The sequence below is a fragment of the Aedes aegypti genome, chromosome 1, assembly GCF_002204515.2.
Source record: "Aedes aegypti strain LVP_AGWG chromosome 1, AaegL5.0 Primary Assembly, whole genome shotgun sequence".
Taxonomy (NCBI): domain Eukaryota; kingdom Metazoa; phylum Arthropoda; class Insecta; order Diptera; family Culicidae; genus Aedes; species Aedes aegypti.
Window position 1 is genome coordinate 98,757,078 of NC_035107.1, and position 124,975 is coordinate 98,882,052.

The 124,975-nt window shown below is 38.0% G+C and overlaps 2 protein-coding genes across 4 annotated transcripts; both read left to right on the forward strand.

The window, feature by feature from the left end:
* The first annotated feature begins 33,486 nt into the window (after positions 1 to 33,486).
* Positions 33,487 to 94,763, forward strand: LOC5580119. Of its 3 annotated transcripts, none has more exons than XM_021843504.1 (8): positions 33,487 to 33,611; positions 44,381 to 44,836; positions 88,456 to 88,549; positions 89,062 to 89,165; positions 93,529 to 93,636; positions 93,703 to 93,937; positions 93,997 to 94,117; positions 94,183 to 94,763. In XM_021843504.1, exons 2-8 carry the CDS (start codon positions 44,747 to 44,749, stop codon positions 94,589 to 94,591), a joined length of 1,161 nt encoding a protein of 386 aa, XP_021699196.1. In that variant the 5' UTR covers positions 33,487 to 33,611; positions 44,381 to 44,746; the 3' UTR covers positions 94,592 to 94,763. The 3 variants fall into 3 exon arrangements, with proteins under 3 accessions (XP_021699196.1, XP_021699182.1, XP_021699191.1); XM_021843490.1 differs by having other exon boundaries at positions 44,734 to 44,836; XM_021843499.1 differs by lacking the exon at positions 33,487 to 33,611 and adding an exon at positions 36,130 to 36,330 and having other exon boundaries at positions 44,734 to 44,836.
* Positions 94,764 to 99,834: 5,071 nt separating this feature from the next.
* Positions 99,835 to 112,670, forward strand: LOC110676273 (negative elongation factor D-like). The gene is made up of 4 exons (XM_021843512.1): positions 99,835 to 100,033; positions 100,121 to 100,845; positions 111,022 to 111,382; positions 111,985 to 112,670. Exons 1-4 carry the CDS (start codon positions 99,962 to 99,964, stop codon positions 112,585 to 112,587), a joined length of 1,761 nt encoding a protein of 586 aa, XP_021699204.1. The 5' UTR covers positions 99,835 to 99,961; the 3' UTR covers positions 112,588 to 112,670.
* The last annotated feature ends 12,305 nt before the right edge of the window (positions 112,671 to 124,975 follow it).

The following is a 124,975-nucleotide window of genomic DNA, read 5'->3' on the forward strand; positions in this document are numbered from 1 at the left end:
TGGCTCACAACGCTGCTAGGCAACCCGCTGTTTGAGTGTTGAAATGCATCAGCATTTGCTGCCTGGCATGGCCCGCGTTCGACCTGTGCTGTTTGGGTCGGCCCGCGTGAGAGATGATGCTGTTTGGGACGGCCCGCCCGAGAGATGATTGTTAGGCGAGCTTTGTTTGTAGTTGACAGCCGTACACCCACCCTGTCTAAACGTCATCTAAAAATGTAAATTCCTCGTAGAACTTTGAATGGCCCACAGAATGGGATGACAGCAGATTGAATCGAATTATTTTGTCATATCAAAAGTCATCAAAAAGGTAAATTTTTTTAAATGTCCTTGTGCGGGGTGACTTGCAACACTCAATGCTAATTTAGTTTTTGCCAACAAAATGTTGATATTTTTATTAGTCACACTTGTTAAGTATTGTTATTCATGTATTTAAAGCATTCGTACCAGTACAAGACTATTTTGAATACCTTTTTGTAAGAAAATAATTGAACTATTTTTGTATGCGAAAAAGAGGCGTTAAACCATCATGGTCCAATATCTTAACTGAACAATATTTTTGACGAGTGTTTGTAGTTGATTGATGAATTATTACTCTTTTAATTATAAAGAAGACTTAACAAAAAGTTTTTAACTTTTGTAAAACACTAAATTGCTCAGAAATAAAGTGTTGCAAGTCACCCCGCATAGGTACATTTATTTAAAAATGATTTTTATTAAAAAGTTACTGCTACAATTTCGTAATATAAAATTTGTCATATTATCACTTATTAGTTATAAAAACACCATGTAGATTATTACTTTTGTAAATTAAATCTATCTCATGTTTTCAGGTCACGATTTTGAACCTCCATCAAGTATCAGTTTTCAAGACATTTAAAAGAGTTATGTTTAATGTATAAATATATTTATAATAACAGCTTTAGTCATGGCCGTTACTTGAATTGCGAGTCGCACGTATTGCAGCACCGATTTAAAACAAATTTTCTTTTGAAATTCGGGTTTTATAGTGAAATTTAGTTGTAAATTACAATGTGTTGCAAGTCACCCCGCCGTTGCAAGTAACCCCGTACATAATGTAAATAGTCCTGTGAATAAATATGCATGTTTTATTATCCGTTTACGTCCGCGTGTGAACGTTATACTCGGCCACATATTTTGTTTTCCCCGGACGTAACAGCTCTGCACATAAATCATTGCCTCTCTTTCACTCTTTCATGAAATTTGTAAACAACAAGGCTAGTAAACGTCAAAAGCCCATACAAAATCAAAACAGTGCAGAGGCCTATACAGATGTTTCATCATATCTCGAATACTTATTCATATAGACTCAAGTCAAAAAAATATACAAACTTACTTTATCGATCCTACGTGTTTCGCAGACGAAATTCTACACGTTTCGCTTTGAATCAACCCGATTTTTCACTTTTAGAACGTGTAATTTTCGGATCTACAAAATGACGAAAGTAAGATTTTCAACTTTCGCAACCTAACCACTACTTTCGCCGCCCCGCTGTATGGAGAGACAAAGTCTCGCATACTCTGAGATAATGCCCTAAAAGCCATTGGTAGCCACCTGTGTAGCTCGTTGTTTCTGAGCAAAAGAAGGAATAAGCATCTAAACCAACATCACGGGCAGGTAGATAATGATCCTTTCTTCCCCATAGCGTTATTAAATAGCAATAAAATCCATTCAAATGCTCAGAAACAACGGGCTACACACATGGTTACCAATGGCTTTTAGGGCGAGATCAGAAGTTATGCGAGAAGTGACTTAACCACGAATCAAAACAAAACACTACTTGAGTCGATTTTACAGTAGTAAGTAGTGGTAGAAAAACGTCGCAAGTAACTTAATAAAACGGCTTATCATTTTATCATAAAATTCTCGTGTGAAATAATAGGAACTCCATAGTTTTTGAACGCGAGCTCATTGTATGCAAAATTTAAGCAATGTACACGTTGAAAAAATGTCAAAAAGGTGATTCATTTTAAAACAGTCTTAGAAGACAGGTTGTGATTCTTCTGAATTAATTTTTTTACAGGGTGGCCACCGAACCGGGAAAAACGGGAAAAAGACGGGAATTTGAAACCACCGGGAAAAAGACGGGAAAAACCGGGAATTTGAGAAGATCACCGGGTTAATCGTTTTGAATGAACATCTTCAAGCTGTAATCTACAAACCAACCTCCAAAATAAGTTATAGAAAGTAGTTATGTTTAATGATATTGCCATGAGGCATCCGTAATTTTGAACAAATATCTTTCAAACATTAATGGTTTAATTTCTACATATTTCTTAAAAAATGTTTCACTCTTTTGCTAGCAATGTTTCATTTTTTTTTTAATTTTGGTCTTGTACTGTCAGGGCTAATGTTTTTTCAACTTTTATCTAACTTTTTGTACTCGACTTTTTGAATCGAAGTTTAATTACTTATTGCAAATTGGTTTAGCACTCTTCTGTAATTGCTGAATACCACAACTTGAGTGAGCTCTAAGTAAGTGCTTCTATATGTGTGGTCTTGTTTCATCCATACCTTGAACTTATTTGATTTAGAGAACTCTTTATTTTTATAAAGAAAATTCAAAGGATTAAGAATTGAAATAATTTCAATGACGGTAAAGAACTACTTGGGCATCTTGATGATTTACTTAGGCACCTGGGGCTTTTGTCGACCAAATTATCTGAAATTCAGCACTAAGATGCACTTAAGATGATTATACACCAAAGCCAAACCTTGAAATTTCAAGATAACGAGTCTAGAGAACCAAACAGAGCTCTGAGCTGAAATTTTGATCGCTTTATAATCACCAGGATGCAACCAATCCATCAAATTTTCAAAGCGAACGGTTTTCAGGTTCTCTAGATATTGAAACTTGAACATGAAAATTCGAAGCTTGGCCTAAATGTTATATTGTAGGTACATATGGATATTGTATTCAAATTAAATTCAATTCAATTTCATGTCGTGTAGGATCTGTTTTTTTTAGCGCAATTAACAATCTCTTTCCTATGATATAAAGCTCCAGAGCTCCATTGATTTTCGACGAACGCGAGACAAATCGATTCAGATGAATACTATACTATGCCATAGTTTTCAGAATAACATTCTATATAGATTAGAACAATCTAAATCAAATTACTATGGAAAAACAACTAAAAAAATTTTAACTGATTTAAAAAAATGTTGCGGTGATTTTTATACAAACGATTTAGGAAAAGTCAATTAAAGTCGTTGGAAAGAATGGGTCAAAAACCGGGAAAATTTTGCAAAATATACCGGGAAAACCGGGAAAAAAGCGGGAATTTTAAAATCGAAATTGGGTGGTCACCCTGTTTTAAAACCGTATAGAAGTTACTTACGTCGATTTGAAAAAGTAATCGAGATATAGAAAAAATGCAAACATTTTATTATTCCGGTTTTAGTTCCTTTATTCCGTTTGCTTAGACTACGGAAGGAGGTATAATAATAATAATAATAATAATAATGAACACAGTGCGCATCGTACCTTCGTGCTGTGCGTACACGAATTCTCTCTGCTCTTGGAAGTTTTCTTAAAAACTACCTAAAGCAATAAAACAGTACTTTTCAGTGCTACAAAAACAGTACTTTTCAGTGCTAAAATTAAAAACGGTACTTTTCAGTGCTACTAAAACAGTACTTTTCAGTACTATTTTTTCTACTATTGATCCCTTTACGATCCTTGTTTGGACCCGTGCCTTCGATTTTTCGTTGGACCCGTTGGCGAATTGGGAGACTGATTTGGAAGAAGTGAGAACTATTATTAAAAAATTCAAAAACATGAAAGCTCCTGGCGATGATGGAATTTTCTACATCCTCATCAAGAAACTTCCAGAAAGTAGCTTATCATTTTTAGTTGATATATTTAACAAATGTTTTCAATTAGCATATTTTCCTGACAAATGGAAAAATGCTAAGGTTGTTCCAATGAAACATTGGAACAAATGTCAAATACAATCATTGATAATGTCAGGCAAAAATCGTTACAATCTTCTATTGCCACGATTAATGCGTTATATGTTTAGGTTAAGTATATTAAAACATTTTTTTTTCTCTTATAAGCAGGTGAAATTAACTCACCTGTAACAAAACTGAACTGCTACGGCAAATGAAATGTAATATGTTGTTAACAAAATGTTAATTAAATCTTAAATTTGTTTTACCAAATTAGGATAATAGTGTTGTCTAATAACACAGAACACCTAGATATAAGAAATGAATGTAATGTTTGGAATGATACTAATAAAGAAATTCAAAAAAAAAAATAATAATAATGAACAATTTAGTCCGGTCGGCCAAATAATCATCGCGAATTCGCTGATGTTTCGCTGCATGCACAGTTTTGGGTTCGTTCAAATATTACGTAACGCAACAAGGGGAGGGAGGGGGTCTTACATAGTGTTACGGTCCATACAAAAAAATAAAATTTTCCATACAAAAGTTGTTACGTGGGGGGAGGGAGGGGGTCTAAAATTGGTAAATTTTGCGTTACGTAATGGTCTAATCCACCGGTGTACTAAATTCACTCGGTCTGAGAATTGTGACACTTGAGCGGGGCACGCTCCCGTATGATCCCCACGTGATCTGGACCCGCTCTAGTGTCAAAATTCTTCGACCGAGTCAGTTTAGTACACCAGTAGATAAGACCATATTTGAATGAACCCTTCATGAGCTTGCCCAAGCTACAGAATCGCGATTTCGCTGCGATTTTTGTCGCGTTGGTCTAGAGTCTAGTGTACATGGTATCATATAAGAGTACTTGCAGCGACACAACGACGGAATCGCGGCGCTGAAAAAAATCCTTCTTCCGGGTAGCAGAATCGTGTAGAAGGGGTACTCCGTTCAATAGGTCACTGCACAAAAATCATCCTTTCCCTTTCACTCTCGCATAAAATTTGTAAACAACAAGGCCAGTAAACGTCAAAATCCCATACAAAATCAAAACAGTGCAGAGCCCCACTCAACCACGATGGTTGCAAAATGCACAACGGTCATGGCCAGCTGGGTGCGGCTGGTAGCCATGGTCTTATCCACTGGTGTACTAAACTAGCTCGGTCGAAGAATTTTGACACTAGAGCGGGTCCAGATCACGTGGGGACCATACGGGAGCGTGCCCCGCTCAAGTGTCACAATTCTCAGACCGAGCAAATTTAGTACACCGGTGGATTAGACCATTCCAACCACCAATTCAAGCTTAACCACACTCAAACAAAAATCCAAACGTCATTGCTACGTGAAAAATCACGTAGCTCATTCCAAATTCATTTTACCTCCACTTCAACTGACTAAAATAAAGATCACTAAACCATTAATAACCACCAAATAGTGACTCGGTAATTTTTACTGAGGTTACCTATCGCACTTACGTGAAATTCACGTAGGTGCCTAGGTTCATTTTGACATCTGCATATTGTACGTACATTCGGTGTTGAGCTCAAATCCTAAGATAGGCCAGGAGAAGTGGATGAACTTTTCATTCATTTTTTTGTCAATTCTCATACAAAATCTACTTTTTCTCTGACATAAATTCACTCTAGATGAACCACTTCCCCTGGCCTATGGCGCCCGCTTGATTTTAGAAGAACTTTAGAAGCTGCTGCTGCTGCTTTTAACCCTGTGTAAGATTGATTTCACGGTAAATATGCTTTGAATACAGAAGAATCCCTGCATTACTTCATATTTTATACCTGATTTCTAAACTTTATCAATTATAACACGCGAAGGCTACAACAAGACAGACCAAACTCACAAAATTGGGAAAACAGTATTCAAAATGCTCAGGTTGACAATAAAAATATCACAATCTTTTAAGTTTGTTTACATTTTCCAATTGGGAATTACTTTTCTTCCAAAGCCTATTAGAAATACGAGTGATCTTTATTACAGTTAAATTTAATGCAAAACCATCTAGATCCTATTGAAACGCTTCGTAAAGGCTACCGGAAAATCCACGTAGCTCTTACGTGTAGCGCCGGAGGAATGGACGAAGTTCAAAAGTTCATGCGTTCATTCTGGGCTACCTATGATTCACGTAAGAGCTACGCGAAAAGTGCGATGGAAAAAAATCACGTATGTTTTCACGTAACAATGACGTTTGGATTATTTTGAGTGCAGGTGATAAGTAAATCAAATCTCGATTACTTTTTCAAATCGACGTAAGTCACTTTCATACGGTTTTGAGAAAATTAATTAAGAAGAATCTCAACCTACCTTCTAAAACTGTTTTAAAATTAATCAACTGTTTAACTTTTTTTACCGTGTACATTGCCTAAATTTTGCATACAATCAGCTCACATTCAAAAACTATTAAGTTTCTATTATTTCTCATTCAAATTTTATGACTCAAAGATAAGCCGTTTTATTCAGTTACTTTCGACGTTTTTGTACCAGTGTAAAATCGACTCAAGTAGTGTTTTGTTTTGATTCGTGGTTAAGTCACTTTGTCTCTCCATACAGCGGAGCGGCGAAAGTATTGGTTAGGTTGCGAAAGTTGAAAATCTTACTTCGTCGTTTTGTAAATCCGGAAATTGAACGTTCTTAAAGTGGAAAATCGAGTTGGTTTAGAGCAGAACGTGTAGAACTTCGTCTGTGAAACACGTAGAATCGATAAAGTAAGTTTGTGAACTTTTTTGACTAGAGTCTGTTTGAATGAGTTTTCGCGAAATGAAGTTTTACCGTGTAATGATGCAGCAAGTATCGAGCTCTGGCACAAAAGGATGGGTCATCTCGGAACCGAAAATCTGAAGAAGCTCTTGGTGGTTTGGTAACTAGCATCTAATAAAGACGCTAGTGGCACTAGCCTCCTAGTGCAGATTGTCAGATCTGCCCAGTGGGAAAGCAGTCGAAGCTATTATTTTCGAAAAACGGATCCCGTATGGCGGACGTTTTACAGCTAGTCCATTTGAATACTAGCGGATGGAAACATCACGTTCATTGATGACAAGACGAGGCGTATGTTCGTGTACTTCCCGGAAACAAAATCAGAAGATCAAGTATTAGCGGTCTTCAAGAGATTCCACGCAATGGCAAGGCGCCAAAGCTGCAAGCAATTCGGACTAACACCGGTAAGGAATACTTGAACAAAAGTTTTCAAGGATACTTACAGAGAGAAGGCATGTAGAATGGCTTGGCGGGGCGCTCCAACCAGACGATAGTAGATATGGCACGGTGTCTGCTATTCGAAGGCAAATTATCGATTGGCTTCTGGGCGGAGGCCGTATCTACAGCTGTGTAGCCCATCAACCGATCTCCGACTCGCGCAATCTGACCCCTGAGGAAGCCTGGAGTGGAAGAAAACCAAACCTTTCACATCTGCGTGTGTTTGGGACGAAAGCAATGGTTCAAATTCCAAAGTAGAAAAGGTGCAAGTGGGATCCCAAATCCCATAAATGTGTTTTAACGGGCTACGATGAGGAAACCAAAGGATATCGGCTGTACGATCTGAAGAAGAGGTCAACCATCGTGAGTCGGGAAGTCGTTTTCCTGGATGGAAGTGTTTCATCTGATGTGATGTCTCCAGCGGAACCACGCAAGAGACCAACAACGTTTGTTCGAATGGACTTTGAGGAGCCGGTTCCATCCTGGGCACTGGAGATGCCCGTTGCCGAACCAGGAGATCCGATGATCGACGACGATGCGGAAACTGATGACGACTTCGAATAATGTATATCAAGCAATGATAGTGGTACAAGCCCAGGTAAGGGGCCCAGATAGCCGTAGCGGTAAACGCGCAGCTATTCAGCTAGACCAAGCTGAGGGTCGTGGGTTCGAATCCCACCGGTAGAGGATCTTTTCGGGTTGGAAATTTTCTCGACTTCCCAGGGCATAGAGTATCTTCGTACCTGCCACACGATATACACATGCAAAAAATGGTCATTGGCATAGTAAGCTCTCAGTGAATAACTGTGGAAGTGCTCATAATAACACTAAGCTGAGAAGCAGGCTCTGTCCCAGTGGGGACGTAACGCCAGAAAGAAGAAGAAGAAGTGGTACAAGCATCGTAACATTGACTGACCCTATGCTTCCTTCGCGACAATCTTCAGAACCACCTCGGTCAAGGGTGTTGAGGCGCAACGGACGGGAGCACGTTTTACCACTTCCACAGCCAATCTCCGACGATGATTCGAGCGACTTCCATAGTTTCCCTGATGACTATTCTACTAGTGGACCGAGCGATATCGATGGTCTTGTGGCGATCACATCTGGTATGGATAGCGGATTAGGAGATGATCCCGCCTCGCATCAAGAAGCGCTGGCTCGTACGGATATTGACGCATGACAGCGTGCCATGCAGGAGGAATTTGATGCTCAGGTGGCTAAAAACACCAGAACCCTCACCCCGCTCCCTACTCTACCGGACATACTTTTTAAGTTGAACACGCTTAGCCGATTCTGGTACTTCCGGCTTCAAGGTCGTCTATAAGAAGGACGTCTTCGAACGTCGGGTGCTTAGGACGATCTTCGGCGGTGTGCAGGAGAACGGTGTGTGGCGACGAAGGATGAACCACGAGCTCGCCCAACTCTACGGCGAACCCAGTATCCAGAAGGTGGCCAAAGCTGGAAGGATACGATGGGCAGGGCATGTTGCAAGAATGCCGGACAGCAACCCTGCAAAGATGGTATTCGCTTCGGATCCGGTTGGTACAAGAAGGCGTGGAGCGCAGCGAGCTAGGTGGGCGGATCAAGTGCGTATCGATTTGGCGAGCGTGGGGCAGAACCGAGGATGGAGAGATGCGGCCACGAACCGAGTATTGTGGCGTGAAATTGTTGATTCAGTGTTATCTGTGTAGATGTTAACTAAATAAATGAAAATGAAGAAGGACGCCAATTCCAGCATTGTAGGCTACAGCGACGCCGATTGGGGATCCAATCCTGACAAACGAAAGTCAACCAGCGGCAACGTGTTTCTGGCCCAAGGCGGTGCAATGTGCGTGAATGTGCAAGAAGCAACCAACGGTGGCACTATCTACCTGTGAGGTGAGGCGGAGTACATGCCTTTTCAGCCGCTGTAGAGGATGCTTCAATGACAATCCAATAGAAATCCAATGCGACAACCAGAGCTGTATGGCAATCTCGAAGAATGGTGGGTATGATGCTCGCACGAAGCACATCTATATACTCCACCACTTCATCATGGACTTACTGAACCTTGGTGTGGTATAACTAGCGTACGTTGGCACGGAGGAGCAAGTTGCCGATGTGGTAAGGCAACCACTGCAGCGGACGAAATTTGAAGAGTGCCGTTAGATGATGAGAATTCTGCGGCTTAAGCCTTGATATTTATAGCTGTAAGAATTCTCAGAAAATTAATAAATTCCTTTTTAACCACTACCAGGCGTCTTAAGATACTCTCTACAAAAAATAAAATCTACTAGCTCAAAAATGGTAGCCTTTAACTTACTGAACAACTTTGCCGAAGACGCCATATTTTTAAATGGTAAGGATCAGCAAAATAAAAGTTTCATGCTTACTATCGTCTTCTGGTGGCAAAATCTTAAATTTCTTGGCTTCAATAATAATAGTCCTTGAGCTATTCAACAACTTTGCCGCAGACGCCATTTTTCTAAGTGATCAGGCTTCTGAGGTATCCGCAAAACAAAAGCAAAAGTTTCATGTCCATCAGCGCCAACCTAATGGTCAAATTTCAGAATAAATGAGGTAGCATCAGATCGCGCTCTACCTCCAGAACAACTCCACTGAAGACTCCAAGTTTCAAATTATCGGAATTTTGAGATATAGTAATTTCAAATTTGGTCTACTCGAATCGAGTTCATTATTATTTACCGCATAAGTAAGGGCCATACTATAAACCAAAACTGTCAAGTATTGTTCTTGAGGAATACATTTTGGTTCGATAGAAACCTTATTTGCAAAATAATATATAAATCACAACTGTTGAACAAAGTACAACAGCGCGACGGCCCGAAGGTTAAAAAGCTGTCAGTGAACGCAAAAACTGTAAGGCTGCTGGGAAGGACGAGATCCCGGTCGAGCTTCTCAAGTCAATCGATCCACCGAATGCTTCTGATAGTATGGGAGAATGAAGAAATACCTACCAGTTGGTTGGATGACCCCATACGCCCAATCTACAAAAAAAGGGCACAGACTGGATTGCGCCAATCACAGAGGGGTTACTCTGCTAAATTCGACGTACAAAATACTGTCTTGCATCCTGTTGAACAGACTAAGATTTGACATAGGACCAGATGTTTGCCTTGCGAATGATCTGAGATAAACTCTGGGAGTACTTGCAGACCTACTATATGTTTATTGTTTTCAAGGCAGCGTACGATTTAATGAAGAGAAATGAACTGTGGCAAATAATGTTTTTTTTTTTCGGCGTTACATCCCTTCCACAGTTATTAACTGAGAACTTTATTTGTCAATTCGCCATACTCATATCGTGTGGCAGATACGATGATACTCTATACCCTGGGTAGATGAGAAAATTTCCTTTACGAAAAGATTCCTGACCGGTGGGATTCGAACCAACCACCCTCAGCTTGGTCTTGCTGCACAGCTGCGCGTTGCAGATTAGGCGTTAACTTCGTTTGTGACGTTAGACGGAATGAAGCAAGGAGACGCACTTTCGGGTGCTTTTAGGAGATCCGGCGTGCTGAGAAACGGCATTACCCTCACTCGGTCGCATATGGTGCATGGACGATATCGCTTTATTCGCCTGACCATTATTACTACCAAAACGAAGTGCATGGTTACAGGTAGAGATTGAGGTAGGCCCAGTGGTTTTTGGTGCTGTTGTCGTGTTTGATGGAGATGTGTTTGAAGTTGTTGAAGAGTTTGATTATCTAGGAACACTTGCCTTTTATTTCGTAGAAGACCGATCATGTACTGGCTGTACGCAGTGGAAGACGACCTGGCGTGGCGACCTTAAAAGTTCGGGGCAACTGGAGAAGTATCGCCCAAGACCGACGAAGATGGAGCACTACAATACACTCAGCAACGGTGGTCCGCTACGCTGTAGCCATCAAGGTAGATATATCAATTGAATTTTAATTAACTGAAAGTCCTTAATAATTACGTAATAACTAAACATTACATATACGTCGCAATTAGATTAAGTGGACAAATTGAAGTGAAATATGCGAAAAAGTTACACGACTACTCGATGAGGATCAAACTCGCGACTCCCTGTTCACTAGATAAGGCGTGTTAGCCTACACCACGAGAGGGCACATGAACGCAGAAGTTAACCAATAACTTAATAACTTATGAAAGTCGAAACGATGTTACAAATATTTGAATATTTCTAAATTTAAGAAAACCGCTACAACTTAATTCATGGTCTCTAATACTCCGTGCTAATATGAATATAAATGAAGGTGAATTCATTGCACCCCTTAATTTTTTTAATAATAGTTTTATACTTTGAAATAAATTGAAATGTGTGGCCTTTTCATGATTGTAATTCCAAACGTATCCCATACAAAGTAGAGTGTCCGGAATTCTAATCAGAACGGTATTGGGATCCATTAGGCACAGAACATTCTGGTCTTCTTGTCCTTCAGATTAATCCATTATTGTTTCGTGAAGTAAGGTAAAAACACCGGTTGTGGCCAGCCTGAGAGAAAATGCCAATAAAAATTATATGGGAAGCCGCATCAATACTACAAATATGTCAAATGCAAGCTTTCAACACAGACAAACAGACGTAACACTTAGAACAAATCCCGATCAAAATCATACACTGAACGAAATCCCCCGCCACGAATTGAGTGATTATTGATTCATCCGTGCCCCATACCTATTTTCAGACACAATCAAGATGATTTTCATCTTAGTGAAAATCAGTTGTTTACAAACTACTCCGAATGAAAATCATCCAGTCTTGGAATGATTTTTATCCTTCAAATAGATGCCTCTAATTGAATGATTATCATACATACATGTAAACAATCCCTTTTTCATGTTAGTTATTAATTAAAAATAAATCAAATCAAAAGTTAAGCATTAAAAAACGTTGTTGAATTTGCTATATATTTCTTAAATGTGATATAAACTCATTATTAAACATCTTCAGTTTTCAGTTTTTTCAGCCGTCTTGTAAGGAGCATAATTGTGTGATGTATATAGCTCCATGGCACCTAAATACTCGGATGTAAGCGATCTGTGGTTAGTAGGCACTCTTAAGAAGTCTGAAAAAAAACCGCAAATGAGGATAAAATGAGATTTCAAGTGAAATTACCTGTAATTTCCACGCAGCAAAGTTTTTCAAATTACGCTGCCGCCACCATGATGTTTACGTAAATATTTACAAGATTAATTTGACGTTTAGGAGCATTCCCTTTTCGTCTGATATATCAGACAGTAATTGAATGATTTTCGGTATGGGACATGGGAGAACTAATAATCCGTCATAAATTGCATGATAATCATTTGTGTTATCATCATTCGATTATCTGCAGAATGTCATTCTATTATGTTCTATTATTCATCTCTAATTTGGATGATTTTTGTTCAATAAATGGTGGATGCATTATATTCTTTCATAATCATTCAAAATGAGGAATATGAAGTTTTATAACCATGTGAATTACAAATCATTCAATGTGCGACCGGAGGTTTCGTTCAGTGTAGTCACGATGACATGTACGCCCAATGCAAAAATCGGTGTGTTTGGCCGATGGACCAACAGATGGCGGTAGTGTGTAAACGTCAAACGCGAACAAAAACGATGCGAGCGCTGCGGGTGGTGGGGGTGGTGGATTGGCCACCTACCATATATTTTAATCGGCCGTTAAAAAGGTGGTCGATGGACATCGGTGAGAGTGTGACGTCTGTTTGTCTGTGCTTTCAATCCATATTATGTATGTAAAATATCGAAACTGAGCCAAAACAATTTTTTCGCTTTGAAAATCTCGTTGGTTATTATAGGCCACCAGAACCAGTTTTGGCCAGAGATTTAACGTCGGTTCCCAAATTGGCCAATAGACTGATGCAAATTTTAAAATTTTTGCTCCCCTATGCTTAAACGTCAATTATGATAAAAATCATTCTCCCAAAATTTGAAGTGATTTGGAAGAAATTTGGTTGTGCACACGCCATTTGAAGTTTATATGGAAATTACTATGAAAAAGACAAAGCTTTTGTGTTCAGTCCTCTAACTACTCGAAATTAAAATCTATGGAAAAGTGAACAAACTCTACTCATGTGAAATCTTCCCAGCTACAACTTTGCCGAAGACCACATTTTGATGGGACGTAAGGATAATTTGTTATTATTGATAACAAAGTCTAAACCATGCTGAGATGATCATTCAATTACTTTCAGAGCAACACTGTTTTTTTGCTGTAGAACATAGTAGCCTGGATTACTTTGATCTATTCTACCCACCAGAAGCACCACTGTTGCCTGCTGGGCAGTTGGTTCAGCATGCAAAGTGCATACCCAGTTTATGATTATGAATAGCAATTAATCCTGACGTCCAATCAAAATGTGGTCTTCGGCAAAGTTGTAGCTGAAAGGATTTCACATAAGAAGATTGTGTTCACTTTTCCATAAAACATTATGACGAGGAGATAGAGGGCTGAACACAAAAGGATGGCGTTTTCCATAGTAATCTCCATATAAAATTCAAATGGCCTGTGCACAGTCAAATTTCTTCCGATTCATTTCAAACTTTGGGAGGTTGCTATTTACCATAATATAAGTCGTTTAAGCATAGGGGAGCAGAAATTTCAAGATTTGCATCACTATTGGCCAATCGCATTGATTTCTCATACCCTGGCTCAATTAGGTGTATGGAAGTTAAAATTACAAGGGAAATTAATTGTTCTTCTCATGTTTTGAATCAATTTGGACGTGTAAATGAATGTAGCTCTATCATGGGAATGTGATCTACTCAATACGAAAGGTTTCTTGCTGATTGGCTATGTAAAACGGTGTATAATCCACTATGGCTACAATTGGCGTATGGTCGAAACCGGTGCGTCTACCCTAATGGATGAACGTTTTCAAAAGAATACCGTAACATAACAAGCAAAGAATCCATCCTGCTTAATCCGTCCATCGATTTTCCTAGTTTTTTTATGTAACCCTTCAGTAGCATAAAAATCCAATTTTAGTTCACTGTGCCTCGTTCAGCCTTAGACCAAGTTATACAACATCATACCTACACGTATGGGGTTTTTGTTTACTTCTAACCACGTTATATTGACCGTTATCGATATACTAGGCGTTTCGCAAATGCCTAATTCAATTAGAGTATACGAGCCGAACAAATCCTGCCTCTATGTCCGTTGTTCAACGCTATGTCATGTCCTAAGAGTTACGTGACGGTAGTTATTTCCCCAAATGGGATATGAATATTTGTACGCAGCACCAATCGAATCGTGACTCCAACCGATAGGCCGAATGAAACGAATGACCTTCGCTTTTCGCCATAAATCACCGTAAGGAATCCATCAGGAAGACAGCTGATTGATTTCCTGTGCGTCATAGTTGGTGCTTCTACGTTCAGAACTAGAACCCATTAGCTCTGAACGCACGTGTCGTCGGCGCGGCAATTCTAATCCGCCTTCGAATTCGATGCAGTTCTACTTAACAGGTTAAATCCCATCAGGCAGATTTATCTCGGATTGCAATCCTATAAAGTAGCGCATGCGTTGGCGTGAACCCTCGAACCATGCTCACAGCCAACCTCCGGCTAGTGGCAGCATTTGACGAGAGGTGCGGGTGATTTATGACTGAAAGGTTCATTGAGCTTAAAGTTCGCACATCAGAGTCAGACGAAGATGACGGAGCTTAATCGTAGTGAGGAACTATTCGCTTCGGCGTGACCGAGCCATTAGCCTATAAAACTATGCGACACATAATCTCCGGTAAAATGTCGATAAGTGTGAAATGTTGACCACGTATCTACCTATAAACGGCTATTTTTTTAAATGGTTGCAAGCTTCCGGGAATAAATGCGGCGAATGGTTTGGAAGCACTTTTTTCCAACTAGATGCCATGATTAGCACCTTATTTATGGTTTCGACAATTCGCAAATTTTAGCACCAAACATTCTTCCGATTCCGGTTTTGAAATAACAGAACTAGAATACAACCGTAGGGTCGAAAATGCAAAATTTTGGACAAAAGGTCAAAAAGTGTGGGGTAATTTTGAGTATTTTTTTTTTTTAATTCTTTATTAGTATCATTCCAAATATTACATTCATTTCTCATATCTAAGTGTTCTGCACAGACAAACAGACGTAACACTTAGAACAAATCTCGATCAAAATCATAGTCACGAGGGCTTGTACGCCCAATGCTAAAATCGGTTTGTTTGGCCGACAGGCCAACAGATGGCGGTAGTGTGTAAACGTCAAACACGAACAAAAACGATGCGAGCGCTGCAGGTGGTGGATTGGCCACCTATCATATTTTTGAATCGACCTTTAAAAAGGTGGTCGATGCACTATGATGAGAGTGTGACGTCTGTTTGTCTGTGTGTTCTGTGTTAGACAACACTATCATCCTTATTTATTGAAACAAATTTAAGCTTTTATTAACATTTTGTTAACAACATATTATTCATTTGCCGTAGCAGCTCTTTCAGGAAGTCTTTCAGACCTGGAGTTCTGATAATTAACCTGTAGTGTATGATTTGACATAATTACTCTATAGCTAATTAATCCTACACTCAGTACACGTACTCTGGAGAAAGCTCGCTTTTCATTCTCAGTTCGAGCTAGGTAAGGCTGGCGATGGCTGAATGTGCAACCGCTCTTAAGTTAAGAGAAGCCCGTCAATGTGCGACGCCTTCATAGATACCAAAGAGTACACTAAGGTTTTTTTTAACAAGAATATTGCGTCGTACTTCTGGAATCCGTGTAAAAAAAGAACCTCATTAATTATGAAATCCGTGTAAAAAGAACCACGCTACTTCATAAATGTTTACAAACTATATGCATATTTGCAAAGCTATGCTGAAGGTGTCGGTTCGATTCCCGGTCGGTCCAGGGCCTTTTCGTAATGGAAATTTCCTTGACCCCTAGAGTATCATCGTACCTGCCTCACGATATACGAATGCAAAAAAATGTAAAACATCGCAATCAAGCAACTTGTAAAAGTGTACTGCGATCTGTCAAACTTGGGTACCATCTTACCCCGTTTGAAGCAATTTTCAACTTCAAAGCTATATGAGGAAAAAAAATGAGGATTCGGATGAGATAAAAACCATCTGGTACCCTAATTGCCTTGTAACGAATACCACGCAGTATTAATTTTATCCGTGTTTGATTTTCTGGGGTCAGGAGAGACGAAAAATATACATTTTTAACGCTACCCCTCATGTGGGGTAACATGCAACACACAGTGCTTTCTAAAGTACACTATTAAAACTTGACCTATATCTTGTTATTAAGATCATTTAATAATTTTCTGCAGTAAAAGCATGACAATAATCACAAAAAGGCTACTCTACTATTAGAAAACTAATTATTATTGATTGAATTATGAGTATTGCACCAAAAACTCCATTGGCATTGCATAGGGGAAATTCTAGCACATCATAAATATTGACAGTTATTGGAAAGTCATTAACCCCTCTACCGGCAGCTTCATTTTTTACCGCAAAATGAATATTCAAATCGTTATAACTTTTTTGTTTTTCAATATTTTTGCACCATTTTTTCACAAATTCTCAAAAAACTCTTCTAGTTTAGAAATCAGTGTCGATATTAATTATTGGTCATCTGGTTTTAAAGGTATTCCGATGTTCCTTGGGGGACCGACATTTTCCATATAAAATGTCTTAGGCGGCCATTTTGTTTTTAATCAATTTATCAAAAAAATAAAATGTGGGTTATATAATGCCAGGTAATAAGAAGCTTCTCTGAAAAATTCATACAAATCGGTTCAATATTCTTGGAGATATCTGAAAATTACGATATATATGGAGATATCTGAAAATTAGATGACCAATGATCAATATCGACACAGATCCTGAAATTAGAAGAGTTTTTTGAGAGCTTGTGGAAAAATGGTGCAAAAATATTGAAAAACAAAAAAGTTATAACGATTTGAATTTGAATTTTGCGGTAAAAATGAAACTGCCGGTAGAGGGGTTAATACCTTTCAATGCAACTGTTCCTGCTTCCCAAGTAATCACGAAGCTATATATGCATACTTTATTTTTGCTCTATAGTGTGCTATCAGATTTTGTTTTAAAGTGACATAACCTTTAAGAGCTTTATATAGCATAATTAAAGTGGGAAAGGGCCCCACAACAACTAAATTAATGCAATACTTGGTAAAGCAGTTTTAATGCACAAGCCCTACTAAAGCACTTTTGTTTGTATATTTAGGGTTCATGATGTATATTAGCTTAAAATAACGTATGTTTAGGGCTTGCGTTAAAAATAAACAAAACAATGAATCCATTGACCACCTTTCAATGGTTTTCTTTACCAGCTTAATGATTTTTTTTTGTTGGAATCAGGATTCGAACCCACAACTAGGATGATGGTGTGCTGGATGCCTGGCACGTTGGTGTCCTGTGCTAAAGCTGCTGATGTAATAAGGTAGGATAAAAGTTCCTTATAAACGAAGCCACTGTGTGTGTGTTAGCATTACTATTCGCCCAGTTATTGCGAATAGAAAGAATTCTCTTCGGCGATTGATTTCCTTTCCTCACCAAATGAAACATCAATAGAAAGAATTTGATCACCATTCTTTCTCGTAGAGGAAATAACAGAACTTAACCCACAAAACAAAGCCCTAGCGCATTAAAAAGATTTCAGGGGAGAGAAATTGATCGACATTTCTTCTCGTTCCTTATGAGTAAAAGAGTCTCATAGATAAAATACAACAATTCTGATTGAATACATATATCCTTAGATCATGAAATTGGGGTTCGAGATGAAAGAAAGTCATTTCATTATTCTTCCATATCCCACAAAACGTAATGAGCGAGTGCGAACGTGCTCGATCGTCTTACCAGGTCCGTCACACTCGGGCTCAGATTGGGTACCACTTCTAGTACTGCATTTCGTCCCTCGGTAGTGCAAAAGGTACCCAAGTTTGACAGATCGCAGTACACTTTTCACGGCATTCTAGATTACCTTATGAGCCATAAAATTTTGGGCAACTGCAAGGGACATGGAGGTCTTTAATTTGTCTTTGGTCTTACTTATTTATTACAGATTCAAGTGCGTTTAATGAGGTTATGCAATCTTGTATGACAGCATAACTGTATATTCACTCTAAACGCTTAGCATAATGCTATATTAAAATAATGCTACAAAGCATTTACAATGTTAATCAAATGCATCATTGCTTGACAGTTATTGAATAAGTGCATGATAACATTATTAATGCAAAAAATGTTGACTTTCGACCAAATTAATGCAATAATATAATGCTTGTGGTTACTTGGGTTATTGCATCGCAGTAACCAACTATTTTTATTGTAGCAAACTTGGATGTTGCTATAAATACTGCTCCAATTTGTACTAAAGGTCATTATAATTCAAACCACCAAAGCGAATACATCCAAAGTTAAGACAAACTCAAAATGACTCATTCAATTCATCTCTGCTATCGAACATAATTTGGTCCTTCCGGATCCCAAAGAAACCAGAAGCAATTTGAAACCTCTAATTCAGTCCATTTCAACCCTCGAATTCTAAACCCGAAACACTAGCCCTGGTCATTCTGGAATTTTGAATCTAAAAGCCATCAACTCATAGCTGAAGTCCAAAGAAAGATCATTGGTTCAAAAACCTTTATCCAAACTGTTCAAAAATCTTTATCTAACCTCTCAAACTGAAACACACGATCAAGTATTTTGTTCAACCATTCGTGAAGTCCGTACAATCCGCCCAGTCCATCCAGTGCGTCCAATACAGTCAGTTCAGTTCGTCAAGATCATACAGTCCGTCCAGTCCATCCAATCCGTCAAGTTTATTCAGTCCGTCCAGTGCGTCCAATCCGTCTAGTTCATCCAGTCCGTTCAATCCGTCCAGTCCGTTCATCCAGTCCATCAAGTTCATACAGTCCGCCCAGTCCGTCAAGTTCATAAGTCCGTCCAATCCGTCCAGTCACTCCAGTCCGTTCAATCCGTCCAGTCCTGCCAGTCCGTCCAAGTGCGTCCAGTAAGTCTAGTCCGTTCAGTCTGTCAAGTTCATCCATTCAAATCAGGCAACCGTGGTGCACTAACCTTATCGCTTGAAAGGTGCCAACTAAACGAACGCCTCGTACCAAGAAACCTCCTACTCAAGAACCGCCAAATGCTGTGAGCAAAAATAACGATCAACCCGATGCTATTCCTATGCAATCTGTAGAACCATTAACCCCAATACGTCCAAATTCATTGCCACGAAGTAGCTCCAACTCATTTCATGGTTTCAACACTTGGGAGAAAATTTAGATGAAATAACGATGAAGCAACTTAGAGGATACTTTCGTCAGCGCAACAAAGTAGAGCAGTCTGTTTTGAGAATACAAAGAATGATAGAAGAAATAAACTTGATGGGACTACCACAACTCAACGTCACTTCAAAAAATCTCTTAACTGCCTTTGATGAATTTAACTCAACACACAACAACGTACTGATTCTACCTGACGAAGCTGTTTCCGAGCAAAATGAAGTTTTTGCTGCCTTTGAAGAGCTTTACAATTATTGTTCAACCGCCATTGAAGAACTAATTTTTCTCGCCAAAGAAAATAGAAATTCATCTTGCAACCCACCACTCAAATAATCGTTCAACAACAACCTTTAACAGTACCTATTCCAACCTTTGACGGAAGAAATAAAAATTGGCCTAAATTTAAAGCTATTTTTCAAGATCTCATGGAGAAATCGCCGGATTCAGATGCAATAAAATTATATCATTTAGATAAAGCTTTGCTTGGATCCGTTGCACATGTTCTTGATGCAAAAATTATGAGCGAGGGTAATTATAATCAAGCCTGGAATATTCTAACGGAACGTTTTGAAAACCAACGAGTATTGTGGAAACTCACATACATGGACTACTTACGCTGAAGAAAATATCATCAGAATCATACAAGGATCTTCGCTTGTTGATTGATGAAATCTCACGTCATGTGGAAAGTTTACGATACCTCAAGCAAGAATTTACAGGAATATCCGAACACATAATCGTTTATCTAATCGTAAATGCTCTGGATAAAGCAACACGAAGAGCTTGGGAGTCAATTCAAAAGAAAGGTGTGCTACCAAAGTATGAACCAACAATAGAATTTCTCAAATCCCGTTGTCAAGTTTTAGAGAATTGTTAAATATCATCCCATTCATTAATTGTTCAAATCAAACAAAGCTCCAATTCATTGAAACCTCAAAATAACTTTGCTGCAGCAAAAAACTTTTCAAACCAGTTCACCTGTGATTTCTGCAATGGAAACCATGCAAACTATCAGTGTTCAAGCGTCCTTGCTTTATCTACTACGGAAAAATTGAGAAAGTTCGAGCAACTGAAGTCTACGAAAAGGACATCTTTTAAGAGAATGCCCATCAGACAAAAAATGCCGCAAATGTGATAAACGTCATCACACTATCCTCCATGTGAACGATAATGATAAAGTCAAGAAAGATGTAAAATCTGATGTACCGGTTCACAAGCAATACAGGTCTTGTTCTCCAGAATCTGAATATGATCCTAATAATTCAGAATCTTATTCGGAAGAAATACATCCAGTATCCACAACTTGTTCTTGTAGTTATTCTCAAACAACAAAAACCGTTTTGCTGCACACTGCCATGGTAGCGGAATTTGGGGCAAGTGTGCCACCCCTGATTTTTGTAAAAACTACAAACTATATTTTTTATTTGAGCTTAACAATATGCTCCCTTATAGTCCATAATACAATGGTCAAAATATGACGCAAATTGCTCTATTTTTCACGTATTTACATCGACTTTTGTGAAAACCATAAAATTTCAGTGATTTTTTATAAGATTTCGTTCTTTCTAAATAGCATGGTGAGAGGTAAATTAATAACGAATTTTTCAAACGTACTGTACATTGTGAAGCTATACAAATGTGTAAGTAATTGTGGCATTTGAACGAAAAAAAAAATGTTTAGTTTTACATACAAAATCCATTTTGGTTGAAATCTATACTTTTTGGGGCAAGTGTGCCACCTATTTGGTAAACAAAAATGGTTGGGGTGAAATTCATAAAAATGTAAACATCATCAACAAAATCATGATAATGAACCAAAATGAGGCACCAGTAGTGGTTTTTGAAGTGTAGAAAAGGAATATCGAACATTTTTGCTCCCACAATGATTTTTTTCTCCAAATATTCGATAATAACATGGTTTTAGGCGTTTTAAGAACTATTTTACTTATTTTCATCAATATTTTACCTTTATTTAGTGCTGATCTAGTGTAATATTATACAGATCCTCCATAATGAAAGAGTAATTCATATATCGCATTGAATGGAGACAAAAAAACCGATTTTAGTTATTCGAATTGACTAGTAGAGAGTTCCACATGTGATGAGCCTTGTTATAAAGCAACCCCTCATGACGGTAAACCTAAAAATATTTTTAAAATTGTCAATTAGGCTCTGCTTTGTTAGCAATATTAACAGGAAATAATGAAAATTGCATTACAAGTAGAATTACATGAATGTTCATTCGATGGCTGTCTTGCCCCATAAGGGTTGCACACTTGCCCCATAATGTTGAAAATCAGGGTATTTTGGATGATATTTGAGGAGCTCCAAAACTAATACTTTTTGAAATTATTTTCTTTTTAAATGGCACAGTGCCTATGAAAAGATGTGAAACTAACATCGTGAGACTGAATTGGTGGGTTTTTTAAGCTTTAGACAAAGTTAGAGAACAATTTGCTTAAGGTGGCACACTTGCCCCAAATCCCGCTACATGTCTTCGACAAGAACAATAAACCTCACTCCTGCCGTGTTTTGTTGGACAGTGGCTCACAAGTTAATTTTATTAGCAAATCAATGGCTAATCGTCTTAGAATCCAAAAGAAACGCACTCATGTCATCACTGGAATAAACGCAGTTAAAAATTTTACACGTGATAAAGTTGAAGTGAAAATTCGTTCCCCTACTAGTAACTATGAAGCAATTTTTGAATGCTTTGTATCAGAAAATGTGACTTGAATAATTCCAACATCAAAAATTTCAACAAAGAATTGGAAAATTCCCAATGAAATCCAACTAGCAGATTCTGAATTCCATACACCCGATAAGGTAGACATGCTGATTGGAGCAGAACTGTTCTTCGATCTTCTGAAACCTGAATACATTAAGCTTTCCGAGAATCTTCCACAACTGCGCGATACCCATTTGGGATAGGTAGTAGCTGGAGTATTGCATATACAACCAACATTACACTGGAGAATGGGACGTACTTCTGCCGTATACCCAGGAAAGGATGGATCAGTTAGTGTCATTAATGTTTTCAGCAATGGAACTACATTACGTCGACCTATCACCAAACTATCAATACTTTCTTTTGAAGAGATTGTGCAACCACCACTAGCATAAACCATTTCTCGGGCCGAGGTAGTATGTTCCTGCTTATTGCATCGCAGTAACCAACTATGTTTATTGACCGATGCACGAGTTCACTAATTTGACGTTTGAGCGGTGCCGTGTTATTTACGTGACTATGGCAACGAGTGAATTCGGCACCACTCAAACGTCAAATTAGTGAACTCGTGCATTGGTCCATGGACCTGTGCACGAGTTCACTAATTTGACGTTTGAGTGGTGCCGAATTCACTCGTTGCCATAGTCACGTAAATAACACGGCACCGCTCAAACGTCAAATAGTAAACCCGTGCATAGGTCCATTGTAGCAACCAGCTGTCCTAGTAGTCCAGAAACAACGGAACTAACATCCAAGTTTGCTATAAATACTGCTCCAATTTGTACTAAAGGTCATTGTAATTCAAACCACCAAAGCGAATACATCCAAAGTTAAGACAAACTCAAAATGACTCATTCAATTCATCCCCGCTATCGAACAGCAACATTTCTACAAATATAATGGTGTTTTACGTTGTACTTCTCATAACTTATTTTTTATACATATTTAAATCAAAGCGACGAATCATGTATACGATTGATATGTATATCTTAAAATTATCTCTGTTGCTGTTTTGACATAACTTTCATCATATTTCATGCAGAAAGTTCTCTATGGCAGAATTGCAAGATAATTTTTATACTATTTTCAAAATTATTCACATTTTTCATGACATGTAATTTTTTTCAATATTTAGTACCAAACATTGAATTGATTGCAATACAAACATTTTAGTATTACTGAACAAATATTTGTTCAAGTTTCCCTTTTCATGTGTTTTCGATTACAGACGGCAAGAATTATCAAACAATGGAGATCAAAATTGCTGTTGCAAGTTACCCCACAAGGGTAGTTTTTGAATTTTTATAGTGTTTGAGCATCAAATTACCAAAACTTTCATATTGTCAATTTGAACACTACTAAGTACAGTCACCCCACAGTTATGGATCAACTAAGGGTCATTTTTCAGAACAAAATATAATAAAAAAGGTTGTGACGCTGTACAAAACAAAATTACGTCCCTGGCACTGCAGAATATAGTTGTTTTTAAGAATACACCTAAAAATTCCCGGTTATTTACGAAAAAGTGTCGATTTCGATCGAAATTCCAAACGATGTCCACCCCACAGATGTGGATCAATGGGAGAGGAGGCGACTCATATTATGGATCAAAACACTATAACAGCAATTTACTTGCGAGGTGAACGAATGGTGTGCTAGTGAAAGCATACGTTTTGGCGTTTGTGTCGGTATCGTCTTATCTCTGATTCATAACTGTGGTATGGTTTTCAATGCGCCACAGTTATAAATCGACGCTTTTGGAAATACGGTTGACATTTTATTTCCTACAGACGGGAAAAATATGCCTGAGCATGTTATAATTGTTTGCGATGCTGTACAGATTTATGGTTCACGTAGGTAAAATGTGTTCTGCGTAATTGCAACTCTATTTGATGAGATACCCCAGATTTACGAGACACGTTTTTCAGCATTGATTTCATACAATCAAACGTGTAATACGATTTTCACCTCCAGCAAACCAACCAAAAGAGAAACAATACCCAAATCCTTGCCAAAATCTTCTGTTGTATACCTGAAGTCAATAAATGGCGGAATAAATTACAATAATTTAACTCATTGCTGAACGAAACGACAACTTGGTCACATGTCAAAGCGTTGCAAGTTACCGTAATTTCGGGTGAAATTGATAATTTTTCACGGTTTTCTGATAGAATGTTGATGTCAAACATCTGAATGCAGTAAAACAAGTAAGATGATGAACCTCATTGGCTCCTATGCAAATATTTTCTAACACATAAGTTTTTAATACTAAAATTTATCTCTAAAATTAAAATCGGGAGATTCAATTTCGGGGTGAAATTGATCACTTGTCAATGCGACAATTGTTAGTGTTGAAAACAACTTCACTTTCATAATTGAGGCTCTCTGAATCCGAATGCTTGCTAAATTCTTAACAACACAATATTTATGTAGATTGGAGTACCTTGTAGTGGATCCACTGGATACGAGTCACTGACACTGAAGCAGACTGCAAGTGGTAGTCGAAATACGTGTATCTGTCAAAGATAAGGATTTAGGGCGGAATTAAAAGGTACAAGGTACTTCAATCTACTTTTCAGTTTCTCTATTGAGATTCTGCTCAGAGGATTCGAGTACATTAAAAAACAGACTATATTTATGGAAATATTGAATATTTAAATTTCAAGAATACCACGGGAAACGCCTACATGTAGACAATTTCCAAAGGAATTTTCGAACATCGAAGAGAAATTCGATTGTTTGAACAAAATAAGCAATTTCGTACGAATTTTGATGATAAAATATGTTTCGGGGATATATTGTTAGCATCCTCACAAACTTTCAGCCTGACACCATGTTTAAAGCCTTGCTTAGATCTAGAAGTTTATAGATTCTGTCAACACCACAACGAACATAATTCTGGAATTTACATTATTTCCATAGAAATAAACCTTCTTCGACACAAAAACCTTCTTAGCACATAATTCGAATATAACAAAGTCAAACAAAGGTCATTTACTTTGAACATCTATTGGTAAGAAATAGAATCGTGTTACACCCTATCGATCAATTTCACCCGAGTTTACGGTACCCCGTTTGATGGTGCCTTTTGCAGTACCAAGGGACCAAATGCAGTACTAGAAGTAGTACCCAATCTAAACCCGAGTGTGACGGACCTGCCCCAATGCTTTTGTATAATGCCCATGTTTGCTAGGATGATGTAAGCACCACTGACGTTTTCGTCATATGTTTTGAAAGACAACTAACGAGTTCTTTAAGATTTTTTTCCACGCAACGCAGGTATCTAGATGAGGGTTAGAACAAACGCCCAATAGATAGCAAATCATATTATTTACAATTATACGCTTGATAATGTAGGTAGTTGAAATGCTAAAATTGTCGATGGCGCTTACGCCGACCTTGCGAATATGAGCAGTACAAATATCAACCAATCAATAGATAATTTTATCTTTATGTTCATGTGAATCATGTGATTCTTACTTTTCTTTTCGGATAACACATAAGGGAAGGCAAACGCAATTATCTTCCAATAAGAGACATTTTGGTCTGTAAAGACATCAAGATGTTACAACTGATCCACGTGTTTATGTTTAAGAACACAATAAGGATTTGATAAAGATAAAAATGTATCGTAGTTCATGTTTATAGAAAGATCAATAACTACGAAACACTAAAATGTGTAGTAATGCGGATAATAGTTTATATTAATATTAATAATGATAATAACAAAAAAACAAACAAATTATCAAATCGAATCACGGCTCTGTTATGGTTAAAAACCGGGAGAGCCAATAGTTTTAAGATTTATTCAGGCTTTGGAAAATTTAACGATCATTGACACACGAGTCGTAATTCCATCCCATTTATCCGCCTGCATTCATACAACACGCATGACATTTGTCGTTCGTGGAAGAGAACGAGCCATAGACGAAAACAACACACATCACCCACTGTTTAGCGCCGATCACTGTGTTTCAACACTTGTAACATTCGCTGACCAACTCTTATTCTGATCAAAAAACAGAGGCGAATATTTTTTATTTTCTGTGCTATGTTTGCAACCAAATATATTGGACCTTTGAACACCCCCACTGCCCATAACTGCATACAGTCGCCTCTCCACATCTCGATATCGAAGGGACCATCGAGATAGGGAGAGATCGAGACAAAGAACATTAATTAAATGAAAACTAGATTGAAAATCACTCCGTTACTAGGAAAATAATAAACAAACAAACTTCATTTCGAGTTTCCGAATTGTTCTGAATCGCTTAAATCTGGTCTAGTTACCTTTGATAATGTTCATATCGAAATATGGAGAGAAAATTGGGAACAACAAATCAATAGGACTACATCGAGATATGGAGATATCGAGATAAGGAGGATATCGAGATATGGGGAGTAAAATCGTATGCACAACAGTGATGGAAAGTGGCGAACGCTTCATCTGAACTGGAACAATAACAAATCCAAACGCTCCCGAGCGTCAGAGCGCTGGCTTACTCGCATCTGTCGACTCCCGAGTAACTGAAGCTAAAAGTGATTCGCGAACGTGTTCGGAGCTGCTCAGAGTCATATTGTGCTTTTGGGAAAAAAGCTGCTTACCCTCCGAGATTTATGGTTTTTAAGGGCTTTTGACTACAAACTAGTAGTTTACTATCGATATGATGGTTATACAATTAATTTGTCTGTCAAAACCATAATAAATCACACCTTGCTCGGTTACTCGCAAGTAAACGCTCGCGAGCTTGTTGCTACTTCTTTTGACATGTTCTCCCGAGCAGACGGGTGCGGGCTTACTCACACCTAGCCAGATCCCGAGTCTGTGATGTTTGTTATGCGTTGGTATACACTCGTGAGCTGTTTCGTGATGCGAACTTTTCCAGCACCGATGCACAATGAAGGGACCAAAGCAATCATCGACATAGGGAGAGATATCGAGATGTGGAGAGTCGACTGTATTTGTAACATTCGACAAAAGTAGGCATTGAGTAAATGGGATACCAAGTTTGCATTTTATTGCAGTATGGGAGGGAACTGTTATTTCAAAAAATCACTAAGAATTCAAAAGTGCTTATTTGAGGCTGGAATTTTGTACAACTCATATCGCTTATTGGGTGAATAGTCAGAAAAAAATTCTGATAGAAATTTCGTTGCCACTGCATTATGAGGCTCATGTATAATCTCAATGTGACTGTTATGCGGTTACAATTGCCAATGTGACAAAACAACTTGGATTTTTTTTCGAATTTTCTAGAACAATCTCACAGATTTTAGTAAGTGGATCGAAAGTATTTGTTATTTGATGACTCTCCCCGGTATTAACTCGAAATTGTCAAAAATGTCGAATGTGACTGTTATGCAGTTATGGGCAGCCCAATGGACCAATATATTATAATTAGGTTGTTACCATTACCAGAAAATATGAAAGTTATTACCAATTTTATGCAAAACATAAATCACCCGAATGTCTCGATACTGTTGCAGTCTGTGAGAGTTGCTGCTCTTGAACGCTCTCATGCCAAGTACCAAATGAGAGAGTGAATTTTTCCATTCATAGTGCTCTCCGAATGCGATGTGCCACGAACTGTTATGGTTCGCGAACTGTTACACTCTCCGAATATGGTTCGATCGGCTTATTCGGATCAAAATCCAAACACTGAATTTATTGTACATTTAGTTGCAGTGTTTAATTAAATAAAAAAAAAAAAAAAACAAAAAACTTTAATTTTTTAACATATATTGTTAGAATAAATCAAAGTTATCTGTCAAATCGTACACTTCAGGTTAATTATCAGAACTCCAGGTCTGAAAGACTTCCTGTGAGAGATGGTGTTCCCCAAGGCAGCATTTTGGGACCAATATTATACAATATTTTCACATCTGACTTACCAGAGTTACCTCAGGGATGTCAAAAATCCTTGTTTGCGGATGACACAGGCCTCTCAACCAAAGGACGAAGCCTGCGTGTCATCTGTAGTCGATTGCAAAAAAGTTTGGATATTTTTTCTTCATACTTGCAGAAATGGAAGATTTCTCCTAATGCTTCCAAAACTCAACTAATAATATTCCCAACATAAACCAAAAGCACTTTATTTGAAACCTTCAAGTAGGGCAAGTCGCCTAATGTTGAACGGCTAAAAACGTCGCGTATTGTTGAACAGCCCGTGTATCCCTTATGGCGTGTTCAACAATTAGAGAGCATTTTGGCCGTTCAACAATTGGCGATTTACCCTAGACATGGTGTCACGATGAGAGGGGTTCCAATAAATTGGTTAAGTATCTAGGGCTCATGCTAGATAAGAATTTAACTTTCAAAAATCACATAGAGGGCATTCAAGCCAAATGTAATAAATATGTAAAATGTCTCTATCCCCTTATTAATAGAAAATCAAAACTTTGTCTTATGAACAAGCTTTTGTTATTCAAACAAATTTTCAGGCCAGCCATGGTGTATGCTGTACCAATATGGACTAGCTGTTGTAATACCAGGAAGAAAGCTCTGCAGAGAATTCAAAATAAAATTTTGAAAATGATTCTGAGGCTTCCTCCCTGGTATAGTACCAATGAGTCATATAGAATATCCAATAAAATCATTAATAATTTCAGGCAAAAATCGTTACAATCTTCTATTGCCACGATTAATGCGTTATATGTTTAGGTTAAGTAAGGTTAAGTGAATTGAAAACGTTTTTTCTTTTTCTCTTATAAGCTGGTGAAATCAACTCACCTGTAAAAAATCTGAACTGCTACGGCAAATGAATTGTAATATGTTGTTAACGAAATGTTAATAAAATCTTAAATTTGTTTTACCAAATTAGGATGATAGTGTTGTCTAATAACACAGCACACTTAGATATAAGAAATGAATGTAATGTTTGGATTGATACTAATAAAACAATTCAAAAAAAAATGAGGAAATGATATACAGTTAATTCTCCCTTTCTCGATATTGAAGGGACCATCGAGTTAGCGAGGTATCAAGTTACCATCGAGGTAGCCACGAAAACAAACTATAGTTCTCTAACTTGATATCGAGATACGCAATATCGAGTAAGGGAGATTTAACTGTACTTCAAATCGTTATTTGTTTCGATTTTCCTGAGTGCAATGTACACTCAGAAATAAAAAAATAGTCACAGAATTACTAAAGTTTATGCATTAATGACTATTTTATATCTGCCTCTCTTCCAATCTGCTGTGAATTTCTAAACTAATAGTGGTAAGCTCCATCGAAGTTAATACGCCAATCGCGTATTATCCTCGATTTTACTATAGTAAAACTTCGATGGAGCTTACCACCATAAATGTCATTTCGTCTGGGTTGAAGCTTAGCGATGCTTCAACCCAGGCGAATTGATAAATAGGAATAAATTTCCCTGCAGGATGAAAGAGAGGCAAATAGAAAATAGTCATAAATTACTAAAATTTAGTGATTCTGTGACTACCCGTGTTTCTGAGTGTATTAAGTATAAAGGACTTTAAAATTTGTGCGAAATAATCTACTTGCCCTACCATAGCGAAGTAAGTGGATCACCAATAAAATTAATCTATTCTCAAAACAAATGTGATGTAATTATGTATAGTAAGGATGATATTACTCTCATTCTTGTTATTAGTGCTATGTTACATATTTTGAAAGTTCTAAAATAACACAAATCTTAATTTAATCGAAATATTATGAAAAATATTTAGTTCACACTAATTGCAACAAAAGAACATTGTTACTAGAATATTTTGGAGAAAATTCATCAATTTTATACACATATGTTATACATAAGTATTGTAGGATTATTCAGAGTGATGTTTTCGTAAGACACTCGTAGATTAAGAACATTAATTACTTTTACTTTTGCTTAACAAACTGATTTTTTTTTTTCTATTTGTGAATAAATTTGTATCATCTTTCTAGAACAAATGATATGGTCAAAAATCGTACGATAATATGCTTTCAATTGGAGAATTTGTATATTTTGCTGTTTTGCAATTCAGCTTAGCCAGGCCACCAAAAAGTAAGTTTAAATTTTGCAGTATATTTTTTTGTATTTTTATTTTTAAACTAGTGGTCCCGGCAAACTTCGTTTTGCCATCAAGTAGGCTGTTGGAAAACGTCAAGAAATCCCCCATACAAACTACATCTTAGTCTTCTCCCGTTTTCCAGAAAAAATCCGGTGACTTTCCCGAACTTTTTCCTAGCACGAACACGGCGCATCCCTTGAGGAGTGCAACAGTGAAAATCTTGCGGCAACCCTTTGGACCGTTCTCAAGCCATTTCGTGACATACAAACACCACTCCATTTTTATTATTTTTAAATTTGTTATACCAGAGAGACTAACACACTTTTCTTATTCTTCTTGGTATTGCGTCCTCACTGGGACAGAGCCTGCTTCTCAGCTTAGTGTTCAACGAGCACTTCCACAGTTTTTAACTGAGAGCTTTCTTTGTCAAAGTTGCTATTTTCATCGTATATCGATTCGTATTCGTATATTTGATACTCTAATGCCAAGGAAGTAAAGAAAAATTCCATTACGAAAATATCCTGGGCTGACCGGGAATCGAACTCAGACAGCTTCAGCATGGCTTTGCTTTGCAGCCGCGGACTCTAACCACTCGGCTAAGGAAGCCCCCCCCCCCATCATTGGTCTTGTATCTGAATCGCACATCGTATAAAGAATTAGATGCTATGGCAGAACAGACTGGGATATTTGGCTGACGCCTCCCTAACAGTACTGAAACTTGCTACTTTTCAACACCGAAAACAGTGCTGAAAAATAGTACTTTTCAGTATTGTTATTTTAGTAGGAAAAGTAGGCCACTATGTAGTGCATTTTATCAATGAAAAGTTGATTGATTTGCAATGGAATCGCAAAATAGTTTTTTATGCGACAATTTGCAAAATGATGATTTTTTCAGCACGAGTTGTACATTTATCCAACGAGGCTCGCCGAGTTGATAAATACAACAAGTGATGAAAAAATCGAGTTTTGCAACGAGTTGCATACAACATTTTTTGCTATTTCGAAAAATGTCGTTTCAGCTGGATGAACTCGAAAGGCACAAACAAACATTTCAGGAGAACCCATATCTAGCCATGCGTAGTTTCAATTCAGTATTTTTCAATCACGTAGGCGGTGATACAGTAGTATCCATGAATGTCACAAATTTTCACGATCCCATCGGTATCATGCAGATCTATTTTCCCTATTGGAGGGAAGAACAGGTAAGACAGCACAGACAGTAACTGACTACAAATGCTGGACGATCCCATCTCACATCAGAATCGCCAGCCTGTGTCGGAACCAGATTGCAGGACCAGGAACGGATATAGATGGGTTGATCGACATCTCACTGACTCGTCTCGCCTTACATGCCGCACAGATAAGCACAATTGCATCGGATTCTTGGGTTTATTCTATGACTGGCGTGAGGAGAGAATTGTCGGTCTCCTATAGCGAGGTGACAATTCTCGACTCGAGTGAAGTGACTCGCCGTGTAAACCAAATGGAAAGTCACTTCGCTCGAGTCGAAAATTGTCACCTCGCTATAGGAGACCGACAATTCTCACCTCACGCGAATCATAGAATAAACCCAAGAATCCGATGCAATTGTGCTTATTCTGTGCGGCTTGTAAGGCGAGACGAGTCAGTGAGATGTCGATTCGATCCCATTTGATCAACATTGGTTGCCTCACGTCACCCGAGGTGAGAACGACTCGTCTTGACTCACACGCCGCGCAGAGTAAGCACAAATGGCATGAAGAGACTGGGTTATTCGGTTGACGCCTACCAAAACAGTATTGAAAAGTGCTACTTTTCAGCAGCGAAAAGAGTGCTGAAAAGTAGCACTTTTCAGCCCAGTTTCTTTCGATAGGAAAAGTAGGCCGTTATGTCGATAAACTTCTCAATGAAAAAATGAATGATTTGCAATGGAATTGCAAAAAACATATTTTAATGTACTGATAAAGGCTGTCAAAAATGGAAGATTTGATTTTCCGGATAATGAATGGTACATTCCGGTAAAAGGTTTTCCGGTAAATGGTCGTTCCGGATAATGGCATTTCGGATAATGGCATTCCGGATAATGGTATATAATCGGATTTTTGATTAACGGGAAACATTTTGGAAATGAATTGATATTTGTATTTAACAAGTTTGCTTATGTTAGTGCAAGTGTAGTAAAAGTAGTAACAGCGTGAAAGTGAGAATTTATCGTAAAACGAAGCAATGGTGCGAACAAATTCAACATATTCAAGTATTTATATTTAATATGGACAAATGTTCCACTTACCCCGGTGGTACATCAAACAAAATCAATGCAAAGCTGTTGTTAAGAAACTCGAAGAAGGACAAAGTTCAATCGGGGCTCCAAGTTTCTTGAGAAAAAAAAATACATAAAATGTGCAGAATTCTGAATATGACCACGTATGAGTTCTTGTGATTTCTACAAATTGAATCCTATCTTTTAACTCCGGTAAATGCGTATTAAACTAGATTAACACTTTTAATGTGTTGATAGCAATGAAAAACACTATTTGAGCATTTCTTTTGTCTCCAAGCTAATTGTAAAAGTCGTGTTAATACGGGAACCCGTGTAGAAAGACCTTAGTGTACGATGATAGAAAAGACATAGGATTCACTATTTATGCGATAGGGTGCAGAGATACTTGGGCACTTCAATGATTCACTTTGGCATGGGGGATTTTCTCGGCCGAATTGTCAGAAACTTTGCAATAAGAAGCGCTTTAGTACGACGCATATTGGGGCCAAATATGAGCTCTGTAGCCTTCAAAAAACCCCACTGCCGAAGTGAATCAAAAGTGCCAAGAATTGGGTCCGGCTCCCTACTTGAAAGATAACGGAACTGGAAGAACATCGCTCAAAACCTGAGAAGAAAAACATCAAGAAACTTTTCAGATATGTTTCCATTCCCAAAGAGGATCCAACTACGCTTGCCGACTCATTCCGGCTTCTAGCCATGTGATTGATGTTGTCAGCCATATGGCGTATTGTGCTAAGCAAGGAGTGTAGATTCGATTCTCGCTTCAGCCCCTCGAACTTTTCGGGAGGAGCATTTTCCGCCTGTGCCAGTGGGCAATGCAAATTCTAGTGCGTGGCGGTGCGAAAAATTGACTTGGTATCCCTGATTAGGACCAGAGTACGACGTCACTATTTATTAGTTTGAACACAGAAGCTTTCAGCTAGATGAGGTTTGGTCATATAAATCAACAACGTCCACAACACATGTTCTATCATTTTCTACAACAGTTATCATCGGTATACACGTCCCACAAGATTGTCGAGCACTTCGACGTTAATTTTTATACCCGCTATCAAATTTCAAACACGCTTATCACTCGGCACTGTCCGCAAATGATCCACTAAGTTTACCACGGCTTCTAAAGTCGGACTGGCTCCGCCGAGTATTCAGGGTAGTTCACGTTTATCATTCCGAGTGACTTGTAGGAAACGGTTAGGAAAAGTGCTTCGCTATGGGGTAAATGTCTACAAATATTTAACGCGTTTTTAGTGCGAAGAATTAGATTAAGTTGGGCCCGATTAAGCTTTGCCGTCATAATCCAAGCTTCCGGGTCGGTTCATCGAGTCGTGCCCGTCTGGTCAGTGAACTAAATTAGGTCCAGAAGGAAGTGCGAAAATGAATTGCGTCACCACCCGCACGATTTTTAGGATCGTATATCAATCGAACTATAATTGTTAAATCTGCCCTCCCGTGTGTACGGTGACTCAAACCCATATTCGTACAAAAATTGATCAAAAACAAAATGGCTGCCAAAGACATTTTATATGGAAAATGTCGGTCCCCCAAGGAACATCGGAATATCTTTAAAACCAGATCACCAATAATGAATATCGACACGGATTCCTAAACTAGAAGAGTTGTTTGAGAACTTGTGAAAAAATGGTGCAAAAATATTGAAAAACAAAACTTATAGTTATAACGATTTGAATTTGAATTTTGTGGTAAAAGATGAAGCTGCCGGTAGAGGGGTTAACAATGCTATCGAAGTTCCCCCCAAGGATTTTCATAGGATTAGGGTTAGTTTGAGTGTAAATTTTATGCTTTTCTGTAGGGGGTCCATAATACGCAAAGGGTCCATAACCGACATCGACTCCCTAGGTTTTTGTGAGAAAATGATAAAAAATCCTAATTTTTTACGCGTGCTCCTTGCATGCAAAGTTTGACGAATAAACTGACTTACTACCTTGTATAGCAAAAAAAAAAACTTTGAAAAGCACATTGAAACTTTTTTTATATGTTGTACGTTTGAATTTTGGTGTACACTTAAATTAAATTCGGTAAAATAAATTAACGGAGTACTGGCAATTTTCACAGTATTCGGTAAAAATTTACCGGAATCCGTAAAATTCCGACGAAATTACGATGTTTTATTTCACCGAACTGTTCAGCTGTTTAGATTACGGTGAAATTCACCGATGTCCGGTAAAATGGGCTTAGTGTGTAGGTGTAAGAATATGCAGTTGGATCAATTTTAAACACAAATTCAATATTTTTCTTTTATTCCAAAGATAAAAATAAATGAAAACAGTTTATAACTGCCCAACTGGGACAGAGCCTGCTTCCCACCTTAGTGTTCTTATGAGGACTTCCACAGTTATTAACTGAGAGCTTTTTCACCTTCATTATGCATTGAAAAAGCTTGTTTATGAATAAATTTGTTAAATGATTATCGGCAACCACGTTTGAGCAAGAAAATAGGTGTGATCTACGAAGTGCACCAAACATCCATATTTCAAAGCAACCTGCAATATCATTTAATAGTTTTTTAGTGATCCTTTATAAGAGAGATTCGCGGAAGCTGACATTTCTGTCAAAGTGTGAGCCAATCGATCAACGAGAACTGTCAAAGCGTGAGCCAAAAGAACACGCGTTATGTTAGTTCTGAACTTTTCTTGAGGAGTAATGTAATCCGCTTGAAATTATTTCGGTAAAAGTTGTATTGCATAGAGCAAAAAATATGAAATATTTTCCCATTTTTGATTTTTTGTCAAATGCGATATTTAGTTGTTGATTTTTTTCTGCTGTTTATTTGTTTGGAAATGTAGCTCAAAGATCTATAACGAAACAAAATATATTTTTAGCAATGTGAAAACAGTGCTCTGTATGAATATAAGCGTGAGTCACTGTATGCTAACGAACTGTATCAATCGCAACAGCTAAGAACCAATAGTCATCTTATGTGGCACAGCTTTTAACATACACACCCCAGATGAATGATGGAAACAATTTGATCACCCTTTTTAATTAGTACTCGGCCGGCCCATCTCAGTGACGGCTACCAACGGTGGTAGGTGTATTTTTTTTCGAGCTTGTGATCTTGTTCAAGTATCGCTTGCGTGGGTTGCTGGAGAGCAGCCTCTCATAATACTGTTTATAGGGGGAAGTCGCGCTAATAATTGGGATTAGCGTTTTCAATTAAATGGATTAGACCTCTGTAAGGAACGTGGCTGAATTAAGATTACCAGTTGGCTGTGTTTTATGGCTACTTCCAATATGAACAACTTCATAGAATAAGCCTGGTGAGCCGAAAAACGGAATAGGTCTAATTATTATTGCGTTTGTTTAAATACATGTAAATATAAGTATATTTAGTATTTTGCAAAATTGATCAGATTCAATTTCAGGACATTTTTTTCGAAGTAAAGGTTTCCTTGACTTTTTTGATTATAACATATCATATTTACTACAAGCTATACGAAAGCCAAATGGCAAATTTGCCTAGGAAATGTCTTCGTTGATAACTGTAGAAGAAGGCATACGCCAAATTGAAATAACCAATGAGTTTCCCAAATACTTTGTAGCGTGATTTGATAATTTAATTCCTAATGAATCGCGAACAACTGTTTTGCAATCGTTGGATAATTTCCCAAGTAAGAAAATTGCAACTCAGCGTTTGAGGCGCGATTGCCTTGGTGACGCCATGTGCATAACACATGCGTGTCGTGTTTGTTATTAGTTTGCCTCCACTGGAAGAAAGTCCTCACAATAATCCCGGTGTCGAGGTCGAATGGTCGTGAATTTCCTTGCTCGAGCATTAAATGCATTTTTAGTAGATTTGCATATCCGTTCGTGTTCATGTGACTAGGGAAGTAACGGTAGTTAGTTACAAGGTCAAGAGCTTCATAAAGTTCAGAGGGTGATATTGGAACGATTGGTTTCTGTGATTCGTTATGGGGTGAGTGCTTCACTATTATTAACAAAATATGCATGCAATTACTTCTTCCTTAGCCGAGTGGTTAGAGTCCGCGTCTACAAAGCAAAGTCATGCTGAAGGTGTCTGGGTTCGATCGGTCCAGGATCTTTTCGTAATGGAAATTTCCTTGACTTCCCTGGGCATTAGAGTATCATCGTACTTGCCACACGATATACACATGCAAAAATGGCAACTTTGGCAAAGTAAGCTCTCAGTTAATAACTGTGGGAGTGCTCATAAGAACACTAAGCTGAGAAGCAGGCTCTGTCCCAGTGGGGACGTTAATGCCAAGAAGAAGAATGCATTTACTTCAAGCAATACTAGTTTGAGTCTCGTTTCTTGATTCTTCTTTGCACTCTTTTACACTTTCACGCAAAATTTTGCCACATACTTCTAAAATCAGAAGTGTTTTTTCGAAGAATGTTGGGAAATTTGATTAATAACATAATTTTATTAATTTACATAATTTCTTTTTAACGAGTTCATTTACTGTTTTATTCGTCCAGTATTAATTCTAAACATAAATAATTCATAGAATTACCTGTGCATAAAGTATCATTTCTCCTGACATACGTATACAATTGCGAAAAGGGTAAGTTTGCCAAAGCATGCTCACAGTTAAAAACTATACTCCTAAACCTGAACTGCATGATTTTATTACAATAACATAATAGAACAGGGGAGATGTATGTGTAATAAACCTTAACCCAGTGCAATGAAATAAATTCTAACGCTATGGAAAAAAAAACTTTCGAATGTATAGGAGACACATTCTATTTTTAGATTGCTGATTTCGACGGTAGATATTTTTACTCCAGTTCACTTTTGAAATTTCATTTGGATCAACTGTTAACAATTCTAACTCGCTGAACCAATGGCACTAGACTGACGCAAATTTTGGAGTTTTTTCTCCCCTATACTTAAACGATGTTAATTGAGATCCATAAAAGTATTTGATATATTTAACATTTTTTTCAGCTGGCATATTTTCCTGACAAACGGAAAAATGCCAATGTTGTACCAATTTTAGAACCAGACACAAATCCAGAAGCTTCTAGCTATCATTCAATCAGTTTGCTTTCCTCCATCAGTAAATTTTTGAAAAAAACATTTTGAACAGAATGATGGTCCACTGAAACGAAAGGAAATTTGACTCCCGTTACCGGCCTCCGACAAGGCATTTTCAAACAGCTGCCATTTCGTCAATTTCCATTCGATTTTTTTGAAACTACCCTCATTTTACTTTAAAAAGGTTTCAGTTATTTATCATAAATGGACAATTTTGTATTCGGAACCATGCCGGAGATATTCCGGATTGTACAAGGGTGCCAAATTCGGGAAATGTGATTATTTTTTTATTTATTTCAGCTACAACATGTTACATTTTTATGTTAATCGTGACATAATGGTAGATGGTCATCATTTCAACATAATTTGAATAAGTGGACCGTTCCGGAACATTGTGGCCGGTTCCGCCAGGGCCAGTTTGGGGACATTTCCGTTTCATGTCCAAAACATACCGTGCGACGTCTCAATCTTCTTCAATTTGGGAGAACATGTCAATAAAGGAAGAATAAACTAAATTTCAATAGATTTTGCCACTCCAGAGCACCTGACACAGGTTCCGCTAGGGCCTCTTTGAGGACATTTCCGTTCTTTGTCGGAAACATACCGTGCGACGTATCAATCTTCGTGGATTCGAGAAAACATGTCAATAAAAGAAGAAAAACTCCGGTACAAACATATGTGGCCACTCCAGATCTACAGGCACAGATTCCACGAAGGCTACTTGGGGAACATTTCCGTTTTATATCCAAAAACATACCGTGCGACATCTCAATCTTAATGAATTATAAATAATTTGTCAATAAATGAAAAATAACACGGTAATAAAAGATTTGGCCACTACAGAGCTTCTGACACAGGTTCTTTGGGGATATTTCTGCATTTGTCTCAATCTTTGTGAATTGTAAAAAACATGTCAATTGAAGAAGAATCAACCTATTAACATGTGATGTGGCCACTCCATAGCTTCAAACACAGGTTCCACCAGGGCCTCCTTGGAGATATCTCTGTTTTATATCCATAACAAACCGTATGACGTGTCAATCTTCGTGAATTCGAAAGAACATGTCAATTAACGAAGTACATATAAACTAGGTATCAACTAATTAGGTCACTCCTAAGCACCTGGTACAGGTTACGCCAAGGCCTCTTAGGGGACATTTCAGTTTCATGTCCAAAACCTATTGTGCAACGTTTCAATCTTCATTAATTCGACAGAACATGTCAATTAATGAGGAATATACCCTGTGTCCTGTGTAGCCTTGAGGTTACGCTTTCGCTCCATAAGCGGAAGGTCATGGGTTCGATTCCCAGCCCCTCCACAAAAAACCCGTCCAGCCACCAGAAGACGCCTCACGGAGGTTCGTGCTTTGGGGAGCACATCCATCCTCCGTCAGTATCAGATGGTGACTGAGACAAACTGACCCTCTTCGCAGGCAGCTAGCCTCACTAACAGCAGAGCTCTCTCCTACCTGCTCGGTGTGAGAGTAAAAGAGTAGGAGAGAGTGAAAGTATATGTAAATATAGATAAGTTGAAAATAGATCTGTATCGGTAAAGCAGCTACAGATCAACTGATTCCGGCACAGTAGTGGCCACGAGCACAAAGTGCCTTTAAAAATATATCCTGTGCTTCTACTTCTGAGTATCACGTACAGGTTCCAGAAAGGCCTATTTTATGACATTACCGTTATTTGAAGGAAAAACTATGTCAATTAATGAATAGGTTTTGTCGAAAACATTTTTGAAAATTTCCGTTATTTGAGCAAAACATGATGTGCCACGGGTAAAGCATAATGAAAATTCTGAAAAGTATTCAAATAAATCTAGGATAAAATACATACAAACTGATGCGCCTTCTCTTCACTGATGCAGTCTTAGGCAGGATCTTTCTGAACAGATGTTTTCCACGGTTTTCGGAAAATCTGTTATGCTGATCTTCATCAATACGCCAGGAATGCACTGTGCAACTAGTTAAAACTCAGCAGAAAGCTAAGAAGAAAACTAACAAGGAATCCACCAGAGCTTTGTTTCGAACATCATCAGAAATCCAACGAGAATCCCAAAAAGGTTTTGGCTAGAATGTTACCAAGAATCTATTGTAAACTTCGAAGAAAATTTTCTATTAATTACTGAGGGTTCTTAATAAATTTGTTGATAAAAACTTAAAAGGAATTCGCTTTGGAACTCCTCATGAATACACCATAGAAACAGTCTTATGATTTATGAAATCCTTTTGGCTTACTGACCTTTGGCATATTTACTGCCAATAATTGTTTTAACTAACAGTATAAAACAGAACAACCTATTGCCCGTTTAAAGAAGAGTAATTTCGACCAAATGGTGGTTCCGTCAATTGTACCGCTTATTCATGAATGGAGGAATTCCACGTGCAACACAATAAAAATTTTGCTTAGAATATGTTAAGGATTTCATCAGAAATCAAACAATAATCTAGCCAGCAATTATCTAATTTAGAACCCATTCGAGATTTCATCTATTACCCGCAAAGGGTTTTCCTACAGATTACTGTTCGGTCCATCGATTGTGTCACTTGCCCCTACGGGGGAGAGCGATGCAATAGAAATCAGACGTGTCCGGTTCGCGCAGTGCGAAGAAAAAGTGGTGTAATCCAGTCATAAATGTTTGGTCCATCGATTGTATTGCTTGCTCCAGCTGGAGCGAGCGATAGGACCGGAAACACCCACTAACCCAATGTACTTTCTTAGACAATTGTGGAGATGCAGAGGTATATTCAGTCTTTGAACTCTCGATTTGTGCTCTTTGAGAATGGTTCGCTAATCCCAAGCCCCATTCATTAAATCTCTGTGCATCTTTGACTGTTCCGGTCAATCACGGAGTGCAACTACGAAGCGGTCATCTATGCTTGAGCTCATGCTCATTATCCGCAAAGGCTTTACTTACAAATTCTTCATGCACATTTTTTCTTTTTTTTATTTTTGAAGCTTGAATCTAAATAAGCCAGTTCATTCGCCACAATTTAAATTGTATTACTCTGGAGTGGCCAAATCTTCGTTTATTGACAAGTTCCCTTGAATTCATGAAGATTGAGACGTCGCACGGTATGTTTCTGACAAGAAACGGAAATGTCCTCAAAGAGGCCTTGGCGCAACCTGTGTCAGGATCTGGAGTGGCCACATCTATGGATATTTTGTTTATTTTTCCTTTATTGACATGTTCTCCCAAATTGAAGAAGATTGAGACGTCGCACGGTATGTTTTGGACATGAAACGGAAATGTCCCCAAACTGGCCCTGGCGGAACCGGCTACCATGTTCCGAAACGGTTCACTTATTCGAAATATGTTGAAATGATGACAATAGAGCATTATCTTATATTTTACATAAAAACTTTAGTGTTGCAACTGCAATAAATAAAAAATTAAGCATATTTCCCAAATTTGGTACCTTTGTGATCCCAGTACAATCCGGAATATCTCCGGCATGGTTCCGAATTCAGCATTCTCCATTTATAACAAATAACTGAAACCTTTTTAAAGTAAACTGACGGTGGTTTCAAAAAAATCGAACGGGAATTGACGAAATGGCAGCTATTTGAATATGCCTTGTCGGAGGCCGGTAACGTAAAGGTTAATATAACACAGTTGATCTTATCATAGTTTCAAAATATAAAAAGTGCGTACGATCGTGCATGACCAGTACACAAATTGTATGACGACTTTCTTGTCATAAGCTAGGTATGCTGTTCAGCTCAAGCAAAGTAAAAATTTCTGCGGAAAGAAATGGTCAAGAAATTTTCTACAGTGAGCCCCATATGAATTGAAATTTTTTTTCAACTGTGATCGAAGAAAAATGCTTTTCTTGAGTATTTCTTGCAAAAAAATTCCCGCGCGTCGAGATAGGCGATTACTTTTCTGTTGAAGTGCATACTTCCCAATAAAATGTAAAATGGCGGAGTAATCATGAAAATAAGTCTCACATGTTTCATGAAATGTTTAAAAATAATGAGTCATCGATTGTGCAGTTTGTCGCTTCTGAGTTTAGAGCGTTGCCATCCGTGTCCGATCACCAATGGCCCTCAAGCAATCACAAACCGTGCGAGGTTCAATTGAAACCAGCAGTATGCGGCGCCGCCATCTTTTCGAATCCAACATGTTCTAAGCAACCGTTGGATACTCAAACGCATTTCAAACTCACCTCAGATGATACGTCTCCTCGTCTGGGAACCATTCAAGAGGGATTATGAGCGGCCGACGATCCTTCGTGTGCTGTCAATTATAAGTCAATTATTAGTAACGTCATAATAGAGTGCCTTATTTATCACATCCTGAACTGAACGAATTCAAATGAGCACGAATTAACTTAAAAGTACATTAACTGTTCTTCACGTTCTTATTCTACGTAAAATAAAACAATTTTCAATAAATTGACAGAAGAAAACATATTTTCTTCCATTTTTAATCACCGCACACTTCGATTTAGACAAATCTTCAATCTATGTACAAAGCATACGAAAAACAAAAATCTTTTTTTTTTGTTCATAAAAATGGAATAAATTGTTGACTAAATCGGAACGTGACAAAGTCGGAGTGGAAAAAAAACCGAACATATTTGTATATTAAATTCGGTGACGATTTAAGACTTATGAAGAGGTACGAAGTTGTTAGGGTACCTTGGGTATTTCTGAATTAAATCTAAGAAATTAAAAAACCTCAATAAAAATGATTTTGTAAATTGATCTTTTTGGCATAATGTATCATCTGTTTGAATGATCAATTTTTAAAGAAAGTTGTCAGGTCAATAATGTGAAAATGCTCGTGAAATAGTAAGCCGAGAAACAGGTTCTGATCTGGTGGGACGTAAAGCCAGAAATAAGAGAAAGTATATGAGACTATGTCAATTCACTTCAATGTGAAAAATTATAAAACTAGAGCCATCATACGACAACAGCAGAAAAGATTTCAAAATCAGCCATTTGGGGCCCTATTTATAATTCATGACACGATATTTTATCAAATCTGGGTGAACTGTCATGAATTTTGAGCCGTCCAAAGGTATCAAAGCATATGATATATCATATGATATTGTAAGTGGGTACGCAAAGGATAAGAAACATAAAAGTTATACCAAAGAAAACTGATAGTTTTCGTTTGAAAGACAAAAAGAAAAAAAAAACATTGTCGGCCAAAGTGTTCAGATTACTCGGGGTGTAGAAGCTCTCCAACATATACACACCGTACAACTTCCTCCTTCATCCTAGCGGTAGAAAATGGGGTGGAATACGCCTCACCGAGTACATAGACAGCGTTCAGTTGACCAAGAGAGACTTTAGCTGTCGTCAGCATAGCTTTAGAGTTTAGAATATGAGAGCGTAGAAATCACCACCCATCTACACTCCAGTTCCGTCTCAGAGGGATTGTCAGCAGAATGACGATCGCGATCACAGAGAGCACCGAAACTTCGCGAGAACGTTCAACGTCGTCGTCGTCTGGCGTCGTGAATCGATCGCGAATGGTCGTGGAAGCGTCTAAGCTTGCGAAAAAGGCTTGCTCGCCCGCTTAGCGCCGTGCATAACGTGTCGTTACGTTTTATTAGTGGCGGTGCACAGAGGAGTAACCAGAACAAATTCGTGGCCATGATTTCAAATTTGAAAAATTGAGGTTTTTGGGGGCCTAGATAGCCGTAGCGGTAAACTCCCAGGTATTTAGCCAGACCTAACTGAGGGTGGTGGGTGTGAATCCCGCTGTTTGAGGATTTTTTCAAGTCTGAAGTTTTCTCGACTTCTCAGGGAATAGAGTACCTTCGTACCTGCCACACGATGTAAACATGCAAAAATGATCTAAGTGGACCAAGTGCTTTTAATGATATTAGGAAAACGTACCGTTTTGATTCATATTACGGACACTTAAGGCCTCAGTGAAGTATAACCCAGCTTGGACCATACAAAATAAATCATTCTGTATGATTTTTTAGCGTTATCGAGCGTCGGAAGCCCTTAACTTTCGGATGGTGGGTGAAGAATACGCGTCCGCAACTTGAATAAATTTAAATAAATCAAAACGTGTGGCCTTTTCATGATTCTTATTCCGGACGCTCCCTCACTTTTGCCTCATATTCCGGACGCTTTGATTCGAATTACGGACAGCTCATGATAATCATTAATGGAACAGTCAAATCATCAATTGAAATCGTTCAACCACTTAAGAGACGTATAAGGTAGTTAAGCATTATAAATTTTCAATGATATTCATGGAAAAAACCTAATAAAACGAGCCTCGAAAATGAGAACTTTTGGACGGCGAAAATTGAAACATTTCGTGTGAAATGTTTCCCATACAAACGAGAGTGTCCTGAATTTGAAGCTGTCCGTAATATGAATCAAAACGGTACTCCAAGCATCCGGAATATCAAAATAGCTGTGTTATTTTCCGTAATGTTAGAACTCACCTCTTTGATGAAGCATCTATAAAAAAAGTCATCGGAAAGTTCGGAATTGTTGTAGATTTTGACTATTCTCAAGGACAAGGCCAAAATATTATATGATCCGCTGATTTCCAAAGTGGGCCCCCTGGGGCGATCTTTACGTTCATGGAGCGAACATTTGTTAAACTGAATTTGGGGGGCAAAAAATCTACAAAAAGGATGTCTTGACACTTGGATTCTACTCTCCAGAATATGACACAATGTGTCGGGATTTTTACTAAATTTGATATTTTTATTAAAAAATACTAAAATTTCAAGTATCACTGAAAATTCCTGAAACAGACAAAACGCCTAAATCATTAAACTGAAAACATCTAATTATTAAACTAAGCAGATCTTTAAGAGCAGAAAATAATTTAATCCATAAATGACCCAACTTGCTCCTGTGTGCACCGGTGGTGTGTCTGCACCTGACTCAACAGAACGGAGTTCCTCGCGAATGTTTCGCGTCCCATCCATCAGCAGTACCTAACTCGTCGCGGGCTTTTTCCTTCTTTCTATTTTAGTTATAATAGTATAAAGCGGTTAGTAGGAGCACTTTTTAGGCTTAGTCGTGTTGCAATTCTCGATCGAGGCGGAACTATCTGTGAACCGATTTTTTTTTCCAATTGGAGGTGTGACGTATTGGTTAGAACGTGAGCCTAAAAGTTGATACTGTGTTGTGATTCTCGATAGAAAAACCTACTCTAAAAGTTCACAGTGAAAAGTGACTTTAGAATAAACGATTATTCTAACGGTTTAATATCAAACAGTTAAGGACTGATTTAGTATTCAAACCGACCCGACGAGTTCACGATACTTGACGAAAGTGGTTGATTACTATACTAATCTGAAGATTTTGATTTCGTGAATCCATCAGTGAATCAAGCAAAATGTCTCCCTCGATTAAGAACATCCCACGTCGTCAGGCCATCCCGATCCTGTACACCAGAGGAACTCATTATGACGTTGGATACGATGTGGTGAGTAGAACAAATTTTTGACTATCTATATATTTACAATTTAAAGAAATATTAAGTTTTTGAAATCACATTTCTATTTTTAATGTTAATCATTGAATCAATTTAACAATTATTGAATGCATTTCCGTAACACAGTTTTTCATATTCCTTTGAAACATATTCGTTTATTTTTGCTTCCAAATTGAACATAATTTTTGGTGAAGTGTTTTAGACATCGTCCCTCAATGTCAGTATTTTGTTTAATCAAATTGAACATTTTGTGTTGAACTAAATGTGATGAAACTTACATTCATTCTAAGTATATCCTATATTTCTTCACAAGTGTTTCAAAAATCTGTTTGATATTTAGGTTTATTGGAACAGCGCTCTGAAAATGTGATAAAAAAGGGTTTTGAGTTTAAAGCATACATTCTAAAAATTATCCTTGTGACAACAAATACATCTTGTTAAACTTTGGGGTTAAAATTAATAGAATAAATTCTCTTTGATAGTAAAATCAGGTGCATCACAGGATACTAAACCACATCTAATCCACAAAACAAATTTACTACGTTTTGATTTATTTTAAAATTGTTTATATTTATTTAAGAGGTTTTGGTTTTTATTTTAGTTTTACAACTCTGAAATGAGATTGAAAGTTCATTCCAGAATATACAAATATATTAGCAATTTTCGTCAGTGCGCATCATATTCTCGTGCTGTGCGTAGGGGAACATGGCTGAATACGCATGGCTTGACTCATGGGATCATTTCTAGAACGTTTCAGTTTTATTCTTAACCAAACTATGTTGAAATATGTTTATCCAAGAGTTGCCATTACAACCCTTGCACATAAACTCATAGAGTTTTCCTTAATTTCCCAGTAAAATTCAACATTTTTTCTACACTCTTAAAAATAATGGAAATTACTGTGGACGTAATTCATAGTATGACTGAATGACACATGATGTAAATGATAAAACGACACAAAAATGTGTCCTTGAAGATGTATTGAACAAAAATTTAATTTTACACGTTAATGGACATGAAAATGATAGCATTATGATCGGCATTTCCAGAATCAAATGCCAAGGTATTTGAAATGTGACATAAATTCACGTCATTCGGCTCGCTTCTTTTATGTGCATCCAGAAGACGTAAAAACACATGATTTTTTCGGAGTGTGTATTTTTGCCCAGGTCGTTAGCTTTTCTGATGATTGTATTAACGAATAAGCGTTTCCATGTCACAGAGCAAACTCATGGAGTCGCTTGATTGCTGACTCTTTGTTCTCTATACTACACACTCCGAAAAAATCATGTGATTTTACGTCTTTTGGATGCACATAAAAGAAGCGAGCCAAGTGACTTGGATTTGTGTCACAATTTAAATACGATGGTGTCTGATTCGGGAAATGTTAATCATAGTGGCAACGTTTTCATGTCCTTCATCATGTAAAATTACATTTTTCGTTCAATACATCTTTCAGAACACATGTTTTTGTCATTTCATCACTTACATCATGTGTCATTCAGTCATAATATGAATTACGTCCGCAGTAATTTTCATTATTTTTAAGAGTGTAATTGGCATTCTACCCCATCCATCAGGTCATTATGAAACACTCCAAGTTTTCAACCAACTTTTTATCACGGTTTAAAATCATAAAAAAAAAACTCAAATTTGGGAAATGTTTTCATGTTGGTAGCTAGCAAATATTGTAAAATGACTGCTAGGACTTTGAATGGCCTTAAAATGTGGATCTTATTACGAGAAAAGGACATAAATCCTTAAGGTGAAGATGAATCGAAGCCAAACCTTAAATTTTCAAGAGCACGAATCTAGAGAACCGAACACCCGTCTGAGCTGAAAACTTAATCGATTGGTCATCACCAGCGAGTGAGCAATAGATTAAGTTTTCAGCTTAAACGGATGTTTGGTTCTCCAGATCCGTGCTCTTGAAAATTTGAGGTTTGGCTTCGATTCATCTTCACCTTAAAGTTGCATTTTGGCATTACCCTACATAAATTCTTCTGAAGTTTTGATATTATCTGATGCGCTTAAAATCGGGCTTCGCGGAACACTTAATGGCCCTTCGTTAGAATCCGACAGGAGTCCAGCAGATATATCTAATACCATAAGATTTTTTTTTAGATTCAGAATCATATAAATTTTGGCTTTTAAATACAATGACCGTCACATATTCGACAGTGTGTACTACATGTTTCTAGTTTTTCCCTTTACCGATTGTAAAAGATGATATTTTCCTTTAACAAATGTTTTGAAAACTATCAAAATCAATGAATCAACACAAAACCTAAGCCGGTTGACATCTGAGTAGAAGTGCTTCGGAAGATTGGTATCTGAAATTTTGGCTTCGAACTTTTGACAAACTAATGATTCCATTCCTTAAAAGCTGTGAACAAGTGCTCCATTCTGAAAAGTGCTCCGCAAACCAAAAGGACTGAAACCCCCTAATCGAAAACAAAAAAGCAGTCCTTCTCATTTCTACATTTTATACCTTTTGATCCCTTTCCGATCCTAGTTTGGACACGTGCTTTCAATTTTTCCTTTGACCCGTTACTGGAGGCTAACGGTTGTAATCCTTTGGAATTTCTTAGAAAGCCACGTCCAAATATTCACCGAATATGTTGAATCTCTGAATTAGCAACTTCTCTCCAATGGGGACGGACTTGGTTTGTTCGTTGAAGTTTGCACGCATTCTGAGTGCAATCGAATTTGGTTTTTTGCATTGCCGGAGTGATATTTTTTTTTGTGAAATGAGCATGCTAATTAAAGTAGCTTAGTCAAGAATGGATGATCAATTCGTTTTATGATTTTATTTTAAATGTTCAATAGGTATATGATAAAATGTATTTATAGCACGACAACGGTGGGAATGGTACTTAACCCCTCTACCGACAGCTTCATTTTTTACTGCAATAAAAATATTCAAACCTTTATAACTTTTTTGTTTCTCTATATTTTTGCACCACTTTTTTTTTTACAAGTTCTCAAAAAACTCTTCTAGTTTAAGAATCCATGTCGATATCTGTCATTGGTGATCTGGTTTTAAAAATATTCCGATGTTCCTTGGGGATCCAACATTCTCCGGCCGCCAATTTACGTCAATTTACCAAAAAAAAAAAAAATAGAATGTGAACTATACAAAGCTAGGTGATAAGGAGCTACTCTAAAAAAATCATACAAATCGGTTAAGTATTTTAGCAAATATCTGCAAACTACAATATGATGTTTTTTGAAGTTTTCAAGATTTTCATTTGGCTAGCGTGGTACCTACCAGACACATGAATGCTCATTATTCAAGGACGGCTGCACCAAATTGCTATATTTTTGCGCAACATACACTTATTAATGTATTGTTCCGAAGAGTGAATATCCGAATACGATATAAATTATGTAGTCTGAGATATTTACATGGGTTATAGCTACGCTTTTGTCCCTCAAATAATTTTGGAATTTCTCAGGCTTTAGTTGACCAATGATCAATATCCACACAGATTCAAACACTAGAAGAGTTTTTTGAGAACTTGTAAAATAATGGTGAAGAGTATCGAGAAACAAGAGAGGTTTGAATATTTTTATTGCGGTAAAAAATGCAGCTGCCGGTAGGAGGTTGAAATGAATTGATTCATCAGAATATGAACAGTTCGTCACTGTAAGTATCGACATAGACTCTTGTACATTAACATTAAAAACCCCATATCTTCTCATTTACCTGATTTTTTATCGTTTTATTCATTATCATTCATCAAAAATAACCTTCGAATGGTTCAACACTAGAAATGTTGACTAACCGCATGTTTACGTTGTCTTTAGAGTACTGATAGATATATATTTTTTTGAACAGAGGTTCACTGAATCCTTATCATGCAGCTATAATCCCTCCCCACTATCAAAACTCCTTCCATGACAACCATGGAGATGCAGAGGTGATCTCGGTCTCTAGTAACAATGGATGTCACACTAACATCCCTTCCCTTGCTCGATGACCGTAAGGACGTGGCCGGTGCCGTTATTGACCTTTTTAATGTTTGGAGTTCTCGAATGTGTACATTGAAGATGGAAAGCTACTCCCAAGCTACATCTCTTGGTTCCTTACAAGTGCAACTTCGACCAGAATAAAATCACGGAGTAGCAACTACAAATTGTAGGTTATCAATGCTTATGCATATGCCAATACGCGTTTCCATGTTGTAATGTTCAGTAATGTTGGAATTTGCATCGAAATAAGCAATCTTTGCAATTGTAATGCTGTGGACGAATCTTGCGAGCAGCAAATCCAAGCAGCATCTAGCCCAGGCTTTTGATTATACAGTCATCTCTCCCTTACTCCCTTTCTCTAACTCAATATCGAGATACGGAATATCGAGTAAGGGAGAGTTAACTGTAGTGAGAAAAAAGGGTGCCGCCAATCGTTGCCAGTATTTCTGAATTTGGAGGATTCGGACAGGAGATATTCAACTTTTGTTCCTTCCCATTCGCAAAAGAAGGCAACTGATGCGTATTGCCAGAATCCCTTAAGGTGAAGATGAATCGAAGCCAAACCTCAAATTTTCAAGAGCACAAATCTGGAGAACCAAGCATCCGTTGGAGTTGAAAATTTTATTGATTGGTCAGTAGCTGGTGATGACCAATCGATTAAGTTTTCAGCTCAAACGGGTGTTCGGTTCTCTAGATTTGTGCTCTTGAAAATTTAATAATAATATAATTTAATTAATTTAATTAATTTAATTAATTTAATTAATTTAATAATAATAATTTAATAAATCACCTGAAAAGATCAAACATTAAAACCAATATTGACTTGGATTTTCTCAGTCCAAGTTATCACAATCAAAAAGAGAACCCAATCAGGAATTCGTTGGGAAATACTCTCTCAAGACTATTATTTAGTTCATTTTAACAAAAGTGATATTGTTTTAGTATTTCATTGTACTGTGGTAATATAAGATTAAGGCGCAAGTAAAAATAAGCAAATGTCAAAAATGAAAAAGAAATTTTCGCCCTTGAAAACAACAAATCGGAAAAAATAAAAACACACAGCCTTTTTATTTTGCAATTAAAACACCTGTGTGGTTTTATTTTTTTTTTCGATTTGTCGATTTTAAAGGCGAAAACTGCTTTTTCACTTTTGTCATTTGCTCCATTTTTACTTGGGCCTTAACTCGTTAGAAGCTCGTTAGTTTTTATCTTTATTTGAAGCACTTCTCCCCTTATGTTCTCCCCTTATGTTGCATAGATTTTCAGCAAATGAAAGATAAAAGATCATAGTATTATAAGGTTGATATACAATACTGGAAAGAACTTTAATTTACTGGAAGTTTTTCTATTAACAATGGTCGAGTGTGAAGGTTTGGATTGCGGCTGTTGGAGTTCCGATTATGTAACATGAAATTTTATTCGCAGCTTGGGAATAATTAGAAATTTGTTCAGCTTTAAATTTACAGCATTTGAGGTAGCACAGTTCTCTAATATTGTCAAACATGGCTAAGGTATTTCATCAGAAATATGTTTAATGGACAAGTTTTTGGAATAACACTTCTTAGTGATATTGATTGGTTTTGAAATATTTCAGAACTATAATAATTTCGTTTTTTAATGGGAGATTTTGGATACGGTTATTCACAGCTTCGGCACCATTCGACTATTATCAGCAATCAAAATTAACACGCCTAATTCACAGTTTTTTTCATCAAAACACACCAATGGAAACATTCAGATTATTCCTAATTCTTTCAGCTTCCCATTTACAAGATTTCAGAGACTGGATAAACAATATGGCCAGAACAGTCATTGTATGTTCATGTAAACAGAAAGACACGTAATTTGTGTGCGGAGAAAATTACAAAAGAAGAGAGGTATCTGCTTAGACAACCGATAATACGTAAATTTCCCGAAATAAAAATAATTAAAATATAACTGCGATGAAAATCCCAAAGCAAACAAAAAACTAGAAACCGAGATACTTGACCATTTTGTAAAAATGGTCAATGTGTATTTCATCCTGTATATAAGCCTTATGCTGGTTTATATTCTTGAATTTTTAAACTACCACAAAATATGTAATATTTATCCTTACATTGAATTTTTAGATTTCTGACAGAATACTTCAAGGGTTTAAAAATGTTTTGTTGGTATTCATATGCTTAAAGTTTAATTCCTTACTTGCTTCTGTTATCCTGAATACTGATTTATATTTTTTTATATGTCAGTAGCTATTGTACTCATGAACTATTAAGAACACATCTCTAATTACACTAATTAATTACAAATTTGAGAGAGGCATAAAAACTATTGTCAAATACTGACAATCACGGCATTTAAAAAATTGGAAAATATAGCATTGGGAAAATGAGAACTCTTTTTTCTATGGTGGGTCGTCAAAAATAAGCCAGGCGGCTAGATGGGTCGCGCATAGTAAAAGCTTGGGAACCTAATCATCAACTGGACTCATGCTCAGCCGAGAAATTGAAAGTCCGCAGCTGAAAAGTAGTATGCGATGGGAAAAGAAACGGTCAAGATATGATTCTGCTAACAAAATTCCTTGAGCATTGCGCAGCTAATAAGGCAGAGTCCATTTATTACGTAACACTAACATTTGAAACTTTTGACCCCCTCCCGCTAACATTTTTTGAATGAAAAAAAAAAATATTTTTCTGTATGAGTCGTAACGCATGAGCCTAAGTAGAGCCGATTTCGCAACGTCGGTAACACCGACCGTGCAAACCAAATGAAACTGTCTTTTTCCGCAAGGAAAATTTTTCCGCTCAATTAGTCCGCAAGAAATTGTGACATTTCACTCCTTGGAGATCAGCTGTGTAAACTACTTGTTCAGATCTAGTTGAAGAAAGTGGAGTATCAATTAGACAAAAGGCTATATTATATAATCAACTGAGTGACAATACATAAATACAGTTATGTAAATAGCAACTTGTGTTTATTTTTTCAGTATGGTCGAATAAGTAGGCAACCTCAATTAGAAGGCATTTACCCTCTCAAAAATGTGTACCACTCTACACTGAAACAAGCGTTGCAGTAATGAGAACCATGAACAAGTTTTTAATTTTACTATTCCAATCACGATTGAACTATCATGAACGCTTTTTATTTGCGTTTTGTTCCCTCTCAGTCCAACCGCGTCGATAGCCGAGCGGTTAGCGTTCGCGCTTGGCAATCGCCAGATCCTCGGTTCGATTCTGATCTGCTGCAAGTTTTTAACCATGATATAGTAATTTTTACTATACAAATGGTGCCATGGTAAAATTGAATAAACAAAATATTCTAAATAAATGCGAATTTAGTCTGCACAAATCAAGTGGCGTTGTGTATTTAATTTATTAACCCTCTGATATAGTATTTTCAACCGCAACGCTGTTCTCAGTGTACTCTTCTGGTGAATAAGACTCGGTATATATTTTAGTATTATTATGTCTCAACATAGGTCCAAAAGAGATCCAAATACTTAATTTAATCATTCAAAACCATTTCCAAATTCTACGCTACATTATGTGACCAAGTCAGCAAGAGATATAACTAAATCCCCATAGATAGATTTCTGTCTATGTCGTTTCTATCTCGTCAATTAACTGGATAATGCTATCAGCAGCTAAATCTTAAATGAACCGAAAACACCCCATGCGGTGGTTTTGTACTGTTCTCTCTAATTTAAAAATTATCCGAACGTCCGACCTTAGTCGCGAATGGAATCACACATTCCGTAGTTTACTTGATGATGACACTGACTCTCGCTAGTTGGCTGAGGTCATTAGTTTGTTTAAAAATTACCAGTAGATTTTTTATTTGATTACTTATCACGTCATGGATAGTTCAATAATTTAGAATAAGACAATTCAATGTCTTATTGTTTCCTGGTTTTCCCACACACTACTTACTCTATAGAACTTCTTATCGAATAATTAGTATTTGCAATGAATTGTTAAAATGTAATTTGAACATAATTTTAGCCTTGTTAGATAATTGCAAAAATGGAAACTTTAGCATAGAAAGCCCTCAGTTTATAACTGTGGAAGTGGTCTTACAACACTAAACTGAGAATCAGGCTCAATCCAGGGAACAAAATATGCCAAGAGGAAGAAATATATGGATTTATATCTTTAATCTAATTTCATACAATCAACATGTTTTGACATCCCATTGAAATTAGAACGCATAAATCATCCAACGAAGTCCAATATGACCAGAATTGAAACAAGTAGAACAGAGGTCTGTGCTAGTAGGGAGTAACCTAACACAATTGATAAATCACTTTTAGCTAATCAAGATCTAACTGTCAAAGCTTAAACATTACCGGTTACATATATCGTTTCTCACGTGTGTGCTAAATCCGATTAATTACTAATTTATGCACTGAATTTTAAAAATGAACCAGATTTTGACACCTACTGTAACACGCTGCTGGTAGTGATACATGTATCTGATCCAGTGGTTTGGTTTTTCTTCGCTAGAGACCGTTCATTTGACCGATTTGAGGAAGTTTGGTTTGGACTAACCCAACCAGTTGGAACGAAAGCCAACGGCGTAAAAGCAGCAATTTCGCGTTTGCCATGTATCTATTTTGCCTGTTGATGGTGCTAATTGAATGGCAGAACCTGTGACGATAAACACGATTTGGGACTATCCAAAATTGTTGAGGTTACTCTTAGTAATAACGGGAAAACCATAAGCCATGGGATAGTAACAATCTTTATCGGAACTTACTTTTTAAATAGACTGCAAAAGTGTAGATATGTTTTACCTTGTGAGAAATAATAATTAGCGCTAAAAAAATGTAACTCTATGCTGAGTGTATTAATTATTGATTTAAAGCGAAAAACTTTGTCTTATGAATTAATAAATATTGTTTCAAAATTCTTTAATTTATGATTAATGATTTGAATATTGAGTTGAGCTTCCGTCACCTTGATATTTTGATAATTGAATCTTAATTTGAATTACTGGTGGCAGCTGCTCAATATATCACTAATCACATTTCCAAGCTAAAGGTGAAACAGCTTACAAGATTTTTAAGGTAAAACAACTTCCAAGATTTTCAATCTTTCGAAAATCATAAACTTGAAAAACAAACTCGCTTTTCTTCATCCTTTGAAAACAGTGAATGTCATCAATGCCATCTATCGGTCAATACTAAGAGTTCATCATTAGCAAGATCAAACCAAAACTGAAATTGCATTATTTTTGTTCGCATTTTCACGAATTACAAGACTTGTTATGATTAATAGTTTAAAATACGCGTGTCATTATCTATACTAATTGTGAGCTTTTATCTGGCATATAAACTTCGTAATTGTGAATACCCCGAAGCTGTGCCACAGAAGAGAAAACTCAGTAAAGTTGTAATTTCAGTTTGTTACATTTGTTCAAAAACCTTATTTTGAATGTTTCAATAACAAATATTAATTCACTCATTTCACAACAAGGCATGTATATTTTTTTCTGGATAATATTTGATTGAAAATTGAATATTTTCCAAAACTCAATATGATTTAAAGTTTAACCCAAGTTACACATTTCACGAAATACATGAATAAAAAAGGAATAGCTCTGTTATTATTGATTGATTTCTCGAATTTGATCGCGTTTCGCATAGTAGGTTGCTCAAGAAATTAAACTGTCGTTTTAATTTATCTTTGTCTTGCGCAGATCAATTCCCAATGTGGTAAAGTTTATGGCAGTCTCAAAAGGTTGCCTCTTTCCACAAGACATCTGGACATCTCCTTTTCTCAATTTTATAAGTAATTTTAGAACTTGTTTGGTGTTTTTCAAGATCATTAACACAATGAAACCCGATTCTGGACATTTTTTTTTGTTAGAAGCATTGCTAATTGGAATCAGCTACCCTCTTCTTTGAAATCTAGTTCATCAAGTACTATTTTTAAACGGAACCTTTTAGTGTGGCTCTCCAGTACAGAGTAATATCTCGATCAGTGTTGATAGACTCACACTCAAAATCTCAATCAATACGCTCTCCCGTGAGAGCAAACTCATTAGAGATCTGCTTCGCAAATCTTACGCTTGAGATTTTGACGCAAAATCAACTCAATCAACTCAAACCGTAAAAAATGATTCAGTCGCAAAACCCGGCAAAAACTCGTGAAACCCGAATGTTGTAGTTAACGTTAGAAAGGATTACTATAATTTTACTAGACTAACAAGAAATTATTGCCGTGTGTGAGTAAACTGTGGATATACGAGGCAATGAGTTAAAAAGGTGAGCCAACTCATTCATGATTTTTTGACTGCTGAGTTGCATGATTGACAACTCACGCATGAAAAATCTCAAGCGTGAGTTGTGAGAAATTGAGTTTTTCCCAACACTGATCTCGATTGATAGAGAACCTCAGGAATTATAGTTTTAAGTTAGATTGTAAGAATATGATGACATTTGAAATTTGTATTTTCTTTTTGTGGCAATTTAAAAGGTTTTGCCTTACGCCACATTTTCATTGGAATAAATAAATAAAAATAAAATAAATAAATCACACCTTGATCAATTACTTGCGAGTAAATGTTCTTGAACTTATTGCTGTTCCTTTCGGTAGCGTAATCCGGGGGCAAATTGATCATCATTTTACATTTTTTTTTGGTTGTGTTATCCTTTGGAATTCAAATATTGTCAAATGAATTTCGACAAAACCAGTATTCCATTGATCTTTATCAGTTTATGTAATCTAACATATCATAAAAATTGTTTTCATATCAAAAAATTAAAATGACACACTGGGGTGAAATTGATCACCATATAAAAAGCAGGATTAAGAATAAAAAAAGTCCCTATTTATTAAATTTAGGTCTCCTGAATCTGAAAATGATGTCAAAATTCTCACAACTCGATTTTGATCAATTTATTGCATAATAAAATTTGAAAATACGCCTAAATTTAAACAATTTCTCTTACAATAAGCACATTATTAGATAATGAACGGTTTTATGCATAAGCATAAGCATAGACGACCGTACAATTCGTAGTTGCTACTCTGTGATTGACCAGAACAATCGAAGTTGCACAGAGATTTAATCAATGGGGCTTGGGATTAGCTTATCATTCTCAATGTGCACAAATCGAGAGCTCAAATTTTAAAAGTCAATAACGGCGCCGGCCACGTCCTTACGGTCATCAGGGAAGGGAAGCATCCCATTTGGGGTACTTGATACGATATTTCCTTCTCCTGACTTCCCCTCCTTTTCATCTACTCCCTTCCTCTCCCTTTCAATAATCCTTTCTATCGGGTAAGTGATGAGACGGCAATGACGTGCGTGGCACAAATTTCCCATTTGTTGGGGAACGAGCCGCCTGAGCCAAACTTCAGATACCTGATACCTGCTTTAAAAGCGACAGTGAATGAGGGTCCGGACATGTTCAGAACCACGATGCAACGCTAGATCAAGGAATCTTCCCGGATGTATGGAAGCGACAGAAATTGATGCTACTACCGAAAGCGGGGAAACCATGAGGTGACCCGTTGGCATATAGACCTAGCTGTCTACTAGATACGGCGGGCAAGTCATTGGAGTGGTTGATCCTCATCAGGCTAGTACCATACACGGAAGGTGCGGACGGCCTCTCCAACAACCATTTTGTATTCAGGAAAGGTAAATCTACTCTGGACTCTATCGAGCCGGTCGTTCAGACAGCTGAGGTGGCAATCTAGCATAAAAGGAGCGGCATCCGTTACTGCACGGTTGTCACTCTGGATGTGAAGAATGCGTTCAACAGCACAAGCTGGGAAGTGATAGCCCACGCACTTCATCGCCTCAAGGTACCGATGCAGTTGTGTAAGCTTCTAGAAAGCTATTCTGATGGTAGGATTGTACTGTGACACAGAGGAAAAGCGTTTAAATTACCGCGGGAGTACAGTCACCCCACAGTTATGGATAGCACACAGATATGGATCAGAAATTGATTAAAACGGAAATATCTCATCAAATAGAGTTGCAATAACGCAGAACACTTTTTCCCTAAGTGAACCATAAATCTGTACAGCATCGCAATCAGTTATAATGTGCTTATGTACATTTTTTCTGTCCGTAGGAAATAAAATGTAAGCCGTATTGCCGCAAGCGCTGATCCATAACTGTGGGACATTGAAAACCATACCACAGTTATGAATCAAAGATAAGACGATTTCGAAACAAACGCCTAAACGTATGCTTTCACTAGTACACCATTCGTTAGCCTTGCAGATAAATTGCTGTTATAGTGTTTTGATCCATAATATGAGTCGATTTGGTCCATAATAAGGATCGTCTTCTCCCACTGATCCACATCTGTGGGGTGGACATCGTTTGGAATTTTTATCGAAATCGACACTTTTTTCGAAAATAACCGGGTATTTTGAGATGTATTCTCAAAATATACTATATTCTGCAGTGTCAGGGAGCGTCATCATGTTTTTTAATCTTTTTTTGTTCTGAAAAATGACCCTCAGTTGATCCATAACCGTGGGGTGACTGTATCTTCAATCCTGGGCCCGATATTATGGAATGCGATGAACGATGACGTACTGAGGCTGCCCCTTTCGACGGGTGTTATTTTGGCTTCGCCGTCAATATCACCCTCTAGTGGTCTATGGTGAATCGATGGAGGAAGTAGAGTTGACAGCAGCGCACTCTATATACGTAGTTGAGGAATGGATGAAGTCTAGGAAACTAGGACTGGCCCGTCACAAGACTGAGGTGGTGGTGGTCCACAACAGCAAGTCCAAGCAACGGGCGCTTATCTCGGTAGGTGATTGCACAATAGAGTCAAAGCGATCCCTTAGGCATCTTGGGGTAATGATGGATGAAAAGCTCAGCTTCGCTAGCCACGTAGAATATGCATGTAAAAAGGCTATAGCGGCGCTTTCGAGAATGGTGTCTAACAGCTCCGCTGTTACTGCCAGTAAACGCAAGCTTCTGGCAAACGTGGCGCTATCCATACTAAGATATGGAGGACCAAACTGGTCAAAGGCGCTTAGAACGAGCAGAAACCTAAAGCTTGGTCCCTTGTAACATTGTTTAAGTCGGCTAGGAGAAGCAATTTGCCTAGGCTATTTCTGCTAACATGTGTTGTGATATATGCACTGGCCCCTCTCCGAAGAAATATCGTAAGGTGGTTCCGGGGAGATGAGGGTCTGAGGCCAAGGGTAATGTCGGTGCTCAGGGTACACCACTTGAGCAATTCAATGAGAATTGCTCATGTACAGTGCATGGGCTTAGTGAACTGGTTTAGTGGATCGTCGTTGGTGCGGCATCCCCACACACCCTGAATCACCTTCTCAGGGGGTCTGTTTGCAAATTTCCCCATTGTAAAATACAAAAAAAAATACACACACACAGACAAAAACGTAATTTATCTACTGATGTCCGAGAAAATGGCCAAAGAAGCGCGGCATCGGCTTAGACTGCCGAAAGTACGTAAATTCCTCTACTTCAATGGCGGCCAACTTTCATCAAGAATTTATCATCTCAAGCCAATAGCAAAAAAGTTTCTAGTCACATGCTATCGATCTACGTACGCATCACCCTCAACCCACATCCAACCAGATAATATTTCTAAAGTTCTAGGCTCCGATACATATTAGCTAACTATCATTGAGAAACCAGGTCATCATTTCCAGCCAAGTGCAAGGTGAGATCTATGTTTTTCAAAACTTTAGCTCATGAGATACCGACACTTGCGTTCATTCGTATGAATTTGCAATTATTCGATGATTCTGATAGCATAATTAACATAATCGGCCAAGTAGTAATGCCAAGGACAATGGTAGTGCTATTTTTTGATTGCACGATCCGTGCAAAATAGGTGTTCCTGTGTCGGTGCATGTAGAATTGGTGCGCTTAGCCTAATTAATTGAACATGCAGGTATAAACGTCGAGACATCCGTATCACTGGGCTGTCGATGTCGAGTGAGGGATCGTCGGCTGCTAAATTACTGCTGGCTGAATCGCGTCGGTCGGGCGGTTCGCCGAGATTGGTAATGAGATTCCAAACGCCAGATAGTAACCGTCGTCACGACTCGGTTGTTGGTTTAACACAAATTTCATGTTATTTGCCATCCTTCGAGTGATTTACGATACAATTGGCTCACAATTTGCATATCATTTTTGCTCATATGCCGGGGTGTTGCAGATTTCTCAGCCCAGTCAGTGCGGGAAGTGGAGCAGCACCTGTATCAATAATGTGGCTCAATAAAATCCATCTTTTCATCATTCAGTTGGTGGGGCTTGGAGCTGGAAGAATGCATGCAAAATATGACACTAGGTCACATCCAACGTGCAAGTGCACCTTAATGGGGAACATATGCTGTCAATCTAATTTCCATACTAGTGTGTCACCAGTGCAAGCATACGAATAGTGTGTTGACTGGTTACATTCTAAGAAACCACGCACAGTAGCTACTGACAAACTGATTAGCAAAATGAATATGGAAGCTTCATATCATTAGCTATCCATTGGTTTATGCACAGTATTTTAGTTTTTGCAGGAGGAAGTAGACGAAGTGTTCACACGCTGTTTATCCACTCCAGCACAATTGGGGCACGCACCATTCCCTGACAGAAACTGCGTCAGCTGATGGGTCCATCTACCTTTAGTGGAGTTATCCCATTCCTGCTGACAACCTCAGTATGCATATCGTCACGCCTGCCAGGAGCTTGCGGTTTGAAACAAATTCTCGCGGAACATTACTAAAGGACCTATGTACAAATGAGAGATTCTCTCCTCTCTCGTTCTCTTTCGATTATAACAGTGGAACACTAAAGATTTTGGGAAGTTTTTCACTATAGATCGAAAGTCAATTTCCTTGACTAGCGTTTCATACAAAAAACGCAACAGAAGAGATTATTGTGACTCAGTTATTAATGAAAGAGAAAGTAAACAAAGAGAGCCTCTCAATGTTAGATAGGTCCTTTAGTAATGTTACGCGAGAATTAGTGGAACAAACCCCTCGGATATGTGAAAAATTTTCGGATGCGCCACATTTTACAATCTGTTTGGCTCATTTAGTTTTTCAGATATCAATTGATTTTTTTTTTCTCCAAATGAAACAGTTTACTGTGTCTTCAGTGGAGTGAGAGTCTTGAGTGCCGATAAGAGTTCTGCTACTTAAGGTTTTTTTTTTGTTTTGATGGGTATACAAAAAGATTCTTGTTTAATCAAAATCATTTCATACGGTTTAAGCGGGAGGGATTAATCTCTACTAGTCAGGGCCGGATTTACAAAAGTGGGGGCCCTGCGCGCTAAGATCAGTCTACCCAAAGGGGGGGGTAAAGTTTACTCATAATCGCCAAAAGTACACACACTCATTTTAGGGTAAAGTAGCATTTACTTATGCGTTTAGCACCTTTTTCTTAAAATGGGTAATGGGTTTTACTCAATGCTCATAAATGGGTATTGTTTTAAGATATGCTTCGGTTTAAATTATGTCTATAATATACGATAGATTGTTAAAAAATAATAGTTTTTAAACCGACATCATCCATTTATTACATCAATGTTTACGATCTTACATGAACATGTTTATGTGTAATTTTACTAATCAGGAACAGATGTCTCCAGGAACCACAGACTTGACGGCTGGACGGACTTCCTGGCATTGCTCCGGGTTCCACGAATATTCATAATCTAGATTAGAGTAATTTTCTTGCGATTTCCTATGCTCCGACTCATCTTACGACATGTTAATTAGTGACCAAATTGTGAATAAATAATTAGAGAATTATTTGCGGTTTCCTCAACAATTCTGCTAATAAAAAAAACATTTAGACTCACCATAAAGATTCCGCAATCCTGCAAGATTAGTGAGATAGCTCGATTTGTAGTTCTTTATGCATAACACTGTTTACGGCTTCAAAAAAAATATTTAAAAAAAAACATGAATAATAATAATAATCAGCAGGAATAATTTCTTCCTAAAATACTTACAAAACAAAATGAGGAATGCTGGAATCAGAAAATAATAATAAAAGTAGTCAATACCAGCTGATAGGGAATATAACTGATTACAAAGTGCAAGTTGTTTTGGTGACTGGGAAATACATTATTGTTTTTCATCCAAATATGGGTAAATTAACTACTCATAATTAGGGGTCATGCACAAATTACGTCACGCTCCAAGGGGGGGGGGTCGAGCCAAGCGTGACAAGTCTTACAAAATATTCGAGGGACTCATACAAAAAACGTGACAAAGGGGGGGGGGGGAAGGGTCGAAAAAGTCGAAATTTAGCGTGACATAATTTGTGTACCATCCCTTAGGTAAACTCACATTTTTTCTAATATGAGTGAATTCTACCAATTTTTCTCAGTATAATTTACCAATAAAATAGGTTTTGTATCAAAAACCCAAATATGGGTAAAACAAGTACCGTAATCCGGGGCAACATTGATCAGCGGGGTAACATTGATCGCAATGACCCTCCTCGTAAAAAGTTCAAATCTACATATATTGATGAAATATTTTCAATGCATGAATGGTGATTCTCTTACTCTCATTCATGAGCTAATAAACATTAAAGTTTTTGCGAAAATTGAGTTGTGTTTATGCGTAAATTTTTCATATTTTCGAAACAATGATATTCATGATTATGGATGAAACAATCAAAGAATCATGTCTCACATGGGTTTTGAAAACGATATGAGCAAAAGAAATGCGATTGTTACTCAAAATAACATCGCTGAAAATGATTCCGTTGTCAAAACTTTCATAAATATGTTCAGTTAAGCATAGTTCACAAATTACAATAAAGAATGCAGAACTTCCTTACGAAATTGCCTACCTTTAGGCGTATTCAACAATTCAAAGTGTTTTTAATTTTGAAATAACTTAAAAAGTAAATGACTTGTAAGAGTTTGGCTTTCATATTCGGCTTCAGGGACTATGATTTTAGTAAGTAATTACATTTTCAATATTACCGATCGTTGTTTTCATGGGTGATCAATGTTACCCCATATCAGCTAAATAAAAAAATCACTTAAAACATTTTTTTAAACATACTTAAATTCTTCAGTAAACAAAATGCAGTATGTAGTCACGAGTGATGGGTACCAGTACTGGTTTTGAAAATATAAAACATGCAACATTTTCATTTTCAAATGATTGTTTTAAGAAATATCCAAAAAACTGATCAATGTTACCCCGGATTACGGTACCTATTTATGGGTAAACTGATCTTAGCGTGTGGGGCCATTGCAATGCATTGTCTTGTGGGATCCCTTTTTCCAGAAAAACATGTTGATACTTTAGAATAGACTACATGTTTTTTTAATATCCTTTGTAATGTTTTCATTATCAGAAGTCAAAGTACTTTATAACGTTCAAAAAATACTTTGAATCTGTAAGGGTCATACGAATAAACTAGGTTTAAGGCCTAAGCGGTGGTGAAGAAACCGCTTATAAAGAACGTAAACCAATTTTAAATTTTAATAAATTTTACTTATGCTTTCTTTTAATATATACATTTGTAGATTTTATATGTTTACAGGTTAAATTATATGCTTTTTGGTGCTCATTTGTCAACAGTAAAATCAATGTGATGATTCCCTTCGTATTAGAACTTTAATTCACATTATGATTACTCTATGCTTTAATATTCAAGTAGTTGAACATACAGCTTTATTTAACTATTTTTAATTAAAGAAATGTGTGTAGGGCTGGAATATTTTCAGGAACTCATACAGAGATCTCTCTATAAATTCTTCTAAAGATTCTTCTTCCAATTCTCCAAAAAAAAAAATCCAGTGGTTCTTCATAGATGCTTAGAGAATTTCCCCACAATTTTCTCCAGGAAATCCTTGAGCACTCCAACGTTTCTACCTCCAGTGATTTCTTCAGGCATTACTTTGATTTTTTCCCTAAAAGTATAGTTCTTCCAGGTATTTTCACTAATCCTTCAACCGGGTTCTCCAGATGTTACTCTAGGAGATCTTACAAAAATTTTTTGAAGATGTTTTAAACGTTAATCTTGGAGGATATATTTATGAAATTGATGGCAGAATCGCAGAAATAAATCCTGTACAACTTACGACTTCCTTGAAAAATATCTGAAATAATCTTTCAAGTAATATCTATGGTTATCTTCGAAGAAAATCCAGCTTGCACTCTTGAGATATCTGACACAAAATTATTGGAGGAATTCCCTAGGAAAATTCTTGGAGGAATTCCACAGAAAATGAACACTTAAAAAGCTTCTGGAGAAATCTGTTATTCCGCATATGAATGAAATTCTATGAATCTTTAGGAAAATACTTTAATTCTCACGAAACTCCTAAAGAAAATCATGAAGACATACATACAGTAATACGAGCAGAAATACTGTCGTAATGTTACGAGGAGCTATAAAAAATATTAATGTCTGGCCTGATTCCATGTTGGAGAATCAAACTCTAATCTTCTGGTTCTCATAAGGTTATGTTTTGAATTTCAGGTTATATTTATAGTCATTTCAAAATAAATATTTAAAAAAAGTGCTGTTACTTGATCCGCAGATATACAGATTGCATTCGAACCTAAGACTTCGTTGAGAAAGCTTTCGTTACAGTTGGAAAAGTCACGTTGGTAGATCATTAGGAATTTAAGCAAAAGGATAAAACTCTACTTGTTTATCCAAATCGTTTTTAAATCTATATGTATCTTCTTGTTTCCCGTGAAATTACCAAAATTACATCCAGAATGTTCTAAAATTTTGTTTAGGAGACTTACAGCCCGGTTTTTTTTATGTAAGACTACGTCTTTCTTCTCTATATAGGAGCGAAATTGGAATTTCAAAACCAAGAGCGTTATGTTGGCATGACATATTTTAAACATTTATAACTTTTTGCTGGCTTATCGAAATTCCTTGATTAGCACCTCAATCGAAAGACAAGGCATAAAAGGGTAATGTCGTTTACTTACTGTATCCCATATACCTGTTCAAATAGTTTAATAAATGTTATAAAAGAGAACGCTGATTTCAAGCAAATCTATAAATAGGGGTGCTAGAGAAAAAATGACGTCATTTGCTTTTCACTCTCCGCTCGGATCACATCTCAGCAGGCAACAGATTGGCTTGCTCTGACCGGGCGTGCTTCTCAGGCACAGAGATCGATTGTTTGTCTTGCTCAAATCAAACTGACCGTCGACCGAGCGAGGGAAGATGTCGTCCTAAGCCAAGAAGAAGAAGAAGAAGAAGAAGAAGAAGAAGAAGAGGAAGCAGTCCACAGGAGAATGAGTAGTTGTGGCCGCTATCGTAGCCCTAAACGAACGGAACGGTTCCTCCCTGTAGAAGATCGAGAAATTCATCGGCGGAAACTAGAACTGCGATGTCGGCAAGATTACAATATTGGCAAGAGTGAAGTGAAATCCCTGGAAACTGTGACTGTGGCTGGCGTCCGAGAAGGAGGAGGAGAAAAAGAAGGAAGTTCCTAAGCAAAACCCCACCAAGTTTCAAAGACTGCCGCGATGAAGAAGCCACCACCGCAAACCTCATCGGTCGAGGAAGATTTCAACCTGTGCGCCGTCAAATGTATCCGTGTTACTAGAACTCATCAATTCAATCGGCCCTTTTCAGAGCCAACAAATGTGTTTTGGTTTAGCCGAGTGGTTAGAGTCCACGGCTACGAAGCAAATCCATGCTGAAAGTGTCTGAGTTCGATTCCCGGTCGGTCCACGATCTTTTCGTAATGGAAATTTCCTTGACTTCCCTGGGCATAGAGTATCGATATACGAATGCGAAAATGGCAACTTTGGCAAAGGAAGCTCGCAGTTAACAACTGTGGAAGTGCTCATTGAACAATAAGCTGCGAAGCAGGCTCTGTCCCAGTGAGAACGTTATGCCAAAAAGAAGAAGAAGAAGAATTTACAATACGGCAAAATGAAATTTACGGTGGCGACGACGATATCGATTACTGGGGCACTTCTCCGAAAGGAGAGCTCCTCACTGTTCTTAAACTCACAAACCATTACATTCTGAACTATAGCTAAAGGAAGGTTGCAATTATGACAATTGACTTAAATTCAAATGCAGCAAATCACATGGCGTAGTTTACGGCATGCGGTCGTGTCCTGTACACAATAGAGTGGTTCAAAAAATCGTTTTTGCTCCACACCGCTCATTCGATTCAAGATCAAATTCTGAGTGTCCTCCCAAAATTCGAGCTCATTCGGATGAAAACTGAGATTGCATAAGTCCTTCAAAGTTTATATGGGAATTACTATGGGAAATGCAAGCAAATCATTCAATCGGCCATACCGTTTGCCCATGTGCTCTTTGGGATTAGAGCTACATTGATAATGTAAGATATTTAGCCGTCATCAGCTTTAGACATCAGCTACAACTTTGCCGAAGACCGTTTTCAAATCGGACGCCCCAGTAATTAGTTATTGATTTTTAAGTGAGTTGTAAAACTTTGACTATAATAATTGAGCTGATCTGCAGGCATCACTGGATATATGCAGTAAAACATAGTAGCCATGATTCATGTGTGCTATCTTTCGCGCCAGATGCAGCAATGTTGCCTGTTCAGAAGATAAATGAGCACTGTAGAAGAATCTTACCATCTTTGCCGAAGACCGTTTTCAAATCGGACGCCCCAGTAATTAGTTATTGATTTTTAAGTGAGTTGTAAAACTTTGACTATAATAATTGAGCTGATCTGCAGGCATCACTGGATATATGCAGTAAAACATAGTAGCCATGATTCATGTGTGCTATCTTTCGCGCCAGATGCAGCAATGTTGCCTGTTCAGAAGATAAATGAGCACTGTAGAAGAATTTGCGATTGGATACAAATCAATAACTAATTACTGAGAAGACCGATTTGAAAACGGTCTTCGGCAAAGTTGTAGCTGATGAATGTATCTTACATTATCAATGTAGCTCTAATCCCAAAGAGCACATGGGCAAACGGTATGGCCGATTGAATGATTTGTTTGCTCCGAAATTCCTTGAGGGACCGTTCATTTAACTTCCAGTCGCAACTCCCAAATAGATCTTGAAAACTTGAAATACATCATATTGTTAACTACTAGCTGGAAAAGAGTTTATTCTTCTTCTTGGCATTACGTCATCACTGGGACAAATCCTGCTTCTCAGCTTAGTGTTCGATGAGCACTTCCACAGTTATTAACTGAGAGCTTTCTTTGCCAAGTTGCCATTTTCGCATTCATATATCGTGTGGCAGGTATATCATCGTACCCCAGGGAAGTCCAAATTTCCATTACGAAAAGATCCTGGACCGACCAGGAATCGAACCCAGACACCTTCAGCAAGGCTTTGCTTTGTAGCCGCGGACTCTAACAACTCTGCTAAGGAAGGCCCTCAACGCGGAATACGTCTAAAGGTAGCCAATTTCCTAAAGTAATTCTGCATTGTTTTCAGTGTTTTGTATTTTTGCTGAATCGAACACATTTATGAATGTGTAAATTGTGGAATACAAGAGTCGTTTGTCTTAACTGTTGTTGATTTGTAGTTTGTAAAATAGCTGGTTATCCTAAATTATAATTGAAAACATTCATGAACATTCAGTCCTTAAGGTCGTATTCTGAGTGTCCTCCAAACATTTGATCTCATTCGGTTGAAAACTGAGACTGCAGAAGCCCCTCCTCTTTGTAGAGGAGTTAATATGGAAAATTCAAGCACCGTTATTCGGGGTTTCGTTGATCAGTGGGAAGTCGTTTAGAAGTATACATGTATAGACTGTCAAGAAAGCCGTAATTGGATTTTAATCATCATAATTTCTATTGACGTCGCATTATCCATTGTTTATCTACGGGGATGAACCAGCATTGGGCTGAATTTTCCCATAATGAAGAATCAATCAATCAATCATTGGTTATCTTCACCACGCGCAATGAGTTAATTAATTTAATTACCATACGGATTGGTTTACCGAGGTGTTCGTAATGTGTTAATATATGAGATTCAGTTTTTCCTGTAAAGTCTAATAAGACGGCTTAATAGAATGTGGCCGCCAACTGTCTTATTTATTTTCAATGAATTCCTATGTTTCCATAGCAGTTTTAAGTGAGCCAAAATAAATCCTCAAATAAGTTTTTGACAGGCTTATCAATTTTACCAGCCAAATGGAAAATCGAATGAAATGAGCATAATTTTTAACATTTTGTTAAAGCTAAATGTAAATATTTGACTGTTGTAAGCAAGAGTTACTCAGTAATCGGCAACATTCAAAATAAACACGCGGAAAACATACTAATTCCACTCAATAGATAAAACAAATCTCCATCGCACACCGCACTCGCATAAAATGGCAATCACTCATTTGTCCAAATAATTGCCACCGCGCAAGGATTTCCTATCCACGTGCACGTCACCACAAGTATATCAAGTTCAAGTACAACAAGCCGAAGTACTTGGCACTTACATTGCCGCTCGACAAGTGTGCACACACAGGTCTATAACCGTATGCTTGTTATTGGCGATGCTTGATTCATCATCATCTGCCGCACTTCTAAATGGTGTGCTGAACCCGCATGAATCTGGCTGGATTCGTCGGCCCGGTAAACCACCCCACCTCAATGCTACAGATCCGCAGTACCGCCTATCTGTGGGCAACTCGTATAGATCAATGTCTACGTCTACGCGACAACTCAGTGTTGCATATCACCGCAATCGCCGCCGGAGATGGCAGACAGAGATCGATAGGCTTCACGCTGCCACCTCTGCTACCGTCGACGAACACAGTGGGACGCCTACATATCACTATGGGCGATCAGGTGGCCAATAATCATAAAAATACTTATAGTATTTAAGTACTTCTATTGAGATATTCCTGGAATATAAGAGCAAGTTCTTTTATAGTTTCATTGATGCAGTATGTTAAATTTGAGTGTTAAAAGAAGAGAAAGAGAGAAAAATAAAGAAATCAATGCAAACACAAGGTACACATAAAATAAAATATACTGCATAATCGTAATATTTTTTTGCAATTTCTCATCGTCATAGGCTGTTTTTCATCACGCCAATCTGTCATGGAACGGTCTACCTGCACTGAAGTATGCGGTGCGGGAATAGTCATTAAGCAACTGAAACCAGTGCTGTAATGATTCGTTACACAACGCTTTTCATTACGCAAGCCTCGTAGGATAAATTCACGACTCGTGCTCTAAAAATCATCGTTCTGCAACTTGTTCCGTGAACTACTATTACAGATCTTTAAACACTGTTCGAAAGCTTAATTAGAAATATGAACAGCTTAAGATTACTTCAGGAGATAATTGAATATAGCTAAATAATCCATATCATCACAACTATGTAAGTTATAACATTTATAATGGTTTTCGCAACGTTAATCGCAAATTGGCCTATATGCAATGATGCATATAGGCCAATTTGAGATTAACGTTGCGAATGGGCAACACAACTCAATATGTCACTACAGGCCCTATCAAAAAGTTTGTCCCAAAAATTATATTTTGAAAACAAAATATTAAATTAGTAACTCAAAACTAATATATGACATGAGGTGATAAAACTATTTTTGACCGCAATATGGAAACTGCCCATAGGTGGCATATGTGCGAAATGTGCCTCCAGCGCCCTGCGGCACTGAATTTGCTTATTCGCGATGATTTTATTGCCCGGCAGACCGGTTGGCGTCGGCTTCATTCATAAAAAGTCGCCGTAGTGGAGTAGTATAGTAGCGTAAGCGCATTTACGCTATTTAGCTGTTGATGGACCTGTTGCCCGAAGGCTGGTGCGTGTGTAAACCGTCTTGGATATTTATTGTGCGCTTTAGTAACCTATAGAGTGAGTTATTAGAATGACTGGTGGCGCAGGACGATCAATAAACAACTTCGGTGATAATTTATTCCGTCATCTAGCAAATATGTGATCAATGCATATCAATTAAGATGTCACACATAAGGTTCTAGTTGAACTGGAAAGCGCCTTGGATACAGTTTTCATTAGTTGTGTATTAATAAGTGGATTTTTGAAGAAGTCTCAGGATTTTTTTCCTAGTGTCCATAACTTGACTGAGTAATATAAAATATCTCATGACAATTGACGGTAACATTTTATGACACCAACAAGTGCTACAGAAACTTCTTATGACATGCTAAATATTTTTAAAACCTATGTTAGGCCGGGCATATTCTGCATAGCGCTCTTAAGGTTTGACTGTTAGGTATTTCAATTGAATTGGAAAGTGGACTCGCAAAAAGTGCGAAATCGTAGATAGAAGTGCGGGATTGCGTCGGATCGGTGTGATGCCTTCGCCACACCAGACACTAGATCGATTCGAAGTAATCCCGCCCTATTATTCACAATCTCACACTTCTAACCGCAATTGTAATGTGCGCGATGCGCTTTAATACCGAAAATAAACAAATTACATTTACTTTGCCTTATCCATAAAATTACAGTTAACTCTCCCTTACTCGATATTCCGTATCTCGATATCGAGTTAGAGAACCGTAGTAAAAGTTGGTTTTCATGGCTAACTCTATGGTCCCTTGGAACGCAGTTCCACTGCTTTTGTGTTCTGTAACTCGATACCTCCCTAACTCGATGGTCCCTGCAATATCGAGTAAGGGAGAGATGACTGTATCAATTTATAAAATCATCATATTGGGACTGCTTATGGACCATTACAACTCCCTTTGGAAGATCCGCCAAATTGGTCGTAAAAATCATCCTAGACCACTGTGCGTTTTTTTAAAACCCTAAAAATCGTAATAGTAGAGCAAAATATTTTAATACACGTATAATTTGTATTGAAATTAAAGACTACCTTGATCACCGAAGTTTATTGCAAAATTAATCAAATTCATTATTATACAACGGAAAAGAAGGAATGTCAACATAGACGAATGTCATGACAAGACATTCAGAAGATTTAAAAAAAACTACGTGTGTCTAAGTTGATTTTTACGCGATGACCATTTTTTACGGTTGCTCCAGATCCTCTCTGCTCTCAAGCTTGATAGTGGCCACCTATATCCAAGAACAATACCAATATACCGTTATGTTTAGTAATTGATTTCTGATATGTTTGGAAAAAAAGAAGTAATCTAATATGATTTTCACGAAATGGCCATTTTTACGGATGTTCCGGATCTTCCAGAGGTTGTTATTGTGACCACCTAGGTCCATGAACAATTCAAACAATCTATTGCTATCTATAATAGAAATTCTGATGAGTTTGCAAAAAAAAAACTGTCTTGGATTATTTTCATGAATTGACCATTTCTTCGGATATTTCGGATTATTCGCTGGAGAACCACGTTGTTTACCATCGAAGCCAAGTATTTCACAACATATAAGAGACTATTCCTTAACTAAACGGTACATGTCTGATAAGATTTGGGTCACTTGCCATCGAGTTCATTCAAAAACCAGAGCTACTTTTTTTTATTTACTAAATAGTTTATTAGGCTCATTGGAGCCGATTGTTCATGTTAATTGTTTACAATCTATTTACATATAATATTTTTGTTAGTTTTTTGTACAAAATGAACAAAAATGATGTAAGAATATTATTAGACTAGTTCACAGTTGGATTTTTGACTTGATGATAAAATTATTAACGATTTTCATAGAGATGATATCCATATTTCCCAAAAGATCTCTTATAGGTTGCGGAGCTCGATTTTTTCGTTGCAGTTCTTGTTGCCTCTTTGAAAAAAAAGGGGCATGCTGGGACTTCATAATCATAAAATGTGTCCGAGCTAGGGGAAGTTGGCAACACAAGACATTCTCGATATGATCGAAGGAAATTTGACTGTGGATGGATTCTGAACAGTTCATCCAATTGGGTCATCAATCTAGAAGATGTTATGTGACAATTGGCTAAATATCTACAATTCAATTCCAGAAACCGAATGTTTAGTGGAAGGACACCAGCTGTCACTTCAACAGACTGGGTATGAGTAGAATTAAGCAAACCCAAGCATATCCTCAGAGATTTGAACTAAATCCTTTCAAGCTTGATGAAATGAGATTTGGCTGTCATTTGAAACATGAAAGAAGCGTATTCAATAACTGATAGGATGGTCGTTTTGTACAATTTTATCATATCCGACGGATCAGCTTGCCACCATGTCCCTGCTATGGTACGTAAAAAGTTTATTCTTCGTTGACATTTTCTCACAACATATTGGACATGAATTTTCCAAGTACATTTTGAATCGAACCATAAAACGAGATATTTATAAGAGAGGCTTTGAGCTATTTGAAGGTTATACAGTTGCAAATGTAGTGGCGACAATGATCGTTTGTTCGAGAATACCACGATTTCCGTTTTTGAAGCAGAGAATTCCATGCCAAGATTGTGTGCCCACATTGCGAGGTTATTTAAAGAGGTCTGGAGAGTTATTTCTGAAAATTCAACATCTCTAGCAGTTGCCCACAAACATGCATCATCAGCGTATTGTACTAATACACATCCACTTTCAATACAGCTATCTATATCACTAGTATAGAGATTGTAAAGCAGACGGCTCAGGGACGACCCTTGTGTCAATCCTAACCATGAGTTGCGAACTTGATTAACTTGAAAGTTATGATAAAAATGCATAACTTTCAGCGACAAGAGGTTGAACAAAAATTCAGCTAACTGAGCTGGAATTCCTAGCGTGCATAACTTATGGCATAGAATGTCAACTAGCACTGAATCATAAGCACCTTTTACATCAAGGAAAACTGCAGTCAATGCTTGTTTCGATCGAAATGCGATTTGAATATCAGTAGCTAATAAGGCTTGACAATCTCTAGTACTTTTTGCGTGGCGAAAACCGTTTTGCGTCGGTGAAAGTAGATGATTTTTTTCAGCCCAGAATTCCAGTCGAACGAGTATCATTTTTTCTAGAAGTTTACGAGTACAGAATAACAGTCCTATTGGTCGATACGACTGTGATATTCCAGGGTCTTTACCAGCTTTGAGTATAGCTACAACCTTAATATTTGTCCAGGCTAGGGGAATGGATTTGTTTCGAAAAATCCAGTTGAACGATCGAAGAAGGAGCTCTTTAGCAGGAGTAGGTAGCTTTTTCAATAGAGAAAATTTGATTCCATCCATGCCAGGTGTAGAATTATTACACGACACGAGTGCGTTTTCTAAATCTGCGAAGCTAAAATCTTCTACTAGATCCATTGCAGACGAACAATTCCATTGAATAACGGCGGCTGAGTGGGTACAAAACAAGGGCTAACGTTGTCAGCAAACTGATCGATCCAACTCAAGTCAAATTCCCGAATATCTGATGGGCTTGGATTAAAGTTCCTCAGCCTACACGCTGTTTGCCATAGAATAGGCATAGCAGTATCCTTGGTTAAAGATTTTACTAACTGCTTCCAAAAATTACGTTTCTTGATTTTGAAAATCAATTTACTTCTTGCCTCTAACTTTTTATAATTCAAGAAATATTTCGAAACATTTTAAAGGCATCTGACCTCTGTTTGACAATATCTGTACACTCTTGGTCCCACCAAATTGTGGGAGCCCTAGTTTTGGTTATTGACGAAGGAATCGGTTTAGTTTGCAAGTTTTCAGCTGCTGTCAATATCAAGTTTGTTAGGAATCCGTGCAAATCCGGTTCCTGTACCGAAATGTTTTCAATTTCCGATGAAATAGTCGAGGAGTATTTGAACCAATCAATATGTTTTGTCCAGTCATAAGGAACCAATATTTCGCTTTTAGATTTTGTACAAAATGATATGTGAATTGGAAGATGATCACTACCAGCAGGGTCATCAACAACGTCCCAGACACAGCTTAGAGAGAAATTCGACGAACACAGTGAAAGATCGACTCTGCTATTACAAGATGCAGAAAAGGCTATCCGGGTCACTTTCCCTGTGTTTAACACTGATAGGCGAAATTCATCTGATATGTCGTAGATCATATTAGCTCTACTGTCATCTACCCCCCCATACAACCATGGGAGTTAAAATCTCCGAGTAGGAATACAGGATAAGGAAGTCTGCTGACTAATGTCCTTAAAACATTAGGTACCAATTTAGCTGATGGAGGTATATACAGAGAAGCAATTGAGAACACCTGATTATCAATCTCAACGTCAGCCGCAACCACTTCGTTAGGATTAACATTTGGTAGATCTATACGACGAAATGAATAGCAGTTCTTTATCTATATGACACCTCCAGCTCGGATATCCCGATCAGTCCGCAGAATGTTGTAATTGTAAAGATAAAAATTCAAATCAGGAGTAAGAAATGTTTCCGAGCGAAACAGTCAACATTTAGCTTCAGTGAGAAGCATCTTAAATTTGCTATCTTTGGCAGAATACTTCTACAATTCCATTGGAATACAGAAAATTTCTGGTTCGGCAGTGAGTTAGCCATCGATAGATACTAGCAGTCCAAGGAGTGGCCATGATGAAATTAGTTTTTTTTTTCAGAAGGATGTTCAATGAAGGTGTCAGTTTCAGAAGAATGTCTGTCCAAGCTGGAGTTAGCTGGAATATCTCCGAAAATAGCTTAACTATCTGGGTAACTGTTAGCCCTACAGCTGTAGCGGGGTTTTCTGTGGAGATGGTTGTAGTAAAGATGTGTAGTATAAAAGAAATAATACTGTTTAGTATCTATTTATTTGAATATATTATTCATCTCAAAATAATCCCTTTTCATATGTTAGTCTTTTATGTAGGATTTGCGATGCGACACATCTTTACTACAATGGTCACTCCAGGAAGGTTAGGGAAATCGGATTCTTTGTATTGAAACTCAGGAGGTTTCCGAGAGGGTTGTGACAGACGAGAGGTGGATGGTAAATCAAGCGATGGTGAATGTGAGCCAACGGTTCGATGTTGTTGTCGCGAAGACAACGGTATTACACATGGTTGATGATTGACGGATTTGCTAGTTGGGACATTTCGAGACGACAGAGGGAACTCTTGCTGATGGTCGGAGGATTTAGCTCTCTTTGATTTTTTTTTTTTGCTCGGGTTAACTTTCTGCGTTTCAAGGACTCCGAACGACTACAGACTGACTCATTTTCATCAATGTCTGACAGTTCACTGAGCGATGCATACGGATTTTCATGACAAAAGTCGGAATTAGGCAAATTACCGACAGTTTCAGCATAACTGAGTTTGGATTTTTGCCAGATTTGCACCGTGGCAAATTGAGCACGTTTTTTGTAAGCAGAGCAATCACGGTTTGATTCATGACTCTTTTTACAATGGAGACAGATGTGTTCTTGGATTGGGCATGTAGCATCGTGGTGCGGTTTTCCACATTTCCCACAGCGTGCTTTATTCGCACAGAGTGGCTCCGTATGTCCATACCTTTTGCACTTGTTGCAAAGCATAGGCTTCGGAGAATAGATCCGAACGGGGATCAAGACATGACTGATTTCGAGAAAATCCGGTAAGATTGTTCCTTCGAACGTTACTCGGATAGAATAGGAGGGCTTGAACAATTTTCCATTTTCATCGTCAGATGCAATGGCTAGCTGATTGCATTCCAAAACTGGAACCGAAGGGATACGAGGGTCTTTGAATTTGCCAACTCCTTCATCCTTAAGGTACGACAGATCCATATCAGCCTGCTGAATCATTCCATCGATCTCCACCAGATTGCATGGAACATAGACTCTGTAGAGGCGCGACAAAAGCTCATTAAGAGCGACATTATTTGCTTCTTCTCGATTAGTCAACACAACGCGAACCTTGCTGAAACCAATCTTTCGGACTTCTTTCACTGGCTGAAAATTGGGCCCTTTTGCCGATGGCGGATAGCATCGATGGCGGGAAGCAGTAGGCTGAGGATCTGTGGAAATCAGCGTAGGGTCGACTACTGATGGAGTATCGGAAGACATTTCTTCGATGATTGGTGGCATCTGAGAGGTAGACCCCTCATTGCCAACCATATTTGGCTACCGAAACCTATCTCGTGCACACAGTAACGGGTTGCAAAACAATACGTTCACTCAACAATAGAAAGTACAATAGATACTTAGCTCTGCAACAATTAGCTCGAATTGACCTTCGCACCACAGCACCGCACTCTATTCGAAAGCAGAAGAAACACCAAATACAATCGATTCGATCGAGAGTTGAAGAGCGACTGACCAGAGCTACTTGATCAGATTTTAGTGAAATACAAGAAAAATACAGACATTCTCACATATCACAAAAACGGGGAGGGCTTTAGCGGGGTGGCACCAACGCTGAAAGCTAGTATAACTATTTTCTTCTACTTAAAATCAAAAATTTAGAAAATCGGTTGTGGCATTGCTGAGAACGAGAATTTTGAAATTTTTAGTTTTATCCTGAAAATTTACGGTTAAAATTAACGTAACGCGACACCATAATTTTGCCCCTAGTGTAATTTTTCGAAGAACGGTCTGATTTTAAATCCTTTTTTCATGGAAACACGTATCTTGTCGAGTAGCAAGAGAATCCAAAATATAAGAGTTCTATAAGAAGTATTTATTTTACAATGTCGAAAATTAGGCAATTTTCGTAACGCGAAACCATAATAATGTGACTATTTGAAAAAATACGTTTTCAAAAAAACAATAATTCGTTTTAAAAAATTAAACCCGCACATAATAATGTCATCTAATACCCTTCTAGTTAACGGATAAGACAGTCAAACTACACTTGATAAACTATGATACAGGGCTTTTATAAAAATGTTGTTAAATATCTCAATTTCTCACCAATAAATTACATAATAATTATATAGCTTTTCAGGTATGTTTTTACTGTATTTTCAATCAAATTTATGTTTTTTATACAATTCAACATATTGTCTTTCATGTTCTGCATAGCTTTAGAAATATTTCAGAGTTTGGATTTTTTATATCTTGGCGTAGATGTGCGTGGAATGTGTCATATCGATATCGATTTAGAGAACCATAGTAAAAGTTGGCGACCTCGATGATCCCTTGGATTGCATTTACACTGGTTTTTGTGTTATATAGCTAAGTATGCTGTTCCGCCCAGAAAAAGTAAAGAAATTCCTTGGATGAATGGGTTAAGAAATTTCTTAAAGAGCCCCTTTCGATATATACTGCGATCGAAGGAATGAGATTTTCTATACCATTTCTTAAAAGAAATTTACCACACATCGAGATAAGCGATTGCTTTTCTTGTCAACAGCAAACCATCCTTATAACTCGATACTTCCCTAACTCGATGGTCCCTTCAATATCGAGTTATAGAAAGTTGACTGAATATAGGGGAACCTGGTCCAATTCGGACCCTGTTCTAATTCGGACCATCAAGCATTTCTCAATACTAGCGTAACTGTATAGATCGTGAGTACCGTTGTTCTACCCACCGTCTGGCTTGGATCTAACACAATAAATTTGACGCCTTTCAGTTAATTCGTTTGACTTTTATAATAGTTTGTTGTTTTGAGGTGCTCTGATGTGCTGTCGGTTAGCATTTTTCCCAAGCTTCTGTAAGTGACAATAAATCTCCAATGTTTCTTTGTTATTTTATAATCGAATCCTCCAAGCCTAAATTTTCATCTGATCATATGGCTTTGATATATCTATGCACTGTTTGTGTTCAACTAGTTTGAAAATCACAAAATGTGTGTTGGTCCAATCCGGACCTTTTGATATGGTCCAAAAGGGACCTCTTGGTTTTCAACGAGCACTCAGTCTATTCCAAGAGCTCCACCCCGTGAAAGTCTTCTCAGCTTGATAGAAAATCACAAAAGTTGTAATATTGATCGATGATGTCTTTGTTTCTGGTGCGGTCAAGAAAAAGTCTTCGAAAAAATCTAAGAAATACGGTAGACCACCAAAAAAATAAAAGAAATCAATAATCCAGCTACTTGAAAAGCATCTCCAGCCTATTTTGGATACGGCTTCCCAAAATAGTTTGACAATACGACACAAAAAGACGTTTACAATTGCTGAGAACCTTTATAGTTCACCTTTTTTACCCAATATTTTCATGCAAAGTTTAAATGTGTTGAAATTTTACTACATTCAAGACTTTTTTGAATGCATTTTGTCAAAATAACAAAAAGCTCAAATATAAAAAAAATGTTTGTTTTCTTTATCCCGATATCTGGTCCGTTTGAAATCAAGTTAGGGAGAGTAATCTGTACTTAGATTTGAACCAGTTTTGGATTTCACCCTCGTTAATTTTATTTTTTTGAGAAATTCACATTTTACTTGAGCTAAATCTGACTCGAATTAAATCAGTTTTTTTTTTACAAATTGGGTTTATTTTTTATGCTTGAGCTTACAGAAGAAGTTCAATAAGCTTTGATACCAAACAAATCGGAGTTATATTTTATAACTACCATAGCAAAAACGATAAAACTTAGGGTGGTCCGAATTAGAACATGGCGGGTCCGAATTGGAACAGGGTTGGTCCAATTCGGACCTTCTGGAGCATTTTGTTCAAACATGTCTAGTCATGTCCCGGTAGGAGATATCCCAAAACTCTCTGAGAGAAAAGTGTGCGCGCTGAATCAGGCGTTTACGTTAACATCATACTTTTCATATCGTACATCATACTGAAAAGATATGGCCAAAAAACTGTTACTAGTTCCGAATTGGACCATGTTCCCCTATGTAATGTCTAGATTTTCGATAGTTGTTAAAATTCATCCCGCCTGGCTAGCTAAATAATAACACAGCGTAACAAAAATGACACTTTTGCGTGTCTCAAGGATCAAATTATGTGTCTCTAGTAGATTTTGGGTCGCTGAATCTGATGCCGTTCTCAGAAATGTTCCAGCACGTCACAATTTTTAGCTACAGGTCGCCAAAGTTGTATAAAACACTGGTTTTATTGATGTTTACATGAAATTTAAAGTATGATTTATCAAACTTTTTTGTAATATAATCTACCAAACATGCTAAAGACGACTTGAACTTTCAATTTAGATGCAAATCAGTTGAAATTATACGATAAAATTTAGGTTAAATCGATTTTTTCAACATGCTTGCAGTCTTCATATATAATTCTTTATTTCTTTTATATGGCATAATACAATACTTTTCTGAACCATCAAAAAATGACATTTTACCATTGAAAATATTATGAACTTCGTTGATAATTATTGTTCTATACATGAAGTTTGAATTCTGTGACAAATTTAGCAAATCAATTGCCGTACAAGTTGGAAAACTTGCATGCAAGTTGACTGAAACAGTCAAATTTAGCATTTTCAACAGTCAATATCTCAAAAACTAGACGTGCCTTGATATTTCTGAAAACGGCAATGGACTCAGCAACCCTTAATTTAGAAAATAGCGGTATTTTGGTTCTTGAGACAAAATCGTGTTCCGCAGTGTAATTAAAGTATTTGATAATGCTCTGCATGGGTATACCATATGTTAAAGTCTATAAAAATAAAATATAATGAAGCCTTCATTCTTCTTTTGCTTCAACATTACAAAATACTGGATAATCTGGTCAACATGCTATACAATATTTCACTAAAACAATTAAAGGTACAGAGCTGTGCACAGGAAATCTTTATGGATTTATGGAAGCGAAAGATATTGGAGCAATTAGCAAAGGCGGAAAAATCACCAGGTTATAGTTCAAACTAAGGCTGGCTTTTTTTCGGAGACTTGGTCACTATTTCACTATTTTAATGCAAGTCTCTATAGGGCCTCTGATTTGAATAAAAAAATCTCTAAAGTCATTTTTTAAACCAAAATAGTCTTAAAAAGCCTTTTTTATGGCATGCTTTTAATCCTGCTGCCAAATTCTAGAGAATTCAGAGAAATCTTCAGAGACTTTTACGCAAATCTGTTCTCAATATCCTCGAAAAGCTTCAAAAATCTTTCTGGTGTTTACAACAGAGTTTTTGTTTGAAATAAATCCAGGGACTCTTCTTGAGATCACACCAGGAATTCCTCCAGCGATTGTTCAACACGCAAAAAAATTGTGCAGTAAAAACTACCTTTTTCGGGGGTTTACTTAAGCGCTCGCACCGGCAATTTTTAGCAGACCAGAAATGCGCTTGATTTTACCATGTATGTAGTCGAAATCAGATTGTTGTAAATTATTTCTGTCAAATGTACCAGTAATGTGGTGGGATGTACCGTAAACATAGTAAATTGGTCTAAAATTCCATGGTAGTTTCAAGAATGGGCGTAGTCAGCTAAAATAGTAATTTTTACCACAGATTTTTTTCCCGTGAAGGGATGTATAGAGACATTTCTCCAGAATATGCTGTAGAATTTTTTTTGAGCACTCTAACCCGCATAAATTACCTAGACTGCTCATGTTCGCGTAGTCGACGTAAGCGTCACCGCGTTTTCAACATACAGTCGAAGGTCATTATAAGGACAACTATTATAACGACAAAAGCCCTCTATTGCGACATGTTTCAGTCTCTAGTAACATATTTTTATGTTATAGGGTAGATTACCAATTATTGCACAGGCTAAAAACGCGCCACAGTTTCTGTAGAAATTAATTTAGATTTTTTTTCTGGATACTCCACAGGTGGTCCTACACCGAATACATCCTAGGGGTCTTCCATGAAATGTTCCAAGGTTTATTCCAGGAAATTCTTCCATAGATTCCTCAATAAATTCGACAATGTAGTTCCTCCAGCAATCTCTCCAGTAAATTTTTTTTTTTAATAATTTCAAGGATTCCGTACTTAATTTTACAAAGTATTCGTACATGATGTTGTTCAAGGATTCGGTTGATTATTTTTTCAATAATTATCTTGCTTGAGCTTGAGCTTGCTTGCTTTTTTTAGCTTGATTGGCCGCCCGTGGATGCACTCCAGTATCGCCAGATCAGCTGCACTTACGCAAGGAACCAACCGAATGACTGCTTGGGACTAACAGGCATCCTCAGTATATAAGTGCTGGTGATCTTCTATTTTTAGGCAACAATGGCACCTGCCACGTTAGAATGCAGACCAATGTGGGGAAGGGGGAGGAATTGATGATGCATTGAACTGACTCCCACGTAGACCGTATATTCCACTGCATCCACGCCAGTTCATGCGGGAGTGTATGGATTGGGGGAAAGGCATGGCAGAGAGGTTTGCTTTTGTGGTTAGCAGACTGCCTATGTATTGCGGCGCTCATTTTAAATCCACATCCAGCGGCGGCGGTAATGCGCAGAAGATATGCGCGCAATTCAATCGCAACGTCAAAATTCAAGTAGGCTTGGATTTTTTTCATTCTTCAAAAACGCAAATGTTTCAAATTTACTAAATCTAAAACATTTGGTGATTTTCATTATCACTGCGACGGTATATCGACATTTTCAGATAATCGCATTACGTGGATTTATCTTGCAGAGCACAATATCAGGCGTAAGAAAGGCGTGCGCGTGGAAGTAGGAAGCGTTAGGGAAACGGTTTCTTGTCCGTCTCTCGTTCTAGCGTTTGCTATGAACGAATAGTTTGAGTGTGATATATTTAGAATGGAAGATAGAAGCAAGTTAGAGATATACAACTACAAAGTACGAGGAAAGGGACGGGCCTGGGATTGAACCCATGACCTTCTGCATATGAATCAGAAGCGGTAGCCATCAGACCACCAACCCCGTCTCGGTTGATTATTTTTTCAATAATTATCTTAACTAGAAAGTCGATTTTTTTTTTCGATGGCCCAAGCGGTTTGAGGTTCGTCGCCGAAGTGATATTTTTTATGCATCGTGTTTGTTTATGAAATAGATACTGGCTGCTCTGTATAAGATGGATGGTCAATTTACTCGTTTAACTATTTTATTTTGAATGTATAATATTTGTATCTTTCACTTGCTTCTAACTATTACACTTAAACCGGTTCGTTCCATTCTACTACACAGATAAAAATATTTAAATTCCAATGTAGTGTAAACAGAAGAGTATAGTAAAAGTAAATCAAATCCATATATTTTCACAGAATTACGTTTAATTTTCAACTAGTGATGCTTGAATGTTACATGATCGTGTAAATTTAGAGTACATTCAATTGAAAAATGAAAGATTTATCGTTGACATTTCAGTTTATTTTGATGCTCCAGATATGTGCATGAAAATAAACTGAAATTCACAACATATTTTTAGCTGTGTATCAATATAGCACGTCTTTCTTTACGCCTGATACATAGGCAGTCCACTAACCAAAAGCAAGTCTCTCTGCCATAAAATAACCTTACTCATAAACTTTCGCGCATCTTTTTTTTTTGTAACAGAATTTTCGTAGTTCTAGCAAAGCTATAAACTTTCACCTAACCCGGCTATCTGGGATGGCGGTCTATTGTTTGTTCGAGGTAACCCGGGGACTGTGGTCAATTTAAAACATGTTCAGGATTATATCTCAATATGGGTAACAAACTTTAAGATTTTCAAAGCTGAGGCTTCCTGAAGCATTTTCAGAATCACCGGCTGCTATGGCCACTCTATTAAGTTTGAAAAGCCTCGAGAGAAGTGGTCAATTTCGTCCATGTGACAGAAAGGCGCTCGAATTTCCGCGAGAGTACCTGAAAGTTCAATCCTGGGCCCGATGTTATGAAATACGATGTATGAAGTTACCCGTTCCGACGATTGTTAAGCAGAGTGTCGTGAATGAGCTAGTGTGCCGAAACGCAGACACGCGAAAAAAAAATTAGACGAGTCTCATGAGACTCATCAGATGCGCTTACTAGGAATACTTGCATACAGTTGTTTGCTTAGAACAATAAACCCACGGAAGCATACGGCTTCTGTTTATCCGGTGGCCAACACAACTTTTTCAATTCAAATGCTAGAATCCCAAGTTGGGATTCCCAACCGCGTTGAATGAAAATGTCGCAGCTTTCAAACTGTCTGCGAGATTTTCTCATGAGACGGCTTAGTACATTACTACATGAGCTCCGAAAAAATGTGTCTCACCGTAGCACGTGCTCAAGCGCACGATTATTTTTGTGCGCTCATGGCAAGCTGATCACAAGTTCTTAATATGAAGGTACCGTTTTGACTCATACCGTTTTGCTTCGAATTGCCGGACGCTTCGAAAGCCGGACACTCTTGAGGAATTATTGTATTTTAGAAGATTTAATGTGCGTATTATCATAATTTTTCTACGTAGATTAAAATTTAGGTTGTTGGGCTCACTTAGAAGTTAACAGCATCAAAGTAGCCTTGAAATTAAAAATCTGAATAATAAAAATAAATTTCGTGTCACCTGCAGTGCAAATTTCCTTTGCTACAAAGGCCCATCTTAAGAACAACAACTGAGGCACTATTTGTGCTTTTAATAAGTTAAGTGTGTTTGTGCTATTTTTTATGCTGTCAATATATAGTTTTGTGTTGGTTTGTGTTCCAGAAGAGTTGAAGTGACTGAAATGTGTGCAAAACTACCTTTTTAATTGAATAAATCTCTGTGTCCGGATTTTGGGGCATACAAATTGGTTGACTCAAAAGCCGGACATTTGCAAAAGTGATAATTTTTCCGACGTCAACCTCTCCCGGTAGTTCTGTTATTTACAATTCCACAGTTTACAATCTTCGGGTCAAACTATATAATTATCAGTGTTGAACTGCTGGGAGCGAGAATAATTTAAATAATGTTTTGTGCTGTTGCGTGGCGGACTTGTTCGACTACCAACCTGTAATCTGACGAAGTGCTTGACAAGCGGGTGAGTAAAAATTTTGTCGCTAGTTTCTTCAGCATTGTCAATTTGAAGCATTTATATAGTTCTTAACGGAAAGAATATCATAATTTTTGAAGTTTAGTTAGTTTTGGGCATGTTTATGTATAAAATAACGTTAAATTCATGAATACTGAAGTGTCCGGAAATTCGAAGCAAATCTGTCCGGAATTTGAAGCAATCTTAAATCAGTGTCCGGATTTCGAAGCAAGAGACATACTCTAATTTTGCTTATTTGAACATTTTTCATGTCATAAATTGCAATTTTATGTGAAAAATCGTCAACGAGACACGACAAACTTAAAGCTCCATGCAATTATTTTACCTTTATCCATTAATTTGTTAGTAATATCTCACTTTCAAGTTACCTTTGTGCTTGGGTGTCCGGATTTCGAGTCAAAACGGTATTCCGAACACTTAAGGCCAACAGTGACTTCAAATGCATCTGATTGGCAAAAAATAGCAGATATTCGTGTAAATTTTAATTTCCTCACAAAGCCTAACTGTTAGCTGTTGGATGTACCGATAATAATGTTGATTTAATTAGTTTTTGTATTGTTTTTACACAAAAGAATGGAACCACATTTTGATTCAAATGCCGAACACTGTGTTAATGCTGTCTCATATTCCGAACACCTTGATTCAAATTCCGAACAGCACGAATAAATCGTATTCAAATGAATAATTTCACAAATAAATTTATCTGAGCTTGTTCTACTGGTCTCAAACTAGAGAATCATCACTACTCCGGCGATATAAATTATATTGGAGACGGTTAAATTGAATTGCAATTGACTGCCATTTCCTTGTTATTTGGTGACATATTTCAACGAAACATTTCAACCAAATCGCCATACAAAAACCGAGTGTTCGGAATATGAGTCTGTTCGGAATTTGAGACAAAACGGTATACATGATGTCTGCTGTTAAGATTGTAGGCTGCATCCTGGTGGACTATGGCGAGTTGATGGAAGAAGCGCAATTGACCGCAACGCACTCTCCATTGTTGAAGAATGGATGAGGTCTAGGAAACAGCAGCACATCATAAAACTGAACTAGTTGATAACAATAGCAAGTCTGAGCATAAGGCGCTTGTCTTGGTAGGTGATTGCACTAGTGAGTCCAAGCTATCTCTTGGGCTTCTTTGGGTAATGATCGATGACAAGCTTAGTTTCACTGGGCCGCGTTGGATATGCCTGTAAAGAGTGTTCTTACGCAACATACAATTTAATCTTCATTTTCGTATAAAATGCCTTATCATGAGAGGAGGAAGGGTTGAAAAATCCCAAAAATTATCTTGATAAAACACCGCTAGCGCATGACGGCTCACCATAGTAGCATGCCCGAAAGAACTCGAAACTATTGAGAACCAGAGCTACAGGTCCAAAGGCCTGATAAAGGTGGATGGTTGTGATGGCTATGACCGTGGTCATCATGTAAAGAACTAGCGGATATTGCAGTATCGCGTCAGCACCGAGGAGGCAGCCCCTCGAGCACGATGTAGGTAGCGCAACCGTGGTTAGGTGGCCTATCGAAGACTCTTCACCAACCAAGAAAGGCAAAAGTAGAGCAAATGGATTAATTTTACGGCAACAGACCCGGCAACGAATAAAGGACAACGATTGGAAAGTTGGATCATGAAACGTGAGAACTTTGAATGAACCCGCGCGAGTTGGGCTCCTGGCTCGTGAACTGCGGAATGTCGGCGTGAACGTGGCAGCTATCCAGGAAATACGCTGGCCGAGAACCGGAGAACGCGAATTCCGGCGGGGGTCCACCATCGCCAACACTTTTTTCAAGTACCACATCTACTACAGCGGTGGCGACAGAGCAGAACGTGGAATTGGCTTCATAGTGATTGGGAAGCAGAAGGAAACCGATAAGCGACCGAATCTGTGTGTTGAGAATGAAGGGCAGATTCTTCAACTGCAGCCTGATCAGCATATATGCGCCAACGAACGATAAGCCTGATGATATGAAGGATGAATTCTATGAGAGCATGGATAAGGCCTACGGCGAGTGCCCAAAACAAGACGTCAAGATAGTCATCGGCGAGGCAAATGCGCAGATCGGGAAAGAAAATTTCTTCCGACCCGTCATTGGAATGGAAAGCCTTCAATCCGGTACCAATGATAATGGCCTACGACTAGTAACCTTCGCTGCTGCTAGAGGGATGGCAATCAGCAGTACCTACTTCGCACGAAATAATATCCACAAACACACCTGGCGACACCCGAGTGGCGATGCCTGCTCCCAAATAGACCACGTGCTGGCTGTTGGGCGACATTTCTCAGATGTCAAGGATTTCAGGACCTTCCGAGGCCCTAATATCGACTCGAATCATTATCTCGTTGTAGCTAAAATTCGGGCGCAAACAGAACGCTGCGCTTCAACAAACAACGCTTGTCGACTGATGGGGTAGCTGCACAGTACCGTCAGCAACTAGACGAGCAGTTGGGAAGAATCAACGTTGCTGGAGACGTCGACAGCCTGTGGGACCCTATCCACGAAGCTGTGACAACAACGGCGCGGGAAGTGATTGGCACTGGTCAACGACTGGAGACGAAACGACTGGTTCGATGAAGAGTGCCAGAGAGTGAAGAATGAACATGAAGAATGTCGCCAGAAGCCGTATGCTTGTGGCCGGTACCCGACAGAACAGAGAGCGGTACAGGGCAGCGATAGCCGAAGAAAAGCTATCAGCGAGCTGAAGAACTGTAAGGCTGCTGGGAAGGACGAGATCCCGGTCGAGCTTCTCTAGCACGGAAGTGAGAAGCTTTACCAATCGATCCACCGAGTACTTCTGAAGGTATGGGAGGACGAAGAATTGCCCACCGGCTGGTTGGATGGCCTCATCCGTCCTATCTACAAGAAAGGGCACAGACTGGAGTGTGCCAATTACAGAGGAATGACCCTGCTGAATTCGGTGTACAAAACTCTGTCACGCATCCAGTTTAACAGACTGAGACCGCTCGAAGAGTCGTTCGTCGGCGAATACCATGCTGGTTTTCGTGAGGGCCGCTCGACAACGGACCAGATGTTTAGCTTGCGAATGATCCTAGACAAATTCCGGGAATATAACTTGAAACAAAATTCGCCCTGTATAAAACATTGATTCTTCCGGTGGCTCTCTACGGGCACGAAGCGTGGACGTTGAAAGAGTCAGACCGGAAAGCTCTCGGTGTTTTCGAGCGTAAAGTTCTGCGGACAATACTCGGTGGAAAACTCGAAAATGGTGTGTGGCGCAGACGCATGAATCACGAGTTGTATCAAGTGAACAAAGATGAGAATATTATCAAGCGTGTAAAATACGGCAGACTTCAGTGGGCTGGTCACCTAGTGCGAATGTCAGAAGAATGAATTTCGAAAATAATATACAGCAGGGAACCTGGTAGAGGTCAGCGGCTTCGGGGAAGACCACGAATACGCTGGCTGTACGCAGTGGCGACCCTAAACGTTCGGGGCAACTGGAGAAGTTTCGCCCAAGACCGACGAAGATGGAGCTCTACAATACGCTCGGCAATGGCGTGACGCTACACTGTAGCCATCGAGGTATCAAGGTCGGTAAAATGGCTCCTTGGTAGACTGTTAGCGAAGGAATGATCAGTTGGTTCACACATATTCAGACCGCATAGGGGGTACGGCTGTAATTGCCAGCAAGCGTAAGCTCCTGGCGCTAGTTATACTCAAGAATTCGGGGCCAATCAGGACAAAAACGTACAGAACGAATGGAAACCTAAGATGGTTAGAACCTGTTAGAACAACACGTATTATACCGTGCTACTTCGGATTGCCGGACGCTACAAATTGTGGCCGTTTTGTTACGGTGTTTTAGACTAAATTCCGATATTTTTCGTACAGAATCCATAATTGCGAAGTCTCCTAGATTCTCCATGCATAAAAGTTGTCGAAATAATATTTTTTGAATGAATCAAGGCCGGTATCCGGGATTCGAAGCGTCTGGGAGATTCCAATCAACACGTTACGTGCTTTCCAATTATTTCTCGCTTAATTTATGATTTCGCCCTAAAAGTCATTGGTAACTAAGTATTTAGCAATAAGGTGGTTCAAAAATTGTTTTACTCCACATCACTCATTAAATTCCAGATTAAATTCTGAGTATCCCCCAAAATTTAAGCTCATTTGGATGAAAACTGAGACCGCACAAGCCCTTCAAAGTTTGTATGGGAATTACTATGGGAAAAGCAAGCAATTCATTTAATGGGTCATTAGACTGATGCAAATTTTGAAATTTTTGCTCCCCTATTAAAGCATAGGGGAGCAAAAATTTCAAAATTTGCATCAGTCTAATGGGTCATAGTGTTTGTCCATATGCTCTTTCGGACTAGAGCTAAGCTGATACTTTTAGATACATTTGTCAGCTACAATTTTGCGGACGACCATATTAAAATCGGTTGACTCAGTAATTAGTTACTGATGTAAATCCAAATTCTTCAACAGTGCTCATTTATCTTCTGAACAAGCAACATCAATTAATCTAGCGCGAAAGATAGCATACACAAATCATGGCTAGGGGAAAAGCTCCAATTTGCGACTCAACACGAATTTTCGACCCATCCATACGATTTTGGCCTACATTGTATGGAAATCCGAAAATTTGCACAAAATTCTTGTAGGTCGAAAATTAGTGCTTTTCCCCTACTATGTTTCCCTGCATACATCCAATGATGCATGCAGAGCAGCTGATTATCATAGCCGAAGATTTTCAACTCATACAAAAATCAATAACTAATTACTGAGGCGTTCGATTTGAGCACGGTCTTCGGCAAAGTTGTAGTTGACAAATATCTAACAGTATCAACGTAGCTCTAACCGTCAAGAGCACATGGACGAACTTTGAAGGGCTTGTGCAGTCTCAATTTTCATCCAAATGAGCTCAATTTTGGGAGGACACTCAGCATTTGATCTGGAATCGAATGAGTGATGTGGAGCAAAAACGATTTTTCGAATCACCCTAATGTAGCATGTTGTAACCGAGCACACGAATGGATTTACATGTTGTTCAACAATGCTACGATGAAGAGAAGATCCTCCTCTATCTCCCAGTGGTGATAGTTTTTACCTTGGCTCATTCATTTGCTTAGAAACAAGGAGCTACACACTCGGTTAACAATGTCTTTTAGGACGAGATCACAAGTTATGTGAGATTTCTCCTACACGGGAAAAAAATCTGTGGTAAAAATTACTATTTTAGCTGACTACACCCATTCTTAAAACTACCATGAAATTTCAGACCAATTTACTATGTTTACGGTGCATCTCACTCCATTACTGGTACATTTGACAGAAATAATTTACAACAATCTAATTTCGACAACAGACATGGTAAAATCAAGCGCATTTCTGGTCTGCTGAAAATTGCCGGTGCGAGCGCTTAAGTTAACCCCCTAAAATAGTAGTTTTTACCGCACATTTTTTTGCATGTATTAGCAGTAGTAAACGCAAAGCGAGCAATTTTCGAAATGGCAGTTCTTACTCTCAGCTTCTTATTATAGCCGAGATTACGTAAAAACGTTACTCGTCACCGCAAACCTTACATAATTAGCGATATAATTGGTTTAGCAAAGCTCGATAATAAATTTTCACTGAAAACATTTCTCCTTGCTTCTCTGTTCTTGTAAAAAACTAGTTCGACCATTAGGTCACGTTTAGCTCACAGTTTTCCGCTAGATATTGCGATAAATCGCTGTGTTTGTTTTGTTATATAAACATTTTAAGGCTCAACCTGCCCGAAGGTGAAAGGCTCGATCAACCTAACGATTGATTCAGCAGATATCGTAAATGTCTTCCTAGAAACTGACCAGAATTCGCGATCACGACCTTCGGACTTGCACAAACGATTCTCTGTGTGATAGATATTATCAAGGGAAGGGTTTAAGGTCGTGAGTTGATTGACCTATAGGCAAGCTGATCCGATTTTTCGATTCCATCAAGAAACAGTAATGATCGATAAGTTTGTCTTATTCCATGATTTATTATACAAAACACTATTGTTAATTATGTCATGTACCAGATAATCAGCTCGTTTATTATTATAATTAATTTATACTGTTTTCCTTTCTACCTACCTTTCAGGGTCGAACGTTTGCGGCTATCATCAAAAACTTCCTGCAGTTATCCGGACCGTTAAACGACACCTATTTGCCTCTATACAACACCGACGAAGGAAGTGAGTATCTATGCGCCATAATTGGCGTTAGTCTAAGCGTAACGGCTACCAATTTACATGTAATCACATTACCATACGATAAAATAGTTCAATACTGCTGAGCCGTTTTATAAGAGAAAAGTGATCATTCATATCTCGAGTTGAGTATCATACAGGCGTATCTGCAGTGATCGATTTCTCTTCGTCGATTTTATCTATGCATTATTACGCGAAATTCAATAGGTTTCCGAAACATTTTACGGTGAAGTACGATAAAGGAAGATGAATACTTTCTACTTAGTCAAAAATATCAGTAGAAAACAGTCGCCCGGCTAAATAATTAACTAAAGAGAAAATCGATCACTGGAGTTACGCCCTTATAATACTAAACGCGAGATATGCTTGCCAATTACAAAGTTTTTTTTTTAATTTCCAATAGCTGTTAATCTAAGTTTACTTGATTTAACGGCTTATCAAGGAAACGTTTCCTACATTTGTAACGTTCTCAATAAGATGTCTTTACTTCCTTACAGGAAAAGTGTACAACGAAACGCTTGAATCGGTGAAAAAATCTTTCCCACAGTACATCCGCGAGATGGAGGGTACAGCAGATGGCGCACAAGTTGAATTTCATAAGGTTCGTTAGTATACCTAGATAATAAATCAAATCCCACCAGTGACTTTAATTCTAGGCGACATTAATGAACTGCGCGCGATATAAACCTACAGTGGCTCAATTTCATTTTCGTACGGGGCACTGCTTTCACATCAAGCTGGTATAAAACTATTAAATGGTGCATGGACTTTGATATACTTTATCAATAATGAAGGTTATAGGTGTCATCCATTGCTTGGCAATGACAAACTGTATTCATTTGCTTAAATCTCTGGAATAATGGAAAAGTATTGAGATTGTGTCTATAATTGACCCAATTCCATATTCGTACACCTAACAAAAAAGAAACATACAGCATTCAAAACTAATTTTTAATGGACTAGATGACTACTTAAGCTCTTCGTTGTGTTGTTCAGATGCAGTAGAATACATTTGGAAAATTTATAAACGGACATATTTGAAACTTAAGTAAATTTAAGAAAAATACCAGTTTTCCCATGTTTTTTGCTAAAATATTCGGTAAGTCGAACAATAAATTGCATTTTTTTTATCATCACTTCCTTAAGAATGATAATTGCGAATATTGCACAAGTTTCAAAAAATTATAATCAGTTTTAGAGTAGCTAAGAGTGGATATCGACAACTTATACTTCTGAATCATAGGTAATATAATATTTATAACAAATCCAAAACCAAAAATTTTAGTCAATTTCTTTATGTTTGGCTCCTAAATGTATATACACAATCCATAGTTAATGTTCCTATCAAAACATTGCGTAATTATCATTTTTAATTTACATTTTACTACCAAATATGATTATAGAGATTTAAAGAATAAATATTATTGCCATAACCGCAACACAAACGTGTTTTTAAAATGATGAAAACAACAGGATATATTCTATTAAATAGTGTATCAATGCTTTCTGCTCATTCAAGTTATTTTGTATTTTTTCTTATAAAATCAATAAATTGCAAAATAGGGTGCTATTTTGAATATAATTGAAATATTATTTCAAAGATAATTGAATATTACGATGACATCAATTATGTGGAGGTATGTACAGCGTAGTTTAGGGTACTTTATTGTAAAACGAAGTTCGTAGTTCAAATTATTTTTACAGACAAATTCGAAATTAACATTTACCTGTTGTTTAGAATGAAAATTTGGTTTACATTGATTAAAAATATAATTTTAGAAGAGTTTTGAACTTATGGCACAACAATTTTCTGAATTCAAAAGGGATAATAACTGTTTATGATTTCTGTAAAGTGTATATATTTCAACTAAATTTCTATCAGAGCTTACGAGTATAATCTATAGATTGGGTCCCATGACAAAAATAAACGTAATTGTTCGAATTATTGGATTTTATAGCAAAAATCATTGGAAAACTGGCATTTCTCATAAGTTTACCTAAATTTTATATATGTCCACTAATAAATTGTCCAAATGTACTTCACTACATCTGAACATCATAATAAAGCACTTCAGTAATCAAATAGAGCTTCTAAATTTAGTTTTGAACGTTGTGCGTTTGAATTTTGGTAGGTGTACGAATATGGAATTGGGTGAATTCCAGACATCAATTCAATACCTTTCTAATAATCCAAAGATGAATGCAAATGGAAACATTTTGTGATTGGCAAACAATAGATGACACCTACCACCCTCAATGTGGATAAAGTATTTGTAGCCCAATACTTCATTTAATAGTTTTTTACCAACTTGATGTGGAACCAGTATCCTGTACGAATATGAAATTGAGCCACTGTATGTCCCTTGGCGATAATAAAACATAATCCACATTAGGCGTTGGTTCCGGCGGCCGCTAATTGAACATGACAAATAATTACAATTAACCGATCTGACAACAAAGTTAATCTACAATTATCTTCCTCCATGGAACAACTCCCTCCCGTATATTGAGTTGCCATCGCATTCGATGGTCAGTCAAGTGGCAATTACACACTGCGTCGAGTTAATATCGGGTGGCAAACCGCTCAATTATCACTTTTGCGCGGGCAAGCCACTTGTTCGATGATATCGAAATCGCTTATTAAAATAGCGATGCCGATATGTTGTCTCCCATCGGCTAATGATGCGATAAATGATCCGCGTGTGACCTAATTGAGATTTGAGTAATCAATTAACCATGCGGTCTAGGATGATCAAAGCAAGTACAGGTAGCTTTTTGTTGCATTGTTGGTGCAATACAATGTTGCACAAAGTAGCACCCCAAAGTGGCTGCTTAGTTTGAATTGCTTCCAGGGGTGATCCATTAATTATGTAAGAGTTTATGGGGGGAGGGGGGTTTGAGATGTCTTACGCGTCATATAATTTATTTTTGATTTTCATAAACAAAATCTTACACTCAAGATAATGTCTTCATTTGATTCATGTGCCAACCCATATGGATTTTTGCAATGAGGGTTTGCATATGGAAAGTATGTGCGTAATCAATGGATTGTCGCCAATCTTAATTTCCATTGAAAGCATGATTATTTCATATCCAATCCATAATCCAGACACATACTTTACATGGGCGGCTTCAATGGAGTATATTGACCGAACAAATCATTTCAATGAACGTTTTTAGGTGTTTTTTGTTAAATCCAATAATAAGTGAAAACAAATAAGTGAATATAAATACAGTTTATTGACAGTTTCAATATGAATGATGAAACTATGAATTAGAATGAGCAGCAGAAGAAGACAAACCAAAAATTACCATCTTTTGGGGTCGTATTGGGTTTCTACGCAATCTCTGTGGGCAGAGGGTTCATCAGTTTGTAATCATTCTTTGCTGTTACATCTATCTGATTGAATTCGATGCCTCCATCTGCATAGAAGTAAACATAAGTTAAAACAATATCAAAGTATTGAATTTTAGCAAATATACTTTCCGATGCAGCCAAAATATCGCTGGATAAATACAGCTTCACAAGGTCACTACCTTTACTCAGACGCCATACTTTTTGCACAATGTTCTTCTGAAGAACGTATAACTTGCACATACTTTAAATATGTTTCAAATGCTATAAATATGACACAAATAAGACTAATGATTCTGGCAATTTGAGCAATGTATGTGCAAATTCACATTAATTGAAGGAAGATATTTTCTTGAGTGTACCATTGGGGGAGGGGGTCGAAAAACCCCGAAAATTGTCTTACGCAGTGAATCAATTGTCACCCAATGCGCAGCAACAAAGACATTGTCACCTCCTATTCTTGTTGCAACAATTTTATTCCGCAACATGAGTTTACCATCACTTGAACAGAATATGACAAAGATCGATCACCACGTGCGCATCGATTTTCTGGGCTTTGCATTGCGATTTTCGAGAACTTTCTCCGTGTTGGTAAACATTGACACATTATCAAACAGCATCCATGAAACAAATTTTGTTTTGTGTTTAAAATAACTAATTGATTGCGAGTTGAAAAGGTTGCAACAATGTTACGCTCTGTGATTGTCATGACAATTTTGCTTTTCATTGTGTCCTCATCCGCAACAGTTACGACAAACGGTTGTGAGCGAGCTTGCTTTGTTGTTTGTTTTTTTTTTTGTCTATTTTGATGATAATATTTTGATTCACTGGTCTTACGTAATTAGTGGATCGACCCTAGGGAGCCGTTTTATAACTTACTGTGTTATTAACTTTTTTTTATTCATTTTTAGTACCATTCCAAACATTACATTCATTTTTTTTATATATCTGTGTTCTGTGTTAGACAACACTATCATCCTTACTTGGTAAAACAAAATTAAGCTTCAATTAACATTTTATTAACAACATATTACATTTTTCATGCCGTAGCAGTTCAAAATTTTTACAGGTGGGTTGATTTTACCTGCCCATAAGAGAAAAAAAAATAAATTTCGCTTCCAATTTACTTAACCTAAATATTTATACCAATTGACATCGTTTAAAAACAGGCAAGCAAAATGCTTATAATTTGCATCAGTCCAATGCACATATATCGCCTACTTAATAATCCAATTCGCAATTGTTTAATATATTGCAGAACCTTGGCCAAAACCATAGCAAGTCATCGCCTTAACACTCATGAAAACATAGAGCAAATTACTATTGCTTTTCCCGCATAACTGGATGTTATTTTTAATCGCCAGTGCTTACTGCTCAATCATCTAGGTACCTAGGATTGAACATTGAACTTGGCAACTGTATCGGTAATTGGTTCACATTAGCATCCAAGATCAAAACACCTCCCACATCTGAGTAGGCGTGTGACCGTGCGAATAATGTTGAACCGGTTCACGCTTAGCTATGTATTTAAGATGTATGCGATTAATGATATTATAACGAAGTAATTAAACACTTTTCTGTATTCTGGTTCTTTTCCATTTAATTATAGCTATTTCTACTGCACATGGACGAGATTCTACCGGTAGCCGTTGAAGGCAAGAACAGCATCAATCAACCGATTGGATGCTCAACGGTTTGCGTCAATGAACCGGACTGCGTAAGTTCGTTAAATGACCTTATACATGATCCAATGAATAACTCAATCGAATTCCACACCATACAGGAAATCCTAGCCCATACCGAAGATGCCCTGAGCGAAGTTCTCAATCACTACTACTTCGTTTCGGCTCACATCGTATCGGACTCTCCTCAGGGCAAGTACAATGTGACAGAGGAGCGTTTCACTTCGCTTTGCTATGCGGGCCATCTTCCGGGGTATACCATGAACTACAACCACCATGGGTTGGTGTTCTCGATCAATACTCTCAGTGCTAGTAAGCTGTACAGCGGCAAGACTCGTATGTTATTCTACAATTCATAAATTCATAAATTTCAAGGAAACCGTTTTGTATTACAGCTCGTCACTTCATCACACGTGCTCTGCTTTCAGCGGAGAACTTTGCGCAAGCGCAACTAATTCTTCGGGACAACGGAGTAGGCGCTGCCGATGGTTGCTCCGTTAATATGACGTTCTTGAAGTGAGTATCAATAGCCTGCTATGATTGAGTATTCAGAAATCTAGATTGTCAAACTCATTCAACAGACAAGATGGCGACCGTTTGTTCCACAATGCTGAAATGGGACCAGCCGAGCGGGATCAGTCGCAGCTTAACATTCTAACGGCCAGTCCCGGAGAGCATATTGTCCATGCCAACATGTACCTTCGGTTGCCGGTTCCGGAGGTAAACGGTTTGATCATCGACTCCAGCGTGGAACGTATGAAGACATTCAAGTCGTTCAATGCACCGAAAACCCTGAACGACGTCATACGAATGCTAGGAGATCAGAGCGCCAAGGAGCATACCGTGTTCCGCGAGAAGGATGCCAAAGACATCATCAAGACGGTTTGTGTGGGTATCTTCGACTGCCGGAAGCGCACTTGGTCGCTGTACTCGGACAATCCGAAATTCAACGCCCCGCTTGTTGTGATGCCGCTGGTTATTAAGGATTAAGTGATCATATGTGCTAGAATGAGGGGGTTCGATCCTGCATTTAATGCTTTTAGGTGCAATATTTGGTTGTAACGCAGCAAGCTTTGCACACGGCTTTGTTTGCTTAGGTTCAACCTTTTGTGGTTTATTTTATATCAATCGTTATACTTGTAATTATATTACGTTAAGCTTACATTGCACATTTAGTTTTGTCCGAAATGTTAGAAAGAAATCCTTCATTGAGCCATGAATGGTCAAACCGAAATGTATAAAGCACAATACCACTATAATAAGCCGTCCATAAACCACGTGGTCATTTCTGGGAGACGGGGATGTGTCTGACCAAAGACCACGGTCAATTAAAAATTTAGTTCGTTCTATATTTTTTCCTGATTTCCCTGAGTTTTAAATATCATACGAAAGCCCATTAACACCTATTAACACTAGGAGCCCCGCAATCCAAAATGTAACGCAGAGACCCGGTATTAAAAACATCTATATGGATTATCGGCTATATCTCAGTGATGGCTCATCCTATTTTCGAAACTCTTTCTCTTATATGCTTTTGTTATCAACACATGTATTTGAGAACAAATATTTCGAGCATCCCTAACGAAGCAAATTTGGGTACACGGAAAAACCATTTTACCTAATTTTTGAGTAGATACTTGATACTTGACGGGCAACAATTCCGTGCTATTGCGTTGAATCTACGCCGAATGAAGAAGCCTTCTCCATAGGACACGGTCCTGGGCCAATCGCTTCCAGTCGCCCTGAATGTTAAGCTACCTTAAATCCTCCTCAACTGCAAAAAGCCATCTGGTGCGCGGCCTTCCACGGAGGCGACGGCCTCTCCCTGGTTCTCTGCTGAATATTAGTTTAGCTTGACGTTCCTCCGACATGCGAGCTACATGCCCAGCCCACCGCATCCTGCCGTGCTTTATATGCTTAACAATATCCATTTCGTTATAGACTATAACTCGTGATTCATGCGACGCCGCCAGATGCCATTGTCCAATTTACCGCCGAGTATTGTTCGCAGCACTTTAAGTTCAAAGACTCCAAAAGCTCTCCGGTCGACCTCTTTCAACATCCAAGATTCGTGGCCGTACAGAGCTACCGGAAGAATTAGAGTCTTGTAATACGCCTTCTTACCTCGCGGGTAACATCATTATCGCAAGTCACTAGAGTTCCAAGGTACACAAATTCTTCAACTACTTCAAAAATATCACAACATCACTACCAACATCACCTATGGGCAAACGATGTCTACCAGCGACCATGTGCTTTGTCTTTGTGGTATTAATAATGAGCCCAATTCGCGTTGTCTCCCTTTTAAAAGGCACGTATGCCTCTTCCACGGCTCGGCGATCAATCCCGATTATGTCGATATCGTCCGCAAAACTAAGGAGCATATACGAACGTGTGATAATAGTGCCATTCCTATGCACGCAAGCTCTCCTTATTGCTCCTTCCAACGCTATGTTGAACAATAGGTCGCCCTGCTTCAATCCGTCTAAGGTTACGAAGGATGTTGAAATCTCATCCGCAACCCGTATACTTGATTTCGATCCTTCCAACGTTGCACGAATCAGTCTAATCAGCTTCTTCGGAAAACCATGTTCCATCATTATTTCCCACAACTCGTTTCTTTTAACTGAATCGTACGCCGCCTTGAAATCAATGAACAGATGATGAGTCTGCAAGTTGTACTCCCGGAATTTATCGAGGATCTGTCTCAGGGTAAACATTTGATCCGACTTCAATCGGCCCTCACGAAAATCAGCTTGGTATTCGCCGACGAAGGACTCTTCAAGCGATCTCAATCTGTTGAACAAAATACGTGACATTATTTTGTACGCCGAATTGAAGAGCGTTAATCCTCGGTAATTGGCGCACTCCAATCTATGCCCTTTTTTGAAGAGAGAGCAAATGAGGCCATCCATCCAGCTAGCAGGCAGTTCTTCTTCCTCCCATATCCTTTGTAGAATATGGTGAATTATTATATGCAGCTGCTCACTACCGTGCTTGAGAAGTTCGGCCGGGAGCTCATCCTTCCCAGCAGCCTTGTTGTTCTTCAGCTCTTTAATCGCCTTCCTAACCTCATCTAGTGATGGAGGCTCCACAGCTTGACCATCGTTGTCGATGTTCATTCTGTTCTCCGATGCGCTATCGTTCCCTCCATTCAGTAACGTTTCGAAGTGCTCTTTCCACCTGGCAGCCACCATCGTTTTATTTGTCAGCAAATTACCTCCACGGTCTTGCATGACGGGAGACGGCGCTGACTTTCTCCGCACGCCATTGACAGTTTCATAGATTCGTCGCATATCGTTCTGTTCCATACAGTTTTGCGCCTCGGCTATCACATTCTCATCATACTCTTTTTTTTCTTTTGAGTTTGACTTTTTTGAGTTGACTTTGCCCAAAATTAAGGCTCAAGAATCTATCATTCAATCATCAGCAATCATCAAAAATTATAAAAATGTCCATGAATCCGCATGAAAATCTATCATTGCATTCGAGAGAGCAAGTGCAATGTAATGATAGGTTTTCTTGAACATTGCTTCAAAATTTAGCAAAAAAAAAAACTGGTTTTGAAACATTTGTAAAACGATGATGGTTATTTTCCTCTTAAGTATACACGCTAAGCCAGCTCCACGCAGCGCATGTTGTAAAACTACACAGAATGAGGAAATTCTGTGTAGGTCGCACTCATTCTGTGAGTAGCCGACGTGTTGGCCTTCGGATGTGCGGGGATCAATGGAAACGGAACTGTAAATCATCTCCCGCGCGGCAGCAAACAGTTGGCCGTGGGTAAGATGGGGAGTTTTCTGGGATTTTTTCTAGCGAAAAGCCGGAAGATGGTCGCAAATGCGGAAGTTTTTGTTTCCCATTTGCTTCCGCTTCAGCTATTCGAATGAAAAAAATCTCTGAAAAACTTTAAAAATTAAAATGTTTTTTTGATTTTTTCAGAACATGCTCCGCTCAAAAATAAGTGACGAGCGCACAAAATCGGCCTCTCTTCGTGCCGCTCAGATTCTGTGCAAAGGGGGCTGTACACAGTTTTGTGCAAACAATTTCAGCGATGCGACAATTTCTGGCGACGTCAAAAGAACTGTCATTCTATTTATATTTCATGAGCTCACTACGTCAGGTAGCAATGACGGGGCTCTCATGAGAACAATTGGCTTGTTTATGGGTATCCTGTTTTTACATATTCAGATTCTACGTTAAAAACTGAGCCAGAATCCAAAGTTTCATAATTTTCCATACCCTGGAACTATTTTTAAAACACGTTTGAATTTAGTATGGAAATCGCGTTTGAATCACCCCTTGGCAAATTTTACTCCGGGACGAGCTGTCATTATTTAAATGGAAATATCATTGAGTTGACGGAATTAAATCTATTTTAATCATTTACTATATCAACATTAAGATATTAAAGCGCAATAAAATCATGTTACACCTGGAAAACTGGTCTTTCGAACAAGCTACAAAAAACTGCGAATTTTTCATCGCTAAACAACCCAATTGTAAAGTTCCCAGGTAACCAATAAGCTCTGTTATAAGCAGTATATATGCCATCTACCGGTTTTTCAGTGCCTATTAGCTTCATAAAACATTTTCAAATGCTTATAGGCCCTGTGACCCTCAGGTACTGATATTGGCCGTATATGAGCTTTATTTTAGTGTTTGTAAGCCCTGTGTCAATAAGCCGTATACAACAGCTGTCAATGGTGTTGAACGGCCTAGTGTCATGACGTTTGTCAACCAAAACAAAACTGAATCGGTGACTACGAACTTAAAGAAGGATAATAAAGCAAAACACATTTCTCTGCCAATGTATCAGGATCTTCAATGTCTCGAAATTCAACCACAATGAACGACGATAAATATTTTGATAAAAGCAGCACTTCTAATTAGCAACGTCTGATGCTGGAGATTTTTAATTATACATGAAAATATATACTAAATTGATTAGGGCTCATTCATTTATTTCATAACGCCAAAAATTGCCAATTTGGACACCCACCTAACCCCTTGTAACACTTTTTGTATGAATATTATTCAATTTTGTGTATGGGTCGTAACATCGTCCCTCATGCGTTATGAAATTTGTGAATGAGCTTTTATATAAAATCAAGAGAGGGGTAGGGGCAAACTGCAGTCTATTCGCGATTATTTTTACTGTAAATTTGGTTTTGCTACGCTGCCGTGTGATGAACAATAATTCTAGATAAACTCCATCTGGATCTCGCCGGCATTACCAACATCGCTCATGATTCAGCAGGATAAAAATATATGCCACTGCAAACTGGTCTCATTTAAATATGAAGTTAAACATACAAATATACTTGTGCAACGATGGAGGTGGATGGAAAACAAGCCGGGAATCTTTAATACAAACTTCGACACCTGCAGTGTGAGCCTAGATCACGCAGCAAAAAAAAAAACAACATCTCCAAAAGGAAGCATGAGATAGATGAGAGAAATCGAAAGATAAACAAAACTCTTTTTTTTTTCTTTTTTTGCCATGTGATTTAAAATTTAGACATCTCCCATTTCAGAGACTCGGTGCGAATGGGCTGTTTATCAGCCAAATAATTCGCCAAAAGTGGCTTTTTAACAGCCCTTAATAACGATATAGTTCCTGTTGGCCCTGTTGGCAATGCCTTTTATTCGACTAAAAAAACATTTTGGTGCCAGTTTTTACTGCTTATTGGTTACTTGGATAGGGGAGCAAAAATTTCAAAATTTGCATCACTCTAATGAGAGTGACATTGATGCCCGGTAATCGTACTTTTTGGATTTTTCATGAAACAGATAATATTCCCTGTGCGGGAATTTCAAAAGTGAAACAGATATGTTATGTCCCTTGGGTGTATGGCTAATGTGATTACAAATTGAAACAACCAAACTACAATCACGCATAGGAATGATGCTTGGCACAACTTAATAAATAAATACATTCAACCTTCAGTCCAACATTCCATCAGCACCATGCAGGTTCTCAAAGTTCTGATCGCATCGGTAGTTCTTTACCAGGTGTTTTGTATCACCCGTAATCTTCTGAAACTCATCATCAGTCAGCTTCCGCTGTGATGCATTGAATTCAGACTGGAAACGAAGGGAACAAATTTGTGCAGTCAGGTGTGCATGCTGTTCGCAAATCAAGACAACTCCACGCTGATGGAGTCACCATACTTTTGAAAATCTGGCTGCGTTCTGCCGACGCCGACGCCCGACGCCGCCGACTGCACTTTTGACAACTCATCTCAAAACAACGCGCTTCGGTTTCGGATTTTTGATGCAGTCGGTTGTTTACGTTGCTGTTTTCGCGGTAAATTATCGGAATATTTTGTATTACTTTAGTTAAAATTAGTGCAAATAATGAGTGCAATGGAGGAAGAATACGAGGAGGAAGGCTGGATCAATCGTAACAATCAGCCGGGTGAAGAAGAGGTAGGAAAAGATCGGTTTCTGTAGAATAGATCCTCCAACGCCATTTGGGTGTAGTTTTTAATATCGCTTATGTTGTACCAATTTTAGCCCGATGGACACGATGAACCGCTGGAAAATCCTCAGGAAGTGCTCAACGAGTGTCTGTCGAAGTTTGCCACCTCGGATTACATCATGGAGCCGGGAATTTTCACTCAGCTGAAACGGTATTTCCAAGCGGGCGGAACGCCAGAACAAGTGATCAATCAGCTGTCGGCCAACTATACGGCCGTAGCGCAAATGGCCAATCTCCTGGCGGAATGGTTGATCTTGGCCGGTGTCCGGGTGACCGACGTTCAAGCCATGGTCGAGAACCACCTGAAGGACATGATTCTCAAAACGTTCGATCCGAAGAAGGCGGACAAAATCTTCACCGAAGAAGGTGAAACTCCGGCCTGGTTAACGGAAATGATCGAGCATCATACGTGGCGGTCTTTGATCTACCGTCTGGCGGAGGAGTATCCGGATTGCCTTATGTTAAACTTTACCATTAAGCTGATCTCCGACGCCGGTTTCCAAAGTGAAATCACATCGATTTCGACGGCCGCCCAGCAGATAGAAGTGTTCTCGAGGGTGCTGAAAACTGCCATTGCCAAGTTCCTGAACCACCCGGAGGATTGGCAGTCATCCATAAACGAGTGTGCGAAGATGGTTTGCCACGGGCAGCACACGTACGTCTACAGTCAAGTGCTGATACAGGTTCTGTCGCAGGAACCCAAGGGAGGGTTCGTCATGAAACGACTGGCTCAGGAGATCACGAAATATGCTTCGAAAAAGTGAGTAGAAAAATGTCTCATCTTGAGCTTGATCTCTGTATTAGTATTGTTTTATTGATTAATTTCTTATCAGGGTTGGTAGCAGGTCTGTTATAACTGCCCTTCTTCGGGGTGTGATATTACTATCGGCAGACAGACCTGCTTCGCTTACGGTTGGATTTAGACTGTCGGGCTTTATTGCAATTCGGTATAATTGCAATTATTCCAACTAGAGGTAGTTGGACGTCATTTGTGTAAACGATCAGTGGCGATCGGTATCGAAAAGAGAGAGAGAGAGAGAGAGAATGTCCAGAGAGCGGATATATGGAGAAGGCAGGTTCAAGGCCAAAGGCGCTTGGATACTATTTTACGACGTGCCATGGGAAAGTGAAACATGAGCTTTCCACATCAGAATTGGTGGTCATCGGTCTACTAACGCACACCTTGCAATTGTCGCCTAAGTAGATCGATGCTATGGGAACATGTGGATTGCGTTGTGCCAACGGTTTAATGACATGTGGAAATGCGCATGCTACAGGTCTCTTTTCAGAGACATGGTCAGTACTCTAATGCAAGTCTTTATTATGAATGGAAGGTCTTTAAAGTCACTATTTTTCATTTGCTCCTTGTGGTCAATCCTGGTGCAAAAGTCTGGAGGCTCCAAAGGAAACCTTCAGAGACTCTGAAGCTTTTATTCTCCCCTTATCAGATACCTCTACGGAAAGTGCAGGAATTCTAGAGATAATAAATCTTCGAGCCGTTCAATGGAATACCTATAAGATTCTAGATAAATCTCTCTTTTGTAATACTCTCAGGGATTTCCACAGACATCCCTCCAAAAATGCATCTATAAATTTCTCACGAATTCTTGAGTTTTTTTTTCAATTTCTTCATGAGGATCTGTTAATCATCTTCTGCTACAGCTGTGATTATATCAGGAAAATAACTCATTCTTCTTCTTCTTGGCATTACGTCCCCTTGGGATTAGTGTTCTTTTGAGCACTTCCACAGTTCTAAACTGAGAGCTTTCTTTGCCAATGTTGCCATTTTCGCATTCGTATATCATGTGGCAGGTATGATGATACTCTATGCCCTGGGAAGTCGAGGAAATTTCCATTACGAAAAGATTCTGGACCGACCGGGAATCGAACCCAGACACCTTCAGCATGACGCATTTCTTTAAGAATATATGAACGTAATGACCAATAAAACTTTCAGCAACAAAAAAACGAAATTAACTAGAACTACTAAACAGCCTAATTTTGTTAAGACTTGACGACAATTGACATTTACGTAAAAGACAGGTGTGATCAGAATAGCACTTAAATGACAAATTATCCAGAACCGTTTCGACTAGACAGTATTAGTAATGACACTACTACACTACTATTTCAAACAAATTCTGATAGAGCTGCTGATTTTCACAATGCTTCCTTTTCTCAGAAGCAAGGGAATATGGGTTGTTCCGTCTGGGGGAACGAGCAAAGTGGACTGTAACTCTTTTTCGGAGGACGGTCGGAGCTAGAGGGTAAGGATCCCTCGCTGGACGCTTCGTCTTGTAGCCGATACACTTTACGGCTCTTTCGGGAGGACACTTCTTCGGAACTAGGACTGGGTTACTGGGTAATGATCTTAACACGAGAATTTTTATTGTCTTGGTAACACGTCTTTTGCTATCCACACTTTCTTGAGAACTGTACTTTTCACGTCTTTCTTGCTCTCCACACCACCGTGCGTGGCGTGATCGTGCATGAAGTGGGGCGCAGCAGAAAATCTCCACACGCGCAGGATAGAGATGGTGGGAAAAGGAAACACAAAAGATTTTCAAACATCACATGACTTCTTCCGTACACGGAACATGGGTATTTTTCAAAACCTACCTCGTCACAATACGAATAAAAAAACAGTGTTCTTGTGGGCACCATAGCCTAGTCCCGCTGTGTATTGGTCCTGGTAGAGGGGAAACTTGACAAAAGCGCCAGACCGAGGGTTCAGCCTTGACAAGTTAAGCTGTCAGGCAGCTCCAACTGAGTACCACACAAAAAAATTCCTTATCAACTTCCTGGTGGAAAAGTTCAGGGATTCTTCAAGTGATTTCTCTAAATATTTCTTCTGGAATACTTTCAGGCACTTCTCAAGACATCCTTTCAGAATCTTCTCTTGAGATTTCTCACGTATTCCCTCAGAGTTCGTTCAGAAATTGCTCCTGAGCGCTTAGATGAATTTTTCTCAAAAAATACATTGGAAATCCAACGCAACTACATCTTGTTATTTTCACAAAAATTACTCTGAAGTTTTTCCCAGATACTATACCAGGATTTCCTCCAAAGATTTTGCCACCGACTGCACCCAAAAGATACTCTAGTAGATCTTCCAAAGATTTCAGGAGTTCTTCAACGAAACCATTTGTTCCGCGCTGTTAAGTGTCCCGCGAAACTTCGCGCATATTATTCAATTTTGGAGAAGTTATTGCCAACGATAATTTGCCCAGGGCAAAGGCACAACCTTGTGATCAGCTTGATTACTGCCAGGTCCTGGAGCTTAAATGTATCTTTACTCTGAAGAGAAAGATGCACACTAGTGGTGCTATTGGTGATGCGAGCCAGAAGTGTTTCAAATTTAAACACTTTTGATGAACTTCACCAAAGAGCCGATACTATACTAGATCTTACTATGAAAAGTGATTTAATTTTATTTTTGTTGTTCCATTGCAGATAAATAAGCGACCGTAAATAAGTTCTTTGCTTTTTCCCTTTCGTTTCGTTTTGTACTTTGTTTTTATCTTATTACTTTTTATTTCCTAAGTTAAAAAAAAACTCAATGGACCTACATTGAAGAACATGCGACATTCGGATGAACAATTAATTTGAAATCGATTCCCCAGTGAAAACATCACATTCCTGTTAAATTCAGTTATTATTATAAACATATAAATTTCAAATTCACTGTTTCGGATTTTCTAATAACTTTCAAATCTCGACTTTTCACTTTGGAGTCACAGATCAATCTGATCCTATTTTATTACTCGAGATCTCAATATTCACTCATTTCACTCAGTTGAAACGAATCATGATTTACGAAGGGTTTGTATTTAAACACCGAACACGTTACACCTTTCAAATGTTCGAATTCGCGAACGCAACAATTCCTACATACCTAATCGCATGTGGATAAAAGACGTTCGATGGTATCATCTTCTACTAACAAGCAGCTGGTGTAAGAAAATAAACTAATAAAACTAACTAACGAACTAAATAAGGTAATACCCCTATATACTAAGTTATTATTCTTTATTTATCAAACCCAATCGTTGCAATTAACGGTAGTGAATGCAAATGCAATTCGTGATCAAACGTCAACATCCCACCGCAAAATCGCTAGTGTTTGGAGGTGATTTTAACCTCCAAATTACAAAACCATCACCTCCAAGTTAGTTCTAATACCCTCCGTCGCAAGTTTCTCATTAAACAGTCAATTGATCTCATTTCAAACTTCATAAATTTCAATGCAAGTTCGATTTAAATCGATTCGATTAAATCGGTGAATCGATTCAGTAACATCGATGTTATAGAAAAATTTGCCCAACGCTACTCGGTGTCTTAAAAAAAAATCTGGATGAAGTTGTATTGTGTTGTGGCTGATTTATAGTTGCGATGGTAATAATAAAAATTATGTAGATACTGGTGATAGTGATGACAATAATAAAAGTGACATGGTTCTAATGTTGGTGATATCGATAATATTCATCAAGTGAAGTGAAAGTGGAATTTGATAGTTATGAAAGTATGAGTGAAGTGAAGTGAAGTGTGGCAAAAACTTTTCCCACTTTCTACCGTAACCTTCTGAGACAGATCGCAACAGTGTATTCTTGGAAGCAATTATTCCGTGTACGTCTGATGAACTGCTTCATAAGGATTACGTCCTCTTTCTAAAGTCTAAAGTCTAGTTTAGAGCTTCGGACAGCATTCACTGTACGGCTAGCAATATAAAAAAAAAATATTGCCAATAATATTGTGCAGCTATCGTTCTCAAAATAACTTTTGCAAGTTCACCTTTAAATTGAAAACGTTATCCAACAAAGAATACTAATAACTTTTGTTAACTCGACAACTTCCAAATAGTTTGTTTTTATTTATGTATTACCAAATGAAACAAAATCTTTAGTAAAATGAAGAAAAATATGTTTTGGATTAATTTCAAAATTGACTATGAATTTCTGATACTTTGAACAATAGTTATGAGACGTCTCATTCATGTTCTCTTTTCAATGCAAAATATCTCTATGAATCTTGCTCATAATTATGTGAAAATCATTCGAATACTGGGAATGATTTTTACTGAATTATGAGCAAGATTAGAATTCTGTAAGACAAGCACCAGGATTTGATAAGAATCCCTGTAATGATCTTTTAATAAGTAAAATCCCGTCTAGGGTATTTTAAAAGTTCAATTCACAATTGTCAAAAATATGTAAAAGTCCGTTTTTAAATTTTGTAATGAATGTTGTGCATCCTTCTTGAAAACAAGTAAAAGTTAGAGAATCAAGTTAATAGTCATCAAACTGAAAATTTAGCTTCAAATTATACAAAAAAGGAACTACGGACAGTCCTTCTGACATAAGATACAAAAGGAGATAACACGAGAAAGTTTTCCACTTGTATAAAGGATAGGGGGAATTCCTCTATGCCCGGACACTTTTTGTTTTTTGGTAATATCTCAAATTCAACATTGCCTAGTTTTACCTTTAATTTTTGTACAGTAATCAATATTCACATTATTTTAAGTAAAAACTCACATGAGAACAAAAATATACATTTACAATTCATTTTTATGGTGGATTACATTATGTACCGTAATCCGGGGGCAAATTGATCACTTTTTTATAACTTTTTGCTGTGTTGTCCTTCGGAATTCAAATATTGTCAAATAAATTTCGGAAAAAAAACCAGTACTCCATTGATCTTTATCTGTTCATGTAATCGATTTTTCATGAAATAATATTTAACATATTATAAAAATAGTTTTAATATCAAAAAATTAGAGTGACAGACTGGGGCGAAATTGATCACCATATAAAAAAGCAGGTTTAAGAGTAAAAAAATTCCCCATCTAATAAATTTGGGTCTCCTGAATCTGAATATGATGTTAAAAATCTTACAATTCTAGTATTTGATCATTTTATTGCAAAATCAAACTTTGAAAATCTGCCTAATACGCCTAAATGTAGGCAATTTCCCTTGAAATAAGCCATTTATTTGAGAATAAACGTTTTTATGAGCAAAACACTATACTTTTTATGCTGTATGATATCAAAAATGAGTTCAGCAGTTCATACTAAAGTTTACACAACATTTTAAATACTTATAGTTGACATGTAGGCATGGCATCAGTGGATTGTTTAGCATAGACATTTCCAACTGTATTGCTTACACCTTCAAAAAGTGTGAATATTTATAAGCAAAACTGACACTTATTAAAATGAAATAGTTCCAAATCATCATTAGGCACCTATAAACTTAAAAACATGGAATGTGTTTGGTGCCAACGAACCCTTCAGCACCTTTGGGAGGAAATGTTTTTCGGTACCGACCTGATCAAATTCACCCCAGTGATCAATTTGCTCCCGGTTTACGGTACCAAAAATGGTGTGCACTGAAATGTGTCCTCTATGGCCGGACACTATGTCCTCTAAACTCGGACACTATGATTTTCACTATCAAAGTTTACACCAAACCCACAGAAAGGCCAAGGGGTGCTTCGTATGTCAGCACATGCCTTGTGGGTTCAATCTTTGCATGATGTACAGCGTATGAAGCATATTAGCGCGATCATAGATCAGTTCCATAAACTCCTTGATCAGCGCCATAGATTGATTCGCCATATCAGTCTATGTTTCTTTAGCGGTTGCTCGTATTCAGATGAAAATGTCTTCGGGAATTCAACGCGTTTATAGTTCTTCACAATTTCTTTGTCAGCTCGAAGGTTGAAGTGTGCTCTTAGGTACAGTCAACTCTCCCTTACTCGACCTCCGTATCTCAATATCCAGTTAGAGAACCATAGTAAAATTTGGTGTTCATGGCTACCTCGATCATCCTTTGAATCGCATATTTGCACTGGTTTAGTATTCTGTAACACGATATCTCCCTAAATCGATGGTCCCTTCATTATCGAGTTAAGGAGAGATGACTGTACATCATATCTTGTGACTGTTTTTTGTGCGCTCATTTGCCTTAAAACAGACCTGCCCAACCTTTTAGAACCGTGGGCCAAATCACAGAAACAATTTCGTGTCGCGGGCCACATTTTTAAACGCCCAAATATTAGCATGAAATCTGACAAAAGTCATCAAATGAAATTCATAAAATCTGACAAACATCTGTGAATAAAGTAAATTTTATTTTAAGTAATCGAAAAACAGATAATTTATGCTAAGAATTCTGCAGAATATTGTAGGCATTCCTTTCAAAATTAAATAATAATCCAGTTCAGAATATTTTGAATAATCTAGAATTTTTTATCTTGTGTGAAAATGCCCAGGATTTTATAAAAATCATACTTTTAATTCTATCAGAATCCGACCTAGGATTCATTCGCAAATTTCATAGCGCCGAAAATGACCAATATTCATTTAGAAAGCTTGAGATCTTTGAGAGTGGTAAACAGTAATTCAAAAGAAACCTGCTCAAAATTGTATTACAAATTCGCTTAAGTTTTTAAACAAAAGTTACATAGAGTTATATAGTAATCTAGCCCAGAATTTTAGAAAATTATTTATTGAATTCTTTGAAAATCCTGGCTAGATGTTGTTGTAATCCTGGTGGAATTTCTGTGAGAATCTTGGCAATGTTTTCCATCAAAGTCGAATCCAGAATTCTTATTAAAATCCTGTTCAAGGTTTCGATAAAAGCCCGTATTGTTTATGATACTTTTCAAGGATTCTGCGTGAATTACGCCAGGATTCTGTGAGAATATTAGCCTATGAATCAGTGCAATCATGTATGAAAATTTAGCCTTTTGCCCATAAGTTTTGTACAAGCTAGGGGAAAAGCACTAATTTTCAACTCAAAAGAAATCTGTGCCAATTTTCGGATTTCCATACAAAGTAGGCCAAAATCGTATGAATGGGTCGAAAATTAGTGCTAGGTCGAAAATTGGTGCTTTTCCCCTACATATGTTTTTATGTCAAAGAAAATCATGGTAAATACATTCCCAGAATTTGAGATTTAGAGTTTGAATCATGCATAAAATTAAATATATAAACTAAACAATCAAACAAAACAATTTAAATAATTACCTAGCTAAAATATTAGGTTAAAACTGAATTGAAAACTAAATAGTCCTAGTATGTTGTAACTTGAGGTTTGTAGAATAGTCAACGGGCCAAATATGAGAAGAATCTTGGAACCCTCCGCGGGCCGCACAAAATGAGGTCGCGGGCCGGATGCGGCCCGCGAGCCGTACGTTGGGCAGCCCTGCCTTAAAAGCATCATGTTTAAACCTCCAAGGACCGAAATTTTTGTTGTTTGAAGTCAACATACGGAGACAATTCAGCTTAAATAATAAGAAACATTTGTGGCTATACTTGTATAAAATTTTAACGTTTCACATTTTTTTGGTAGATTATGTCAGAGTGAAACTTTTAACAGTTACTGTTTGTTTACGTTTGCACATGAAAACGTTATAGTTTGTATGTTTTGCCATAATCCTGGAATACTAAAATCTTAATATCATTATTCGTTTTTGGAAAATTCAAACTGTCCGGCCATAGAGGACTTCTCCCTACTTGAAATGTGTATCGATCATTAGGGCTGTTCAAAATTTTAAAATGTTTGAAAATCCTATCTCCTATATCTTTTTACAATCCTCACCATAAAAATAGTGTTCTGTGAAATTTTCAGCTTTCTAGGTGGTAATTTTAAGGTGGCCCAGAGACGATGTATGTTTATATGGAAATTACTAGAGAAATTTTGAAAAATGTTCCAAGCACGTTAGTACTGGAATGTAAGTACAAATGTATCATCCCATAATAAAAACTCATTCTTCCAGTGGGCATTTTGAAGGAAGCACCACACTAGACAACGGAATAGCATGCAACGCCCAGTGGCACAGTCGGAAAACATTCCTCACGACAAGTTTTCCGGGCTGAGGCGGGAATCGAACCTCGAATTGTTTATCATTTTTCATGGAGTATATCTTTATTACATTCCATATATCACTGTTACCTATAATTAACAAAAAAAAAGTCTCTGAGTGATCATAGTTTAATCACAGGCAAACAGACGTAACACTCTATTTTTTCATCGCACAGCAGAATAGCGCCCAATTCTAATATTTGGAAATTGGCCGACGGGCTACTCGTGACGCTCACGTCGCTTTTGTTCGAGTATGCTCACTACCGTCACCTAGATCGCGGTTGGCCAAATAATGTGGTTTTAACTATGGACGTAAATGTTCACGTGACTATATTTTAAATTGATAATTGTTCTAGCTGTTACGTCTGTTTGTTTAACTGGTTTGGTTTAACTGAAAAGTATTGAAACACGTATCCCGTTTTTCGCACGGATATATTCTAGCAATATTAACAACTTTCAAATGAAGTCGTCTGACATTATTTTCATTTGATAAAATAATTCTTTATATTGAAACCACTAGACCTCGTGAGCGGTTATTGGATCACTAGGTATTTTGGTGTGTTCCAATAACCACTCATGCAAAAAATTAAACAAAATTTAAAAGAAATGTCGATTGTAGTATACAACCTTCTTTATTGCAGCTATAGCTATGGTTTGACCATAAAAAATATCAGGATAAATAACGAAATTCGAAATAATGCATGTTTTAGTATGTTCGTTACGAAATCTGTTTACAGTGAGCGGGAATAGAAACACTTAGATGCAGTAACAAATGCAATTAAATAATTGTTTTGTGAAAAATTTTCAAATTATTTTTATTTTGACGCTGATTATTTATACTTGGAGCTATATTGTGACATAAAAAAAGTATTGATCGACACAATAGTTATTTCATAATAAACATTTGAACACATACCTTCCCTTAAATGAGCGGAATCTGGTGCACTGATGGTATTAGAATACCAAAATGGATTGTATCAGAAAAAAATTCATATACTTTTATATTATATATTATTTAATAACAAATAATTTAAGGCTGTTTAAGGCGATAAACCTAAATTTATCAATGATTTTATTATGGCAGATTGAAAAATGCTACTTAGCTGCCACGGCTTAATGTGGAGTCGTACTATAGTACAAAGATTACAACCAGCTAATGAAAGTAAATCAATTCCAACTTGTGCTGACCTTATATTTAGGATGAGTGGTGAATGGCGCCCTAAACCTGTACCATTGGCATACATGTCATTCTGTACCATTATACATTTTTAACATTTCAAGTTTTTTCCCTACAAAAACAAATGTTTTATCTTGCGTATGGTGCAAAAAGTAGTGAAAAATATCGAACAGTCGATTTTTGACAGAATTTAACATGTTGAAATGCTGTTAAATGAGCGGTGAATGGCGTCCTTACGGTATCAAATATATGGCTTGCCCAGAGTTTTAATATGTTTAAATCAACGAATCAAGATGTAATAATTTTTGTTGCGAATCTTTGATTTTCGCTTTACGACACATTTTCTACTATGAAAGAGTGGTATGTGCGCAAATTATCGAGGTTCGCTGTTATTTCATCGATATGGGGGGCTGTTCATAAACCCGTTTTTTTAACTTTCCATGGAAAGCACTTGCTTCCACCTCTTTTTTCTTTTGTCAAAACAAAATATTAAAAATTTATGTTGACCGTGGTCTTTGGTCAGACACTTCCCCATATAGGACCATGTGGTTTATAAACGCCCACAATGTGAAATTTTGTACCGCTTTGGAGCAAAGCACATCTGGTCACTTTCCTCTAGAGTTAAAAAAAATCGTGAGGTGGTTTTTGCACCAAACTCTGCAAGAATCCTTCATGAACTGTTCATCGCTTTCGTTGATGTGAACCATTGTTCTGTTCAAAATTACTTTTTCAAAAAGTTATAAAATCGGCACAACCGTAGCGTTTTTCAATGTGTTAGTGAAAATATGCCAACTGAAAACATTTATTACTATCCAAAAAGTTCATATATTGCGTGTCACAGTTTATGTACTATCTGCTAACGACGAATGAATATGTTTTCTCTTACAGCAATCACAATGTTACTCCAATTACGATGGCCCTGAATGGTTCGGCGCGACATCCCCAAGCTTGCGAAGCTCTTACATCCATGCTGACCCGAAACGCGCTAAACCCGGCCGATATAACGGTTCTTTACCGAAACTATTCCTCCCTAGAGCCACCGCCGATCGATCTCATTCGTAATCCGCAGTTTTTGGATTTGCTGGTGGACTCGCTGTTCAAGGTCGGGGTCAAAATTAACCAGGAACACAAATCCAAGTACATCTATCTGCTGGCATACGCGGCAAGCGTATGCGAAACGCCAGCGAAAAAAGGTCAACCGAAAGGCCACCGGAATATCAACAAGGACGAACTGAAAGCCACTATTCAGGTATGATATACCTCTTTTTACGACCGTTATACTGCTAATTACTCGTTTTTTTCTTCTTTGAGTTTATCCCGCTTATGTAATTTATTATATATTTATATATATTATATATTTAAAATAATCTTCTTTGAGTTTATCCCGCTTATGTGCAGACCAAGAGCTACTTTTTCTTCTTCTTCTTATTCTTGGCAGTACGTCCCCACTGGGACAGATCCTGCTTCACAGATTAGTTTTCTTATGAGCACTTCCACAGTTATTAACTGAGAGCTTTCTTTGCCAAAGTAGCCATTTTCGCATTCATATATCGTATGGCAGTTACGATGATACTCTATGCCCAGGGAAGTCAAGGAAATTTCCTTTACGAAAAGATCCTGGACCGACCGGGAATCGAACCCAGACACCTTGAGCATGGCTTTGCTTTGTAACCGGGGACTCTAACCACTCGGCTAAGGAAGGCCCCACCCAGGGCTACTTACAGATCTTTTTTGGTACCTTGTGAAATTATTTCGTATGAAGAACAATCGTAAAAACAACAGTCGTAAAAAGAGATTGATGTTTAAATTAAAAAATTTTAACTAATAAACATCTCTAAATAAAATCCCCAGGCAATCGAGAAGGTGCACAACATTTGCAACGTGAATCGTGGTTCCACAGAACTCATCGCCGAAATAGCCACCTTGTACCAATGCATTCGCTTTCCGGTCGTCGGAGTGGGTGTGATCCGATGGGTTGAGAACACCGTTACAGAGCCTTCCTATTTCAAGCTGTGCACCGAAAGTTGTCCCCTCCATTTGGCCCTGTTGGACGAGGTGGCCCAGGTTCATTCGTCGTTGCACGATCAAATTCTGCGGCTGCTGATCGAGCTGTTCGAGTCGAAGCAAGATGAGCTGGAAATTCTCGTCCAGCTGGAAATGAAGAAAATGTTGCTGGACCGTATGGTGAACCTGTTGACGCGAGGATGTGTGGTTCCGGTCGTCAAATACATCCGCCAATGTTGCAACAAAGGGGACACCGATATTTCGTTGATCCGTTATTTTGTCACCGAAGTGCTCGAGACGATAACGCATCCGTATTCGCCCGAGTTTGTGCAACTGTTTCTGCCGATGGTGGAAAACGAGGAGATAACCGGATCGATGCGGGGCGAAGGTGATAACGATCCCGTTTCGGAGTTCATCGTGCACTGTAAAGCGCACTATACGACGATTTAGGTCAAGGTAGGTATTTGAAAGTAAGGCAAATTATATGATTTTGGAATATAATTTAGGGAAATAAAGTGGTCCAGTTCACTGAATCCGAAGGCATTTTAGTTGTGAAGATCTAAAGATAATGATGTAACCGGAAGTCGCATCTGTTTTATGTACAAAGCCATGATGCACTATATAAGTACATGACCTAATGCACATTGCAAGAGTTTATGTAAGCATAGTGCAGGGCTGGTGGCAAGTCTCTTTTAGAGACTTGGTTTGTATTTTATTACACGTCTTTAAAAAGTCTCTATTTTTAGCGGAAGGGTTCTAAAAACTCTATTAAAAAAATAGTCTCCGAAGTCACTTTTTTATTATAGTAAAACTTCAAGAGATTATTACGCGACTATTTCACAGGTTCTGGAGGAATTTCTTCTGAGGTTCCTCGAGGAAAAGTTACAGGAATTCGTCTAGTGGTTTCTACCAAAAAATCTTTTGGCATACTTTCAGAGACTCCTCGAGAGATCCAACAAATCGGTCAGGAAATCTACCAGTGTTGTTTCCAGGAAAGCTTAGAAGAATTTCGTAATTTGCTCCAGGAAATCTTTGAGCACTCCAACACCTCCTGTGATTTACACGATTTCTTTAAAAAAAAATCAGTTTTTCCTGAAAATATTTTTTAGATTTATTCTTCTACTTATTTCCGTAGCAATAGGATTTCTTCCAAGAAAATTCACAAAAAATCATTCGACAGTTGTTGAAGAAATTGGGTTAGAGAATTTATTTAGTTATCCTTCCAGGCATCCTGAGAAAATTGAGAGAATCGCTCACGTATCGCTCTCTGTAACTATCATAACATGCTGCACATTATGAGAGACTGTTTATCGTATACTGCTACAACTTTGATCAGATTGGGGGGATAGTAGTGCATGATAAAACCCCTCTAAACATGCTCCAAGCCTGGGGGACACTATTGCTATTGGAAGTTCGTGGATTGTTTATCGTGCCAGTAAAGAAAAATACCTATCCCCAACGGTAAACAAGCGAGTAAAATGGGTTTTATCATCGCTCTCTCTTTGGGGCTCTCGCTCGCTGCTTCCATTTATCAGACTTGTTACACCTTGCGATACAATGACGATCGTGGACCGCAACAGATGGGTTGTTTTTCTTTGCTTGCTTTGATCGTGCTTCATACTCAAATGAGAGCGGATTCTGCAAAGCCTGCTCCATATTGCTCCAAAAAAACTCTTCCAGAAATTCCTCTATATATTCGACCCGGTATTTCTCATGAAGCTCCTCCGGAAATTTTTCTAGGGGTTTCTCCAACATTTCATTCAAAGATTATTCTTGCAGTTCTTCCAAACATTTTCTCGAGAGTTTTCTCTTCACGGTTTCTTCAAAAGCGTATTCAAAGTTTCATTATTCCAGTGATTCCTCCGATCGTTCCTTAGCTATTTCTTTAAATATTCCGTCCGATTGTTTTCAAAGAATTGCTGCGCGATGTTATCCAGAAATTTGATTGAAGTGTTTTTCATTTATCTAAGAAATGTATCTACGAAATCCGCCAAGACTTTCTCAATAACTAAGAAATTAGTTTTTAAAAATTTGTGGTAGTTCATCAAGGGTTATTTAAGTTTCGTCAGAAGTTGCTTTAGTTTCTGAAGCGAAACCTTGACATTTTCTGAAGACATTCCTAGAAATTATGATTGAAAAATTTATTTGAAGACATCTTTGCATGATTTGTAAAACAAAATCTCAAAGAAATTTTAGGAGAAATCTGGGAGAGTGGTTTCTAAATGTATTCTTAGAGAAACTGAAAAAAAAATTAAACACCGGCACGTTAATGCTTCTAGTGGGCTCAGTTACTGTTTGAAGGAAGCACCACTCTAGACAACGGACTAGCGTGCAACGCCCAGTAGCACAGTCAGAAAACATTCCTCTCGAAAAGTATTTCGGCCTGCGGCGGGATTCGAACTCACACTCCTTAGCACGATGTCGCTAAATGCTGACTACGAAGCCCACAATTTTGTAAGAAATGCTTGCATCATACTGAGGGGTGAACCCAAACTTTTGCACGATGACTTGAATGACTGTTTCATTGGTTTTGAATAGTTTTCAGATTTTTCCGCAAAAAAATCGTAAGCGCCCTTCAAAGAATATAAGATTACGATTCTAATCACACCTTGTTTTAAAATTATGGTCGACCCAATGCTGAGAAAATTAGCTTTTTTTCAGTGTGTTTTTTGAAAAATGTCACTACTTTAAGTAAAAATTTAGTAAACAAAGTTCAAAGAATGTTTTTGGAAAAATATAACTCTTTGCCTTTTGAATGCGGCCTAGAGAGTTTGAATTGGACGTGTAATCACATAGATATGGACTGAACACTTTTGAATGTTTTTTAGGGGGTGAACCCAAACTTATGCACGGGAGTGTATTAAAAATCGACGATTTTGACAGTCACTTCTTAAAAAGGGCATATCTCAAAATTCCGACAAACGATTGTTTTAATTTGCCCAGAGGTGTATAATAAGTATAAACCATCTGGCGTTAAAAGGGTCCTATAACACTTCCCCGAATACCATTACCCCGAAAACCATTTCCCCGAAAACCAGTACCCCGAAAACCATTACCCCGAATGCAACGTTACCCCGAATGACACATTACCCCGAAAACCATTACCCCGAATAGTAAATCACCCCGAAAACAAGTTCCCCTTTACGACACTTCCCCGAAAATCAGTGATGCACTTCAAGAAACTCTTCAAGGAAGCTCGCGAATTTGAGCCTGAAAGTTTTCGACTTAGTAACTACTACTATTCCTATTAGTGATTTTTTATTCAATCATCGGCTGTTCTTTCGAGGTTGTATAATGGAAGTGTAAAAATTTTAATCAATGATTTTCTCTTCATAGAGTTATAGGCTGTTCTTTCGAGTTGTACCGTTTGAGTTGAAGTCTGAGCGACAGCGGTAAAAAAAATCGACTGACAAAATTGTCTTGAGCGAAATTCAAAGTTGACAGTGACTTCAAAAAATAAATGAAAATAAGCCCCTGTATTACTTGTCTGTATTACATCTTGTCAGTATTACAATTTCCAACAAGAGATTTGTCCTTCTTTTAGTTATCGGCTATTCTTTCGGAAGTTGCACTAGCAAAGTGATTGTTGGCATCACAGTTATTGACGCTTTCAACAGTGGTTTTTTCTTCTTTTATCATAGGCTGTTCTTTAGCGATGTACTTTTGGAATAGTGGTCAGTTTAATATCAGTTATCATTTTCATCTGACATTTTTCAAACCATAGTCTAATGACATTTTAGAATATGTTGAACTCGCATTGCCTCCAGCAATATAAAAATATAATTATGTATTACCGAATAATATAACGCTTTTGGAAGAGGGCGGGAAAGGTCTCTAATATTAACATGTCAGCATTATCATCAGTTCGAAAAATGATTTATTGCTGTGAACACAATCATTCTCACAAAATCAAGTACACGCCTGTGAGTAAAATTTGGGTTCTCACTTGGCACATGAAGAATAGCAGTTAATAAAAATCTTTGATAACATGAAGAACATGAATTCAAATGAAAATCAATATTCTATGAAATAGGTATATGGGATTCATTTGTCGGATCTTCAATTTTTCGTGCCAAGAAAATTCGGGGTTATGGTTCATTCGGGGAAATGGTATTCGGGGTAACGGACTATTCGGGGTAATGGTTTTCGGGGTACTTGACCATTCGGGGTATTGACTTTCGGGGTGATGGTTTTCGGGGTAATGGTATTCGGGTAAATGTTATAGGATCGTTAAAAGTTTTTAAGGCTATTTTTCTTTGATGATAACGGTAAATGAAGCACCGTGTGGGCGTTTCTACACCCTCTTCCCACTCCTTCGGTTGGTATTCTGTATACTAAATCATGAGGCCAAACAATTCATCCGTGTATCTTCCCAGTTCCGATCCAGATTTTTTTTCAGTTGCTTAGCATTCTAACCTTCACTTTACGAGGGACTCGACAGATCGCCCTCGTTTCTCGTACCGATATAGTTATGCCCCTACCATCTTGGGGCTCAGGTTCAGGTGTTCGTCGTAGTGCTGTTTCCATTTTTCAATCACCTCAGGCTCTTCCATCAAGATAGTAATATCGAAAGATATTCATACGCTGCTTTTGCGTCTGCAAACCTGGAGCGTATGTACTCCATGTTAGGAGCGGCTCACCACAGCGTCTGATCCCCATGTCAGGGGCGGCTGATTATCGTTCGAGTGCCCGGGGAGGACTCTAAGCTAAACTGTGCAATATGGCCGTACATTTAGGGGGAATGGTCGACGTGCTGAAGGACCGCGGAATCGGCATCGTAGCGTTGCAGTAAGTGTGTTGGATGGGATCAATGGTGCGAACGTTTAGAGGTAACTATACCATCTACCAGAGCTGCGGCAGCACACACGAGCTGAGAACAGCTTTTATAGTGATGGGTGAAAATTGTGAGAACTTTCGAGCGATCACCATTCTAAATGCGGCCTATAAAGTATTATCCTAGATCATCTTCCGTCGTCTGTCACCTGTAGTAAACGTGTTCGTGGGAAGCATTCTAACCTCAATGTAGCATCAATGTAGCAGCAAATCAGCCTTCTGCTAATTTGATCTCTTTGAAACGGATTCACACAACCTTCAACTTGACAATTCTCAGCAAGGGTCCTACCAGAATCATCGACACCTCTTCGTCTACGATAGACCTACTTATCACCGACTGTCCTCAGTAGTGTGAAGTGGTATATCTGCTGACGGAAATCAGAATGAAAAAACCACGCAGACAGCGGATTTGTGTAAGAAACTTCCAGAACATTGATGCGATGCAGCTACAGGCAGACTTCCAAGCCAAGGACCTTCAATCCTTTTTTGACAACAACGACGTAAATGCTAAGGCAACAATTCTAACATTAGAGTTGAAAAGTCTTCTGGACGCACATGCTCCAGAACAAACAATCACCGTACGAGACGAACGAACCCCTTGGATCACGCAGCAAATCAAACAAGCGATTTCATTGAGAAATCTTGCATTCAAGCTTCACTCACGTAATCCAAACAAAAGAAGAGGCGATACTAATTGGATCAACTACGTTCAGAAGCGAGACCGTGCCAATTCTCTAATTTTCGCTGCAAAAAAGGGTTATGCTGAGCAGCACTTTGGACATGACCTACCAGCGAAGAAGCTTTGGTGCAACCTCAGAAGGGAAGGCATTCACAACTCATCAAGACAAGATTCAACAGACGAGATCAGTGCGAAAGAGCTAAACAGGTTCTTTTGTGAAGGGCATCGTGAATTAGGGGATGTGCTGTTGATCGCGGTGCAGATGAATTCAACTTCCGTCGCACAAATGTTGATGAAGTTTGTCGAAAAATTTTCGAAGTCCGTACAAATGCTACTGGTTCCGATAGTATCCCGATTTCGTTTATCAAATTACTGTGTCCCTTTATTCTGCAACCACTCTCCCATTTGTTCAATGCTGTTATCGATTCGAAAACATTTTCTTCGCTATGGAAATCAGCCATCTCTACCCAAGGTCTATCGTCCTATTAGTGTTCTTCCAGCTATTTCAAAAGGGCTTGAGAAAATCCTGCTGAATCAGATTACTGAACATCTGGATAATCCCAACTGTCGCCTGTTGGATCGTTGTCAGTCGGGCTACAGAAAAGGATTTGGAACTACAACGGCTCTGACGAAAGTGGTTCACGATATCTACGGCAACCTTGATAATAACCGCTGCACTGTTATGGTATTAGTGGACTTCTCACTAGCATTCAATTGCGTTAACCATCGCCTACTGCAAATCAAACTTAGTGAAGAGTTTGGGTTCTCAGAACCTGCTTGCAGTGGTGGAAAGCATCATGTCGTTTACGCAAAATGAACCAATATTAAGCAGGATCCACGCTCCCACGCTCACGAACCAACAGCGACCGATTTGCTCACAGATTCTTGCATTGGAGAACCAGAACAAAACAAATGTAAAAAGAGCGTGATTGCTGGATGAACAGAGTCTGCTCACAGCCGTTCTTTTTTCCTTTCATAGCTATTTTTGTAAATAATTGGGTGGATTATGATTATAATAGATAGATTATAAACTAATGTACGATAGTATTGAGAAAATCGAACGATATATGGTGTTGTTGTAAAAATATCACAGGGAATCGGATGCGTGAGTGCATGTCGAAATAAAATGATTCGATGTGTTCGGGCGATCGTGAGCAAAGAAAGCAAGAACGCAATCGCACAAAAGGAACCACCAATGCGGTAGCATTTTTCTGTTGTACATGAACAGACTCTGTTCACCGTTTTACAGCACTGCCTGCTTGTGGACTAGTTGCATCATTCCTCAGTCAGAGGTACCAATCTGTTCGACTTGGGAACGAAACATCAACTGAACGTGAAGTCACCGATGGCACTCCCCAAGGATCCTGTCTCAGTGCACTCTTGTTCAGCCTTTATATTAACAGTCTGCCCGTCGTCCTGAAGTGTAACTATCAACTGTACGCAGACGACTTGCAGGTGTACATCTCGGGACCAGTGAGTGACATTGACGAGCTAATCAGAACCATCAATGACGACCTTGACGCTATCACGTGTTGGGCCACTAGAAACTGCCTACATCCGAATCCGAAGAAAACTAAAGCTATTATCTTCAGCAAGACTGGTAGTTTTGCACCACAAACAGATATAGTCTTTAGCGGGGAAGTTGTACCATTGTCCGATGCAGTCACCAACCTTGGACTAGAAATGGATAAAAATATGACTTGGTCCCATCAAGTTAATAGTGTCACTCAAAAAGTCTACAACACCTTGAGAACCTTCCGCCGATTTGCCTCAGTCCTCTCTATACCAACACGTCGGAAGCTCGTTCAGGCCGTAGTGATGCCTATATTAACATACTGTGATATAGTGTATTATCATGGCCTTTCTGTAGCACTCATGGAACAGCTCCATCGTTGTTTTAAATCAGCTGTACGGTTTGTACATGGCTTGCGACGTCGAGATACCACAATAGCCGTCAGAAACACCATTCTTGGTCACGACTTACCGGCGAATTATCATCTACGCACCTGCAGTTTTATGAAGCGAGGATACGATGGTGACCTACCGGATTACATCCAAGACCTCCTGCTACATGGACAGCAACAACGAACACGATCGTTTGTAATACCCAGGCATACGACAGTAAGCGGAAGAAGTATTTTAATTGCTGGAGCATCCTGCTGGAATAGTTTACCGATAGAGATTAAACAAAAACGAACTCTCTCATCCCTTAAAATTGCGATCAGGAGATTAACAGAATATTAGAATAACCTTCAGGATAAATTACTGTAAAAATGTATTTTAAGCCCCTAACTGTTCCACGAATTTGTCAAGTTTTATTAGAACCACTACTGTATTTTTCTCGTACCCGTTTCCTTGACCTGATATACAGTATTACTAACAGGCTAACGTAATCAATAAAACAATAAATTACAAAAAAAAAAAGTTAACAAGCCGGCTATATTGCGCTAAAAGGTGTTATGCAGAGAGCCGGGCTTAACAGCCGGGACACGATTCTTACGAAATCCAGTCGATTTGTTTGCTTCGCGGATGATATGGACATTGTCGGCCAAACATTTAAAAAGGTGGCAGATTTGTACACCCACTTGAAACGCGACGCTGCAAAACTTGGACTGGTGGTGAATGCGACCAAGACAAAGTACATGCTAGCTGGTGGGGCCGAGCTCTCGCCTAAGTAGCAGTGTTACGATAGACGGGGATACGTTCGAGGTGGTCGACGAGTTCGTCTACCTTGGATCCTTACTGACGGCTGACAATAACGTTAGCCGTAAAATACGGAGGCGCATCATCAGTGGAAGTCGGGCCTACTATGGCCTCCACAAGAAACTGCGGTCAAAAAAGATTCACACCCGCACCAAATGTACCACAACACTGATAAGGCCATAACGGCTCATACGGGTATGAAACGTGGACGATGCTCGAGGAGGTCCTGCAAGCACTTGGAGTCAGTGATGGAAAGTGACGAACATTTCTTCTGAACTGGAACAAAAACAAAACCAAACGCTCCCGAGCGTCAGAGCGCTGGTTTACTCGCATCTGTCGGCTCCCGAGTAACTGAAGCTAAAAGTGATCCGCGAACCTGTTCGGAGCTGTTCAGAGTCATATTGTGCTTTTGGGAAAAATGCTGCTTCCCCTCCGAGATTTATGGTTTTCAAGGGCCTTTGACTACAAACTAGTAGTTTGCTGTCGATATGATGGTTATAGAATTAATTTGTCTGTCAAAACCATAATAAATCACACGGGGCAGAACCGAGGATGGAGAGATGCAACTACGAACCGAGTATTGTGGCGTGAAATTGTTGATTCAGTGTTATCTCCCAAGTAACAATGAAAGCTGAATAGCAAGAGTATTTGCTGAACATTGGCTGATAAATGGTGAACAAAGCTGAACACCATGACAGCTGAACAATAATTTGAAGAAAAGCTTATTGAACACTCTTATTCAGCAGTATACTCAAAGTTGAATATTAAGTTGAACAAACTATTTTTCATCTACTGTTTTAACTTTTATTCAGCCAACCTTAATGATATCGATTAAAGCTTATTTAAAGCTTCAATCAAATCAACAGCCATTGTCGAAAAACTGTCCAGCTGTAGGTTGACAAAAATATACACACCAACATTTGGGTCAAACACTAAATTAATTATTATAAAACTGTTTCGTCGAACAACAAATTTTCACTTCCCGAAGCGGACATGCTGTAAACGCACAAGGGCATTTGTCTAAAAAAAATCCTGAATTAGGCATCGATGACCTTGGGTTATCACATGAATACTACAATACTACAGAGGGATTCCACGGAGGCATACAAGTCGATTCTGATCGACCATTTCAAAAATATTTATTTATTTATTTATTTATTAATGTAATCCAACTGACAATTTGTAAAGTCTTATTGAATATCTTAAACTATAAATTCCACAACAAATTCGAAAAACGCGTAACACTTTCATCGTACCTCAACATTATATAAATAACATACCCAATCGATACACACAAACATCAAACTAACAATTACAACTCAGCATCGTTTAAATAACATCATCAATTTGCATATAAGTATCATACTAACATAGAACACATAGCAATGAAAACTATTCTATCACATTCGGCTTCCATGTTTGAGTATTTCTGTGAACAAATTCTCTAAATTTAATACTTCGTGGCCATATCATTGGATTCAATGCACGAGTTTTGAATTTTGAATCAAACACAATCTTAAATGAAACGAAATCTAGATTGCGGGATTTCCATTTAGATACTAGCTTAGTAACATTAATGCATTCGGGTTCAGGAGTTCCAATCGCCTGCGAAGCCATCTGCTGTATATCGGTCTCCGAAACACTCACATCGACGTTCGTTAACAGCATTGCGAATTCACCATCGTCTATTGCTTTCTGTCGTTGTTGATGATAATCATCATTCGATACAGCTCCCAGTTTGTTTATGTTAGTTCCATTGAGCAGCGCAAAACTTTCGTTCGAGGCCGTTGTTGCAGAAGTAGAAACAATGTTTGGGATGTTGGTGATCGAGGCGATGGCATTCATAATATCAGCAACGTTGGTTTGGAGTTCCTTAACATCGGCTTCCAATGATTTTTTTTATCTGAAACTTTGCACAGTTTTTCAGTTCCATCTAAATCGTCATTTTCCGATATCAAATCTTCAAGTTGAGTCACGACTAACTTTTCAAAAGGGTGTATGTGAAAATGGTTCAAAAATATTCAAAAAGCTGCACAGCAAAAACGGTTCGTTCGATTGTTAGACAACTAAAGAAACAAAGTTAGACAACTAAATAAAGATTCCAAAAAAAAAATACACACAGTGAAAAAAAATTTTTTTTTGCATTAAAAAACATCATTTTTGTCACAAAAACTCAAATATCTCAAAACCCTATCGGAATACCAACGATTTAATTCGGAAAACCAACCAAATAATTTTTTGAGGGAAAACGGTTCATTATATTAGCTATCTACCATAAAAATTTGGTGATGGTAAGCCAATAAACAAAAAAGTTATGACATTTCAAATATTTCACAAATTTGACACTTAGTGATTTTTTTTTCATTGTTATTTTTTTTAGGACCGCAGTTTGTTGCTGAATTTTTTGTTAAGGGTACCACATGATGTTAACAAGTTGTTTTCATGATATTTTATTTAATTATTCATAACTATTATAGCATCTATTAGAAAGTTAGACGCGATCCAGTGTTGTGATCTAAAGTCTTGATAGTGTCATATTTTTTATTGTACGTAACTGAAGAAAAATTCTCTCAATAGTGTTGAAACCTTGTGATAAAAGAAACCTATAAGAAATCTAATATTAAAGACAAAAGCTACAATAAAAGTTTTCTATACAGGTATACGACTAGTTTACCTGCAACAAGTTTACCTCGTAGAGAACAAGGCGGGTCTATACCCAGGTGATCTAGTATACGTAAAGCAGGTCGGTTTTCTTGGCGCTGGTTTTCTCCACAAAGTTAAAATCTGATTAGACCTGGGTATAGACCCGCCTTGGTAGAGAATAGACTTTGTTAATCATATTTGGGAGAAAGCGAGTAACTTCAACAACATCAAAAACATGATAGGTAAATACCATGAACATACTCACGAAAAAGCTAAAAATATACTACCACTATGGTTATAAAAGATTTAATTGTAAAATTTTTCTTCAGTCAAGCAAACGACACCAAACTAGGCAGTAAAAACTTAAAAGTGATTTTGTTTATTAAAATCTAACGGGCAACATGAGTAGTCGCTTTCTCAACTGTTGCAGGCCGTTTGCAGAAAAAAAGTGTTCGAAAGAGCTACGAAATCTCACCGAAAGCACCATAGATAAACTGAAAGCGGCTGGTTATGCTCCAATGTCTACATTGAATACAAATTTACGCATTTGTACGTCCTGCCGTTTAAACGTTGACAAACGGGCAATCTGTACATCATCGGTGGATCAGGTTGCAGGAAGTTCGAAAACAACAACAACTGAGGAATTACTAGATGCACCGACAACAACTGATGAGTTACCAGAAGTACCAAGTGCAGATAGTCTTGCCACGGTACCATCAGCGACATCTGTTTCAACAAATCAATCAGAAGATGAGTGCATCCAGAAGGTCAACATCGAACGCTTCAACGAAAAAATAGCTGGAATAAAAGTGACTCCGATTAAATGGACGAAGATGGGTTACGTCAATTATCCCGAGAAAAAATACCGTGAAATCAACGAAGCTGTACGAAGAAACCTCTTCAAATTAGGACCTGAGGATGTGGAAAATACAGACTACGATGAGGTAATTATGAATATGAAGGAAAGGTTCTCGAATCTAGCCACGACAAGGAAAGAAAAATTATTGATTTTGTCGATGCTGCCAAGCTCGTGGTCTATTCAAGACGCCATTGATGAGTTCAAAACCAATAGAAATACAGCAAAAGAGGCAAAACAATTCAAAAATAACTGTCTTGCAACCAAAAATGCTAGGTCGAGTACTTCATTAACAAATGAGACAAAAGAAAAAATAATTCAATATTTTGAAGACGATGAAGTAAGTAGAGCTATGCCTGGCCAAAAAGATTATGTATCTGTAAAAAAAGATGGAAAGCGTCAAGCAATCCAAAAACGATTAATGATGACTACTTTGAAAGAAGCGTAGGGGGAGATCCCCCAGTACCGGACACTTAAGCCACTAAATTCATAATTCGAAAAATATTGATTTTATGGGCTCGTGTTACCCATTTATGATAAATATTATCATTTTTGTAGTGTACAAAAATAAATTTGAAAATAGAAATATGAATTTTGACATTGCGTTTTGATGATGTATTTCAGTACCAAATTGATCGATCTTGAAAGGTGGCACCCAATACCGGACACGATCTGGAAATGCCTCGAATTCTATAAATTTGAACATTATTGAATGTGTACACTATAGGATTAGTTTATAATTACCAAATCAATGCATTTGCAACATTTACAAGAATAATGTGAGTTTTTCTTAGTTTGCAAGATGCCTATCAAAAACCTCTTTCATATATGATGAAAAATAGCTCATTTTACGATGTTGTTCTGAATGTTCATTCTTCTTAATTTTATTGCATGTTTGATACCATGATCGACGGAACCCATGAAAAATGAAAGTATTTTGAGACACTGATGCAATAATTACAACGATTTCATATAACAAATCAAGCTGTCCGAAACTGAGGGACAGGAGGTACTTAACCAAAATTGTAATTTGTCCATATTTACTTCAATTATGGTACAAAATACATTCATACTATCAAATTAGGATTATGTTCGATCATGCTTGCGGGATCCAAAATATTTTT

What these genes read in the sequence shown, in the direction of transcription:
- LOC5580119 (XM_021843490.1), top strand. An exon ending in CACAAGTTGAATTTCATAAG is followed by an intron (nt 89,166 to 93,528) that starts GTTCGTTAGTAT and finishes ATTTAATTATAG; the next exon opens with CTATTTCTACTGCACATGGA. An exon ending in GCGTCAATGAACCGGACTGC is followed by an intron (nt 93,637 to 93,702) that starts GTAAGTTCGTTA and finishes CACACCATACAG; the next exon opens with GAAATCCTAGCCCATACCGA.
- LOC110676273 (XM_021843512.1), top strand. Translation starts at nt 99,962, where the DNA reads ATGAGTGCAATGGAGGAAGAATACGAGGAGGAAGGCTGGATCAATCGT. An exon ending in ATCAGCCGGGTGAAGAAGAG is followed by an intron (nt 100,034 to 100,120) that starts GTAGGAAAAGAT and finishes TACCAATTTTAG; the next exon opens with CCCGATGGACACGATGAACC. An exon ending in AACTGAAAGCCACTATTCAG is followed by an intron (nt 111,383 to 111,984) that starts GTATGATATACC and finishes TAAAATCCCCAG; the next exon opens with GCAATCGAGAAGGTGCACAA.